This window comes from Dendropsophus ebraccatus, chromosome 1 (genome assembly GCF_027789765.1).
Source record: "Dendropsophus ebraccatus isolate aDenEbr1 chromosome 1, aDenEbr1.pat, whole genome shotgun sequence".
Lineage (NCBI taxonomy): Eukaryota > Metazoa > Chordata > Amphibia > Anura > Hylidae > Dendropsophus > Dendropsophus ebraccatus.
Window position 1 is genome coordinate 150,064,218 of NC_091454.1, and position 144,179 is coordinate 150,208,396.

At 40.0% G+C, this 144,179-nt stretch overlaps 1 protein-coding gene across 1 annotated transcript; it reads right to left on the reverse strand.

The window, feature by feature from the left end:
- Nucleotides 1-61,596: 61,596 nt before the first annotated feature.
- On the reverse strand, nucleotides 61,597-113,291 carry FOXB1 (forkhead box B1). The gene is made up of 2 exons (XM_069956536.1): nucleotides 113,202-113,291; nucleotides 61,597-63,766 (listed from the first exon to the last, which is right to left on the reverse strand). The coding sequence occupies exon 2, from the start codon at nucleotides 63,742-63,744 to the stop codon at nucleotides 62,776-62,778; it is 969 nt and encodes a 322-aa protein (XP_069812637.1). The 5' UTR covers nucleotides 63,745-63,766; nucleotides 113,202-113,291; the 3' UTR covers nucleotides 61,597-62,775.
- Between the last annotated feature and the right edge of the window lie 30,888 nt (nucleotides 113,292-144,179).

The following is a 144,179-nucleotide window of genomic DNA, read 5'->3' on the forward strand; positions in this document are numbered from 1 at the left end:
TGGAATGATCAATACATGGTTTGGAAGTGTTTCTTTATTTATAGGCTAAAGCAACATGTACATTATGGACAAACATTCCGGTACTGTAGTTAGAGTAGATGGTCACCATATGAACTTTAAGGTGTTATCTAGAATTATATATATAAAAAAAGGGCATCTACTTTCTCACAAAAGCAGCACCACACCTGTCCTTTTGTGTGCTCTATTACAGCTAAGCTCTATTCACTTCAATGGAATTGAGCTGCAAAGCCAAAACCAAACTAAGAACAAGAGTGATGCTGTTTCTGACGAACACTGCCATGTTTTCCTAAGCCTGGATAAAAGGGAATTTCAACTATAACTAGATTTGCATTTCCAGGAAAATACATAGTGCTTGAAAAGAGCGCACCTTTACCAGTGACTTCCCTTTAAGAGAAACTTGGATCCCATTCCTTTAAGAGCGACATGGCTCCCGTCCCTATAAGAGTGATTTGGGTCCCATACCTTTAAGAGCGACTTGGGTCCCTTTAAGAGTGACTTGGGTCCCGTCCCTTTAAGAGCTACATGGATCCCTTTAAGAGCTACATGAATCCCTTTAAGAGCGACTTGGATCCCCTAAAGGGACCCAGGTCGCTCTTTAAAGGGAATCATTTCGCTCATAAAGGGACCCAAGTCGCTCTTAAAGGGACCTATTTCGCTCTTAAAGGGACCCAGGTCGCTCTTAAAGGGACCCAGGTCGCTCTTAAAGGGACCCATTTCGCTCTTAAAGGGGCCCAGGTCGCTCTTAAAGGCACCCATTTTGCTCTTAAAGGGACATATTTCGCTCTTAAAGGGACATATTTCGCTCTTAAAGGGACCAAGGTCGCTCTTAAAGGGACACATTTCACTCTTAAAGGGACCCATTTTGCTCTTAAAGGGACACATTTCGCTCTTAAAGGGACATATTTTGCTCTTAAAGGGACCAAGGTCGCTCTTAAAGGGACCGATTTTGCTCTTAAAGGGACATATTTCGCTCTTAAAGGGACCCAGGTCGCTCTTAAAGGGACATATTTTGCTCTTAAAGGGACCCAGGTTGCTCTTAAAGGGATCCATTTTGCTCTTAAAGGGACATATTTCGCTCTTAAAGGGACCCAGGTCGCTCTTAAAGGGACACAGGTCGCTCTTAAAGGGACCCAATTTGCTCTTAAAGGGACCCATTTTGCAATTAAAGGGACATATTTCGCTCTTAAAGGAACCAAGGTCGCTCTTAAAGGGACCGATTTTGCTCTTAAAGGGACATATTTCGCTCTAAAAGGGACATATTTCGCTCTTAACCCTTTGAGGACCAGGCCCAAAATAACCCAGTGGACCGCGCAAATTTTGATCTTAGTGTTTCCGTTTTTCCCTCCTCCCCTTCTAAGAGCTCTAGCACTTTCAGTTTTTTATCTACAGGCCATGTAATGGCTTATTTGTTACAGGAATAGTTGTACTTTGTAATGGCGTCTTTCATTTTACCATAACACGTATGATGGAATCCCAAATATATTATTTATGAAGATATAAATTGGTGAAATCGCAAAAAAGAATGCAATATGGTAACGTTTGGGGGGTTCCTGTGTCTACGTAATGCACTATATGGTAAAAGCGACATGATACCATTACTCTATAGGTCAGTCCGAACACAACCATATGCAGGTTACACAGATTCTCTAATGTTATATATTTTTTTTAAATGAAATCCTTTTTTTTGGCAATTAATTATAAATAAAATGGGACTATTGTGACGCTTATAACGGTTTTATTTTTTCACCTACGGGGCTGTATGGGGTGTCATTTTTTCCGCCATGATCTCTAGTTTTTATTAATACCAAATTTGTGAAGATCGGACGTTTTGATCACTTTTTATTAATTTTTTTATATATATAATGTAACATAAAATCGGTAATCCGCGCACTTTTTTCCCTCTTTTCGTGTACGCCGTTTACCGTTCGCAATGACGCTTGTTATATTTTAATAGATCGGACAATTACGCACGCTACGGTATATTATATGTTTATCTATTTATTTATTTTTATATGTTTTATTTATATAATGGGAAAGGGGGGTGATTTCAACTTTTATTGGGGGAGGGGTTTTGGGGTAGTGTGTTAGTGTTTTTAACTTTTTTTTTTTTACACATTTGAAGTCCCTTTGGGGGACTTTTACATAGTTTAGTTTGATTTCTACACTGATGAATGCTATGCCATAGGCATAGCATTGATCAGTGTTATCGGCGATCTGCTCATTGAGCCTGCCTGTGCAGGCTCAGTGTAGCAGATCGCCGATCGGACCGCATGGAGGCAGGTGAGAGACCTCCGGCAGTCCGTTTTACCGATCGGGACCCCCGCAGTCACACTGCGGGGGTCCCGATCGGTAAGTGACAGGGGACTCCCCCTGTCACTTACACTTAAACGCCGCAGTCGCGCCGCGATTGCGGCGTTTAAGGAGTTAATGACACGCGGCAGCGCGATCACTGCAGCGTGTCATTACCGGTGAGGTCCCGGCTGCTGATTGCAGCCGGCCCCCACCTGCTATGAAGCGCGCTCCGCTCCGGAGCACGCTTCATAGCGGGAGAAACACCCAGGAAGTAAAGTTACGCCCTAGGTCGTCTGGGGACAGACTTCCATGGCGTAACTATACGCCGTGGGTCGTCTAGGGGTTAAAGGGACCCATTTTGCTCTTAAAGGGACATATTTTGCTCTAAAAGGGACCCATTTTGCTCTTAAAGGGACATATTTCGCTCTTAAAGGGACCCATTTTGCTCTTAAAGGGACCCATTTCGCTCTTAAAGGGGCCCAGGTTGCTCTTAAAGGGACCCATTTTGCTCTTAAGGGATATATTTCGCTCTTAAAGGGACATATTTTGCTCTTAATGGGACCAAGGTCGCTCTTAAAGGGACCGATTTTGCTCTTAAAGGGACATATTTCGCTCTTAAAGGGACCCAGGTCGCTCTTAAAGGGACCCATTTCGCTCTTAAAGGGACCCAGGTTGCTCTTAAAGGGACATATTTCGCTCTTAAAGGGACCTATTTTGCTCTTAAAGGGACATATTTCGCACTTAAAGGGACCCAGGTCGCTCTTAAAGGGACCGATTTTGCATTTAAAGGGACATATTTCGCTCTTAAAGGGACCCATTATGCTCTTAAAGGGACCCAGGTCGCTCTTAAAGGGACATATTTTGCTCTTACAGGGACCCAAATTGCTCTTAAAGGGACCGATTTTGCTCTTAAAGGGACATATTTCGCTCTTAAAGGGACATAGTTCGCTCTTAAAGGGACCCATTTTGCTCTTAAAGGGACCCAGGTCGCTCTTAAACTGACCCAGGTCGCTCTTAAAGGGACATATTTTGCTCTTAAAGGGACCCAGGTTGCTCTTAAAGGGACCCATTTTTCTCTTAAAGGGACATATTTCGCTCTTAAAGGGACCCAGGTCGCTCTTAAAGGGACCAAGGTCGCTCTTAAAGGGACCCATTTTGCTCTTAAAGGGACATATTTCGCTCTTAAAGGAACATATTTCTCTCTTAAAGGGACCAAGGTCGCTCTTAAAGGGACCGATTTTTGCTCTTAAAGGGACATATTTCTCTCTTAAAGGGACCCAGGTTGCTCTTAAAGGGACCCAGTTCGCTCTTAAAGGGACATATTTCGCTCTTAAAGGGACCAAGGTCGCTCTTAAAGGGACATATTTCGCTCTTATAGGGACCCAGGTCGCTCTTAAAGGGACATATTTCACTCTTAAAGGGACCCAGGTCGCTCTTTAAGAGCGAAATGGGTCTCTTTAAGAGTGAAATATTTCCTTTAAAGTGACCCAGACCCATATTTCTCTCTTAAAGGGACCCAGGTTGCTCTTAAAGGGACCCAGTTCGCTCTTAAAGGGACATATTTCGCTCTTAAAGGGACCAAGGTCGCTCTTAAAGGGACATATTTCGCTCTTAAAGGGACCAAGGTCGCTCTTAAAGGGACATATTTCGCTCTTATAGGGACCCAGGTCGCTCTTAAAGGGACCCATTTCGCTCTTAAAGGGACCCAGGTCGCTCTTAACGGGACATATTTCGCTCTTAAAGGGACCCATTTTCCCCCTCAATGGACCCAGGTTGCTCTTAAAGGGACCAAGGTCGCTCTTAAAGGGACCAATTTATCTCTTAAAGGGACATATTTTGCTCTTAAAGGGACATATTTTGCTCTTAAATAAACCCAGTTCGGTCTTAAAGGGACCCATTTTGCTCTTAAAGGGACATATTTCGCTCTTAAAGGGACCAAGGTCGCTCTTAAAGGGACCCAGGTCACTCTTAAAGGGACATATTTCACTCTTAAAGGGACCCAGTTCGAGCGAAACGGGTCTCTTTAAGAGCGAAATATTTCCTTTAAAGGGACCCAGATCACTCTTAAAGGGACTCATTTCGCTCTTAAAGGGACCCAGGTTGCTCTTAAAGGGACCCATTTACCCCCTCAAGGGACCCAGGTCGCTCTTAAAGGGACCCGGGTCGCTCTTACAGGTACTTAGTTCGCTCTTAAAGGGACCCATTTAGAGCGGCTTGGGTCCCTTTAAGAGCGACTTGGGTACCGTTCCTTTAAGAGCGGCTTGGGTACCGTCCATTTAAGAGCAGCTTGGATCCCGTACCTGCTACATGGCTGCCTCAGCTCTGCTATTTTACTTACTGACATCTGCTACTTATAATGGTAAAGACCATTGCTCGGTTACCATGACAATCTTACTCATGTCAGGGAGACAAAATGGTTAAGGACCTTCCATATATTACATCTTCTATTGGCCAATAGTGGACATGTGACTGTGGATGGTGTGATACAATGCATGACGACACCTTAGAGTTCCTATTGGCTGCTATATTTCAGCTATTTGCATATGTGCTGTGATTGGCTGAGTGTGGCCATTATTTGCAATGGGCCATTATTTTCTATGGGAAATTTGGGGTCTTTAAACGTAAATTTCTTAAAAACGACAAATCCGATCGAAACGAAAAATAGATAGCACACCACACACCACCGAGGGCTTCGAAATGCAGTTTGAACGGAGTCTGTGCGCAAAGCGGTTTGGGCTGTATTACGCGCAGAAAAATGGCTGGAAGAAGAGACGGAAAAAGAATACGGATTACAATATAGTGCTTTTCAAGCACTATAACAATTGTTGATAGGTTGTTGTTGATCGTTGTTGATAAGGTAGTTTTTGGTTCTCTGACATTAAACATAAACATTTGGCTTTAATATTTCTTTTTAAAGTGTAGAATGTATAGTCCCTTAACCACTTCATCAAAGTCATACGGCTATATACGTATACGTTCCAACTACCAATGCCCTATGAAGTTGGAACATATGTATACATTTCTGGAATTAATGTGTTTGGACCTGCAGGACAGACAACAGGGACATTAACCCCTTTAATGCCACAATCTATAGCAAAAGTAACATTTAAGGGTGTCAGTGAAGGGAACAGTACCCCACCGATAGGTTTCCCTAACAGTTAGAGCTCTCTTAACTATCTCTGTGATGTCAGATCAGTGATCTGCTCCTTTGTTCTATTATCAGAGTGCCAGTATCACTGATCAATTATATGCAATAGCATATCATTGACCAGTATAAGCAATCTAATGATTGCTTATAAAGAGGGGTTAAGTAAGGGTAGATTGTCCATTTCCTGGGGAACTCTCGGCACTATCACACTGTAGTTACCATGTTTGTTGACATAATATTTTCACTCACTCACTCACTCACTCACTCACTCACTCACTCACAGAAAACATAATTTTAAATCGCTCTTGAATCATACACTTGTTCTGGCAAATGAGAACATTAATATTATTGTTTGGAACTAAAGAGAGTTTTCACTGTGTTCTTTGAATAATTTTAGAAGCCGAACACTTCTGGTAAGATTCGCTACTGACACAATGTGGGCCCATTTTGATGAATGATGTCACATAAAAGCCATGCCCCCTTTTATGCAAAGACGCATCCAGTTCCTGCTAATCTTTGCCCTCTTGTCTAATAACACATGGGTCCGTTCTTTGCTACAAATGACACCAAAACTCTTGTACACAAACTTTTATTTATCTCACTCAGTGGCTCTTATTGAGATCACTAGGGTCTCAGATATGTTTCATAGTTCTCGTTAGTTTGATCTCCACAGTATTTTTCCTCTTATTTATTGGAATTAACTTTGGAACATAATCATCTTGGAGAAAGTTTGTGGTGAAAACTCTCCTCATAAGGATTATTATACCTCAGAGTTAATCTCCCTGCTAAACATTATGTAAGTAGTTATGTTTTAGGTATTTTAGGTGTTTACTATTATTGTTACTTTTATTCACAACGGTTTACTAACTTTCTAGTGGTTGTAAAAATAGATACATGAGCACTTGAAATTATTATAATTGCTCTTCTTGGTTAAAAGGGTTTTCCTGGCAAAACATGGGCTACAAGAGCCAGCTCCTTCTAGTCCTGTTGAGTGTGTAGTGTGGGCAGTGAAGAGTTAAACAGCAGGGATCCTGGGTGTTGGGACCCTGCCAATAAGTGACTGATGAGCTATCCTGTGGATAACTCATCAATATGTTTAGCCCAGAAAAACCTCTTTAACTGTCATATAGAAGATTTTAAAAGTGGATATTTATTCAAGCATATTTTTATTAACACTTTAAGTAAAAGTATAAACGATGGACAATGAAAATTCTAAATATCGTGCAAAGACATTGGTTAGACATGGCAAGTTCACAAATAATTACACAGTTTTAGTATATTAGCAAGATTAAGGCTAGACAAAGGCTTGTGATGCTCTACTACTATTTATAAAATTTGGGTTTACTTACTGGGATTGTCTCAGGATTACGTATAATGGCACATCACTATCAGAGATGACCCCATAGAACATCAAGGGGGACATGGCGTATAATGAGTAGCAGGCTTAGATTTGTATAATAATTTATGCCTAGGAATAGGCCATGACTCCTCCCCACCTTGCTGCGCTCCCCCTGCCCACCCATCAGGCGAGCGGGGATATGTTTTTATCCCTAGCATTTTATCCTGTGTTTTTTGTTGTAATTTTTTTTTCAGTCCAAGTCATGTGATTCTTTGCTATGTGATTCCAGGTTTCCTACTGAAAAATTGATGAACAAGCACCCCCTATAGAAGTCAATAGTAAAAATCACCAAAGTTTCTAGGGAAAAATACAGAATGTTTGGGTCCTATTACACTGAGTGATTTTTAACGATTAACAACTAACGATAAACGAGATTGTTTATTGTTAACCTGAAATCATTCACCATATTACACAGACCGATAATCGTTAGTTATGATCGTTACTATGATCGTTATTGTGATCGTTACTATGATCGTTTATTCCTTCTGATCCCAGAAAACCAATGAACAATGAGCAATTACACTGAACGATTATTGAAAAAACATGGAACGTGAGGGAATGAACGTGGAATTACAGCGAGCGATTAGCGAATGATTAGCGAATGATTAACGAACGATTAACAATAATTTTAGGTTCAGAGCTAAATAAACAATCAATGACATACAAATGATTTTTGGATCGTTGTCTGCAATTACACAGAACGATTATCGTTTAACTTCAAACACTTCAACGATTTTTCGCACGATAACATCAGACCGCATCGGGGACAACCCCTTTAAGGACAACTGAAATGCAATAACAAACATAACTAAAAGACAGATGTGGTAATGTTTCTGGTAGAGAGCAGCATTACTTTCTAGTTCTGGACAACCTTTTTTTATTGACAATGAAATACTGCTTTTTAAAGTAATACATTTGGATGTACATTTTTACGAAGGTGTTTTTCTAACCATGTACAAAGCAAATAAAAAAAAGATTGTAAAGAAAGATAGGATAAGGCACCTATTCCCACTTTCTCTCCAGTGTAGTAGTAGTAGTAGTAGTAGTAGTAGTAGTAGTAGTAGTAGTAGTAGTAGTAGTAGTAGTAGTAGTAAAATACCAAGTAAAACTAATGTCAAAACTGATTCTTTATTTTTCAGAAGAATTGTTTAATGCATATGACAAGTCAGTGGCGACACTGGATGGGTCCAGAAACCTGACAGGAAAATCTGTACAAAATTTTCGAGCTTTGAAACTTTGCATCAGTTGGGGGGAGGTCTGGTTTTTTTTTTAATGACCCCATGCAAAAGATACATGTGAACAGCCAACATCTGTTTAGCCAACTTTAGGCAAGTGTGGTAAAAAATCCAAAATAAGATGCTTCCCATCAGGATGGCATCTGATTGACTCCAAATTTTTATTCTGCAGCAGAACAACAACCTCAAACATGAAACCAATGTCAATTAAAACTATCTTCAGGGTAAAAAAAAAAAAAAGAATAAGGAGACCTAGAAGTGAAGAGCCCCAATCTCAACATCATCCAGTCTGGCTTGGTTTCTATGAAGGGACAGACGAACTGGAGCAGCAACATCTACAGAAGATCTGGGGTTGGTTCTCCAAGATTGGTGGAAAAACTTTCCTGCCACGTTACTTCAAAAACTGTGTAAAAGTACCTAGAAGAATTAGACATCAACCACAGAACAGAAATCTGTATGGCACTACCAGACTCAGGATCTCCACCAGCGCTACTATCACTCAGACTCCCATTAAGTGGTGCTCTGCAGGTATAGTGTTCAGACAGTAATCTTTTAGCTTAAACAATCCAAAGGTAGAAATAACTATAGGCACTCACCAAAGTTCAACTCAGCAAATATTTATTTTATACAACAGTCTTAAAACATGGACACAAGTGACAACACTTTGTTGCACACTGCTCTTGGCCCTCAGAACAAGTCATTTCTATTTTTTTTACCTAGGGCAATTGATGCTGTTTTGAAGGCGAAAGGCGGTTACACTAAATATTTGTAGTATTAATATGTCTATGCAATAATACATTAGCACCTCTGGAATTGTTACACTCCCTAGAGCTTGGCCTAATATAAAGTAACAAAGGTAATTACTGCAAATCTAACAATTTGAACAAAGGGTAAAATCTTAGTATAAACTCCGGAATGCTTCAATATATAATAAATTTGTCCGTTATGTAGATTGAACAATTTTCTTTACCCCGCTTGTCACTTGACGCTTCAATTACTGAAAAAAGAAAGTGACTGGAAAATTCTGCTGCTCGATTGAGAAAGTTGCCCATGTAAGCACTAGCGGTATCAAGATAAGAAATAAAGTAGCCAGTAAATGCCTATGGACACATTGCTTTGGCATACTCCCCACATATTTTATGCCCAGGCACTCCTCAGGCACCGCTTCATACTGCATATTTATAGAAGAAAAGCAGAAAATCCCATGCAGAGAATTGACAAGGAAATAGCTCAATAAATTCTATGTGGCCTATAAAACCAACAGGCAAAAGAAGGATATGTATTTTTAAAGTGAAGCTTGTTTGGGATTTGGAACTGTCATTACAGCAAATGAAAACATCTCTTTCATGTAATTACAACCCAGGAAACCTTCTCTGTTGTAATAATTCCTGTATAGTAGTGTACAGACGACTAATGTTGGTTTTAGCTGGCCACACAAATACTGAGCAGAAGTATTAATGCCCAATCTGTTTATGCATAACAATATGTGGTTGTACCCTCTAGTGTTTTATCTCACCATGATCTTTTCATATGACTAAAAGAAGACTGTGTAGGCAACTTATTAGTATTTATTGTTTGGTTTGCAACCTTCTAGATAATAATCCAGTAGGGTTACTATTGAGTATTTTATCACAATAATGTTTGCACGTACCACACTGTGGTTCTGATACAGCTATTGTGTATTCTGAATTGGTGTTTCTTTTCCTATCATTTTAGTGGTCCTTTTGTTGTTTGTTGTTAACATCAAGTATCAGTCCACAGTTGGCTATCTCACCGGCACTACTGGTCCTAGGCAATTGTGCTCAGTCAGGTGTGCATCCACATCTCATCAGGGCGTTATGCTGGGTTTACATGAAACAATTATTGTTTGAATTTTCGCTATAACGATCAATAGTTGCGTGTAAACACAGCAAACGATCAAGCGATGAGCGAAAAATCGTTCATTTTAAACTTTGAACATGTTCTCAAATCGTTGTTTGTCGTTCGCTAAATATTCGCAGATCGCTTTGTGTAAACAGTCTTTCAAAGATTCACCCTATGTGAAAGATGGGCTTAAACGATCTAAAAACGATCGCAATAATGATTTTTCTTACGAATCTTCTAACAATTTTTCTCAGTTTAAACGCTGATCGTTATAAAAACCAAATCGTTGCTTCGAAATCGTTAATCGTTCGATTGGGCGAATTATCGTTCCGTGTAAAACCAGCATTAGGTGGTGCTCAGCTTAACACATAGATTCATGTATAAACAAGAAGATTACATACTGCTGCACTTCACCTTAAAGCTTCATCTTTCTTGTATCCAAAAACACATGACAGGACATAGAGGAACACACACTCCCTGCCAACTGTTTCACGCTATGAAGCACTTTCTCAAGGCAACCATGCCAGGTTATCTTCCCGTGTATACTTAACATCAAGTATGTTAAGGGTACAAACACACAGACTGATCCACTGCCCCGCCACACCGAGTGTGGGATGTCGAGACGCTGGGAGCCCCCGAAGCAAGCCAGAGCATGGAGCAGGTACAGTACACATACTCATAGCGGGATGTCAATCGACTATGTCTTCTCATAAAACTACAGGCAAGGGATCCGCAGTGGATTTCGCTTGTGAATTCATATCAAGAAATCTGCTTCGGATCCGTGTTTGTACCCTAAAGTGGTATTCCATGGTGGGGAAGGGGTGGAAATGTGGGGAGAGTGAGGATGTGATCTAGCAATACTGAACTGAATTACTTGAACTGAATCACCTCTGCATCTCTACTAAGATTACACATGCCTCTAGAGAAAATACACAAGCCCTGAAGAAGTATGTGATCTTAGAGGGATACACAGAAGCCCTAAAAGTTTACTCACCAGCTCCTGATGTCTCGACCACCAAGGTAGTCAGCAGCCCAGCCACCGTTTAAGGAGCAGAGACTGGTAATCGGTGGTCGGTAACCTAGACAATGAGCTATATAAATTAAAGTAAGAGGATAGGAAAAAATACAAAAGTAGGCATTTTTTTATTTGCAAAATTGCTTACTCTTTATCTACCAAATAGTAAAAGTTGAATGGATGAGAATGCCCTATAAAGATTTAAAAAGTGTGTTTTCAATGGTTACATTGGAGTTTAACTGGAGGCGTCAAAATCTGGTAGTTGTAAGGCTTGGGCTTCAAAATACAATTGGGGGAGATTTCTGCATTAAGTGTGCAATTTGGTTGCAGTACTTCTTTAGGGGAGTTGAAGCATTACACTTTTCTTCTTTAAATCAATATGATGTCTGGGGAATGGGCATGCTGATCCTCCAATGTAACAGTTAATCTTTGTAGACGATCTCTACTGTGGTTAAGAGATGAGTGTCCCACTGTTAACTGGTAATTAAATCCTTACAGGAACTGTCATTATCTTCTATGTAACATTGTTAGGAGTTGTCTGAGTTGTTTTGTAATTAAACAGATCGTTTGTACTAACATGAGTTGTGATAAAATCTGGAAAATCAAGATTCTTCAGCATGGATCTTGGTTTTGTCAGTGATCCTGATAAAAGGCTAAAGAGTGACCAGTTTAACCAGTATAGAATACCATTAGTCATCAAGATTTAAAATGGTTGTATGAGAAAAAAAAAAAACACTCTCGTTCATGTTGTGTGTTTGGTTTGATGTGCATGGAAACTCCTTCTCATTCCCTAATGCCATACATCTCTGTGTTTAACCCCGTTAAACATGAGGATGTACCCCGGCTTCCGGCAGATTACCGTGCCTGGCTAATTAGCCGTTTAGATGCAGCTGTCAAAGCTGACAGCTGCATTTAAATGGCTATAAACAAGCCATCCCTGGTGTCTTGTGGTGGGATCAGCCCCCTGCGATGCGATTGCAGAGGGGCGAACCCTGTTTCTTACCCTGCCGGGCCTCAGTGTCACAATGATGCTGATTCCAACTCAGTGCTTGATTTCTTTGGGCTCCGGCAGCCCATTGTAATCATGCACTGATCTCTTTGATCAATGCAGTATATTTATAGTGCATTGATCTGTAAATGAATAAAAATTAAACATCTTTGATATATCCACATGTAGAATTATCCAAACTATTAAGTTATGACATTCCTGATCTAGCATGGTAAATTGCATAAGTGCAAAATTGTAAATTTTTTGGTCACATCAAATCTGTAAATACTGTAATAAAAATGATCAAAAAGTCGCATATACGCAAGCAAGATACTCATGGAAAGAACAGATCATGGCGCAAAAAGATGACACCTCACACATCCCCATAGATCAACAAATAAAAGAGTTATAGGGATGTTAATAGAGCAATTTTAAACACATTTATTTTATTTTTTTTAAAGCAGTCAGAAAATAAAAAATTAAAATATAAATATCTATATATATATTATATATATATAAAGTCTATTGCCTATTGTTGCAATCCTTCTGATTTGATGAACATAGATAACTTTTTACCATATGGTGAACAGTGTAAACACAAAAGCCCCCCTCCCTTCAAAAAAAAATAAAAAAATTCACTGCTCAATTTTTTTTCAGTTTTAGCAGCATATTATATGGAAAGATTAAGTCTATCATCGCAAATTACAATTGGTACTACTGTATACCATGAAAAACAGTTAACTAACATATACATTTAATGGTTTAGACAGCTTTCCATCCATTTTCTATGTACTGGTATTAATGCCTATATTGCACATTACTTTCAGTAGGCCAGAATATAGCGAGAGCTGCTAACTAGATGGCAATCCAATGTACAGAAAAAGGCCCAGCACCTACCAGTTAAGCACATTAAAATTGTTTAAGTAGCCCATACAAATCTTGCATTTCAATTATTTGTTCAAAGTAGCCTGCAATTACGGGTTGCAAACAAGGCTTTTCAGTGCAAAGTCAGACAATTAAAATGTTTCTTGAGTGCATTAAAGAAAGAAGTTCTGAATTAGTACTTTGAAAACACAAGATCTCCCCTCTCTCTAATCTCCGTTCCCTTTCACTCTTTGAAAGAGAGAGTACAGATATTTTTCCTTACTGATCCTGAGTAGATTGAATCAACCTAATCTTCTACTTGTACATCTGAATGTCTTTTTGCTCCATAAGGGATCATCTCTGTTGCTTTATAATGGCCCAGGTGCAAAAAAACTTTGTCCATGTCTGGCTTGTTCTCACAGGGGGGTCGTAAATCACTTTAAACATCTCTCCCCTTTCATGCTACTGCCTGGACTCCCTTTTCTCCTCCTTTGAAGAAGGACGGTTGTTTGAGGCTGTGATTTGTGTGACACTGGCAGCGGCTTCTGTATTTGGTTAACAAGATAAATTGTGGGAGGATCTGTGATAAAAATGTACAGTGTGAAGTCATATAATAACTAATAAAACCGCTCTTAACTAATACTTGTTTAACATGTAACCTGTCAAGAGGAAGACAGATGTTCCAACATTATGCAAGACTATAAATAATATTTTATGAGTGTATCCTATGAGATATAATAGCACACATGATTATTTCTACTTCCCCTACATGTTTTACTGTATGAGCCTTGACAATCCCAATACTACTTTTACACGGCATGTGTCTTGTTGCATTTATGTGATTGAAAATCCAGTCCATTTATTTAAACAGGGTTGTTTCACCAGCACATGAATTTCTCAATCCAATGCAAGCATAGGGAACTTTGGCTCTCCAGCTGTTGCCAAACTACAACTCCCATCATGTCTGGACAGCCAAAGCTTTATCTTTGGCTGTCCAGGCATGATGGGAGTTGTTGTTTGGCAACATCTGGATAGCCAAGGTTCCCTATCCCTGATCTAATGAATATCCTAGATTAAGTGAAAAACTGACATAAAGAGAACGCTATTTTCTCAAGGTGGTGTGAGACAGCTAATTTATATATTCTTTTTTCTCAATCTAATGAATGCAACAATTGTAGAAATTTCTGAAACAAATTTGCTGTGTGTGAACATGCGCTTAAGTGAGAGCATCTAGTGCGGTTTTTGGCCTTTTTGTTTTCAAAATGTAGCATGTATGTCAAACATTTTTCAATAGGCTTTTATATAGGACTTAAAAAAATGTTACAAATGTATGTTATTTCTAAGGCTATGAGTATTATATAATTGTAAAAAATTGACATAATTATAATAGTAAAAAGCAGATGAGTTTCAATTGCCTTTATGTTCGGTTTTAAATTACAGCCATATTTTTTTCGCTTTAGACATAATAAAGATACACATGTAATTATTAAGATGTACATGAGGAATTAGGGCCCTCCTCGCAAGAGCTTACAGACTATGAAGAGGGGGTTGAAGAGGAAAGGTAGAGTGGCATATAGACTTCAGGAAAATATTGCAGAAGGCAGCCACCTTGTAACATAGACGGCCACTATTAACAATCTCGATCAATATTAGTGGCGGTCTATTTAACCCCTTGACGAGCCTGGATGAAAATGTACAGCAAAAATTACCCTGGAAAAGCAGCATTGTGTGAACAAGATTAATACTTTTTAGATTAAAAAAACAACAACATTTTTACTACACTGCAATAAATGCAAAAAGTGAGCTTAACACTGGGGGGTATAAGGATCGGTGTAATGATCCCCTGCTAGTGAAGGGGATGAATTTATGTATAGACACTCACTTCTACATAATTCCCTGGGAACATCTGAGCTGCCTGTGTGCCATCACTGAAATCTACTCCAGCTTGAAACTGTGTGCAGGAATTGTGATAAATGTGCTGAGCATGGAGTAGAGATGCAATTTCAGCATGCTTGAGTCTGATCATTCGACATTTGATTACCAGTGACTAACAAAGCTTGATACAACCCTAGGGAGTCCTTGAAGATGTATACCAGCATCGGCTGCATCCAACTTTGTTAGCCAATGGTATCCAAATGCCTAACAATCGAATTCGAGCATGCTCAGGTTGTACTCATTTCTAGCATGGAGGCCATAACCCCTCTGCATGAATACCCCCCATTTCCTACTACCTAGGAAGGCACTACCCAGATTTGCTAATTCTTTTGCAAACACAATATTTGTGCAAAAATGTGTGACTTTTTGCCAGGTCTGGCCAGGCATAGCCTTGTTGAGTCTTCAGTAAAGAAAATAATTAGATATAGGTAGGAACTTCTAGCACTAAATTCAGCACTTCAAGTGAATAGAGTGTTTGATGATTATCTCAACAAATGTGTACTTGCTTGATGACCGTGTGAACTCGCTGTCACATTGTTGTCTGGTGCTCACGCATTTTGACACATTAGTAGACTGTTTAATCTGGTACTTTAGTGTAAATTGGACAGATTATTTACATTAAGGGCAGATTTACCTATATCACAAGAGTAATTTCCTCCTCAATTGTATGTCAATCAGCTATCAGTACAGGTACATCTAAATGTAGTGTAAATATGCAGCACTTCTGCACCAAAGCAAATCTTTTCCATTCAATTTTGGTCTGGAAAAAGCAAAATTAAAACTACAGATGAGCAAATTTACAGTAAGAATGAAGCAAATTGCTTCTTTATCTCTGCAATCTGCTCATCAGCCTGCTGGGCTGCTGGGAAACTGGAAGAAGTTTCTCAGAACTGGATCCAGCTTTTCCCAGCACCCAGAAAGGAGTGGCACAGAGTGGCAGAGAATTAAAAGACAGCAGGCTGATGAGCAGATTGCAAAGATAACAATGGGATTTGCTTTGTTATTACTGTAAATTCACTCATTTCCAATCAAAACCAAAAATTATAGACTTTGATGCAGCTTTAGACCATATTCACACACTAAAATTGGCTGTTTTTTAACTATAAAACAGCATTTTTAGGTCAAAACCACCATTTTTTTTTTTGCCTCTATGATGGCCGTTTTCTTGGACAGCTGTCATTTCACACTCAACGGATGTTATCTGGGCGCAAAATGACAGGCATCCAAAAAAAATGGCCTTTATACGGCCAAAAAACCACATTGTATAGTTGGAGCTTTACAATTAAATAATCAGGTTAAAGTCTACAGATTTTTAACATGTTGTTACCATATAAGAAAACATAACAATATGTTATGCTTACCTCTCCTTGCTCCCCTGGTGTCCCGATACAGTCGCCGGTGTACCCATTTGTAGCCCCTCTTACTCCCAAGATGAGCTTGTCTCGGGAGTGATAGCCTGCTCAGCTTATAGCTGGCCATGGCGCTGTCTCGCCTCAGTCAGTGATTGCCTGAGCAGGTTGTCACTCCCAAGACAAACTTGTCTCGGAAGTGACGGTGGCTACAGACAGCGGGGGAAACTGGCGACTGCATTGGGACACCAGGGAGCACAGAAAGGTAAGCATAACATGTTTGCTATGATCTCTTTCTGATAGCAACATGTTAAAAATGTGCAAACACCAGATTACCCCTTTAATCACTGACTGACATTATCAAGAAACCTAAAAAATACTAATATTTGATCTATCATGATACAAGGGTTAATATTTAAAATGTAATATTTTATAGATCATTGCTATGAAGAGAAGTTTTGATTACTTTTTTTCAAGCCACAGAATATATAAACTACATTTCTCTGAAGCTGCACAGGTTTATTATTGAATAGATTTACCTTAATCTCCATCAGGCTCTGTGAATGTATAATTTCGAAGATATATTTATATTATGCACTCAGAGTTGTACCTTATTAAATTATATGGTATCAACAGTATCTGAAAGGCTATGAATGTATTAAAGTAATCCTAGTATAAGCAACCTATTTGAAGAACAGCTGATGATCTAATACTTGGTGGTTAAGGCACAGAGAGGTTTTGTTGACTAGAGGATTGTAGCTAGTAGTTTGGGCACAACCTTTTATTACGAACAGAACCATATTCATTTAATAAAGAAAGCTTGTGGGTTATGAAGTTAGTGTTACAGTTCTCATCAGCTTTAACATATAAGAATGTTTTGTAAAAACAGATTGAACATTCTCTTATTGTTCTCTAGAGCATTCTACATTGATTTTGCTTTGTATGATTTTTACTTATCTGTATACATTTATTTTATTAGGTTCTTATATCCAATATTATGTTCTCTCTCAGTAAATTTGGCACATCTGAGGCTCCCGTGGGGCAGTCTCAGAAATCTACACAAGCTCTGCACTAGCATATGTATCAATGATCAGGAATGAACATTCCTATGAACGTTCAGTCAGTGGATAATCACCCTGCGTGTAATGGCCCTAAGTTTACTTGGTTGCTTCTGCACATATTGTAGACTATGAAGTAGAATTCTGTACAGAAGCATGGCCAGCTCTCTAATTTATCTCTAACATGACCACTAGAAATGAGCGAACCGAACTTGTCGAACCTGGGTTCTAAAACGAACTGAACATTTGTCTTTAATAAGATGGTGATGTAAAACATTTTTCAGATGTTTTAGGACAGTGGCTTGAGCAAGGGGTTATCCCTAATCCCTTCTGTGAGTGTAATTTCTGCTCAAAGTTTCCCCCTATTGATATAGTGTAACGGAAAACAGGAAGTTGCCATTAAGTTGCTGGACTCAGTAGAGGCAGAGAAGTGAGGGACAGAGAGAGAGAGAGAGAGAGAGAGAGAGAGAGAGAGAGGGAGATTATAGCTTCAGGCATGGCAATTTGGAGTTAGAATGTGAGGCAGGACTGTTTTAGAGTAGGAGATGTTTTAGAGTGTGTAGATTGCCCCTCATGGTGCTGCCACTTTGAGGTGTCCACTGCTTTCCTGGGAGAATAGATAATTTTATGCTGCTGATCCACCAACGCCCACCGCTAGCTATGGAGAAAACATAATTTTACATTGCTGATCCACCAATATCCACTGCTGACTATGGCTAAAATATAATTTTATACTGCCGATCCTCCAACATCCACTGCTGTCCTGAGAAAAGACAGCAGAGGACAAACTTTGCACTTTGCTGTAAACAAAATTTTTCAAAAGTTCATTCATCTCCAATGACCACTATTCTCATGACTTGTGCCAGTCCCAGCAGTCAGATCCACACCAATAAGATTGTTATGCTTATGTCTTAAGGCAATGTTTCCACAAGGGGAAAGATGTCCATCTATTAAGGGAACATTGCCTAAATGTCTTTTGGGAGCATTCCATTTTAATAAAATAAAAACCATTTAGAATTTTACCTCCAATGTCATACTAACTGCAGTAGTGCATTGACATATGTGTCAGGCAAAAGTACTATTTATTGGTGGATACCTGCAATGCTATATATTTTCAGCCACATCCACAGAGACTACTGGCTAATGTAAAAAAGGCAAAAACGCAGTATGGTTCATAAAACTAGACATATGGTAGACAATGATATGTATCTTCGGTACCTCATCTGCTCCAAAATATTGTCTGTGCTATATATATATATATATATATATATATATATATATATATATATATATATATATATTCTTTCATGATCCCTCTGTGCAATAGAAGTCAGACTGAAGCTGAAGTTCATTGTCCCAAGGATGTTTCCCCATTAGCTCAATGAAAAGACAGAGAGGAAAGAAAATGAGAGTTGATTTGACCCTCATTTACATCTAGAATTCAGCTCTGTGTACAGGAAACGTTTCTCTTTGTAAGCATGTTTACTCAGTGAAGTGGTAATCAACTAAGTGAAACAGGTTCGTTTTAAGACAGGAAGAAGTAAAGAAAACTTTGCCAACTACTATTCAGGCTTCTTGTAAAATGTAGATAATATTCTCGTAACTCATATCATGGCTTTAAATTAGAAAAACATATATGAATACGTGAAGTAAAGGTAGTTCTACCAATGGATTGTATATATAAAACAGAAGACCATGTTATAACAAGAAAGAATGGTGATAAATAGGTGTTTATAGATAGGTGTTTATTTTTGGCATCTTACAGTGCAGATGTCAATATTCCCTGGCTTGGTGGTTATATTGTTCAAAAATTGATACATTACACACATAGGCCCAGATTTATCAACACTTGCACGAGGCACCTGCTCTGCGCAAAAATCTATTATTTTTAAGTATTTGCCTGGCATAGCATTGAAAAAGGGTGCGGCAAGACGTGGAGGAGTCGTCTCCTCCTGTGTCTAGTTTATCATGATTTATGCCTGCTTTTGCCTGTCTCAGATTACCCAGATTAAGGGTGGTATTATTTATCGTTCGATAAATTGCTAGATCATTCTGATTTGAAAGATAATCATTTAGTGTCATAACAGACAAGATTAAATGTTGGTTGTTTGATCAAATTTGGACCTATTTCTATTGTTGATTGTTTGCAAATCGTTCGCATGTAATAAGACGTTGTTCGGCCGTTTGCAGTAGCGATGAATGCAGCAGCAATAACAAGACGACTGCAAGAACAACGTAAATTCAGTGTACCCCACGGGACCAGCGATTTTTATTAGACCAGTGAACAATGGATTTCCCCAAAGCTGGGCCTATTTACATTTTTGCCATAGTACATTGATTAAGAACAAATAAAAGCAAGGTCTAAAGACATATTAACCAATTGCTCATTGACTACTTCAGACTATATGATCTATGCACAGAGCTTAATAAGAAGTACGTACAAAGTACAGTAAGCAGCAATGCTACTTGCTGTATCAGTCCTGCTAATCATATGACATAGGTGCTCAGTTGGGGGTACAAATGCTGCAGGGGTGAGAGAAGCTGAAATTCTTCCTGTATTTAAATCATTTTTTTTCTACCAGAGACAGGGGAAAATACCTAGGTAAAAAAAATGATTTCTAATAATACAAAAAAAAGATACAAAACATTATTGCATAGCCAGAAAAACAAGCACCTAAGCACCTAAAATATGCAGTTGTGTCTGTTCATCAGGAGTACACTGGGAGATGCTGGTATCCCATTCTATTAGCTTGCCAATATATATCACAACATTTGCTTTGTATCATGTGTAAACCTAAATCTACAAGGGTGAAAAGAAGTATAGTGGTGCCCTGGATTACGAGCATAATCCGGGGCCGCGCTTGTAATCCAAATCCACTCTTAAACCAAAGCAAATTTTCCCATAAGAAATCATAGAAATGCAGACAATTGGTTCTCCACCCCAAAACAATGATTTATTATTCTGAATAACCTGTAAAATATATGAAACAAACATTCAGAAACAGCAGAATATGTGATATTATAAGTTACTGTACAGTAATGGAGAGGATGGGAAACACAAGGGCTGACAGAGACTGCAGGGATCATGAAGGAATGAGCAGGGCAGATGTGGGCACAGTATAGCAGCACTCTCTATCCGGGGAGAGAGGGGTTACAGCTATGAAGAGACTACCCCCCACAGTCCTGTCCCCTGATGTAAGCCCCAGCCTAAAGTGGATCTGCTATGATTTGGAAGGTGAGGGAGACTTCCTGGGTCAGAGGACAGGGCTGTAGACCCCGCTATGCAGACCATGCCCCTCCTCCACTCCCTTTCCCACCCAGTACAGGGAGCTCTTAAACCAAAGCAATGCTCCTAAACCAAGTCACAATTTTGAAAAACTGTGAGCTCTTAAACCAAAATGCTCTCAATCCAAGTTACTCTTAAACCAACTGTATTAGAATTGTATTGCATATCCAGACTTTTTTGTGATCTGTTTTTCTCACCTTACGGAATTATATTAAACCCTGTTGTTTACCTAATTTGGCACCCATAGTCTTCTCTTGGTCCTTCTGTACCTCCATATTTCTGCCATTCCTCTAGGGGTCTCCACAACTTATCATCGAGGGCCTGTGCACATTGGGAAGCTCTTATAAGTACATGTAAAGGCCCCATTACAAGGGATGATATTTATGGAGAAAGCAAGCGTGGCCTGTCAGGTCAGAGCTCACTTGCGTCTTGTTCCCCGCTCACTGCCAGTACTATTACACGCACCAACAGTGAGCAGGTAAGGGGGGGGCAGAGCTGTGGAGAAGATAGCGGCAGTCTGCTGCCACCGCCCCTATTACACGGAGCAACGGCCAGCAAACTATTGCTATTGGCATTGTTTTCTTTCAACGTGTTGAAAGACAACAATCAGTCAACATTTTGCATGTCAGCTGATTATTGCCTTTTAATACTACCTATGACACCAAATACGTATGATAATAGTGTAATAGGGCCTTAAGGGTTAAGGTATACCTCAATTGAAGTGAATAGTAGGAGTTGTGCAACCCCATTTACTTGATGCAACTTCAGATTGATATGGTATTGTAGTTGCCTTCGGGCATAAGATTTGTGTAGACATATTGCATGTTGCAGTGATATGACCTAAATACATTAAACCCACATGTAAAATTGTCTTTCACTGCAACCTATTACTTCTTCTTGTTAGATTGTAGCATTCAGTATTTGTATCACTAGGAATGTTAACAACGTGACTCTTTGCATTGCTTTGACTGTGATCAGTTTAGAATATTCCATCAAGGTTTGCAAGTACTGGACAATATATCACAGTGTCAATTACATGTTATGTTTTAAAGGTGTTGAGTTAAACACATGTTCAAACAGTTTAACACATTATATTGCCACTTACAACTACTGATTTATGGCTTTTTGTGGAATTCTTTCATAAGAAAACAATAAATTCTCACTTCTATACAACTTCAAAGCAGCCAGGTTTCTCAAAGGTGACAATCTGCCCAGGGCAAGATCAGCAGATAAGTGAGATCTTTGGTAGAATTTATTTTATGGCTCTTAGGACATATTGACGCGACGCCTGTATCTTCTAATCTAAGTATTTCCATATCCAAAATGTAGGAAGGTTTCAACATACAGTATATCTAAATAAACTGATCTGATTATTAAAGCATATAAATCAATATTTCTTTAACAGTTTTAAAGTATCTAAAAAATAGTTCGACCAGGAGAAGACTTAAAATGCACCCAATTTATTAAAGACATTCACCATTTTTAGTGCAAAATATTGGTTTATATGTACAGTATACCAGCGATATGGTGGTGTAATCAAAAGTCTGTTGGACTTTCTGTATACAGATTTCCCAGATATCCCTTCAATTTCCATTAGAATTCCATTGACCACTGTATATATCAGTTTAGAACTGAAGGCACAGAGTGTGTGCACCTGCATGCTTCTGCTCCTTTATACTAGCAGTCATGGCGGGAATTTCCAGAACCCAGATCCCCACAGATACAAAATACTGACATGTCACTATGACACTATGGGGGAAATTTATCAAACTGGTGTAAAATAGAATTGTCTTAGTTGCCCCTAGCAACCAATCAGATTCCACTTTTCATTCCTTTCAGGTCCTTTGGAAAATGAAAGAAGGAATCTGATTGGTTGCTAGGGGCAACTAAGACAATTCTATTTTACACCAGTTTGATAAATCTCCCCCTATGTCTTCTTTTTTCTCATGTTTATACCATTAGAATAGTCACCTAGGGACTATTTTAAGCTGTCATTTGTCTGGTTATATATAGCTCATTGTAATGCATATGCATTTCACTGATCTATTAGATTAGCATTCTGCTGGTATAGTCTGCCACAGTCATACCTAAACAGATTTCAGGAAGGAGGCTGTGACTTGCGCTCCATGCTCGCTATCCACCACACTCTCCATATTAGATTATTCTACCATGTCGTGCTGTGCAGCAGCATCAGGCTCAATCGTGTTCTGGCCTGCCAACTCTCTTACTTGTCCTTTGCCGAGGTAAGCAGTCAAGTCTCCCTGATTTTCAGTCCTCTTGAGGTGCTGGAGGATCTCTTAACAGGTCCCAACAAATTTTGCCCTGTTTTGGTAGGCAATTTGGGTAGAAAAAGGCAGTTTCCCACACTAGGCACTGGAGCTCAACTCACATGGCCTGTGTGTGCGGTCAGGCTCCGCCCCATACCTAAACAGTTAAAAGGGTTGGCCACTTTATAGTAAAATAGGTCAGTGTACTGCAGTGGCGTCACTAGGCATAATCATTCAGGGCCCAAGCCCCGAATGATTTCTGCCTAGGCCCGAAAGTTTTTTGCTGCCGCCACCCGCCAGCGGGTTTAGCAGCAGACGCAGCCTCTGACCCCTGGCCTGACCCACACGTCTGATTGGCTGCCCTCAGCGAGCGCAACCTGAGGGAGCAGCTTCAGTGACATCAACCGTTCATTGGATGGGTGCACCGAAGCTGCGCCCTCAGGTTCCGCTCGCTGAGGGCAGCCACGCCTCTCTCTAAGTACCCGGCAAGCTCCTTCACTGCCTGCACCTCCAGCTGACACCCTCACCCCCTCATGCACCCCCTCATGCAGGCATCACCTCTGGTGCCATCTGCTGCCTGCACTTAACACCTGCAGCCTCCCCCTCCACTGACAGTAACAGGAGGAGCGGGCGCCACCTGCCAGTACCCAAAGCCCCCCCCCCCTCCACCACTACACTGACAGCAGGGTCAGGTGCGGCAGCCCTGTTGGCACACTCTTCCAGCGCCCCCCTTCACCCGGCAAGCTCCTTCAAGCAACCGGCAAGAGCTTCTTCCCCTCAGGGCACCTGAGGGTCAGGTAGGGGTAGTGTGTGTGTGGGGTGTGTGTGTGGGGGGGGGGGGTAGTGTATGTGGGGTCAGGTGGTGTGTGTCTGGTGTCAGGTGAGGTAGTATGTGTGTGATGCGTGTCAGGCGGTGTGTGTGTGGTGTCAGGTGAGGTAGTGTGTGTGTGTGGGGGGGGGGGGGCCAGGTGGTATGTGTGGGGGTGGTGTCAGGTGAGATAGTATGTGTGTGTGGGGGGTCAGGTGAGGTAGTATGTGTGTGTTGGGGTGTCAGGTGAGGTAGTATGTGTGTGGGGGGGGGTCAGGTGGTGTGTGTGTGTGGTGTCAGGTGAGGTAGTATGTGTGTGTGAGGGGTGTCAGGTTGTGTGTATGTGGTGTCAGGTGAGGTAGTGTGTGTGGGGGGTCAGGTGGTGTGTGTATGTGTGTGTGTGTGGTGTCAGGTGAGGTAGTGTGTGTGTGGGGGTTAGGTGGTGTGTGTTTGTGTGTGGTGTCAGGTGAGGTAGTGTGTGTGGGGGGATGGCGGTCAGGTTAATTGCAGGCTGGGGGGAACTTAATTACTATGGTGGGTACAGCAGAAGCATTATTACTTTATAGGGGCACAGCAGGGGACATTATTTCTATATGGAGGGCACAGTAGGAGGCATTATTACTATATAGGGGCACACTGGGGCATTATTGCTATATAGGGGCACAGCAGGAGACATTATCACTATATGGTGCACAGCAGGAGGCATTATTACTATATAAGGGCACAGCAGGGGGCATTATTACTATTTAGAGGGCACAGCAGGGGCATTATTACTATATGGGGTAACACAACAGGAGCCATTATTACTATATGGGGCACAGCAGGGGGCATTATTACTATATAAGGGTGCACAGCAGGGGGTATTTTACAATGTGGTGTAACACAGCAGGAGGCATCATTACTATGGGGCACAACACTGGACATTGTTACTATATGGGGGCACAGCAGGGGATCCTACATACAGGGGGCAACACACTTACCTACCTACTCACTGACACCAGGCTGTGTAATTACAAACATATGGGAGCCTATAGGTGGGAAAAGGGAAGGAAGTTGAAGGAAAAGTGCAGAGCCTAATATGTTTGTCTGGCAAGTTCTGAAGAGGTGAATTGCAGCTGGAAGAAATCAGCATGGTGGCCCGTGCCGGATGGAGCAGAAAAAGGAAAGTGACCCCTTAGATCAAAGAAGATGTCACCTGTGAGTCACTGAATGAGCTTTTTGCATTTTGTACAATGTTTTCTGGTAGGAGTTCCCTGAGGTAGAGGTAAAGGTTGAGAAACACTGGCCTAGAGGATAGGAGTTAGGGCAGAACTCCCAGAGGCTGTGTGTACAGGGGGAGCTGTGAAGGAGCTGCCTGGGTAGTGGTGTGCACAGCCTGTGTCTGTTTAGCCGCAGTTATTATGAGTGGCGGCAGTAAAGCTGGGCTAATAGAGTTGTCATTGGGGTTACTAGCTTCTGAACTGGGCTCCTTCACTAACCGCTTACCACGGCACTCGAGGGCCCGGGCCCCGGATGTTTTTGGACCCCAGCCCCTGATGTACAGTATTAGATGGTGTACTTCCTGTATGTACTGAGAGCAGCTGCCTGTGTACCTCATAGAGCTTAAAGAGAACCAATCATGGGCGGAAATTAAAAATTTTTTTTTTCGATAATTAGATTCAAATTGTTATTTTATTAATATTTGTAATTTAAATTAATTACTTTTAGGGACGCGTTTTCGCAATATACCTATTTTCTTTTCGTGTCTCGCGCCGGCTCTTTTGAAAAGAGCCGGCGCGCGACAGGAAGCTCCCGGCATGCCGAGTGGCAGGAAGGGCTCCCATGAGCCTTTGCCACCGCTCTGTAAGTACACAGTGATCCCGCGCTATACAGCGCGAGATCGCTGTGTATGAATATCCTAACTGGGCCTATTAGTCTATTCCTGAAGATACAGACTGCCTGTGCAGTCTGTATCTTATTCTTTTACCTATAGCTGTATAGCGGAGCAGTAAGGCCGGGGGCGGCCATCTTGATGACGTCAGTGGTGCGTTCCAGCGCTGGAACGCAAGGGACGTAATCAAGATGGCGCCCGGCTTTACTGCACCGCTACAGAGGAGTGGGTAAAGTATAAGATACAGACTGCACAGGCAGTCTGTATCTTCAGAAATAAACTTCATGAAGATACAGACTGCCTTTGCAGTCTGTATCTTATACTTTACCTACTCCTCTGTAGCGGTGCAGTAAAGCCGGACACCATCTTGATTACGTCCCTTGCGTTCCAGCGTTGGAACGCACCACTGTGACGTCATCAAGATGGCCGCCCCCGGCCTTACTTCTCCGCTATACTGGATTAGGTAAAAGCATAAGATACAGACTGCACAGGCAGTCTGTATCTTCAGGAATAGACTTAGGGACAGAGAATCTTTTATTATAGGGACAGTTAATTTCAGGTGATTGGTTCTCTTTAAATCAGACTCCCTCCTGCAGGCTGTACTTCTCTGTTTTGTTTCTGTCCATAAAATGGCCGACAGGACGGAGAATGTGACTGTGCCCCACCCCCAAGTGTTCACCACTGAGCCTGTATATGCCTATGGAGGACACAGGGGCGGGGCATGATCACATGCTTCTCCATGTCAGCCATTTTATGTACAGAAACAGCACAGACCAGGGCAGCCCAGTCTGGAGGAGGGGAGTTTGGTTTTAGCTCTATGAGGTACACAGGCAGCTGCTGTCAGTATATTCAGAGAGTACACCTACTAATACTGTACACTGACCTATTTTACTATGAAGTGGCCAACCCCTTTAAGTGTCCTACATTCAAATGATCTCTGATGTTGGTCATTACCAAAGGGAGTGTGCCATACTTCCTTACTTGAACCAGGAAGTAAATGTTCATCATTGGTTGGGAAGGGGTTATTGTATAAATGAAATGTTATTCTGAAACGTATCCCAAAAAACTATACAACATATCCATTTCCTCAGCTCCTCCTGTTCTAGAACATAATGCCAGCAGATTGCATTATTAAAGCAGACTGCATTATCAATGTAACAGGTTTCCTTAAAGGAGATGACCCATGAAATAAAAAAAAAAAACTAAAGGCAGATGGAGGGTGTGGGTACATAATAAACAAAGTATACTTACCTATCCTATCCTTACCTATCACTGCTTCCCACAGCTCTTCCAGGCGTACCTGGCTGATTGATGACCTGCTCAGCCAATCATGAACTGGGATGGGACGCTGCCCCAGTTACTGACTGGCAGAGCAAGCAATCGATCAGCCGGGCTATGACATTGCAGCTAGAAGAGCTGGGTATGTGATATACCTGGATTTCAACCGAAAAATGACATCAGTGTGACCTGGGAGCGGCACATCAGAAGCACAGGGGCGGGAAAAAATACTTTGTTCCCCCACCCCCCTGCCTGCCTCTTTTTAATTTCATGGAACTTCTCTATTAACCTTTCACATAGCTATTGTACAAATAATTCAACGTAGGACAGCTGTCTCAATCTTTCCATTAACATGCATGTATGAAGGAGGCAAAGGGACAGCAGCAACTATGGGTTGGAAAAGGATTGGACAAGTTGCAATCAACATGCCTGATCCTTTCTTTCCCAAGTATCTCTTGGCCTCTATACATTTTCGATGATTGTCCAATGCTGCCAAAGTTAAAGGAGAAGTCTGGTGAAAATTTTGATTAAAGTATTGAATTGCCCCCCAAAAGTTATACAAATCACCAATATACACTTATTACAGGACATGCTTATAAAGTGTTTTTTGTTCCCTGCACTTACTACTGCATCAAGGCTTCACTTCCTGGATAACATGGTGATGTCACGACCTGACTCCCAGAGCTGTTCGGGCTGTGACTGCTGGAGAGGATGATGGCAGGGGGACACTGAGGGACACAGGGCATTGGAGGACACTGAGCATTCCTTTGCCATCCAGCCTTGATGCAGTAGTAAGTGCAGGGAAAAAAAGCACTTTATAAGCATTTCCCATAATAAGTGTATATTGGTGATTTGTATAAGTTTTGGGGGGCAATACAATACTTTTTACAATAAAAATTTTCGCCTGACTTCACCTTTAAGCTAACGTCAATCTACATTACCATATTTACACACCACTATTACAATTCTATAGATAATCTGTTCTATTCTAAAGTAATTTATCTTAGATTTTCGATAATCTAAGATAATGATATATATTCTGATAATGTATAAGCAAAGAACATTCAGTGAAACTATTTGATGAGTAAGGTAATGTTGACTGATTTCAGACCCAGCACTTTTTTACAATGACCTTTAAAATGCCAGGAAATGTGTTGTTTAACTTTTTCTTCTTTCCATCTTTGTAAATGTTAATTAATGTGTAAGTTTCAGATGGCTCACAATAAAACATTTTAATTGACCTAGGTGCAAGAAATACATCACCATCTAAATAGGGGACCAAAAAACATTTTGTAAGGTCAGAATAATATTTTTATACCATTTTTTCCTTTTATAATGTTTATGTGAATTAAATGTATAGCATTTCACTAACTAACCAAGCTAATTCTGGTAATTTAATATGAGTTTATATATAGATATACAGACATTTTCTGCTTTGTAGAATTCTAAGGGCCAGGTTTTTATTTTTTATTGAATATACAGCACAAGTGTTGCTTATTTTTTCCATATAATTTTAGTGGTATTTGACTATGTATCTTATTTGTCATATAAAAATAGCCTGCTGATTTGTCCCTGTAGCGGAATTGGGCACTGAGGTTGAAGGTTATTTCTTACATCAATCTTCAGCACCATTTCAGGGAACTTTGTAGTTTAATCCATATACTAATAAGGCAGTTTGGCACCCACCCCTTCTAATGAATATTGAGGTGGCGTTCTGCAGTGACGTCATTACGGCGCTCATCATTGTGGAGCACTGGATGAATATTCATTACAAGTGGCGGACTGGTCAGGGCGGATTAGAGCACTGAAGATTGTAGTCCCGGCCCCAGTGTCCAAACCACCTCATTAAAAAATGACTTAAAGAGGATGTACCACCAGGTACATCATCTTTAATCTGACACAGGGATAGAACGGCGCCGTCACGGGCAAGCCGGTTCCGCGGTCCATTTTTCGATCCGCGGCCTGGTTCCCATGTACGGTGCTGTTGTATCCATGGGTCCCACGCCGGTGCTCAAACACTGGAGGCAGGCAGGCCGCCTCCAGTGCTTGAGCACTGGCCCGGGACTTGTGGATACAATGGCGCCGTACACGGGAACCGGGCCGCGGATCGAAAAAACGAACCGCGGCACCGGCTTGCCCGTGACAGCGCTGTTCTATCCCTGTGTCAGATTAAAGATGATGTACCTGGTGGTACATCCTCTTTAAACTACAAATTAAATTAAAATGCAAAAGAGGGCGCCAGGGATCAAGGTGAGAAAATGACCTTTATCCTCAGCACCCCGTGCACTATAGGACCATAGCAGGTTAGCATGTTTCCATGTTTCTTTTAATATGCTTTTTAATAAGCATATTTATTGTACTGTAAAATGGTGCCTTCAAATTATTATCTTATTTATTTATTTATTTATTTATTATGCTTTATTTTAGTTCATAATAGACTATAACTTTAAACTAGCAAGTAAAAAAAAAATGCAGGTTAACAGAAGCATTTCAAAAGCAGTTACTGCATGTGGTCAACTGCAATGCAACCACAACACAATTTGTGTACTAGCTTTGAAGTTAATGTTGTCTTGTGTATGAATACACCTTACTGTGTTTTTTTTTTTGTGTTTGGGCACTCTCGTTTTAACCAAATTTAAATAAATTAATACAAGCAAATAAAATAAACTATGTTATGTATCTTATCAGACAAAAGTGCTTCCTTTACTGGTTATCAAGTATCTTACCAATACCCTAACTGCTAACCTGTCTTTCACTCTGAGAAATCAGTTCACATTGTTCTTTAGCTAGCTTAGAGACTTAAGGTGGCCATACACCTTCAATAACTGATGGCCAAATAATCGTTAAGGTGTAAATTATCTCTCCCATCCCATTCAGCTCCCCATACAAAGGAACAATCAGCACAGTGGGGATTCCTGTGCTCTCTACGGAGAGGGTTAAACCACAGCCAGAGAGCTCTGGCTGTGGCTTATATCTTCCGGAACAAAGTGATCGGGCAGTGATTTTCTATCCCACTTGGCCCCCATCACCACCAACATTATCTGTCAGTGGTTAGTTGGGAGATTTCCATACAGTTTATGCTGATGGCCGAACCCGCCGCAAGCAAAAATACAAGGTGTGTGGGGGCCTTAAGTTACAAGCAACGGCTTTTCTATGGATGGGGGAGAGCCTGTGTAGACAGGTAAGAGACAGATGTGTAAGAGATCTCACCACAGAGCTTAGTTTAGACTACAGATATTGACTACAGTTTAGACTACAGCTTTATCGTGGCTTTCATGCTCCTGCTTTTTAGGCTGACCACAAAGTGCAGGAAATCCGCAGGGACTTAGCGACAGAAAAGCCCTGCCTTGGTGACATTGTCATCCTGGTGGCCCCAAGTATTAAATCTTTTTTTTTCTGCAAATACAAGCTCCAGACCTCCCTAACACAGGTATCTGTGCAATGTGCATCACAGGAGACGTTATCACTTTAAATAGATTCTGATTGCTTTCTTATTATGACGTTAAAGTGGTCCTTTTTTCTAATGCAGACCCCCAAATAGATATATGAGGTGAGCTAAGCAGCCAGCTGCATATAGTGCAGTACATTGAATTTAATAACTGAATAGTATGATATACTGTAAGCTCCTAAGCTCTCTCTCTCGGTGCATACTAACAGTAACTCTGTGCAGGGCATTTGTAGATTTTTTTTTATCAGAAAAAGAAAATAAAAATCTGGAAAGTTGGATACTTGATGTTCGTTTTGTACATTTTTGTAGTCAGTCTAGAATTGGTATAGATGATGGAGGGAAATCCAGTGTGAATGAAATCAGGCAGTCTGGTCTTCGCTGTCCAAATAATGAATATTCAGAGAATTCCAGCTGAGTTTTCGCTTTTGGAGTAGATTTTTTTCTTTGTTTACTGAATTACTAAACACAACGTATCGTAATTAATCTAAAACAATTCACATTAAAATGCCCGCTAGATTAGTTACTTCTGTGTTTGCACTGTTTCTAGATTTCACAAGAAATGTGTTAAATTTCAGAGCTTCCATCCAATCCTTTGCTAACTTCATGCATATTTTTGTTGTCTCTGCATGGTAACCTAGCAACCCTGTCAAAAGCCTTGCATGTATTGATTGCTTGCAATTGTCTTCAAAGCATGGAAGTCTTAACTGCATCAAATTCCACGGGTGACCAGACGGTCATCCCTCTCATGTTAATTACATGTTTATATCAATATATTTTTATGTAACACCCTTCTTAATAACAATGAGTTGAATAAATTACTGTACTCTATACATAGACATACTCACATGTTTAGGAGTGACTGGAGGGGACAAAGCCCACATATAACAATTAAAGAATAAATATTGTCAAGAAAAGACCCACTGACACAAAAAGTGCATTTTTATATATGACTAATGCCAGTTTGTTTGCAAAAGTGCATGCCAGGTAGTTTGCAATTCATAGTATGGTAAAGTGTATAATGTCAGAATATAAAACAGATGTGATACAGTGCTGCAGCAACACCATTCACCCTGCACACCAAAATGCATGACAAAATTGTGGAGCATGGGGATAGAGATGGAAAATAATGTAAAAGTTACAACACTCATCTCCCCCCCCCCCCCCCACCTTAAAGGGGTTATCCAGCGCTACAAAAACATGGCCACTTTTCCCCCTACTGTTGTCTCCAGTTCAGGTGCGGTTTGCAATTAAGCTTCATTTACTTCAATGGAACTGAGTTTCAAAACCCCACCCAAACTGGAGACAACAGTAGGGGGAAAGTGGCCATGTTTTTGTAGCGCTGGATAACCCCTTCGGACAGTGTACCAAGCTTGGTCACTACTACAGCCTGTGGTTGGATGAGCAGGTACTTCAAGGGTGTTTAAACACAAGTAGGAAGCACTAATCAGCAGAGACCAGGCACCACCAGGAGAGATATAGTACTTTATGAAGGCAGGTGTGTGTAACTTTTTCATTTTTATGCCAGCCATAGCTCATACTCCACATTTAAAAAACGTTTGGAGGTTTCATAGCATTACACACAGTGTAAAAATTACAACAAATAAAAAAAAATACATTGTAAAATTACACTCCATACATATTCATATAACAAAAATGTTCCTTTAGTCTTATGTCTGGCTTTCTGTATTAGAGAATACAATACATAAAGATTTAGTAGGTAAATGTTATTGATGTCCTATCCACAGATTAGGCAATGAATTGATAATGTGCCAACACCCGGCACCCCCACCGATCAACTGATTGGCACAGCAGCAATGCCGTAATAAAAAAAAATGCCAGAAGTTTAAGCAGCATATATTGTTTGTTATGGTGGTTCTGGGTCATTACAGTGCAGCTCACACTGCGGGTGGGGCTGCCCTGCAGTAACCTGAAGCCACCTCTGCAAACATGGTACAAAGCTGAGGCTTTTGCCTCCTGAACATTATTTCTGGTACCACTGCTGTGCCAATGAACCAATCCATAGGGGAAGCAGTTGTCAGCACCCACCAATAGACTATTAATGTGGATAGGCCATCATTAATTTTTGCTAGCCAAAAGCCTAACAATAGGGCATATTAGTTTAACAAGAAAGACAAACTATCTAGGCTTGGTCAAAGTTTCTGCCGTTTTAACAGCAGAAAAAGTGTTACATAGTGCACTGTTCTTGCTGTCAAAAAGGATGGCAACCCTGGCAGAACTGCTGAAAGAAAGTGCAAGAATAGACAATATTGTTAGAGAACCATTACTCAGATTTTGCACTGGCACGGTCTTAAGTATTGCTAGGTAAGCAAAGTAAATTCTACGTGGGAGTATTGAAAATGTAGTTAATCTTTTAATTCAGCTTGTGATGGATATACTTAAACATACTACTTTGTAAAACTTTTAAGTTTGCTGGCAGCAAGAAAAACATACTTGTAAATGTTCCAAAATGGGTTGCCCTGAAGTAGTTACAGTGGAAAAAATATGCAATATGTTTCTATTTAATTTAAACCATACGGAAAAAAGAATATTCTACAAATGCACCTGTTTTGCATAGTTTGGCTGTAAACAACTAATTTATTGATAGTTGAATTAATTAGTTTCAATGTTTTGCTTGGATTCATATGTAACAGTAAAAAGTTGAATTTGCATACCACTGATTATTTTCTTTGCAAGTTTTAATGAAAATATGTTTATTCAAATTTCCTGAGAATGAACATAAATTTATAATCATTAGTAAGGTTTCCTAAATTGGTGCAATCACTTGCAAGAGAAGTATATATATATATATATATATATATATATATATATATATATATATATATTTGCAAACTATAATGCATATTTATATCAGTATATACATAAGCACATTTAAAGGGAAACTCCATCTGAAAAGAAACCTAAAAATGTGATAAGAACAAGAAGACATTTTTCAAAGTATATAATTTTTTTTTAAATTGCCTCTGGTAGATACAGTCATGGCCAAAAGTTTTGAGAATGATACAAATATTAATTATTACAAAGTCTACTGCTTCAGTTTTTTAAATGGCAATTTGCATATACTCCAGAATGTTATATAGAGTGATCAGCTTAATAGCAATTACTTGCAAAGTCAATATTTGCCTAGAAAATGAACTTTAAACCCCCCAAAACACATTTCAACATCATTGCAGCCCTGCCTTAAAAGGACCAGCTAACATCGTTTCAGTGATTGCTCCATTAACACAGGTGTGGGTGTTGATGAGGACAGGGCTGGAGATCAATCTGTCATGATTAAGTAAGAATGACAGCACTGGACACTTTAAAAGGAGGCTGGTGCTTGGCATTATTGTTTCTCTTCTGGTAACCATGGTTATCTCTAAAGAAACACGTGCAGTCATCATTGCACTGCACAAAAATGGCCTAACAGGGAAGAGTATCGCAGCTAGAAAGATTGCACCTCAGTCAACAATCTATCACATCATCAAGAACTTCAAGGAGAGAGGTTCCATTGTTGCCAAAAAGGCTCCAGGGCGCCCAAGAAAGACCAGCAAGCGCCAGGACCATCTCTTAAAAAGTGTTTCAGCTGTGGGATCAGGCTACAAGCAGTGCAGAGCTTGCTCAGGAAAGGCATCTGCACGCACTGACAGGCAGAGACTCTTGGAGCAAAGGTGATAACTAAATGGCTCAGGGAACAAAACATAGAGATTTTGGGTCCGTGGCCTGGAAACTCCCCAGATCTTATTCCCATTGAGAACTTGGGGTCAATCATCAAGAGACAGTTGGACAAACAAAAAACAACAAATTCTGACAAAATGCAAGCATTGATTGTGCAAGAATGGACTGCTATCAGTCAGGATTTGGTCCAGAAGTTGATTGAGAGAATGCCAGGGAGAATTGCAGAGGTCCTAAAGAAGAAGGGTCAACACTGCAAATATTGACTTGCTGCATTAACTCATTCTAACTGTCAATATAAGCTTTTGTTACTCATCATATGATTGCAATTATATTTCTGTATGTGATAAAAACATCTGACAAACACAAATAAAAACCAGAGGGCAGCAGATCATGTGAAAATATAATATTTGTGTCATTCTCAAAACTTTTGTCCGCGACTTTACACAAAGCAACTTCATGTAAGAAGCTTCAGAACACTCCTAAAGACAATGATTGCGAAGGGGGTGGGGGGGGGGAGCGCTAATAAAAATGTACTTTTTTTTAGCAGGAAAAGTCACAACATTTTGTAACTTTACCCAGACCACCACCAGGCACACCCACATAATCAAGTGCTAATTGTCATGAGCATACTTTCCAGGTCGATTAAGTGCAACTTTTCAAAAAATTGCATGTGGGTTGGAAACTGAATCCACACAAGAGGTTATGCATTTTATGGTTTGTCTGAGTTGGTTTCAAGCTCTATGGGTATAAAGGATTAAGTGGTGATACAATAGCATTTCCTCCTAAGGCCACACAGTAAGCAACAGTGCATAGCATACCATACTTAGCATTGCTACCTAACTCTTTTGGGGCCAAGCACTAAGCAGCGATGAGTAGACATCACTGCTTAATATCTCGTTCATCCCCCCACTCACTGGGATAGGCTTACTGCGCCTGGACCTGTAAGTAAAGCTCAGTGTAAGCCCTTAAAATGGCTAGCACTAACCCCTGCATTATTACCCCAGTACTCATGACAACGGATACTAGGAAGAGCTGGGTACAAGCAGTCCAGGAATCTCAATAAATGGTGCACCTGGTCTGGGATGGTATAAGGCTAGAAAGAGGTTGGCCACACAAAATTATCTATGTTCCAAACAGCATTGCATAGAATTAGCAAACATGAACCTGAGACCTGAACCCTAGCTATGGCTACTGTAGTGAGAAACAGCTTTTAATGTTTTCAGAACTTTACAAAACCATATTTAAAACAGCCATAGACTGATAGTTGTAAGTTCAGTCAAGCGACCCAAGAATTGCCTTTTATAAGGGACTTTACAATAGAAATTCTATAGCACAAAATAAAAGACACATAATGAGAAATGACTATTTCCAGCAGTGTATTTAGAATAAGAAAACTACCCTCATCATCCTGCAGGATGTGGTTAAAAATTCCTGTGATTTATACAGGTGCGCAGTTAAATTCTCTGAATCTGAACCCTCCGTAGCCTAACACCCGTGTGTGCATGAAATTAGAATGTCAGCATTTGATTCATGCTGCCGGGCTGTGACTGTGAAACAAATTATGTCAGTGGGAGGCAATTGCAATATTAGTCCAGACAGATAATATCAGTGAGGAGGAGGGGCTCAATGTTCATTCCAGTATTTACTTTGTCAGCATTAGTAAACTTAATAAACTGGTCGTTTTGTTACGTTGCCGTAACCAGTAGAAGGCATACATCAAAATCATTGATATAACTAAGAAACTATCATTAGAATATCCTATCTGTCTAGCTAGCTGTAATGTTTTCTTCATGCATAGTTTATTGGTCCCGATTTACTAAAATTCTATAATTCATTGGCTGTGTTCACATATGTCTGAAACATCAGGCTCCATTATTAATCCAAAAAACTGACCATGCCCGAGGCCACATCTAATGAAGAAATGCATCAGTTTACATCCAGCCTTTTCACACTTTTTGCAGTAAGAAATTCAGAGCCGCATAGAAAAATCCTATAAGTCATGTTTTCTTATACGGCATCTGGACCGATCCAGTGTTACAGCTGACAGGCTGCTGACTTGTCCAGAATGACCCCTTAGACAACAGTGGGATAAGTGCTGGCATCAGTTTCCATCTGGTGTTTTTCTACCACACTGGAAATATATTCTCATATGTCTGGATTGCCAGAAATATAAGAATGAACCCTTACAGAGTCTGACATTATCAGCAGTGATTGGACAATTATGTTATTACATACATCTTTAAAGGGGTACTCTAACATTAGGTAAAACAATAAACATACTGCAGCATGCATTGCAAACCGGTCTACCTAGTTCTAAAACCACCAAAAATCTGTATTTCATGGTTGAACTTTTTTGGTTGAGCAGTTGCTCAGTACTATAATTCCCAGAATACCCTGGTTATGTTCAGCTGTTCATCACAGTCCTCCCACCCTTCCTTTTCCCTTCCCACAGCACTCCTGCTAGTTTCTTACTCAAAGCTGTTGCAGAACGCCACATTTCATTGCAGACAACTGCACAATCAGCAAACTTTCAGCACTTGCTGCTTTCATTCCTGTCTGCTCTTCTGTCTTAGCAATGTTCAGCACATAGCAGCATGCTGTAAACACACCTCACTCTCCCTTAATGTCCCAATAAAGATATCCAAATGTGTATATGACAGGGAGATGGGGATGTAGGCTGGAAGGGCTGATCAGAGGTGGTGACATTATTTATAGGATGGGGCTGGAGCTCTATTTTCTATTTTCTGTCAAGGGTGAAGCACGCATAACTATACTGAAGCCAGTACTATTAGTAATAACATTACATTAGTAACATACATCTTGCGGTGATAGATTTATTTAAATATAGTTTTCCTATGTCAGAATACCCCTTTAAGAGACACAAAGTTGCTATTTATTCATATACTGAAATAATTCTCTAACTTTTGAAGAGAACAAGTAGTCTTGCCTTTCTAAGAATATTTTTAAGTAAGTGCAATTCTTCCACACTTTCAGGCTTCTATCTCCGGAGTCTATCTAAATACATATTTAGTAAACCTAAAGTTGACTTACTGCTAAGCAAACTTTCAATATGTTGTAACGCTGAAGACTTTCCATAGTGAAAGCTTTCTAAGATTAGCAAATTTGGTCAACATTTTGATAAGCAAAAACAAAGTGAACCTTATGGTTAGTTTTCAACTCTTCATGTTTTCTTTCATCTTTGCCATCTGGTTGGTCCAGAAGATAAAGAGGGCTGGAAGGAAGAAGGTTTTTCCTAATGAGAAACTGGCACAGCAGATTATTAGGCTAGAGGGCTCTCAAACACATCTACAATTCGCATTAGTTGACAAACTGCTGTTCTATCCATAAATCTGGCAAGGAAACAACAAAACTGCAACCAGTCATTAGCAACAAGAATCTTTATTTTCAGGACGTACAGCATGGAGGACTTTTAGAGTGAGAAAAAAAATGGTGCCATGAGAAAGCAATATTCTAAATCAAGACAAGAATTAAAGTTTATTAATTTATTAATAATAGCCCAAGTGTGTCATTAAAGTGTATATGAAGGATTAAAGCATTTAGAACTAACACATTTGCAGCCTCCTTTGGGTTGTAATTCCGACACATTTCTTGGCACCCTGGTTGACTAAGTTTATGAACAGCTGCATGCTATATTACCACAAATGCAAATTGAGCAAAAGCAGAATAGGGTGAAAATGCCACTGTCCAATCAATGGCATAAATTACTTCATTACACAACTTGTCCCTTGTACTTGACCCTTGAAGCCTTTAGCAGAAGAATCCAGCTATTTGCTCTATCTCCAAACTCACAGCCTTTATATGGTGACTACGAACATAACGCTAGTTGTTCGTGTTTGTTTAATCAATGAAATGGTTATAACAATCCTTTTCAAACATATTCAAACTTGCAAACGTACTCAACTCCGTAATTTATGCTTGCCACCTGATAATCTGTACGCATGTGCATAGACTTAAATGTAGGCTTTTACTGTACGTTTGTTATTTGTTCAAGAATGTTCAGCGAGCACGAACCAACCACAATAATTTTTTTTATATTCGTGTTCAGGATCCGAACCGAACATCAGGATGTTCGCTCATCACTATTGGTGACATCATAAGAAGATTCATAAATATACAAATACGTTATATAGGCCCAATGGGTTTGCATTTAATATTGGCTTTAATACAACATCCCGTATGAAATAACTCAGAAGTCCCGTTTTCCTTGTGAACAGATTTTGCTCCCATTTCTGCTCTACTTTTCAGCCTCAGCTCACATGCACGCGTGTATGATTGATTGTAAAGCTGGAAGAGTTTAAACAGAAATTTGTCTTCTCTTTGTCCTTAATCTTGATTTGCCCTGTAGGTTAGTCTTATCATAAAGACAGTATGAATGACTGTCTCAGCTCTTTTGCTCATTAATACAGTTGGAAATTGATGAGCAGCACTTGCAAACTGTGGGTTTTCAGCTCTAGAATTATAGCCCTTATTTATTCTAGAGGAACCATGCAGCTTTCTAAGTAAATATATGTAAAATGTTTCATCCTCCCAAAAATAAACACTATAATTAATTGCCTGATATATGAAACTGACACTTTGGATTTGTAGCAAGCCTGAGTTAGGTAAAAATCTCATTTTCTCAGTGGAATATTGTGAATATATAACGGCAAGTATATTTAAAGTGCTGGTACATTTTGAAAGAGATTAATAATCTCTTACTGTAAATTGTCAATATTTGTGATCCGTTATTCCTCTCACCAATATTACCAGAAAAAAACAAGGACCCATCAACTTAAAGCTTGATCTTGATGGACTTTTGTCTTTTTTTCAATCTTATCAGCTAAGTAATACCAGCATGCTTTCCTTTACTAAGATTGGCACTTTATATGCCACTTTTATGTAAAAAAAAATCCTGTTGATGTTCACTGTGCCGGATTTATTGAGAGGTGCATACCTTTTAATAAATTCTATCTGAGGCTACCCATATGGCAACCTCACAAAATGTACCCGAATTGGTGTATATACTAACTACAATTTATACCTTTTTGTAGGCACACATGGTATTACATTTGGCACCTTGAGAAATTTCATGAAGACCAGTAGAAAGTATCAAAATTATTGCACAAAACAATAGTGTGAGCATACGAAGCATAACTTCTGAAGTCTGCTCAAGGCACTTGGTATATGCCCCCCAAAGTGTATCTCCATCTATAACTAATTTTACATAAATCAATAGTACAAGCGCAGATAAGACATTTTATTTCTACAGATAAGCAGACAGAAACACCAGATTAAACATACAAACAAAATAGAGTAAATCATGTGACATTTGAGGCTATGTTCACACTACGTAAAAGCACAGCCATTGTTGCCATCGGTACCATTGTTGCTCCGGCCGCTTGCTTCATTGTGTGCTGTGTGAAGTTCTGATGCAGGCGCACGCGGATGGGCCCACATTAGAACACTGCGGCCGGAAAGATCATCCAGGTGGTACTTAAGTACCGGAAGGAATGATCTTTACAGAGACCGGCCGTTCCGTGACACGGCCGAGCCACGGAACGACCGGTCATATACATAGTGTGAACATAGCCTGAAAGTGTATTTATATTTAGTAGTTTGTGTTCCACAGAAGATTCATCCTATATCCCAGTTTTTAAGTCTATTCCTTTTCAATACACCGAAGCCACTAACAGTCATATAGTATTCTCTTCCAGCTTTACAATCAATCATACACGCGTGCATGTGAGCTGCGGCTGAAAAGTAGAGCAGAAATGGGAGCAAAATCTATTCAAAAGGCAAACGGGACTTCTGAGTTATTTCATACAGGATGTTGTATTAAAGCCAATATTAAATGCAAACCCATTGGGCCTATATAATGTATTTGCATATTTAAGAATCTTCTTATGATGTCACCAATAGCGATAAACTATTGTGGTCGGTTTATGTTTGCTCATGAACACTTAACAAACGTACAGTAAAAGCGTACATTTCAGTCTATGCACATACGCACAGATTATCTGGTTCAAAGCATAAATTGCGCAGTAGCGTACACAGTTGCGTATATTTCGGTCAGAGAGGTCGGACCTGGCGGACAGGTGGTTTGTTGTTTTTTTCTGTTCGGCAGGGGAGATTGGCTACTATGGGGGGCACTGGCTACTATGGCGGGCACTGGCTACTATGAGGAGGCACTGGCTACTATGGGGAGCACTGGCTACTATGGGGGCACTGGCTACTATGGGGGGCACTGGATACTATGGGGGCACTGGCTACTATGGGGGCACTGGCTACTATGGGGCCACTGGCTACTATGGGGGGCACTGGCTACTATGTGGGGGCACTGGCTACTATGTGGGGCACTGGCTACTATGGGGGGATTGGCTACTATGGGGGGCACTGGCTACTATGTGGGGCACTGGCTACTATGGGGGGATTGGCTACTATGGGGGCACTATATGGGGGGATTGGCTACTATGGGGGGCACTATATGGGGGAATTGGCTACTATGTGGGGCACTATATGGGGGCATTGGCTACTATGTGGGGCACTATATGCAAAGATGGGGGGGTTTTGATGGCGGGTGGCCCAATTCGCACCTCTGCCCAGGGGCCCATAATGCTGTTAAGATGGCCCTGATTGATATGCCCGTGATGGGTCACAAGCCCCATTCTGATCCGATAGGGCTCATGCACTGAACAAACCCAGTATGGTTGTATCAATGGATAGCTGAACCTCTAGTGGCAGAATGGATTTCACACCCATCAGGTCAGCACACACCATGACAGTTATGCTTTAACACCATTATAGAGCTATTTTCATGTATTGCTTTGCTTTGTGGTTTTGTTGGATAACCACTTCAAGGATGGAATCAGTCCATTATAAAATTTCAGTTTTACTCTGTGCTGTAGAATTTATCAAGCATTTTGCACTTGTTTTCTGGCACATTTTATACTATTTACTGTCCTTGTCTAGTTACACACATTTATCAAGCATTTGTGCATTTTTAATTATTGGCCTAAAAAGTGACTTGAATTTCTTTTTTTGTTTGTCTTATCTATGGAAGTTAGTTTTGACCTGTTATCTACAGCACCTTTTAATCATTGTGTAGTTTATGACAGTTTAGAAAGTTATATTTCATTTGTGAATGCTTACTATGGGCTAATAAGAGGCTTCTCTGTAGTAAAACAACCTAGAGCTATAGCAGAGGTGAAGAAATGCGTGCCTTTACCCGAGGGAGTGTGTGTTGTGCAAAGAACAGTTATTAGGACAATTGATTTAACTAGGTGCTACTAATAAAGTGTCAAAAAGCAAAGTTCAAAAAGAGTGCACTGTTTATCTAGAAGAACGCAAGCAGATGTCTCTCTTGGAAATAAGTCATTAGGACACAGCTTTTGCTTTTTATTACCAGTTCATACAAAACATTGGACTCACAATTCCCATAGTTAGCTAATATACAGACCAGCCAGTTATCATAGATGACATCTACAATTGGTAAAAAACTGGACTTAATATATTGACATATATTGGCCAGTAAGTGGACAACAGCCAGAGCAGGTGAGCTAATGTCCTTAATGGGAGCTGCATAAATGGCACAGTATCATGTGCTATAACACCTGGAGTTAGGAAGCTGTAAATGAGAAATGGGAATACCACTTTAACCCTTTGAGGACCAGGCCCTAAATGACCCAGTGGACCGCGCAAATTTTGTTCTTTGTGCTTTCGTTTTTTCCTCCCCTTCTAAGAGCTCTAGCACTTTCAGTTTTCTATCTACAAGGCCCTGTAATGGCTTGTTTGTTACAGGAATAGTTGTACTTTGTAATGGCGTCTTTCATTTTACCATAACATGTATGACCTGATCCCAAAGTTATTATTTATGAAGATATAAATTGGTTAAATCGTAAAAAAGAATGCAATATGGTAACTTTTGCTGGGTTCCTGTGTCTACATAATGCACTATATGGTAAAGCGACATGATACTATTACTCTATAGGTCAGCCCGAACACAACCATATGCAGGTTTACACAGATCCTCTAATGTTACAGTATATTTTTTTAATGAAATCCATTTTTTTGGCAATTAATTATTAATAAAATGGGCCTATTGTGACGCTTATAGTGCTTTTATTTTTACACCTACGCGGCTGTATGAGGTGTCATTTTTTCCGACATGATCTCTAGTTTTTATAAATACCAAATTTGTGAAGATCGGACGTTTTGATCACTTTTTATAGATTTTTTTAAATTTAGAATGTAACATAAAATTGGTATTCGGCGCACATTTTCCCCTCTTTTCGTGTACGCCGTTCGCCGTTCGCAATGATGCTTGTTATATTTTAATACATCGGATAATTACGCACGCTACGGTATATTATATGTTTATTTATTTTTATATGTTTTATTCATATAATGGGAAAGGGGTGATTTCAACTTTTATTGGGGGAGGGGCTTTGGGGCAGTGTATTAGTGATTTTAACTTTTTTTTTTTTTTTTTACACATTTTAAGTCCCTTTGGGGGACTTTTACATACAGTACTTTGGTTGTACACACTGATCACTGCTATGCTATAGGCATAGCATTGATCAGTGTTATCGGCGCTCTGCTCATTGAGCCTGCCTGTGCAGGCTCAGTGACCAGAGCGCCGATCGGACCGCACGGAGGCAGGTGAGAGACCTCCGTCAGTCCGTTTTAACGATCGGTCCTGATCGATAAGTGACAGGGGACAGCGCGATCGCTGCAGCGTGTCATTAACGGTGAGGTGCCGGCTGCTGATTGCTCATAGCTCAGGACGTACCGGTACGTTCTTGGTCATCTAGGGGTTAAGGCTATGTTTTCACTTTAGGAACATAGTGGGGAAAGACAGCTGTCTCATACTATGGTCATCTATAATGATCATGGTCCTTATTAGCCTTAATATCGTTAAGAATTAACTTAGGGGGAGATTTATGAAGCATGGTGTAAAGTAGAATTGTTTTAGTTGCCCCTAGCAACCATCAGATTCCATTTTACATTTCTCACAGATTCTTTGGAAAATTAAAGGTGGAATCTGATTGGTTGCTAGGGGCAACTAAGACAATTCTACTTTACACCAGTTTGATAAATCTCCCCCGTAGTGCACATAGCATTTCAGTCTCCTTCTTATGTAAAGGCTCTGTATAAGTCACTGTTTGGCACACTTTAGCATCACTTACTAATTGAGGCCATGTTCACATTCTGTAAGAGACCTGATCTTTCTGCCCGCAGAGTTTTGATGCGGGCGCATCAGCGCCCGCCCGCCCGCATCAGAACTCACCACTGCGCACTATGAGGCAAACGGCCGGAGCCGCTCTATAGTGTGCACTGACATGGTTTCCTTCGGCCGCTATTCACTGAATAGCAGCCGCAGAAAACTGACATGTCAGTTCTTTGTGGCGCCGCGAGGGATCCGGGCCGGAGCGTATATGATGTGTATACGCTCTGGCCGGGATCCCATGGAAGTCAAGGCAAAGTATTCAATACGATAGCAACAACGGCCGCACTTTTACAAAAACATACGTTGTATGAACAAGGCCTGATATTGTAAAAAGGAAAAAAAAGTACCACATGCTTTAATTTTTGTAGTGGCACCCTGTATAGTAAAGCACAATCTGCTGTGCTTCTCTCAAAAAAGTATGTACAAGGGCAGAAATTCCTATCAAAGGCAGGAGTCCCTGTTTCTGGAAACACTTTCCATGGCACTTCAGGCTGCTAGTGCAGTATTGTACAGAAAAGAAGTCTATTAAGGTGCACAGCCAAACATTTCTCAGTGCACAACTTTAAGGGGTCGCAGTGCTGTGGCCATCACACCTGCCCAACAATAGATGAATGTGGGCAGTATGTGCATTGACTCTCACTACAGGCAAAACAGACTAATGGAAAAAAATCAGCACTCACCATGAAAATACATGTAGACCTTGTTTTCAAGGCAGCAGAAACACTACATTTTTTGTGCAGCAAACCTTTTTAATGGTAATTATGTAACTCTATAGGCATGCAGTTGCCTACATCCAGGACCATTTCTAGGACCGGGTGGGCTGAGCCACCGCACGGGGCGCCGACAGCTTGGGGGCGCCCAGTGGTGCCTGACATCGGCCCGCACTCACCGCATCATCTCTCATTGCCCAGACTCCCCCTCACACACACATGATGTCGGCACCAGCCAGCATCATCACTCTGCCTCCCTCTAGACGCCTCTGATCTCCCTAGGCTGTCCAAAGCACCACCCCCCCCCCCTCCTGCCCTCTCCTCCCTTCCGGATCTCACCTCACACATCGCTCTCTTCAGCAGAGGGATCCCCCAGCAGGCGCAGTGATGACATAATTGCACCTGCTAGGGGATCCCTCCCGAAGCTCACAGGCTGGAGAGAAGAGAAAAGAAGAGAGGAAAACCATACAATGGTTTCAACATACAATGGTCATCCTGGAATCAATTAATATTGTATGTTGAGGGACCACTGTACTTTATGGGCTCATTTGGTATTTTCCTATGACCAAATGACCCTAGAAGTCAGTATATACTGTGTGTTAGTTTGTCCTCTAAGAACACAAGCTCTTTCAAGAATACCAATGCACAAAAACAAAATTTCTCCTCTTTACCCTCTCATTTGTAGCAAGCCTAAGCTAAATAAATATGTGACCATTCAATCTCTTTCACTTAAGGTTAATTTGAGTTTATTATTCAGGCTACTGCCCTTGTGTATTAAGCAAAGCATAAATTATGCATACTAATTACTGTGCATGGGGCAGCTATTTAATGAATTTTTTTAATTAAACTGCAACACCGTGATTTTACACAGTAAGGTCTATATTTCATCTTTAAACTATGTTAACCTTCATCTTTGTCTGTGAAAATCACACATATGTTTAAGAAGATCCCATACCAGTTTAACAATATAAACTCACATTGATCAATGATGCAGTGTATGGTAGCCGAAATAAACAAATTGTTACATGTATAAAAGCTAAATCTTGAAGTTGCTCACTACAAATGTTTACAACCTGCAGCCTAGTACTACTTTTCTAAACTGTCCGGTCTCGTTTTATGTGCTAATAACTTAGTGAACTTAAAGAATACCTGTATTTAAACAAAAACTTTTGACATATCATCAGGCTTGTTAAAAGTTAATGATCACAGCAGGTCTCACTGCTGAAACCCGTTGAAATCAGGAGATACAACCAGGGGGAGAGAGAGCGCGTCGACCGCGCAAGTCTTCTGCCCAGTTGTATCTCCATAATGGCTAATTCCGACAATGTAAGTCTATGAGGCTACATTGTCAGAATAAGTGAGTGGCTAGGGAGTTGATTATGCTGCTGCTTTACTTTCTCTTTGGCTATATCTCCTGATCACAGCAGGTCTTAGAAGTGAGAACGGCTGCGATCAATAACTTTTGGCATGCCTGATGACATGTCATAGTTATCTTTAATGACAGTTACTCTATAAACTTATCCAAGTGATTCTGAGAATGTTTTCTCGTGACAAAATGAACATCACATTAGTAGTAAATTTTGATCAATACATTAACCCTTTGTGAAATTCTCTGCTTATAACAAAGATAGTCAGGCAACACAGCTGAGACAATATTTTACATTTACAATATGTATACTCTATGTCAGAATTATTTGTCAGCTGTTTTTGGGTACAGTAACAGGAGCAACGATTAGGTACAGTAAAAGGAGACAGGGACTGTTATCATATACAGTAACAGGGGTGACTACAGGTACAGTAATTGAGGACAGGAGAGACTATCTGGAATAGAAACAGGGGACAAGTGAATATTAGATACAGCAACAGCAGCAACATGGGGACAGGGGTGACACTCGGGATAGGAAGGAGTTAATTTGTGCATTGTACGTGTATTAGTGCTTACTGTTCTGTGCAGCTGTTCTTTCCCATCTCTGGACTCCTCTCACACACAACGGAGGAGATCACAGACAGGAGAGCTGTTAGAAGCCAGCCCCTCCAGTCATTCCCTATTATGACAGGTCCATCTGTAATGACAGACCAGTTACAGTGATCCCCAGTCGGGTTGTAAAAAGTACCTGTCTGGTTGTCGGGACCATTCACTGATATCACTCAAATTAAAAATATCACCCCCCGATTTCATGTGGCAATAGATTGACTCCTATGAATGTGGAATTGGGCTAACGTGCAGCAACCTCAGGCATCCATGAACGCAAAAATGTATTATGGAGTTCAGGATAAGGTAATTAGGAACTTTTGACCATCACCCTCTTTACTTCTTCAACTTTTGTTTTTCACATGGTTTACTACATTAGCTCATTAATAGAAATAATACTCACCTGTGTAATTTTTGACATAGTAAACCAAAACATACAGATTACTACAAATATTGTGTGATTGTGCTGTATTAATTTGCACCAGAAAGCCTTAACCTGACTCTTTTGCTTAAGTTTCTCCAATGCAAAATGTGTAGCAGGGCCCAATGCCTTCTTTTTTTCTTTTTTTTTACAAAGTTGTGCCCTTAAGGATAAATGGGCATATTGCACTAGCTCCCCCAGGCATCAAAGAACAGGTGAGACTGCAATATTCCAACCTGCACCCCCACCATTTCTACATCAGACCATTGTTCACTTCACTGACACAAATAACTAACATTTTTTGCTAAGTGCAGCACTGAGATCCTTAGTTCTAATTCAATGGAGGAAATTTAGCAGTTTATGTTTGTCTAAGTGTGGTACAGTAAAGTTAACTTTTGTAGCCAACTCATGTCCTCTGGTAGAGAATTCCATAGTTCACGGTGAAGAATCCTCTTCTTTGTTGGTGTAAAAGCATTTTTTCTCTTTTTGTACTCCTTTGTCATAGTTATTATTCTGCATATAAATAGCGTATATCATAGGAGTGGTTCATGTATTGACCATTTATATTTTTATACAAAGTTATTAGGTCTGTTTAAGGGTAAAAACCCACTTGCCGGATCCGCAGTTTTGCAGCGAGACTCACCTGCGGATCCCGGCCCTATACTTTCAATGACAGACAAACACGCAGCAGGGATGTACATCCCTGCTGCGTGTTTGTCTGTAACCTGCCCCCTTAACCTCCCGGCTGCCGGAGCTGATACTTTACCTGATCAGGGTTTGTACCCTAACCCTAATTTTGATATTTTTTCTGGGTTCTACAATCCACCCATTCTATTGAATACTTTAGATGTCTGTTTTTTTTAATGCAGTTAAGTTCTATTATATTCTTAATCACTCGGGCCCAAACAGCCAAACTGTACAGTTTAAGAAATTTTTACGTGTGTTTTTATGTTGTCAGGACCTTACAAGAAGAGAAATCCGGCAGGAAAGATTTATATAGCCCCCCTAAAACTGCCCCTGCCTATGTGCCAGCCTGACCCAGTCGGTCAGTGATAACTGGTTAACAGTCCCGTCCTACGCAATATTGCACACAGAGACAACACAACACAAACACAATAAGGAATGGTAAGGCAGATATAGGTCAAAACTGGAGATTGCAAATACAAAACCAAGTCAGTAGGAAAATGGGAAGTCAGAGAAGCGTAAGCCAGAAGGTGAAAATATCAATACAGGTAGAACAGCATCTGAATTTAAATAGACTTATAGCAAGTACTGAATAAAAGATCCTCTGGTCCTCTGAAATCCAGACCGCACAGATCAGAGGATAGTAGCAAGGGGTGAGAGTGGTGAAGGAATCTGCTAACCACACCTAGCTTAAAGGAAATCTGTCAGCACACAGATCCAACCCAAGATGTTGACAGTGCAGCTCACTAGTTAGCAAGTAAAGTAAAGAGAAGTCATGGTGAATCGCTAGTATCTCACTCTGGCAAGCCTCACCACTCCTTCCTCCTCCCTCTTCCCCTTGAATATTCAGTGGAGGCTGGCCTCTAGTGATGAGCAAACATGTTCATAAACGTTCATATGTGTGTATGAACATGGCGCTAATTGTTCGTGTTTGATGATCAGAATGCAAAACAAGAGTCCGTGGAGCCTCAGTTACGAGTCTCAAAACACGGGATAGCCAGATATCTCTAGCCTGTTGCCACGGGGTGCCTCCATGATGGGGAGAGCACCACACCACCCTGATAAATAACCCCTTAAGTCCCACTCGGTTGCAAGTATTGGAACATAGACAGGGAAACAACAGGGTGGCCCCTTTTGTCAATGTCTAACTCAAGGTGCGAGTATTGCGATCATGACAAGGGCTTGCAAAGGCAGGCCTCCACCCACAGACAGCCGTTTCAGGGGAATTTGCCCCTCGTCAGTGTGGGGTAGGATTCTGGCTAGTTGGGGCAATGACAAATCAACCAACAAAACACAGTAATCACTGAACTCAAGGAGAACAGCGAAAAAAATTCCAATGAAGTACTCAATCAAGAGTCTCCACTGATGCCCCCAAAAATTTAAATATGCAAAACAAGAGTCCGTGGAGACTCAGTTACGAGTCTCAAAACACGGAATAGCCAGATATCTCTAGCCTGTTGCCAACAGGGTGCCTCCATGATAGGGAGGGCACCACACCACCCTGATAAATAACCCCTTAAATCCCACTCGGTTGCGAGTATTGGAACATAGACAGGGAAACAACAGGGTGGCCCCTTTTGTCAATGTCTAACTCAAGGTGCGAGTATTGCGATCATGACAAGGACAAGGGCTTGCAAAGACAGGTCTCCATCCACAGACAGCTGTTTCGGGGAATTTGCCCCTCGTCAGTGTGGGGTAGGATTCTGGCTAGTTGGGGCAATGACAAATCAACCAACAAAACACAGTAATCACTGAACTCAAGGAGAACAGCGGAAAAAATTCCAATGAAGTACTCAATCAAGAGTCTCCACTGATGCCCCCCAAAATTTAAATATGCAAAACAAGAGTCTGTGGAGCCTCAGTTACGAGTCAGTGGAGACTCTTGATTGAGTACTTCATTGGAATTTTTTTCGCTGTTCTCCTTGAGTTCAGTGATTACTGTGTTTTGTTGGTTGATTTGTCATTGCCCCAACTAGCCAGAATCCTACCCCACACTGACGAGGGGCAAATTCCCCCGAAACGGCTGTCTGTGGGTGGAGGCCTGCCTTTGCAAGCCCTTGTCATGATCGCAATACTCGCACCTTGAGTTAGACATTGACAAAAGGGGTCATCCTGTTGTTTCCCTGTCTATGTTCCAATACTTGCAACCGAGTGGGACTTAAGGGGTTATTTATCAGGGTGGTGTGGTGCTCTCCCTATCATGGAGGCACCCCGTTGGCAACAGGCTAGAGATATCTGGCTATCCCGTGTTTTGAGACTCATAACTGAGGCTCCACGGACTCTTGTTTTGCATATTTAAATTTTGGGGGGCATCAGTGGAGACTCTTAATTGAGTACTTCATTGGAATTTTTTTCGCTGTTCTCCTTGAGTTCAGTGATTACTGTGTTTTGTTGATGATCAGAATGGTTATAATGATAATTTTCGAACATAATTGAACTTGCAACCATACACAACTGTGTAATTTGCACCTGAGAATCTGTACACATGTATGTAGACCAAAACGTACACTTCTATATGTTTGTTATTTGTTCGTGAATGTTTAGCGAACAGGAACACGAATCGATCACAATCTTTTTTTATGTTCATGTTCGGGATCCAAACATTGGGATGTTTGCTCATCACTACTGGCCTCCACTCGTGCGGAATGAGGGCTACACCATGACTCCTCTTTGACATTTGATTACAGAATTTGTGCACTTGAGGCACACTGTCAGCATCTCGGGTCAGGTGCTGGTGCTGACAGATTCCCTTTAACTTTCTGCAGCGTAGAACAAGTTCAGCAAAAAAAGAGACAGGTGTGGTGGAATCCAATTAACACTGCAAGGAAAGAAATAAAGCATTGTTCAGACAAGACAATAAACAACAGCAGTGCACAGATGTTACATATGTGGTTTTTTTTTGTTCCTTACTAATGCTGTAGCTAGATGTTAACTGGACATCAATAGGGAAATATCACTACAATAATGCTATTTTAGGTGTTTTTCTAAAAATAAAAAAAAAATTGGTTTTGGTTTATTATTGTGGCTTGCACTACTGTTTCCCATGAAAATATTAGACATCTCAGCAATACAATGTATGTGCAACTTAGTTCTTTAAAAATTAAAAAAAAAAAAAAAGGCCAAAAAAATAAATGTATTAAATGTATTTTGGTCTTTATAACAATGATATATGATGTAACAGCATCCAAATGAGTATCTGTCCTCTGGATCAATGCTCAAAAGTTATTTTATACAAAAATAAAATGTATATAATTGTATATTAAATATGCCTGGACCTATGGACAGTGTAAGACTAGACCTCAGTGAGTATATGCAACTATTAAGGAATACATGGCTGATTTTTGGATCTTTTCTCATGAAAAGACCAGCCCGTGGCATGACTCTTTGCCACCGGGAAAAACGGAAAGTGCCTGGAAGCCTTATTTTATGCAACATATGTTTTTTGACATACAATCTGGTCTATATTCCCAGCAGACCCATATTAGATGCGCCAACTGTCAAATGTGCATTACAAAAAAAACATCTTCACTCTTAAACTATAGATGATTTTTATTCAACTATATTCCGAAAACTGTAAAAAAAAACTAACAAATTTCCTTATTGTGTCTTTAATAGAATGGTGTGTTACAGTAGCAGTGTCCTGGTTCCCTTGGTAAAACAACTCATTTTGTTTAAATTTCCTATCCTCCTGAAAAAAGCACTACAGAATCTGTTGGTGCTATACAAATAAAATAAAATAAATAATAATAATAATAATAATTATTATTATTATTATTATTATTATTATTATTTTATACGTTTTACAGATTATTTTTTTTTATTTACCACTGTGTGAAGCCAGCCTAAAGGTTAGAACAATTAAAGAATGCAGTTGATACAATAAAATCACACAATTATGAAGCCATGTATCATTTTATAAAAAAGAAAGTTATATTTCTATTTCAATTAAAAGTTATAGATTTAAGGGATTATTCACCAAAAATTTTTCTTTTAGATCAACTGGTGCCAGAAAGTGCCAGAGATTTGTAAATTAATTCTATTAAAAAATCTTAAGTCTTACAGTACTTATCAGCTGCTGTATGTCATGCATGAAGTGGTATTCTTTCCAGTCTGGAGAGCAGGAGAGATTTTCTATATTTAAAAAGACGTTCGTTTTTGCACTGTATTGAAGTCAATTGAATAAAAGACGTTCAATGCACACAATGTAGATGGATGAGGTGTGTGCAGACAACAAAATAATAAACATGTCACAACAATTATTTTCTGATGTTTTTTTTGGAAACAGTGGACATTATTTTTTAGATTTTTACAGAGTTTCTTTTTTTTGCACTTTTTTGCACCAGTTGATTTGAAAGAAAACATTTTTTGGTACACAACCCCTTTAATACTGTAGATTTTTTTTTTTACTTAGGATGATACCATTTTGGTTTTTTATAGTTGTTTAAAAAATGGAAGAAGGCTGATTTGAGTTTTTATTGGGGGAGATCTTTTATATGTTTGTTTACATTTTTTAGTCCACCCATGAGACTTACATTTGATTGTAATCTATTAGTATAGACTGCCTATAGGAGGTTGTACTAGCAGATCTGGCATAGTAGCCATGGAGGCCTTTGGATGTCCTTAGGTTTCCAGGACAACTAATCAGCACCTTGCAGTTCCCGGGTGTGCTGGTCAGAAGACTGGTGTCAAATGACTCACTAGATGCATGAATGACTTACTAGCAAGTAAAAGAACCAGCATCAGAATGACAACCAACACCAGTCACTGACATTGGCTATGTTCACACAACATCAAAAATTAAGAAAAGGTGCCCGATTTCGCTATTTTAAAAAAAGTCAGTTTTTGCCGCAATTTAACTGACTGCAATGGCAATGCATTGAAGTCAATGGGAAGACGGACGTCTAATGCACACAATGCACTTTTGCAAACAGTGGACGTTTTTTTTATTATCTGTTCACACAGTTTTTTTTTGTCACCGTTCTTCCTCCATTTTTACTATTAAATTCAATAGATTTTTTAATTAAGCCGCACCCAAAGGGTAATTAGTAACCCAAACTAAAATAATGTGCAAACACCAGTCATTGCACTAAGGTCATTGCACCAGACAGCTAAATGGCGTCCGTTATTTTAGACTCAAATAACGGACGTAATTTTAAACGGAGCCGAAAAAAGGTTGTGTGAACATAGCCATTGTGTGTTCCCTGTAGATAGCAGTCTGCAGTCGCAGTGGATAGAGAATTCTGAGTTTATGACCCTGCTCCATACTTCCCCACCTATATGTTTATGTATGTCATAGGTTGGAAAGGGGTTAATTGGGAAACATTTCCTAGGCACTTTCCAGGCTTAAGAGGCTACTTTAGGAATTAGCAGCAGTTTCTTTGGGAACAAGTAGTAGAAACCTAAATGATATTCAGATTCAGGGTCATATTCCGAATTCAGGAGAGCCCTCCAATATCATTACCTAATATAACACAATTGTCTTTTCAAGTGTTAAAGGTCAGGTAGTGCAGTGCCACCATGATCCAAAGACATAAACCTACCAGATGCAAAGGATGAGAGTGAATGTATAGTTAAAGATACAGATACAGGGGCAGATGCATACCCCAGAATATACATATATTTCAATAAATCATCTTAATAGTAATTTTTGCTCAGATAGAGCAATACTAAATAGTTTGTAACCTAAAACATAATCTAGTAGAGAGAAAATATAATTATTTAAGGCAACAGTGCCTATATATTTATACAGCAGTAAGCATGACCTTATTGCAATGCACTAGCTCTACATTCAGGACCCTTAACATATTAAATTTAACTTAAAATGGTTCTATAAGACTCAAACATGGATAGCCTGTGCTTATGGTTGAAAGGTTACACCTCTTCAGGACCACAGCACTACCCCCAGCAAAAAAAAAAAAAAAAACTTGGATTACGAGTTTAATTACTGAGCTTGTAATCCTAATGACTTTTAAACCAGATTTACTCATAAGAAATCACTGATATGCAGACAATTGGTTTCACATCCAAAAATTAATGATTTATTAGTCTAAATAACAGGTAAAACTAATTAAACAAACATTCAGAAACAGCTGAAAATGTCATATTATCAGTTACTGTACAATATAGCAATCAGCATGTGGAGTATAATGTATAGTAAGTGCATAAACATGAAATAACAGCAGCAGTTTGTAGATACAGGAAGGAACTGCAGATTAGGGATGGTCCGAACCGAGTTCGGTTCGGGTTCGTACGAACCCAAACTCTCGGTAATGATTCCCTCTGTCTGTCCGCTCCATGCAGCGGGCGGATCCAGCGGGAGGACCGCCTGGAAAACTGGGATACAGCCAAAGCCATAGGCTGTATCCCAGTTTTCCAGGCGGTCCTCCCGCTGTATCCACCCGCTCCACGGAACGGGCAGACAGTAGGAATCTGATGCCGAGCGTTCGGGTTCATACAAACCCGAACCTCAGAGGGTTCGGACCATCCCTACTGCAGATGTCCATAATGCAGTAGCGTAGTACAATAGGCTAGAATAGAGAAGCAGGGCTGCTCTCAGAGGTCTGTGTGGTCACATGACAGCAATGGAGAAGGGGTATGTTCAGTATTAACCAATCAGGAAGTGAGAATCACAGAGCTGTGCAGGAGGACAGTGACAGAAACTTTTATACAGCAGTGTATATAGCTGAGTGCAAGTGCAGGCACATTATAGCGGCAGTGTGTACAGCTGAGTGTAAGTGTAGACAGCATTAATGGAGAGGGTAGGAAACTCAAGGGCTGACAGAGACTGCAGGGAGAATGAAGGTATGAGCAGGGCAGATGTGGGCACATAGAGGGTTACAGCTATGAAGAGATTATCTCCACAGTCCAGTCCCCTGATGTAAGCCCCAGCCAGTGGATCTGCCGTGATTTGGAGGGTGAGGGAGACTTCTTGGGTCAGAGCACAGTGCTGTAGACCCTGCCATGCAGACCATGCCCCTCCCACCCATCCAATACAGGGAGCTCTTAAACCAAAGCAATGCTCTTAAACCAAGTTACAATTTAGGAAAACTGTGAGTTCTTGCGGAATGCTCTCAATCCAAGTTACTCTTAAACCAAGATACCACTGTGTGTGTGTGTATATGTATGTATGTATGTATGTATGTGTATATATATATATATATATATATATATATATATATATATACACATGTGTGTGGTTGGTGCGCAATATGTCTTTTAATTCCTACTTTTATTTTTATCTATTTATACATATTATTCAACGCTGCTTGTTCAGACATGTCAGTGCTTTAACTTGTTGCTTTTAAAGGTATTAGTCACCTATACATGATCAGCTTTCTATGAATAGCATGGTCTATAATGGAAAACCCCTTTAATTTCTATTATATCCTGATATGCAAATTTCTGTGTATAACATAGTCTTTCTTATTTTCAGTCACAGTGCCACAGAAGTATACAGTTTTAGATAAAACTTGTTTGAACTGGTAAATCTAACACTGGATTGTTTATATTCTGAATTATGCACCTAATACAATGAAGAGATGAAGGATGTCTTCCTTTTGACAGTGCAGTGGATAAAAACCATATAGTAAACAGACGTGATAGCCACTCCATCTGTATTATGGCACACAATGATAGCTGAATGTTAAAGATTTGATATATAGATCTATTTTTTATTGCCAACCCTGCCCCTGAAGAAAGTATTAAAATTTCCAGATGAGTAACCAAACAATAAATAGATGAGACAGTAGCCGTGACTATAACATTTTTGCATAATAATGAGAAATTGCTAGATAATGCAGTGTGCAGTTCACAGTTTGTCTATATTATCATTTTGATTGGTTGACTGTAAAATAATGAAATATAAACCAAAAAACACATGTCACATACTTTATTCTCTTGAGAGATTTAAAACAATAGTTATAAGGAACCTTAGCAAATAAATAAAAATAACCAAGATGAGCCCAGTGTATTGAAACATATCAGAAATCTTTTTTTAATTGCCTATAATTATAAATAATATTAATAATTGCTGGAAATATGTACATTCATTTATTCAGATTAGACTCTCCTCTTTTCCCATGTATTGTTCTAATGAGATGGTAAAAAGCCTAAAAACAGCCATGTGTAATCTTTTTCTGCTATATCAGTGGTATAAAACACGGGTTCTTGATCTGTTAGGTTTTTTAGATTTTTCTCATTTATGAAGTTCTAACATATGATAAACCATTCAGCTATGTGCTCACATACTTTCTATTTGGGTCTCATTTTGGTATTTCCATCAAAACACAGAAGAAGGTTATGTTCACACATAGTATTTCCGTATGTTTTTTGGTCATATTTTTTTTTTTTTTAAGCCAAAGCCAGAAGTAAGTTGAAAACACAAAATCTTTCTATTAAAATTATGCCCTTTGAACTCCACTTATGGTTTTGTCTAAAAAAAGACTGATGGAAATACTGTATGTGAACATAGCCCAAGACTATGTTCACACAACATCAAAAATATTGAAAAGTCGGCCGATTTTCATATTTAACCCCTTAACGACAAAGAGGGCGTATAGGTACGCCCTATTGCCGGTAAGGGCGCTCAGAGCGGGGCCGCACGGCGACCCCGCTCTGAACCGCGGCGGTCCCGGGTGCCGCTTGTAGCCCGGGTCCGTAGGTATTAGCGGGCACGGTCCGATCGCCGTGCCCGCTAATACAGTAATCAGATGCAGCTGTCAAACATGACAGCTGCATCCGATTACCGGATCCAGCGTTTCCCTGGTGTCTAGTGGCGGAGATCGCTCCTCCGGGATGTTATCCCGGAGGAGCGATCTCCGTTTCTGAAGCAGGCCGGGGACCGCTCCAAGATGGCGCCGTCCCTGGCTCAGCACTCGTTTACTTCCGGCTGCAGTGTACTTTATGCAAAAATTCAGCCTGTCATTGCAAAGTACAATTAGTGACGCAAAAAATAAGGGCTCATGTGGGTTTCTAGGTGGAAAAATGCAAGTGCTATGGCCTTTGATGCACAAGGAGGAAAAAACGAAAACGCAAAAATCGAAATTGGCTCTGTCCTTAAGGGGTTAAAATAACGTCAGTTTTTGCCGAGATTTAACTGACAGCAATGGCAAGGCATTGAAGTCAATGGGAAGACGGACGTCCTATGAACACAGCGTATTGAATAACGGATGTTTTTGCTGCGGGCGTCAAAATAATGAACATGATCATTATTTTCGGAAGTCTTTTGCAAACAGCGGACGTTTTTTATTTGTAGTTCACAAACAGTTTTCCTTTTGTCACCATTCCGTCTCCGTTTTTACTTTTAAATTCAATTGACTTTTCAATTAAGCCGCATCCAATGGCCGATTAGTAACCCCAAACTAGAATAATGTACAAACACCCGTCAGTGCAACAAGACTCAAAATGATGGACGTCATTTTAAACGGAGATGAAAAGACGTTGTGTGAACATAGCCCAAAGGTGCAAAGCTTCCTATTATAGTTGTTCTCTATGTCAGTTCCACCTCTTGTTTTGGCTAAACATACTAACCAAGATACAGATTAAGGCTATGTCCACACAACGCATAAGCAACGACCGTTATTTGCCACTCAAAACAATGGCCATTGAAAATTGCATTGAGGTCTATGGACAATAGCCGAAAATAATTGATGATAATTATTTCATACCATAATTGTCCGATCTATTAAAATATAACAAGCGGCATCGCGAACAGCGTAAACGAAAAGAAGGAAAAAAGTGCTTGGATTGACGATTTTTTGCTACATTATACATATTAAAAAAAAATTATAAAAAGTGATCAAAACGTCCGATTTTCACAAATATGGTATTAATAAAAACTAGAGATCATGGCGGAAAAAATGACACCCCATACAGCCCTGTAGGTGGAAAATAAAAACATTATAAGCGTCACAATAGGCCCTTTTATTAAAGGGGTACTCCGGTGGGGCGGCATTTTTCCAATCTGGCCGGGGAGGAGGTGGCTGAGGGCAACGACGTCCACTCACCTCCCCGGTTCCAGCAGCGGGTCCCGCATCGTGGCGCTCCATTCCCCGCTGCCCAGCCACTTCCTGGTCTCTGACGCGGACTCGAGACGTGACGTTTCGAGTCCGCTCAGCCAGTCAGTGATGCTCCCCCCTCCATCACTGACTAGCTGAGCGGACTTGAAACGTTTCACTTCACACCATGTTTGATATATCTCCCCTATAGTCTTTACTTACGTCCATAATTATCCAAATATTTATTTATTTTCAAAATGTCGGCCGAAGAAAAACATTGTGTGAACATAACAGCAGGGAGGGGATTACATATCAGTTCAGATGGTATGAGGAAGAGGAGAACCAGTGGGAAAGCTCACAAAGGCTGAGAGGAGAGCAAACACAAGTCTGCTGAAGAGAATCATGTAGGCTGTGTACAAGTGTAAAGAGAAAATAGAGCTTAGAATACACACTATAGAGACAATATAGGCACAAGTGGGCAAAGTTTTTAATAAAGATCTATGGAAAGTGGCAAATATAAGTCAAATATAAAAATAAATGCTTTTTCAAAGATGTCCAAAACTTTTAGAGTTTCTTGCTGATCTGCCTAATATTACCTTCAAAAAGGTTACTATACTGCTATAACCCTGAACTAGGGAACCCCAACTAGAGAAGATTTTTTGCTGCAGATCATCCCAAAAAAGTAGTTTCTATGTGGTATAGGGAATAGGTTCATACACTATACATATGCGGTTATTTTGGGCAGTTACACAGGGGCCCAATAGGCAGAGGAGCCCACAAGATTATCAAATAACTTTTTACTGTACTGCCCATTAGAATGAATGTAAGGGCCGGAGCTTATAGTTACATAGCTCACAATTGCTGGTAAATTATTGTAAAGAAACATAAGGGGTGCTCTATGGTTAACTAATAGACTGCTGTTCTTACACAAGGGCCCACTTCTGTCTGCGCCTCCCTTTAATTTGTATATATATTGCCCAATCCTCTACACAGAGCTCCTTAACCATACTGTACATTATGGCACATACGATACTTTTTTTATACGAACAATATGAATGAGTTCATTTGCTGGAGGATTTATGTCATTCTTTCATTATCATGACTTTTCAATATGTAACACATCCTCATCTACCTCATCTCTTCCATCATTTCTACAGCTCTCTTTAATATTTTTATGAGTTGTATCCACCTATTCATGCCTACATTTTCCTTTCTGAGCGCACCTCCTATCTAATTACATCATTGACCCTTCCATAGAAGCTATGGCAGCTTAGTGACCTGTTAGTGTTGGTTACTGAGCCCATTACAAGAACTTTCGTGCGGTAATATACAATGACTAGTCAATGCACAAAACAAGCAAATTCACCTCCTGCTTCACGTCACAGTTGGTTTATTCTGCATGCTCTAGCAACCAGAGACCTGTGTCTTCCTAATATGTTACTACTGCTGCAGTGTTTGGTCAGGCTACAGAGGGCTTTAATTATGATTCAGTTACATATCTAAAATGATTATTTTCGCTGGTTAATATCAGTAGATAAGTAGACTATATGTAATAATACAGTAGGTCTAATAGTAACATAAAGTGGTATTAATTACAAAACACATTAGATGAGTAAGAAACATTTAGACGCTATATAATACAATTTCCTCTATGTATAACACAACAAGCACTTAGCTGGCTTCAGTTACGCTGTCATATAATCTGAAGTACATCAGCAAAATGCAAATTTTCTTCCATGTTTTCTATTGTCCAAGCTAATAATTCCATGCATTGTCCCAGTGTGTACGTGTGCAAGATGGAAAACAACTAATGAATCGCTATTTCTGTAGGTGCGGTTACTTCTGTGTATAGAGTACATACTGGTTGCTCCCCTCTGTCAAGTTGATTAATTCATAGGGATAATTGTATTAAAATCTGAAAAGGTATACATTATATTTCAGTTTGTTCCCATCCATTTAAAGTTTTACTGAAAAACTAGCTTTGATACAATGAAAATAGGTAACATAAATAAGTATATGTATATCAAGTGATAGACTTAAAAATGGGAACATAGTACAAAAAAGGTGGAATAAAATAGTTTGTTTATAGTGTTGTATGGCTATGTTCCCACAGTGTCTTTTTTTAGGCCAAATATTGACCATTGATAATGATGGACAAATACAAACATGGTTGGAACATAGCCTGTAATTTACTGACACTGACTACTAAAATCTAGAGTGACCAGTGCAAAAAGAATCCAATGCAGTTAAAATGTTGCTGCCCCCTTTCCCCCCAATAAAAAGCAGTATGTTTATGCATGTCAGTTAATGACAGACAGATAAATAGGCAGATGATGTGTGGCTGGGTGGATAGATAGATAGATAGATAGATAGATAGATAGATAGATAGATAAATAGATAGACGAGTATATAAACAAATATTAAAATGTACACATTTCACTAAATACTTAACACGTTAAATTTAATTTTCAGCTTCAGTCTATCATCCAAGTGCTACTAAATACTTGTTCACACCATTAATAAATTGGTATATAAAACAAGTAAAAACTGAAAACTGTTTAGTTCAGGAACTGGCCTATCTCCAATACAGTGTAAATGAGAACATGACAGAGTTTTTTTATTGTTTCTTTTCTGGAAAAACTTTATGGATCTGTCAGGCAATTGGTGCCTGTAAAATCTTTCCACTATCTTTTTTAACAGAGGATGCCAATATAACTAGCACTGTAGTGCAAACAAATCCTAAAAGAAGGCGAGATAACATGAATTTAAATTCCAAAGGGGTTCCTGTGCTGGTTTCCTAGTGCACCAGTCAGTAATGTGTTTGTGGGAATTCAGTCTTTTTGTCTCTAAGAGGGGGAAAAAAGCTAAATCTACATCGGTGGCCCAGTCTAGGTTTGCCATTCTTTAGGTTTTCTATTGATGTGAATGAAGTGGCCTGGACCTTTTATTTGATCTACTCAATTGCATAAAGTGACAGAATTCTAATATATTTGTTTAATGCTCTTCAATAGGATTTCACTTTCTAACTCGCAAGTAAAGCCCAGATCATCCAATGTGCTATCTACTCTTGGCACAGGGACATATTTCATATAACCCTGCCACTGTTTTCAGCAGAATTTAAGAAGGTTTTGCAAATCAAAAGTTGAATATAAAGAAACAGATGTGAAGTTAGTGTGAATTCCTATAGTGAAGTCTGAGCCTATTGTGAGAGCACTGCAGGAGGTCCTGACGGTCTATTTTCCATGCTGTAATTGAAACATATTAATTAGGTAATTTGTTGTTAGTTGGGTGAAAACAAATAATGGACTCAGAAAAGACTGACATGGGGCGTTTTGGGATTTTTCTTTTTCTTTTTGCTGTTTGATTTATTATTGCATTATAAGGTCCATTTACTGTTTCTCATAACATCAAATGGTTAAACTGCCTCAAATCACTAACCTTTTACAATAGTTCACATTTGATAGAAGGTATTAAATATATTAACTTGTGAAAATTTTACAATATTTAACTCTCCTAGTTTTATACATGCTAGTTTTTTTTCTTTTTTACAATCCCTAAAAGTGTTTATTGACTTTGGCCATGAGCCACTGATGAGGATTAAAACAAAACAAAGCTGTTGATTCATTCAGCCGTCAACCTACTTACTTGTTGATAAGCTTGAAATGAAAGTCTTTTTAAACAGAACAACAGTTTTGTTGCAGATTTTTTCTTCCTATTCTCACTTATTTTCACAATGAGGCACTTGAAGCTTGTTCTGAATATTGCTTATGCTACATGTTTTGCCAAAAGCCAATCATGTAAAAAAAATTAAAAAAATAATAAAAAAAAAAAAATATATATATATATATTTAAATAATGATTTCTTTTTAGCAATTTAACAGTTTTAGGTCTAAAAAAATATGACTATATTACAAAAGAGCAGAACACCTTATGACTGCAGGTGTCTCTTGCAGATGTCATACTTGTTACTGTTCATAGTACCGTGATGCATAGATTTCTATGCACAGTCAGATTGATATAAGGTTTTGGTTGAACATGATGAAGATTACTCATGTCCAAGACTTGGGACCTTGATGCCTTTTAATCAACTGTACCATTCATTTGACTTTATAGCTACTTTAGTATCCTGTACATAGAAAGAGAAAACTAAAAGTAAATGTATTCCTATGTGCCTCACAATACAGTGACTAGAATGGAGCAGATACTTCTGGAGAAGTAGGACTATCTGTGTTCCTTTTACTGAAAATGAATATTTTTAACCTTATGCCCATCATTATTATATATGTTCATACTCTCCAGTGTAACTTTCACTAATGTGTGTTTCAAGTTTTGTTATAATAACCAAATAAATTTTACATCTATTTGGAATTGTTGATAAATCTATATAATTTATAGTTATATCATCTGTAATTGTTCCAATTTTATCAGTTTTTAATGACCCTTTAATTCAGTTAGAAAAGTTTTCTAATCATGGTCTCTTAACTAGTATATTACCAGACACACCTGTTTAAATGCTGGGAAGTTATACCACATTCACTTTTGTGCTGTTCAATTGTCCCTTGAGTAATTAAATATGCTAATATGTAACATTTAGTTAAGTTGATGAAGTGTACAACTGATGTGAACTTCTCATGCATAAACATAAAAGTCTGCTTTAAGTTAACCTTATACACACAGTCACTCATGCTCATACCCACACTTACACATATAAAAAGGAAATAAACATGATTCAATTTAATACTATAAAAAAATAAACAAAGAAGAACTAATACAGAACGACAGACCATCATTTTGAATTAACATTTTAATGAGAAAATATTATTTGGACGACTAGGTTCATAATTTAACGGTGACACTTATTTTTGTAGTCTGACATACACACATGCTGTGAATAATAACATCAATAAGCAAATGCCATGCCTTCTGTACAACAAGGAGACTGAGTGGTCATTTCTTTACAGATCAGATGACAGTAGGGTCATTTGTAGTTAACTTTAATTCACCACACAGCAACAGTACATTTTTTGGATTTTTTTTTCTAATATTTTTTTCTTCAGCAAATTGGCTAAATTAAATCTAAAAATGGGTCAAATAAAAGTGCATTAAACACATTTTATACTCATTCATATACACAAACATTTACAATACTTTTCTGGACTTTTGGGAGGGCCCCCCAAATAACTGTGTTTCCAACATAACTAGGGATATGACCCCTACCCTTGAAAATAAATATAGAAGCAATTTTCAATTCAGTGACATTGACTGATTATTTTCCAGTGCCTTGAGATTAATACTTACAATTGACAGCCAACAAGTACAGTGAATGGTTTGCTTTCTAAGTTCTATATGTACATTAGGGCAGTATAAGTGTAAACAATTTTCATCTGGTTACATGATTAATCTATAATGCTCACTTTCAATGTTAGTGTTATGGTTGAAATTAATTAACATTAATTTCTATTATAGCTGTGCATATACATGTATACGTTCATACATTAAAAATGTAAGCAAATTATGTCCGGCCAAAACAATCATGCATCGTGTCTCTAAGTAAAGAAGACTGGGGGATAATACTGCAATGCAGAATGCTAATGTTTTAGGCCTCTCTTTTTAATCATTGGATATGAGATTCTTGAAATGAATCTGACTCTTTTCCTGTCCCTCTTTCTAATTCTTGGGGTATAGACATGTGCTCTTAAAACTTGTTACCTAAAAATGTCTGCCCTTCAGTTTTGAAATACATCAAATAAAAGATGTGCAAAAGTGTCTTTAAGAATGGCATTGCTATGCAGAAAAAACATTTTCAAGTGTGTGAAATCATGAACAAAAATACAAAATATCACATTGGATGAACAACTAACAAGGCTCACAAACAACATTAACCTCCTTGCTGGAATAAGTCTTTGAGAGGAAAAAATTAAAGTGAGTAAACTTTGGGAAAAGTGTTTGAGTTGCACATCCTATCAAGTTAGTGCACAGCCACAGAAAGTAGGGAAGTGGGTGGGCTGGTGAGAGTTTCACTAGGTGTTGCAGGGCTACTTTGGCTTGTTGCTGTTTGGGGAGATGTTGGACTTAATGATGGAGAAGAGTTCGACAAAATTGCTGGGATATGTGTTGGGAGTGCTGGAAGTGTTGGAACAGCTGCTGGTGTAGGTTTGATAGGTACTGGGATGGCAGGCAAAGTCTGTCCTCCATGGCAAAGCGGCTTGATGGGCACTCCATAAGCACTCACACTGTAATCACTGTTACCCATAGATATGGGTGTGGTAGTGTCTATCATGCTGGAACTGTACATGTGAGGCCAACCAGTGCCAATGGAGCTGCCAACTGTAGTCAATTGGTTGTGAAGAGGATAAGCAGCTGACATTGGTGGCATTGTGGAAAAAGCAAGTCCTCCTGGCATTTTATATTCTCTGGCAATGATATTTTCAATGGCAAAGGGATGTTTAAAGCTGGATGTTTGTGAGACCCCCAGGTTATATGTTGACATCTGTGGCAAATGGGTACCAGAGGCAGCCAAAGCACTAAGCCTAAGCTTTGCTTGTTGCTGCAGGTACTGGGCTGCATCTGAAGGCTTAGTAGGAGCAAGATGGTCCGATTTCATTACCTTGAACCTCTTCCTACGCCTTAGGAAACTGCCATTTTCAAACATATCACCACAACTTGGATGAAGTGCCCAGAAACTCCCCTTGCCAGGCTGATCTGGTCGCCTTGGGATCTTGATGAAACAGTCATTGAAGGACAAGTTATGTCTTAAAGAGTTCTGCCATCTTTGAGTGTTCTCTCTGTAGTACGGAAATCTGTCCATGATGAATTTGTAGATTTCACTCAGGGGTAGCATCTTCTCCTGGGAACTTTGGATAGCCATAGCCGTCAATGAAATATAAGAGTAAGGGGGTTTTTGATCACTGTATGTGTTTCTTCCTGGCCGAGGCATCTTCAGTGTGGTGACAGGTAATCTATATGTAATTGAGGAGAGGTGACCAAGTCAGCTTTTTAGATAATAAGTAAATATGAAAAACATTCTAGCATACATTGGAAAAACAACTATAATTAGTTAACAGTATTAACCCCTGCATATATAGTACATACGTTTAAGTTTAGCAAGTCTCTACATCACTTGTCTATACATTACAAAGAATAGAAAGAACATAACATTAACATCATACCTTCAACTTTCTCGTCACAAGTTGACACTCTGCATCCGGAAAGTAGCAACAAAGAGGTTTGCTCCTGCCCAAAAGCAAAATCCACCAGAACTAGCACTTTCTAGTATTTCAAGTCTTAATTCAATCACTAGCCAGCCTGAACCCTTCTTGGATAAACTCTGATCCGCTCTTTAGCATCAGGAATAAGCTCCTTTTCTGAGCAGCAGTTGAATGGGAGCGGGGAAAGTATTTCTCCTTTGCTGGGTGGGAGATAAGCTAAGTAGTTGTGTCCATGTCCTTCCTCAAACCATCTGATAGTTTTATGTGGTGACATGAACAGAAAAGACCCCTGTAGAGGCGCTTCATTAATGTGCCACTTCTTTGCTATCATATGACAATCGCCTTGGGAGGAGGAGGAGGGAGGGAGCAGAGGAGAGAGAGAGTAGAGAGGAGGGGGCGTGGGGGAGAGAAAGGAATAATCTGGTTTCATTTACACCTATTTACATGGACACCTTGGGCCAATAGAAATCATTTCCATTTGAAGACAAGGCAAGGGGTGAAAAGGCTCAGCAACCGGAATTGAAGTGTGATGGTACCCAGTAACAGTGTGTGTGAAGGTATGCACAAACCTTCCTGTGTGCATTGCAGGGAGCTTAGTCTGCAATTCACACTTACAAATGGAGCTACTGAGCAGTGGGATGTTTGACATGGAAATTGCTTGGCTGTGGTATTCTGTTTGTTCTATATTGTTATCTGATTTGTATTGTTAGCTAACTTAAGGCAGCGCTTTTACTTTTTAACAAGAGGGGGAGGGCACTTGTTCTCAGGCCAACTAAACTAATTCACTGAGTTTTACTTAATTTTTTCTTTCTAGATATTGTTTGTGGTATTGAAGATAATGTAATGATATACATCCCTGGAAGTCAGAGACGTTAATTAGTAAATATTATCTTGTTGTTATTACTGTAGTTTGTTTTATGTGCTCTATTTTTTTTTTCTTTGTAATGAAACTGACAAAGATTAGTGCAAACTTTGCATTCATCAATGTCTTTGATTGGAGTTTGAATATTATTGAACATTAATGTAGAATGTATATATTTGATAAATAAACTTTTTCGAACTCTTTTAAGCAGACTTACCTTTGTGAGTTTCCTAGAATAAGTTTATATAACCCTACTTTTAACTAGTTCATTCGAACGTCATGCTAAACTTCAACAATTGTATATTAAGCTAAATGTATGCAAATTGAGGTGGACAGATAGCAGAAATGTATTCATAAGAAATAAGTGACTAGTGCACAAATCTCAATGTTCAGCTTTTTTAATAGTGCGGTATGTAATGTACTGTAAGGAACACAAGCTAACACAAGTTATGAAACAGATTAACACAGAAAAAGGTGGTCTCCGAGGGGGTGTAAGAGCAATTGATTTGATTCCGCAGCAATCCCATTCTAAATCCCAAGGGATGTCACTGATAATCCCTAATCATTCAAGCTCATAACAACATTGTACACTAAACAGCTGCTAAGCAGCCAGATGTGAGGGCTTTAAGACGCACATTACAACTAAACAACAAGAGGCATGCTAATGACATCTCTAATGCCAAGGCAAGAATTTGTCTAGTTACCCAGTATAATTGATAAGATGGTATGAAATGGACTGCATTAAAGAGGAAAAGCAGCCACTGTATTAGTATTATGTACAATGTATACACATGGATTATCATAAGACAGCCACAATATAGAATTATAAGACTCTAAACAACACCTCTAACTACAAATGCAGAGTGTGTATGCGTGTACGCTTCTGCAAGTGTATGGGAAGAATTTATCATTGTCTGTTTCATCTCCGCTGCTTGCCTCATGTAACCCTCCCTCCTCTTACAGTGTGACACTGAATCTGTTGGTTCTTGAAGACAGAAAGGGTGATTACCAGGATATTAATCACAGGAATCTTGTAATTCTGGCAATTCCTGCTGAAAGTAGTTGCTTGTTCCAAAACTCTAATAGAAACTAATTAAAAAAAAAATCCAACATTTTCCAGCTTATTTACCAATAAATCAACTGTTTTAAATCAGGTTTTTTTTTTTTATCATATTGCATTTATGTTTAACATATATGATTGATTACTCAGATACAATAAACTATGTGCCCTACAGTGTAATATCATTCCTGATCTTTAGATACATAAGATAATAATTATCAGTCAAAATGTCATTACCATTCTTGTTTTAATGGCATAAATATATATTGAATTTTTTTTTAATAATATGATAATTGTACAGAATTGTTATTTGAAAATTATTTTGCCTTGAGAAACTTCAGATGGAAGTGATAAAATAATAATAATAATAATAATAATAATAATAATAATAATAATAATTATTATTATTATTATTATTATTATTATTATTATTATTATTATTATTCATACATGTTTCCAACACTATATTGCTTATGTATCATAAACATTTTCTTGGTAAAGTTAACACAGATGGCCGCCTTCTTTTTGATGCTGAAAATATGAATACCATAATGCAAAATAGGAAACGTAAACTCAACTAGATAGATAGGTAGGTAGGTAGATAGATGCAGATGCAATAGAGAACGTGATAGGATAAATTTCTTCCATCCGTTTGAAAATGTACACAGTACTAATGTATTTGATATAGATTTGGCAGTAGATTTTAATAAAATGGAGCAAATTCCCAACCTTCTAAAAATGAAAAAAAAAAAATAAATAATGTGAAGCGCGTGAAATATGATGATGATGTTGTTGTCTACTACATAAAAAGTAAAACTGAAATATGATGACCTTTAAACACAAATAAACGATATTAATTATTTTCCGAATATAATAAAAACCTATCAAAGCCTATTAAATGTAAAAAAAAAAACATATTTACATGTTCAGTGGTCAAATAGAAATCACATAGACTATAAAAAAATAAAGTATAACGTTTTGGATGAAGGATATTATTTAGAGTATCTTGATGATTATTTAGAGTGCATAAAGGGCCTGCGCTTTTTCTACTTATTAAGAAGTTTTTAAACACTGTTTTGCATTGAACGTTGTCATTGGAATAAATATCAGCAATACAATGCCATTAAGAATGCCTTTTACCTCACTAGTTACTTAGGCGCAAGATTGTGGCCGGTAGTTTATATGACTGTATTATTATCATTGGATATTTTAAACGTCCTTTTTTTTTTTTTTTTGCACCATTTTACTGTCTTCGCTGGGTGTAAATTATCTTTCAAATGCAGTGTCTTTAAGCCCACAGGGCTTTGGACAATTAGGTGTAGCTCAACAAAAGATATGTTGGGACAAGCAAAACATTAATGACAGTTTCCCTTGCTGACCAATAAATCACCGAATCGTTACTTAAACACGATGAATTTAGGAGATTAAACAATTTCATTAATATTGAAATAGCTGCTGTGATTCAGATTAGTTACTTGAAATGCAGAATCACGTTCCCCAATATTAACAGAAGCACTTGAGCACTAACACAATATGACCTTCTAAATTCAGTTAAAAAAGAATTCATTTACAGAAAGCTGAGCTGTATTTTTAAAATATAATAATTCCCTTTACAGTATTAACTAGTAATGGTAAAGGGAAGTATGCGTAATCACACTGCAGACTGTCTGCTACAAATGGGTTAATGCATTACATACACAGAAACGATCAGTGACTATCATGTCTATGGATAAAAGGAGATCATAAGACTAAAGGATTATAATAAATTAACTTGCCATAGAATTACAATCACTTTTCTTCCGGGATTGTTTAATTGAATGTTTTAATTCATTGATATTGTTATTAAAACTACACTAATTTAAGATGATGAATTATTGATTTTTTACCACTTTTCTTATTTTTATTTACTTATTATAATTATTTATTTTTCTATTTTTATTTATGTACGTATGTTTATTTAAGTATGTAGTTATTATAATAAGAAAAAGAAACAATGAAAACTATATGTTTATTTAAATATTTTAACTAATTAATGTGTATATGTATATATATATATATATATATATATATATATATATATATATATATATAAATTATTGCCCCTCATATCTATATACTTAAAATATGGAAATAAATTCCCCATAAATAATTTTGCTTTTCTTGATTTGTTGACCATTTCCCTTTATGGCTTCATCAGATATAAATTTACGGTATTATTGGGCGTAAATATAATTGACATACAATATTCAACATTCTCAAAAATTTTAGATAATACACAATTACTTAGTGGAATATTTTTTATGAAATGTAACCTACAATTTTAAGCTTTTTTTCCTCCCAAAATAAAACACACTATTGTGTTGATGAAATGTGTTTTCCTATTTACAATAGTATAGTAAATAACCATACGTTGGGCTTTAATTTCATTCTTTTAATTATATAAGCTTGGGTATGCATTGGGAATCACATTTCAGTGCAACACATTGCTCTTAATAATGGAATGAATAGGATGTGAAATGTGTGTACTGGGTGTCTTTTAAAAGTGAACTTATCTCTTTGTAAAGAAATGCAACCCAAATAAAAAAGGCTTTCTAGAGACTCATTTAAATGGGGAGATCCAACTGTTGTTGGGAAAATGGAATAAAATACACATAAGTCAATTATATCAATGTGCAAAGCAAATGGGAATCTTCTTCAAACTAAAGCTATTCAGTCTTTCCATCACGATGTGTAAAGCTCAGCTTTCTGCTTGAAAGGACTGCAATAGACTCCTGTTTTCCCCAAAAGCAGGACCCCACACGTTTACAGGTTTGGTAATAATTTATGCTAATTTCCCTTCAATAAAACCACAATTCGTTTCAGTAGCATGCAGCCTGTTCAGATGGCCAAGGGAGAGGGGCATAAAAGTGGCTAACACAATATTGGTTTTCATCCTGTATGTTCTCAATGCAGGTGTGAGCATATTGTGAGCCCAGGATCTATCCTTTAACTCGAGCTGAAACTAGAATAGACTGGCCCTCCTTTTCAAACACATGTTAATATTTACAATATAGAAATGGGGAAATGTTAAGCAGCTTCTTAGGGTCTCCTAGGCTTCAAACAATACACAGATCCAAAACAGATTTCTCAACTTGAAAGTATCCCCCATGCATTTCCAGTTAAGTCCTAGATTATATTTGATGAACTTACTTGTGCTCCCTCTGTTTACTTATTGACACTGAAAAGGGAGCTGATAGAATTGGGTTTGGGGACTGGTTTCTTTTGTTGTACTTGAAAGTTTTTGAGTTTACCGAAGTGATTTCACTGCCTATGGGAACTAAGAGCTTGGACCAAGCCCTTTGTTGCAGAACACTATTTAACAAATATACCACATTGCTGGGAGAAGCTACTTATCTTTCATTTAAATGGGGCTTTGCTGCTTAGCATAATCTCTACGTGCCATCATTGACCAGTGATTACTCCATACTGCATATTTCTTGAAATGCGTTTTGGTCAATATAGTAAGATTTTGGTTAAAACAGCAAGAACTCATATCACATTGGTCACTGTATATGTAGATTATAACTATTTATCGTAGATGAGTGACATGATTACCTGAATTTGTATACAATATACAGTACCTATTTCATATTTATAAATAGGTACATTACATGTGTTTTATATAGTTCGATCCTAAAATATACTGTTTTATAGACATTAAGGTCTGTGCAATTGTAAACTGAAATGAGAAAAAAAATATTATATTGAGATATTGTCATGCTATAACATTCTGTGTTGGGAAGGTCATGCATGTTCAACCATATAGTTCAGAATTTACTACACTGTAGAAGAAATCACATACTGTCACTGAAATATTAAAATGTCATATTATCTATTAAATCAGAGTGAAAAAATCCAGTGTGACCTCTTTTATTTTCAATTTTTTTTTTGGTCCTAATATAGGTAAATGGTAATTATTGTTGATAAATTAAATGTATTATTCTTTAATATTGCAAAGCCTTAGTATTGAACATTTGTGAAACAATATGCCCTACCCCACCTTCATAGTAAAGCTATGATTAAACAATAGAATTATTGAAAATCTTGAGTTGACTGAAGATAATGTAACACAACATTGTGTATACAGTTGGAAACATAGGCGCATATGTGGAAATGTGGGCCTCTATGCATAAGGTGTGTGTGTGTGTGTGTGTGTCTGTCTGTCTGTGTGTCTGTGTGCCTGTGTGTGTGTCTGTGTGCAATTTTCAAGCTATGCTTCTAAGTTTTATGGAGTACCCTAACTAAGCAGATGGAGCTTTTGGTAGTATATTTCTTGTAAGGTTTCTAATATGAACTATTATACGGACATAGAAGGACTGAATTTGTCAGGATTTGGCTATGTTCCCGCAATGTAAAATATGGGCAAATAATGGCCGTTGTTGCAAAACAACGGCCGTTATTAATAATCATGACTATTTTTGACAGCCATTGTTTTGCAAAAATAGCTGTTATTTGCCTGTATTTTTACGCTGTGGCAACATAGCCTCATGACTCAACAGGTAAATTTACTGACTCATTGAGCTCTACTGTATTTGTAAATATAAAGTTTTTAAGTAATATAAAGTATATAAAGTAACTGATGTGGAAAAAACTGTTTAAATGATAGCAGTTGCAAATTTTATCTTTTTGTAAACATTGTTATGAAATTAATAATAGCTGTCAAACTGATGGACTGTCAAACTATAGTGTATTACATAACCGTTCAGAGAAAAATGTTCAGAACTTCTGTCTACAAAGTGTGTCAGAGTAAAAAAAATTATAATTAGAGGTATAGTGCTAAAGATGTATTTTTGTCAAGTTTGATTTATAAGGTTTATGTGTAAAATTACGACTATTTAACAAATGTACACATATTACACTTGCTCTAGAATAGACAATAAAATTACCAAGAAAACTAAGTTCGGTGTTGCCACCTGCTGGTCCTTTTGTATAAGGTTAAAGCATAAAACTATATGTTAGGCTATAGCAATCATGTAAATGTGAAGCAAAAGGAGAAGCAAGTTAAAACATGACCTCACTTAAACTGGTATACCAGTAAAAGCAAGTTACTACCTATCCCCTGGATGAGTGTAAACTGCTATGTCTGTGGGGATCCAACCTCTGGGACCCCCAGTAATTGAATAGGTGCCCCATGCGCTCCATTGGATCAAAAAAACACTATAGAGTAGTTTGGTGCTAAAATGTAATAATTCACCATATGTATAACTTATATGTATGACATATGAGTTCTGTATGGACACAAAGAACATATGGACATATAACTGCAGCTATTAAAAGGCCATAAAACATCATGTAACATCATTTAGTGTATAACATCAAAGTATACTCATCTCATAAAATGATGATGTGCCATTGGTATATGCCATAACTGTAGATCCGATACAGATAACCAATAGACCCCAGTACTCAGTTTTTCCTATAGAGCAGAACTCGTTGCCACTTGGCTGTGCAGAGAACTTCAGCCAGTCAAGGGGCCGCCGCAGCAGCACTGCATCTTCTTGATTCCCATGATTGTTGGGGTCCCAGAGGTTGTTATTAGAGCAATAAAAACTGCTGGCATATCCTAGCAATATGCTATCACTATGAGTTGAGATTTTCAAATAACTGAATTGTACTATATCTTTAGCTTCTTTGATCGATGGCATGGCACTTTCTGATACACAGCCTAACTGCAACTCGTTTCATGACTAGTGTGGGTCTTGCAGCATAACTACAAATACTATAACAAACACCTAGACAAATAGGTAGAATAGCCCCGTGGTGGAGATGCCCATTTTAACTATGTGAACCTATACAAAAGATTAGGACATACTGTAAGAGCTCAATAGAATTCTAACAGCCTATCAAAGTACAACGTTTTAATTTATAATACACACGTATTTTAAAAACATAATAATGGAACCAGATATAAATGCTGAATGGCTGAAAAGCATACAGTTATGTTTTAGGTGGATATGTACATAATTACAGACATGGTGAGGTTGGTGCCTGGGTCTTACCACAAGAAGGCATACAAGTGCTTTCTCTGCTGCCTCTCAGAGGCTACTTTTGGTAGTGTTCCTTTTGGTGAGAGATCTTTGATTACTAGACATGCACTCAATAACATTTTGTCCAATTGACAGACTTCAACTACATTGTGCTGAAAGAAGCAGGATAACACTTTTGATAAATTGCCTTGTAGGTCTGATCTCCCATTCAAGCTTTTGGGATACCCATTGGTGAACTGAAAAGTCCAGTATTTCCTTCTAATGAAGTACTACTCCCGTCTGTTACTCTAGTACTTGTATGTCTATTGCCTGATTAGTCTATAAAATATCTTCACAAACAGCTTGGAAATGATCATTTTATTATTTTTACAAATTGGATAGGAACATTAATAGTAGTTTTCTGATAGGAGCGTTAATAGAGTTATTACTTTTATTTTAATGACTGTTTATATTATATTCAACAGCATTCAAATGCGTAGCACTGCCGAGTGTGAACTGTAACCACCAAGCTTCTGAGCCCTAAATGAGCACTCATTATGCATTTTGAGCCACAGTAATTAAAAGAAAGAAGACATAAAAATCTTTTATTTTTTAACTGTAACGGCCTGCAACTGTTTTTTTAAAGGCAAACTCTCAAACACTTCTTACAGACTTGCGCAAAATAAATTTTGCTTTACCCTCAGAGTATTTTCCAGAGGTCTGAAACTCATGGGAAGGTACACCATTGCTTCAAGTCTTCGTCATTGGGCTCATTTGAAGATGAATTGGACTGCATAAGATCTTTGGACACAAAAGTAGACATTTTCAATCGAGGCTAAGTTGCTTTGAGATAGACACATTAAAGCAATAAAAATAGTAGTGAAGGAGCATGTTACACTTACAGCGTACCTGTCAATAAGAAGCTTTTCCTGATTGTTGGGCAGTCCGTCCTGCTGTCAGATTATTAGTTAACGACTGGATACGACTACGGATGAGTGAATTTACAGTAGGTACAAAGCGAATAAAAGGAGAATATCTCTAAGGGTTGACCCTATCATTGTCAAATTGCATACTTTACACATATAGGCTATGTTCACACATCATATATTTTCGTAAAAGTACGGCCGTTTTTTTTCCGATTGCAACAACGGTCGTGCATAATATGAAAATATATGTTACCTTACCTTCTATGGAATCCAGGCCGGAGAGTATACACATAGTATACACTCCGGCCGGGATCTGCAGCAGCGCCATAGAAAACTGACATGATATTCATTGAATAACGGCCGCAGAAAATCCTGTCAGTGGACACTATGGAGCGAGCGGCTCCGACCGCACGCTCCATAGAGTGCTGTGGGGAGTTCTGATGCGGGCACGCACATATGCGTCCGCATCAGAACTCTGTGGCACTTATAATCATCCGGCCGGTACTGCAGAACAGGCCGGGATGATTTTTTCAGAGACCGGCCTTTCCGTGACCCGGTCGGGTCACGGAGCAGCCGGTCTCATACAAGGTATTAACATAGCCATTAGCAAGAAAGAAGTCAAGGTTTCCCCTGGAGCCAGGCACAATCCCAAATGTGTAAAGGTATGTCCAATTGTGTGGACAGGTGTATGTATCACAAGTCTTCCACTTAGTCTTGAACATAACACAGCTTTTGCAATGTCAGGACTCCATCAGGCTATGTTCCCACTACTTTTTTTTTTACTTTTGTCTTTTGATAAAGACGGACAATGTTCATTAATGGTGCGTTCACACCTACAGGATCTAGCTGATTTTCTGCAGCAGATTTCATTTAAATAACTGAACACCGCATCAAATCTGCTGCAGATCTGCTGCAGATCCTGTAGGTGTGAACGCACCCTAACACTGAAAATGTCTGTCTTTATCAAAAGACAGATGTAAAAAAGATGTAATGCGAACACAGCCTTAAGTGTGAAAAATATAACTTTACCACACCAAAAAGTTTGCCTACAAAAATTACCACAACAAAGTGCTGACTATACTTAAATGGGCAGTGGCATTGAAACAAACTGCTTTGCATGTCTCCTCGCTCATTTGCTGGTTGAGACCACCAATCAAAACTTTTCACATGTTCCTGTGATGTCAAAAGATTTTCTTTATAGTACTTGGGCTGGCACCATGCAAAGGATGTTGGGGAGTACAAGTCCTAAAAACCCAAAATACATATATGTATACCCCCCCACCCCCCCACCCCCCCCAAAGGAAAAAAAAAAAAGTTGAAAAAGATTGCATGGCACCTCACAATTGATTCATATCATGATTCATTTTTATCTGAATCATTTGTGAGGTGCAGCCCAATTCTTTTTTGGGTTTACTAAAGTTTTTCTTCATTACAGGTGCATTTCAAGGCCATGTTCACACAACATATGTTCAGCATAAATCATAAAGCAATTTGCAACAATGGCCATGATTTATGCTAAACTGCTAAACATACGTTGTATGTAAATAAATGGAATCCCAGCAGGAGTGTATACATACAGTATACGCTCCAGCCGGGGTTCCAACCAGCTGCACGAAAAACTGACATGCCAGTTTTCTGCGGCCGCTATTCTATGAATAGCGGCCGCACAGAACATGTCAGTTCACACAATGGAGCGTGTGGCTCTGGCCGCACTCTCCATTGTGTGCAGCTGTGAAATGGGATGCAGCCGCACAGGGTGCGCCCGCATCTGAATTCACCAGAAATGAAGCCAGTATGGCCAGTGTCCCTGAACACCACAAATTCTTACACACTATGGTACTTTGGCTCAGGCTCTGGCCATTTTTGTAAGTACATATGGTGTTCCGTTTTCACATATTAACAAATAGTCTGTACAGTGCTGTGCTACTTTTAAGTACTACTTTTTGTGCTGTGCTACTCATAAGTGCACTGGTTGGAGTAGTACAGTTATTGCCTTTGCCCTCAACACAGTTGTGGAATTGTAAAATCTATGTTATGTATGTAAGCATGTTAAAGATTGAGTGCAAGACCTCTGCTTTGCTTCATATATCTATTGGATGCATATTTGGCACTGTGTATGGCTCCGGGGGCAACTTTGACTTACTTCCTGCTTACACGAGTGAAAGTATGCATTTTGGATAAAATTGTCTAAAAATAAAATATAACACAACAAAAAAATAGGGTGAAAATAATAATTTTAAGGAAATATTGTGGCCGTAATTTCAAATATATGATGTCCCCTATAGATATCATTGAGAAATCGTCTTGTCAGTGCACACACAGTATGGAATAAGGTCTGAAAAAATAATAAACACACTCTATTTTTGACTGTGTTAACGTAATTTTTAGGTAGGCTTCTTGACCATAAGACTAGACTCAGTTGCCTGTGAGAACCACATTAACCTCTTAACGACGCATGACGGGTATACCCGTCATGCGGACGTTAAGGGTAAACAGAGAGGGCTCCCGGCGTGAGCCCTCTCTGCAGCGCGCGGTCCCCGGTTGCTAAGTGCAGTCAGGGACCGCGTGTATTAGCCGCGGCCGGCTAATTAACTATTCGAATGCCGCTGTCAAAGCTGACAGCTGCATTTGAATAGCAGCTGTGCCCCCTCTCCCTGGTGTCCAGTGGGGGATCTCCCCCCCGCGATGCGATCGCGGAGGGGAGATCCGTTCTAATGAGCCGGCCGGGGCTCAGCGTCTATTCAGATGGTCTGCAGCAGACCATTATAATAGAGAACCGATCTGATGGATCATTGCTCTATTATATACACAGGATTGATCTCAATGGGAGATCAGTTCTGTGTATATAGAAGTCCCCCAGGAGGCTTCATATTACAGTAAGGGAAAGTTAAAAAAAAGTGTTTTTATTAATAAAAAATCCCCTCCACTAATAAAAGTCTGAATCACCCCCCTTTTCCCATTTTACAAATAAAAATAAATAAATAAATAAATAAACATGTTTGCTATCGCCGCGTGCGTAATCGCCCGAACTATTAATTAATCACATTCCTGATCTCGCACGATAAAAGGTATAAGCGCAAAAAAATCCCAAAGTGCAAAATTGCGCATTTTTGGTCGCATCAAATCCAGAAAAAATGTAATGTAAAGCGATCAAAAAGTCGCATATGCGCAATCAAGGTACCGATAGAAAGAACACATCATGGCGCAAAAAATGACACCTGACACAGCCCCATAGACCAAAGGATAAAAGCGCTATAAGCCTGGGAATAGAGCGATTTTAAGGAACGTATATTTGTTAACAATGGTTTTAATTTTTTACAGGCCATCAGATACAATAAAAGTTATACATGTTACATATCATTTTAATCATAATGACTTGAGGAACATATATAACAACTAAGTTTTTCCATAGGACACACGGCGTAAAAATGAAGCCCCCCCCAAAGAAAAATAATTGCGTTTTTTTTTTTCAATTTCACTGCGCATATAATTTTTTTCTGGTTTTGCAGCGTATTTTATGGAAAAATTCAGCCTGTCAGCAAGTACAATTAGTGACGCAAAAAATAAGGGCTCATGTGGGTCTGTAGGTGTAAAATGCAAGTGCTATGGCCTTTTAAGCACATGGAGGAAAAAACGAAAACGCAAAAACGAAAGTTAGCACGGTCCTTAAAGGGTTAAAATTCCCCTTGGTGGAGGGACCAGCGCTGGGCAGAGAGAAACACAGACACACAGATTGGTGAATTATGAATAGAGATGAGCGAATAGGGTTCGGGTTCGAGTCCATCCGAACCCGAATGTTCGGTATTTGATTAGCGGGGGCTGCTGAACTTGGATAAAGCTCTAAGGTTTTCTGGAAAACATGGATACAGTCAATGACTATATCCATGATTTCCACATAGCCTTAGGGCTTTATCCAAGTTCAGCAGCCACCGCTAATCAAATGCCGAAAGTTCGGGTTCGGATCGACTTGAGCATGTTCGAGGTTCGCTCATCTCTAATTATGAAGTCTCTCTCGGAGTAATTCCGGAAAGCTCAGTTTATTTATAAGAAAACTTTCCTAGGGCGGGATGGACTTCAGACTGCCCATAGACCGCCCTTACAGACTAGCGTACAATCACATTTCATTACTATATTTAACCTGTTTTAGGAAAAAACATTACATTACAAATTATTTCATACATCACATGGTGTCTAGCTAGACAGGTGAATAATCAAACCCATGACAACTTCTTTACTAGGTTCCTGGAATGTTTTGCATTGTTTGCATGGTTTAACCCTTAAATATATAACAACTTTATGTGCCTTATCACATGTGCATCTCAAAGCACTCACAAATATCCAATTCACCTTATCATAGGTATCGGCAGAGTACAGTAGATACCTCTACTGTTTTGGGGCTTGTAATTTATTTCTATTGGGACGTATGTTCAGACTCCATTATAAGAGTCTGAATTGCAATAGACTCTTAAGGGGGTCCTATGACAATAACAATAACATAGACAATCGTATTATCTCTATGCTGCAATATATATAGAGATTCCTTATCCTAGTTCAAGTTCCTGTTTCTATTGTCTGGGCAGTGTGACATGGAGAACTTCCTCTTCAAGAACCATCAACCAAAATCCTCTTTCCGTAGACACAAATATCTTAAAATATATTTCTTCTAAAATAACCTTTTGGAAAAACTACAAAATACACAATGGTGAATATAAGTTAGTAGCAAAAACTGTGTACACCTAAGGTAAAATACCTGTTATCACAATTCTGCTTCCACAACTGTAATTGTGCAAAATATGGTCATATTTTCACTTCAAAATCTATACAAAAATTTTTTTTTTTAAAAACATTATAAGTTAGGTCTCATTCACACGTTCAGTGATTTTTTGGACCACAAAACCTCCTGCTTTTTTTTCCCATGATCCGTGGAAAATCATCCGTATTTGCATCTGTAATTGCATCTGTTTCCATATCTGTTTCTGTTAAATGTGAATAGTACTAGTTTGCATAGATTTATTCCGTGTTTTTTTTTACAGACGTCACAGATGTGACATCCGTGATGTCTGTAAGAAATACGTGTCCCATAGACTTCTATTAGTAATCCGTACTGCAATCAGAATCTGCACTAGGACATTTTTTTTTTACAGAATGGATTACGGATCAAAATTAACAGGGACTGTGTGAATAGCCCAATGTGCTCCAAGTTGAACCGTGCTTATGGATCCACACTTACGGACAATTTTACGGGACATGTGAATAAGGCCTTAAAGCTTTCCCTTTTAATAATAGGATTTTTTTTTTTCATCAATAATACATTCTAAGCAACAAAATATGTTTTTTCATGTGTTACTTTAAGAGCCTTTTTAGGCTGGGAAGAGCCTCTCTGTAGGTTTCCTTGTTGAGACTATTGACAAGAAGTCCAACGAAATGTCAGTCCAACCATCAATACTTTATTCCGTATGGAAATAGTTTTAATAACTTTATGAAACATGATACTTATGTATTCAGAATTAATATATTAGAACCATTTGGGTGAACAGGCTACTGGCTTTACTGTATATTTATGATGTTGTGAAGTTCTCCTGCAGTCATTGACTTGTTCTAAGCCACATGGAAAAAAAAACTGCAGTTTTTTTTTGGTTGCCAAACTCTGAACAATGAGTAATTTATAGAATACTGTAGCTCGTAAGCTTTGGGGAAATAGAGAAAAAACTTATTTGAGATGTAATTTTAGATAGTTGATTGTTAATTCTCCAGTTTATGTGATAATTAAATTAAATAATTAATAGCCTTCTATAAAGGAACAATTGATATTGGATTATGAGCAGTGGGATGCTGAGTTATTGTGAAAGCCATCAAATACAAACTTCCACATTTTTCACTGTTGGAAATAGTACCAACATAGAAAATGCCACCTTGGTACTGGAGGGATTAGCTCTCTCCCAGCCTCTCACTTCAGTGTTAAGACAGCAGTAGATCAACTGTATAATGTGTACTCTGTTTGGTCATTTGTACAAGCAGAACAAAGGTTGAGCTTAGCCAAATTGCATTGCACTTGTGAACTGAGCCCCAATTTGAAGTATCTTTTACAGCAGGGGGAATGAGAACAATTTCGTGTGTGTCTAAAAAAATGGAATAACAAAGCCACTTTCTACAGCATCTCAAAGTGAAGTACTGAGGCGTGACATTCCCAGGGTGAGATGGGACAAAGGCAGGGTCAGGAGGATGAAAAACAGAATCAAACAGCCACTTTCACATGTCTGCCCTCAACTGCTGCACCTCTCCATAATAGAAAACAAATGTTGTAAAAAGGGGGATTGCTCCAATTCATTTAAAATAGCAAATGATAGCTAAACAACATTGTCAGAACGGAATCAACTTCTATGCATTGCCACCCAGAATAGGCTATAGTACTTGATTCAATAAGGGGCAGCAACAGTTTTTAACTCTCCCAAAACTTTCAACGGATTCCTGCACCATAACCACAGATACAGAGCAGGTGTCTGCAACTATGTAAGCATTCAAGATACCTAATATAAGAAATCTATATAAACTCACAAGTGCCTGCTTTACAGTCGCTACAATTACTAAATTACTGGGCCGCTATAATTACTACTTAAAATCTTACTACTTAAAATTTTGTATACATCAATAATTTGATTTTAAATTTATGTATTTTTTTCAGATTTCTCAACAAATAAGCCTGGGTTTGTTTGTTGTTCGTGTGTAGAAACGTTGTATTATGCTATTTATTCTGCTAATCATATACATGGTTTAAGTATACCAACAGTTTATTATTGGCTCTTGAAAAGGTTAATAGAACTCTATTCATTCCTTTCAACTTGTCTTCTTTATTTCTCCTTCCTCAGTTCGCCACTGCCTTGCCACCCACAAAGCTGGCAAAAGGAGGTCATGTGATTATAACTAACCTTCAGTGAACCAAAGGATGGCTAATTCCTAGTGTCTAAAAGCAGCATTGATCCCTTTCCAATGAATGATCTTTGCATTCAGCAAAAAACAAGCACTTTCTACAGGAAAGAGGTCATTTGCAAAAAGTCTGGACATGAAAGACTTTCAGACACAATATGGAGTTTTTCATGTTGAAATAAAAAGGTACTGGCTTAGAATAGTAAAATATCTTAAATGTACTTCTTTTCATACATGCCAAAATAAATATATGAACTTCTCAGTGTCCTATTTATTTGTGTCTGTAAAGAAATATTTTACATCCTTTCTCTTCCTTATTCTATTTATCTAATATCTATCTATCTATCTCCTATTTATTATCTATCTATCTATCTATCTATCTATCTAAAGTGATCTAATATATATGTAGTTATCTAGACTTCATATATTAATTATAACCAATTAATTAATTTATTGGTGTATTTATTTGTCTAGTATCTATCTATCTATCTATCTATCTATCTATTTATCTTCTGTCGATCTATCTATCCATCCATCCATCCAAACTATCCTTTCTATCTTTTTTTTAATGTAATATATTGGTGAATCTATCCATCTATTTATCTATCTATTATCTATCTATCTTTCTGTCTATCTATCTATCTATCTATCCATCTGTTATCTATCTATCTATCTATCTATCTATCTATCTATCTATCTATCTATCCACCCATCCCTACTACCTCCATAACTATCAAATTTTTTTATTAAATCTTATCTATGTATCAATTCTTGCCCTTCTGTTGATACAAGTGTAGGTGTATGGGAAGATCATAAATTAAATCAGAAAATTAAATTTAGACAAGACAAGCCATGTTTCTACCTGTATTCCTATGACCATATATATATATATATATATATATATATATATATATACATATATATATATATATATATATATATATATATACATATATATATATATATATATATATATATATATATACACTTACTTACTTGCCAACCTATCATTTATCTATATTGTATGTACATTGTGTATTGATGCTCTATTCCGAATAAGAAAAAAATGTTATTGAAATGTAAAACACTTCCCATTGCATAGATAGTTGACATCTGCTCAACATAATGTTAACGTTAATCCTATTGAAAGCCTCACCAAACCTCGGTGCTCGAGCAGAAGGATATATTTAACTTCTTTAATATTTAATTCTGGGAATATGTTCTTTAGATCTGACTTTAGAAAGGATTTCCCCCGCAGCTATCCCCTCCTTTGTGTTATTTTTCTGAAAGATATCACACAGATAGGCAGGATTTAATCACTTGCCTAAAGTAGAGATTGTGGCTTAGAGTTTTCTTGAGAGAAAACTTTTATGATCATAGAATGCAAGTGGAAAGTTCATTTAAAAATGTTTTTAGTTAATAAATAAGTGCCTTGTAAGGATTTTGCAAAACTATACTACTTGTATTCTGTAATTCTGCATAATTCTCTAGGTTGAAAAAAGATTGATCCTTAAAAACACATTCTGTACTGCATCATTTTAACTGAATTAGTGATTTTTTTTATCCTGCACAATTTTGTAAATATGTAGAGTGAGTAACATGAAGGCCAATCGGTAAGTCAAGACTGTATAGTGCCTCTCGGGGCAAAGCAACCTTTAAAATCAGAGCTTGCTTTTTCAATGACAACTTTTAACTCAAACCTTCTGCACTTATAGTCTAAGGCTATGTTCCCACTATGTTCTGGACTGCCATCATTTTAGCGAAAAATGACGGCCATCTATTAGTGATGATGGCTACAAATAATGTTCATGATCATTAATTATAGCCTAAATAAGATGGGTACATTATTGTCGCCTTGTATGAATAAATGTTGCTGAGCAATCTATGGTCATCACTTCATCCCTGCCATCTCCTACTGAAAGTCACAGCTTCAGTTTATTCTCTGGCCATATTTTATACAAAGTGTTAGGACCCTTAAAATTACTTTACTCAGTTCTACAGAGTAAACTTTAGTTTATTTGGCTATTGGGCTTACCCCCCTGTGAACATAGTTAATGTTAATATTTAGGTAAGGCAAGGGAGATGACTAGAGATGAGTGAACCGGGTTCGGGTTCAACCGGGTTCGGGTTCAAGTCCATCCGAACCCGATCGTTCGGCATTTGATTAGCGTTGGCTGCTGAACTTAAAATAAAGCTCTAAGGTTGTCTGGAAAACATAGATACAGCCAATGACTATATCCATGTTTTCCACATAGCCTTAGGGCTTTATCCAACTTCAGCAGCCACCGCTAATCAAATGCCGAAAGTTCGGGTTCGGATGGACTCAAGCATGCTCGAGGTTCGCTCATCTCTAGAGATGACTAAAGTAAGTCAGGTAAGTCTACCTTCCATAAACTCAATTATGAAAGGGTCTGTGGTTTCCATTATCACTAAGGAATGTAAAGTATATCTGTAAAAAAAACAAAACTAACAACTTTGAAATGATTACTAGCTGCAACACACTTCTACGTTTACAATGGTACATTATTATTGGTTAATACAATTGGCTTCAGGCTACAATATTTTTTTAAAGGTTTTATTTACAAATTACACTTTAATACAACAAAATTATCAGCATCCAGTAGCGTCAAGGCCTAACAGGAACCAACAACAACAATGAAAGTTTATAGGTGGCTACTCAAGAGACAACAACACATTCACACTACCATTTACACTCACCAGTTGTGCTCTGTCCTCTCTACCCACAAATTGATTATTACTAAGCTAAAATTACCACAAATTTTCACTGTGACCGGGCTTTCAATCGAGTCACACTATTCTTTGTCGACCTTTTGGAGGCCTTTACAATTCCTATAGAGTACCTTATAAAGTAGAATATAGACATTGACCACCCTAACCCATTGAGAAAAATTAGACATCTCAGGAGAATTCCATGCCAACATAAACACCTTTCCAGCAAAAAATTGTAAAATGTAAAAGTGGCATTACAAAATAATAAAGTGCCAATGCCACCAAGTAAACAAACTTGAGGAGAGAATATCCTCAGGAAGTCAAAATATTGATTTAAAATGGATAAAAAGGAATAACTAGAGAGAACTTTACCACACAACTGGACAGCATGTATAAAATGTACCAGGCTCACTTTTAACATCTAAAGCAAATGTCAACTGAGGAAATCGCTAGTAAATTGAGTTTATCCACAGTATAAAAGACCCAGGGGAGAATTTATCATTTTGTCTATGTCAGGTTTTGTTGTATAAAGAAAAGTCACATATTTTTGAGCAAAGCCCATCTGCTCAAAAAGTGACTTTTTGACAGTGTTACACTGCCCTTGCCAAAAAGTCTACTAGAAAATAAAAAATTGAAAAGAAATGGTACTAGCAATGGTCAGCTCTGTTGTAAAAAAGTCCATCAGACAGATAGCTTGAAGAAAACTAAAATTTATAGTCTAGCACCAGTTATAACGCGTTTTGGGAGAATCTTCTCCCTTCATTGGATAAAGTGCACTTTGCACTTTATCTGATAGAGGGAGAGAGTCTCCTGAAATGTGTTATCGTGTTTTAACTGGTGCTATACAATAATTTTCTTCAAGCTGTCTGATGGACTTTTTGGGACAGCGCAGACCACTGCTAGTACCATTTCTTTTCAAATTTTTTATTTTCTTGTAGATTTTTTGGATGATTTCTTGGTTGATTGCTTTGTATGGGTCCCTGTCTGGGAGCATCCCGTCTATTGGTACAGTCAGCTTTTGCAGTCCCTACAGTCCAGAAACTACGCAAGTAAACGGACAAAAGAGGACACCACTTCATGGCTCCTGAAGGTTGGTGTACCCCACATCTGAATAGGGGTGATGCGCATAAAGCACAAGGTGCTAAGAGGTGAGCAGGATGGCTTCTACTTTTTCCCATTGTAACTGAGGTAATACACAAGTCGCCCGGGCCTTTCTATTGTTTACTCACCAAAAAATGGGCAGGGCTGATTTCCTATTTTTAACATCAGTAACTAGCAATAACTAGCAAGACCAGTGTGTGAAATTCTGGTCCTCATAAATTACACAACCAGACAATAACACTAATCTTTGTTAAAAGGGCTTAGGGAGCAGGGTTGAAGGTACATATAGATATTGCTAAGTGGTTTGGCCAAATCAAATGAATACTATAGAATTTCTAGGCTAGAGGTGTTTGAAATGATTTGTAGGGAGCCAAAATCCCTCACCTGCCAAAACTGCAATTATCTATAATGTTCACAGTCAGGATGTAATGCCAACAGCTGTTGCCATACAACCACGAGGGAAGAGAAGACAAGGAAAGTGGGCCCTAAATCTAGACTTACTAAGTGTCCCTACCTACTTGCCACAACTATTCTAAATGGAAGTGGACAACTTGTTGACAGGCCCTCCCTGCGCCAAAGGTGTAAACACAAAATGCGGACAAAAAAAAAATATGGATGGTAAACAGGCTGAGGGTCAGTGCTTATTAGGCAACAAAGTACAAAATCAGAACTTGGAGAACAGTCAAGAGGAATAGCATAGGGTCAGAATAAATAAGATATAAAAGGCAGGAGAAAATTATAGCATAGTTAAAGGAAACTATTAGCAAGAACCAGAGTCTGGGCTATTAAACTGTTGTTAGGATGTCAAGAACCTGCCCCAAGCATGATTCGACATGTCCCTGATATCCCAATCCTACACAGAAAGAAACAGGAGAAATAAGATCGGCAAGAAGAGATGTAAATCACAGAAGCAAAACCAAACTTAAAGGGGAACTCCACATAAGGAAAATTAGTTTTCTATTAAAAGTACATTAAAAGTTAGATAGATGTGACAATATAATGTTTTACCGTATCTTTGCGGTTCTGCCACACTGGTAGCTGATAGAAATCCAGGAAGTGAAGAAAAATGGCCTCTGTGCCAATTCACATTGTCCCCTGCTCCCACTGCTCGCCCACCTTAGGAGACAAATATTCCATGCCTCTGTCTCACATTGTGTGTGTTTGCTGAGATCAGGCTGATGATGCAGACAGGGGCAGGGCGTGATAACACAGGAGTCTTGGCCGGATCCCCCAATCCCCTGAGTGATTCACCATCTCTCACTAGCCAAAAACAGCTGCTGCAACTTCTTTGATGAACAGCTGAGGGAAAGCAGTGCATTCTGGAACCAGTACTGAATTCTGGGAACTGCTTAACCAGGAAGTACAGAAACAAATACGAAAACAATGCAAAACAACCCCCCCCCCCCCCCCCCCCAAACAAATGGATTTTTGGTAGTTTCAAAACTGGCATAGATAGGTAAGTAATGCTATATGCTTCTGCAAAAGTTGGATTTGTCTAACCTGCTCATTGTTTCCCTTTAAGATTGCTATGGTCTAGAATATATTTATGCAAAACTTTGCTCAAGAACTAAAAAGTCCCACGTAATAAATGAAACTTGCCTATGCGACTAGCCATAAATAGATTAAAAAAAAAACTTGAAAAAGATAAAAAGATTTCCCGCTGCCATACATATTTTTACTTGGAAGGCACAATTGTTTGCATAATTTTTAAACAAAATCCAAGACTTCACCCTTGATAAATTCCTCCTGTGGGATTATAGCCTTAGCTCTACCTTGATTAATTATTAAAATTTACACAGGCAGCAAGTGGCTACCCTTATTTTTCTTTTCCTGCTGTATATCCCCTTTGATTACATTCACATCTAGTATACCTCATGTTCCTTGCTACAACTTTATCTTACTCTCTAAGGCTATGTTCACACAATGGGAAAATGACGCCCATCTTTCTATTAGGTAATGATGACTGCAAATAATTATCATAAACATCAGTTTTCGCCATCATTACCAATAGACAGCCATATTTTGTCACTAAAATTATATCCATCCATAAAGAGTACCACCCAAAACATTGTGGTGGGAACATAGCCCTACAGATGATGCTGATTACAAATGTATTGCCATCCACTAAGGTTCTTGGGATATAACTAGGAAATGTCACATTATTATGATTAGTGGGGTGCAACCTCAAAGGGCCCTTTCAAACATTCCCACTGCTGCCATCTTACAAGTGCCAATCTCAATCGGTTCTTTAAAGAGCCTTTACATGGCTAGTGATCATATAAGAAGGACCGCACACAAATTGGCAGCAAATCTACTATAATATGGGGAAATGTGCAGTCAACAAACAAGAAAATGTGCAGTCAGCAAACATAAACAATTTTAATAGCTTGCTAAAATAATGCCTACACCTGAGGAAGAAGCATTTGCTTGTTTATCAGCTAATCAATGGGCTTATTACATAGGGCATTATGTTCCTGTTTAGCCAATAATCAACCCTTGTAATAGGACCATAGGACTCCCATGAACTTGACTATGAACAAAGTCTTCATTTTTTTCCCTGTATCAATGTGCTCATGTTCATCTATTGTACTTAAAACTGCTCCAGCCTCTTACTGTACAAAAGTGAAAAGCAATAAGTGGACCAGTCACCTGCATAAGGGTATGGGTTTCTTTTAAAAGTTGTTATCCAGTGTAAAACTTCACATAGAAGAAAAAAATGATTTTTTTTTTTTTAATTGTGTATACTGTAAATTATATAACTCATTGCAGAGTGGGGTCCAAACTTTTGCTTGAGCAGTTCCCATCATGTCCCAATCCCATTCCCAACTCCATAATGTTATAAACTGCAAGAATGTAGTGTTATCACAAAATTTAAAAGCTCTGTTCATGCTTCATTTAACAGTTACTGGTGTATATCAGTATGAAATGTAATATATTCAATATTTACATTCATTTAACCTTTTCATGACCAAGGTCAAAATGGCGCAAATGACTGGGCCAATTTTCATTTTTGCATTTTTATTTTTTTTCCTCCTCACCTTCTAAGAGCTAAACCGAGCTTTCATTTTTTTTATAAGACGGCCATTTAAAGGGTGTTTTTTTTTTTTTAGGGTGTTTTTATACTTTCTAATGTCGCCTTTCAATCTACCATAAAATGTATGACAGAACCCCAAAAATATTATTTATGGGATGAAATTAGGGGGGGGATGCAGTTTTGTAACTTTTGGGGGGTTCTCGTGTCTATGTAATGCACATTATGGTAAAACTGACATTATATCTTTATTTTATATGTCAGTCTAAACACAATAGTATGCACATTTACACAGCCTTTCAAACTTTTTTTTCCCCCCCACAAATATTTATTATTAAAATGGCTCTATTGTGACTCTTATATCGGTTTTATTTTTTACCTACGGGACTGTATGTGATGTAAATTTTTGTGCCATGATCACTAGTTTTATTAGTATCATATTTATGTAGATTGGACACAAATTGATCACTTTTTTATTAATTAATCACTTTTGATCACTTTTTATTAATTTTTTATATATATATAGTGTAGCAAAAAATCACCAATCCTGTTGTTTTTTCCCCTCTTTTCATGTACACTGTTCACCAAACAGGAACAATATTGTTATTGTCAGGGATGGGGAGGCAAGGACAAGACAAGACAATAAGCCCTGATGCTAAACCCACCAACTGTCCCTACCAACTTGCCTCAAGCGGCCCTAGGCGGCCAAGGACAACCACAATAACGTTTCCTGCGCTGGATATGTACACACAGAACAAGACAAACATACAAACACAATGAGAATAGTCAGCAAACCAGGTCACAACAGCAAAAGTACAAAAATCAGGATCCAGTAGGCGTAGTCAAAGTCCAAGCAATATGGTCAGGGGCAGGCAGCAAGCAAGGGAGGTCAAAGATACAAAGCAAAGATAAGGAGATGCAAAGAAACAGAAGACACAAGCAGGCAGAGACTACTGGTGCATTTACACAGGCAGATTTATCTAACAGATTTTGGAAGCCAAAGCCAGGAATGGATTTGAAAAGAAGAAATCTCAGTCTTTCCTTTATGACCCCTTCCATGTTTATGGTCTGTTCCTGGCTTTGGCTTAAAAAATCTGTCAGATAAATCTGCCTGTGTAAACGCACCATTAGTCAATAACTGGCAATGAGTGCACAGACTGGGGTTAGTTATATAGGAGGCAAGGATTCTGGTCCAGGACATAATTGGATTATCCCCCTGATCTCTAAGCACAGACACCTGAGAACAAAACAGATGCACTGGCAGGAAGACCTGTCAGTCAAAGCAGAACCAAAACACAGATTAACCCTGACATGGCCAGACAGAAATCAGCAGGTGAAGTCGGGTGTGTCCACCAAACAAAGTGAGCAGATAAACCAGTGTTCAGACACTGCAAAACAAAAAAGAATACAAGAAATCAGCGCCTTCTCAGCCGCACAGCACGAGCCGAAGGGCGCATCACACTCCGCAGAGATACAGTCCTAACAGTACACACCCCCCCCCCCCCCTTATGAGGGGCTTCACAGGACTCAATTTCACTTAGAAAATTGTCATCTGACTTCCATTCATCAGAAGAGGAGTCCATGGCATGGAGAACAGGCTTACTAACAGGATGGGCAGAAGAACATGATACATTCACATCAGATACAGCAATATCAAGTACAGCAGAACTAGAAATATTAATCACCGGAGGGTACCTGTGTGCCCAAATGACTTTCCTGGAAGTCACCTGAACGTTTATGATCTGGGTGCAGGTTTACTTGCCGCTTGGGATGCTTGTGGCAGAAACTGATGAAGTGGCTACTGTCACCACAGTAATAGCATAGATCGATGTGTCTGTGGTGTTGCTGCCTGGTCCTGGCATCCAATTTTCCCAGCTGCATGGGTTCATCTTCGGGAAAATCAGGGGTAACAATAGGGTTTTTGACCAAGAAGGGGACAGAGGTTTTAGAGAGGTCAGAGCCTACTTTTTCCCTATGTCTGTCACGGAGTCTACGGTCGATGCGAATGGCCAAATTCATGGCCTGCGTAAGGGTAGAAGAATCTGGATGCCCTCTCCAGGCATCCTTAATGTCATTAGACAACTTCTGCTTAAATTGGCATCTAAGTGCAAAATCATTCCACCCGGATGGAACGCAACACTGGCGGAACTCAGCACAATGCTCCTCCACTGGATGCTTGCCCTGCCGTAACCTAGTGAGACGCCGCTCCGCGTTAGCTACACAGTCAGGGTTGTTGTACAGTAGGCCTAACGCAGCAAAAAAGCAGTCGACTGTCTGCAGGTCAGGAGAGTCAGGTGGTAGGAAGAAGGCCCATTTCTGAGGTGGACCCTGGAGAAGGGACATAACTATGCCCACCTTCTGAACCTCACCTCCAGAGGAGCGGGGGCATAGACGAAAAAAACAATTTGCATCCCTCTCTAAAGGTCCGAAAGGCCTTTCTATTGCCTTTGAACCTTTCAGGAAGCTGCACTGGAGGTTCTGGGGGAACAACAGCAGATAACACAACATTCTGGCCCAGGAAAAACTCAAGCTGCTGCACACGTTGCGCAAGGTCCAGAACAAGCTTGTTGAGGCATTGCATCTGCTCGACCATAGGTATTATAGGGTCCATAGCCCGGTGAGGAGAATTTTTTTTTAAGGCTGGTTATTCTGTCAGGGATGGGGAGGCAGGGACAAGACAAGACAGTGAGCCCTGACGCTGAACCCACCAACTGTCACTACCTACTTGCCTCAAACAGCCCTAGGCGGCCAAGGACAACCACGATGACGTTTCCTGCGCTGGATATGTGCACACAGAACAAGACAAACATACAAACACAATGAGAATAGTCAGCAAACCAGGTCACAACAGTCAGGCAGCAAAAGTACAAAAATCAGGATCCAATAGGCGTAGTCAAAGTTCAAGCAATATGGTCAGGGGCAGGCAGCAAGCAAGTGAGGTCAAAGAAACAAAGCAAAGATTAGGAGATGCAAAGAAACAGAACACACATGTAGGCAGAGACTAAGTCAATAACCAGCAATGATTGCACAGACTAGGGTTAGTTATATAGGAGGCCAGGGTTCTGGTCCAGGACATAATCGGACCATCCCCCAGATCTCTAAGCACAGATACAATGTCCCTTTGGTGTTGTGCGGTGTGATATGCTGAGGGTTTGTGTTGCTGGGTGGTGTAGTGCAACCTTAGGGCTCACCTTCTGAAAACCTTCCTGTCACAGTGGGGTCCGAGGGTGCTGGGGCCCTTGTCTTCTTCAGCATACATGCAGGGACATATAATTTTTAATAAAAGTCTTCACACAATAGCGGTGAAAGTATATTAGGATTTTACTTGAAGGATAACTAGGTACATTCCAATATAAGGACATCTCATCAAGGAGATATGATGGCTTGATCAGCATACTCAGTGGAGAAGACTTCAAGGATGACATAGACTGACCTGTTCCAGGGACTTTATAGCTTTTATCCTTTATAAGGATACGTGTGACTTGAGTTACTGAGAGGAAATGACGCTGCCAACACTCACTGACTTGCAGGAGGAAGACACATAAACATAGAGGAATTGACGCTGTCGACGCTTGCTATCATGTAGGAGGAAGACGCAAGGACACACTGACTTGGAATTTCAACAGCATGCTCCTTCATGACAGCACCATGAATGGAGGATGCTCCAGTCGTCTCTATAGGGACAGGAACACAGACAAGTTTAAAAGGCCCCTCCCTAGGCACACCCCCAGTGCTTCCTGTCCCTAGAGAGAGGACAGAAACTTCGTTCCTGCTAGAAGGAACATTACCAGTGCAGGCTGTGGTGGCTGGGCCCTTTAAGCCGCCTGGTGAGTGGGTCGATCGGGGTCTGCGTGGCCTCCTTCCTTGCTTATTCTTGGAGCTCGGCGCCGCTCTGAGCAGAGGCCTCCCGAGTTTTACCACGCCTCTGTCGCTCCGGGAAGAGGCAGGAGTCTCCAGGTAAACGTCCGCGTGACGGTGGGAGCGGCCATCTTGGTGACGTCACCGGAAGTGACGGACGCAGTTCGCCGAGACACTTCCGGGTCGCGGCAGCGTCCGGCACGGTGGCAAGTGCGGGAGACTCTACAAGAATCAGCTGCACGGCCTGCTCTGTCTCTCCCCCTGCAGCTATGGAGAAAGTGCACAGTCCGGAGCCTGGACACCGTACTCCGACAGTAAGTAGGGTACTTACCCAGAAAGCTAAATTGTTTTTTTTGTGTGGACTTAGCCTGGGGGTAATTAGATCTCCTCCTCTGATTTTCTTATAGTGAGAGCTGGAGGCCCCAAGGAGAGGAGAGTCAGCCAGAAAGAGATGCATTATGTGCAACATTGCCCTAGAGTTGTCTCATAACAAACAACTATGTGCCTCCTGTATCTCTTATGTGTTAAGAGACGAGAAACAGTCCCTCATGGAGGATATTAGATCTATTGTAAACGAGGAGTTGGGGGTGGTTAAACCCTCTGGTTCTGGCTCTAAACCTAGGAAGGATCCTGTTCCTAGGAAGAGGATTAGACAGATCTCTACCTCCTCGTCCAGCTCTGATAATGCTGTGCATGTGACATCTGATGTAGAGCTGGAAGAGGGAGAGAGGCCTGATAATGATGATGAGGAGGAGGTTGTGAATGTTTCCCATACTCCTGCTACTGTTAAGAAATACTTCTTTAACTCCTCTGACATTGAAACCCTAATCAAAGCAGTCAGGGAGACCATGAACTTAGAAGAGACTGCTCAGGAGGGTTCAGTGGTGGATGAGATGTTTGGGGGCCTGAAGGCGAAAAAACCATACAGTATTCCCCATTAACGCAAACCTAAAGGATTTGGTGTTAGAGGAGTGGGAACAAACTGAGAAAAGGTTTTCTGTCTCCAGAGAGATAAAGAATCACCTTATGTTTGATAAAACCGAAACAAATATCTGGGATGAGATCCCTAAGATAGACGTCCAAGTAGCTAAAGTAGCCAAAAGGACCTCTATCCCCTTTGAGGACTCCAGCCAGTTGAGAGACCCAATGGATAGGAAGGGTGACTCCTTACTTAAAAAAATTTGGGAAGCCACCTCTTATACAACCAGACAAATCTTAGACAAATATTGCAACCACATCTATAGCTAGGACCATGTCAGTCTGGTTAAACCAGCTTGAAGTCCTATTAGCTGATAAGACCCCTAGAGAAAAAATTTTGGGCACTCTGCCTTTATTAAAGATGGCCACTGGATTTTTGGCCGATGCCTCGGCCGAGTCCATTCAGTCTAGTGCAAAGATAGCTACCTTATCAAATTCAGTCCGGAGGACCCTCTGGTTAAGGTCTTGGTCAGGGGACACATGGTCCAAAAACAAACTATGCTCCATTCCCTTTATAGGGGAGTATGTGTTTTTGTGCGAAGCTAGATAAAATCCTTGATAAGGCAGCAGATAAAAAGAAGGATTTACCAGACGAGTCTAAAGGGAAAAAGCAACCCTTTCGGAAGACCCGTTTTTCCTCTAAAGACTATAAGGGGGAAGGTGGAGTTACCCCAAAGGGGGAGGTAGAGGGAGAGGTTTCCTTCTCAACCCCAATGCAAATCAGTCCACCTCCACAAAACAATGACGGATCCCTGGTAGGGGGAAGGCTTCTCCAGTTTGCCCAGAACTGGCAGAACATTACCTCAAATTTCTGGGCCCTGAGCATTGTTCAGGTAGGCTACAAGATAGAATTCAGCAGCCTTCCTCCGACCAGGTTTCTCATTACAGATGCGGGATCAGTAAAACAAAACAATATAATCCTCAAAGGGGTAAGGGATATGATTGCCCTAGGGGCAGTAGTGCCAGTTCCAGTCCCAGAAGAGAATCAGGGGTATTACTCCAGCCTCTTCTTGGTAAAAAAACAAACAAATGGAACGCGTAGAACAATAATCAACTTAAAGTACCTGAACAAATGGATTGTCTATCGCCGTTTCAAGATGGAAACTATAAAGACGATCATTCCCCTGATCCCGCCGGGCTCCTTCATGGTCTCAATAGACCTGAAGGATGCCAACTACCACGTCCCAATCCACCCCAGATATCACAAATACCTCAGATTTGCGATTCTCTGGGAGGGAGTGGTACGCCATTTTCAATTTTGTTGTCTTCCCTTCGGGATATCCTCAGCCACGAGGAAATTTACGAAGCTGGTGATAGAGATGGTAGCCCATCTCAGGAAGGAAGGAATTTGCCTATTTCCTTATTTAGATGACTTCCTCCTGGTAGCCCAGTCAAAAGAGACCCTCCTGTCCCAACTCAGCTCAGTAATGAAGCTAATTACTCAACTGGGTTGGATAATAAACTTTTCAAAGTCAGACCTAGCTCCAACCACACAGAAAGTGTTTTTGGGGGTCTTGCTAGATTCCCAGCTACAGACCTCTTTTTTCCCCTTGGAGAAACAGACCCGCATTCAACAAGAATTCTCCGAATTCAGAGCCAAAAACAGGGCTTCCCCCCGACAATGCATGAGGATACTGGGCCTCATGACCTCCTCCATAACCTGTGTAGCTTGGAGTCAGGCCCACTCGAGAATTCTCCAAAATCGGATCCTGTCCTCCTGGGACAGAAATCCAAGATCATTAGACAAGAAGATTCTGTTAGGGCAGAAGGTAAAGGATTCCCTTTCCTGGTGGCTCTGTCCCAAAAACTTACAAACAGGAGTCTTGTGGGTTCAGAAACCTATGGTGTCGCTCACAGTAGACGCCAGCGGTTCAGGCTGGGGGGCTCAGTGTCTAGGTCTTTATGCCCAGGGCGAGTGGTCTCAGGAGATTTCAGTTTGCTCCTCAAATCTAAGAGAGCTTCTAGGGCATGGGTCTCAAACTCGCGGCCCTCCAGCTGTTGCAAAACTACAATTCCCATCATGCCTGGGACAGCCAAAGCTTTGCTTTGGCTGTCCCAGGCATGATGGGAATTGTAGTTTTGCAACAGCTGGAGGGCCGCAAGTTTGAGACCCCTGTTCTAGGGGCTTGGCTAGCACTTCAACACTTTCAGGACTCTCTAGAGGGTCAGCATGTCAAGATACTCTCGGACAACGTGACAACTGTAGCTTATCTGCGTCACCAGGGGGGCACAAAATCTCTACACCTCCAGAGTGTAGCAGACAATATCTTCACCATGGCAGAAAACAAGGTTTTATCCATTACAGCAGTCCACCTGAGAGGGATACACAATGTAAAGGCAGACTATTTAAGTCGCCAACAGATACTCCCAGGGGAATGGTCCCTGAATCAGGAAGTATTTCAGATGTTAGTACAGAAATGGGGGCTACCTCAAGTGGACCTTTTCGCCTCTTGCAAAAACAAGAAGGTAGAAGTATTTTGTTCTTTCAAACGGTTAGACAGTCCCTGGATGCTGGATTCTCTGTCAGTTCCATGGAACATGAATCTGGCCCATGCCTTCCCTCCCTTCCCAATAATTCCTCTAGTACTGAGAAAGATCAGGGAAAGTCGGACCACTGTAATCCTGGTAGCCCCTCTTTGGACAAAGAGGAATTGGTTTCCAATTATAGAAGAAATGTCAGTAGATGGTCCACTATCTCTTAGTAGCCCTGACAGAAGATCCCTTTGAACCGTTAAAAGCATTATCCTTAAAGTTGCTCTCCATCAAGGCTGCCTTTTTAGTCGCTGTTACTACAGTTAGAAGGGTTGGAGAAATCCAGGCTCTATCCTCTAGAGAGCCATTCCTGATGATATTAGAGGACAAAATAGTGCTAAGACATGCCTAGACATTTACTCCCAAGGTAAACACTGATTTTAACAGAAATAAGGATATTATACTCCCGTCCTTTTGTAGCGCTCCAGCTAATCACAAGGAAAAGAAATTTCATTGTCTAGACGTGAGAAGAATCATAATACAGTACCTTGATACAACCAGACCATGGAGAATTGATGATAATTTATTTGTACAATACCAGGGTAAAAATAAGGGGAAGAAGGTATCCAAGGATACAATAGCCAGGTGGATAAAACAAGCAATAGCAGAGGGCTATAGGGCGCAAAACAAGCTCACTCCTCCTGGCATCAAGGCTCACTCAACACGTGGGGTCTCCTCTTCCTGGGCGGAAAAAGCTGATGCATCACCTGACCAAATATGCAAAGCTGCTACGTGGTCAAGCATTAATATGTTTATTAGACACTACCGACTGAATGTCACGGCAAATCAGGACTGTGCATTCGTCAGAAAAGTCCTACAAGCAGTTATCCCTCCCTTAGACTACTAATACGGTAGGTCGCCATTCGTGGTGCTGTCATGAAGGAGCATGCTGTGGAAATACAAAATTACTCTCACCAGTAATTTACTTTCCACAAATCCTTCATGACAGCACCACATTAATTCCTGCCCGATAGATGGGTTGAAGGAAATTTGGTGCACCTCTACTTATAATTTAAAATCACTGGGGGGGTGCCTAGGGAGGGGCCTTTTAAACTTGTCTGTGTTCCTGTCCCTATAGAGACGACCGGAGCTTCCTCCATTCATGGTGCTGTCATGAAGGATTCGTGGAAAGTGAATTACCGGTGAGAGTAATTTTGTATATACTGTACTGTATATATACATCTGTAAATTGTGTTTTTCATACTACCTCATGAAAAATTTTATAATAATGGCTAAAAAAAAACCTGAAATAAATTAAAAAGAAATTAACCAGGTCTCTGTCATGTCTGCGGCCTGTGGTTAAGTAAGGTGACGCACTGCGGCCACATATGGGGGATTTCTAGAAACACTGGAATAAGGGGAATCAATAGTGAGTGTTATTTCACAGTTAGTATTTGCTGTGTAAGAGGAAAAAAATAATTAAAATAGAATATCTGCCAAAAAAATAAAAATTTTAAATTTCCCCTTCAACTTGCTTAAATTTCTGCGAAACACCTAAAGGCTATGTTCACACAACGTCAAAATATTAAAAAGGCGGCCGATTTTCATATTTAAAATAACGTCCGTTTTTGCCGAGATTTAACCGACTGCAATGCAATGCATTGAAGTCAATGGGAAGACACACGTCCAATGCACACAGAGTATTGAATAACTGACGTTTTTTGCCGCGGGTGTCAAAATAATGAACATGATCATTACTTTCGGACGTCTTTTTCAAACAGCGGACGTTTTTTATTTTTAGTTCACACACAGTTTTCTTTTTGTCACCGTTCTGTCTCCGTTTTTACTATTAAATTCAATGGACTTTTTAATTAAGCCACAGCCAAAGTCCAATAAGTAATTCCAAGCTAGTATAATGTACAAACACCCGTCAGTGCACTAAGGGGAGGTCAGACTGTTAAATAACGTCCGTTATTTTAGACTCCAAATGAAGGATATCATTTTAAACGGAGATGAAAAGAAGTTGTGTGAACATAGCCATAGGATTAATAAACTTATGAAATGTTACTTTGAATACTTTGAGGGGTGCAGTTTTTACAATGGAGGGATTTATGGGGGTAACTAACATACAGGCCCCACTAATCCACTTCAGAACTGAACTGGTCCCTAATAAAATCAGAGCTGAAATTTTCATAAAAATTTGAAAAATCACTGCACAATTTTGAAGCCCTCTAACATCCTAACAAGTAAAAGGACATTCACCAAATGACATCACCATAAAGCAGACATGTTGTAGATTTTGTATTAATAATTAGTCCATGTGGCATGACTATCTTTCTTAGAAAAAGAGAGTTTTGAATATAAAGAAATGTAAATGTTTCAAATTTTTGGGCAAATGTGTTTTTTTTTTTACAAAAAACTACTGAGTGTAGCAACCAAAATATACCACAAACATAAAAAGGAATATTTCACGAAAAAACATTCTCAGAATAACCGTGATGGTTAGAAGCATCGCAGAGTTATCAATACATAAAGAGAGACAGGTCAGATTTGAAAAATAGGCCCCAAGCATTAAGGCCAAAACAGGCTGAAGAGGCAAGGGGTTAATTATAAATTTTAGTAGCACTATCAAAGTTGAGGCTTTACAAAATTATTAAAAATAAAAAATAAAAACACTGACACATATAAAGAGATTGACCCAAATAGGCAACCCACCCATTTAAAAAATCAGCCACCTTGGCAATCAACTGATCTATGAGGGTTCTGCTACATGTGGCTACTCATTTGACCTACAGTGCCTGCTGCAGGACAAATGGACAATTACATGCTTTCCATTCAAATGAATGGATGTAATCAGTAATCATGTACAGTAAAACTTAAGCATCAATTGATAAAAGTCAATTCCCTAAGAGCTGCCCATGTCCTAAAGGGGACATGGCCTAAGAGCATCCGATAAAACAACCCCTTTAATGCATTTGCTAAGGAATCCATACGGCAAAGCACATCTAGTAAAAAGAAATGTGCGATTGGGTACCTACAAAATATCTTAAATATTAACAATAAATATTTCAGATGTTACATATGATAAAGAGCTTTTAGCACGGGGAGATACTTCCCCTAACCTTCTACTTTGTGGGTACACGAATTCATTTGACATTACCACTGAGGGCTACCACTACTTTTTAACATGCAGTGCTTTTGTACATATATGCTATTTAGTGCTTGTTATGACACCTAGTTATCCCATACAAACACTAATGAGCTGACTGTGTATCTTCTTGTGTATTTCACATTATTATCCATTTATCTAGAGGCAATGTAGATTTTCTAAAGATCTAATTAATAAACAACCAGTAAATGCTAGCGGTGTAATTTACATTGTTAATGCCTACATGTGTATAATAAATATGCATTTCTATGTCTTCAAACAAAATCTTTGTAGTTTATAACCTGTGGTGATTTAGGTTGTCATCCAAGTAAGCACATCTCAGATAAAATCAGTAAATACAGCTAAGTGAAGGAAAGTCTGCTCTGGTACTCAAGTTTACCTTTCAGCTTCTCTTCAAGTCCCAACAGTGAACTTTATCAAAGACAAACTCTAGGCAGTAGAAAGCAGGTGTGCTTTACACTTTTCTTTCCCGCTTACTGTATGCCTACACAAACTTACAAAAATGTGTTTTCTTATATGCAAGAATGCAATGCCATAAAATACAAATCTGATGGAGCCAATGGGCTCATGCATACGACTCTATTACAGTTCTTAACCCCTAAATGACCCAAACCAAAATGACAGAGTGGACCGTACCAATTTTCAATTTTCCATTTTCGTTTTTTCCTCCACTTTCTAAGAGCTCTAGCACTTACATTTTTCTATCTTCAGGGCCATGTAAGGGCTTGTTTTTTTCAGGAACAAGTGTACTTTGTAATGGTGCCTTTCAATCTACCGTACTGTGTATGATTGATGGAACCCCCAACATATTATTTATGAAAATATAAATTGGTAAAATTAGGAAAAAAAATGCAATATTATAAGATTTGGGGGGGTTCCTGTGTCTAGATAATGCACTGTGACATGACATGACACTGTTATTCTACAGGTCAGTTCAAACACAAAGATATGCACGTTTACATAGATTTACTAATGTTTCATTTTAAAAAAAAAAAGCGGGTACCTGTATGCCCGTGGTCGTCAAGGGGTTAATAACCTTCATATTATTAAACAATGGGGCATCTACTGTACTTCTACATATGCTTGAGTTCAAATGGTAAGATGAATCCTTTTTACCTGTCCAGGCATGATGAGAATAGTAACTTTGACACTTATGGTCTAGAGAATCATTTAGCAAAATATGTACAGGGATGAAGCCACAACTATAGATGAGCACGCCTTTCAAAAGGTCAGTTCGGCAGGTTTGACGATTTTTTATGTTTTTAAGTTCGGTTAAGTGCATTGAAACAGTTAAACGCCTGCAGGTGTTTAACTGTTTTAATGCAGTTTATAAAGGCCGCTCCTTATACTTACATATAAACGCTCCCTGGGGTCCTTTTTCTCTGGTCCCGTCATGGCATCTTGAAGGCCCACTCAGCCAATCATAGGCTGATTAGGATGGGACAGCACTGCGGCCTGTGATTGGCTGAGTGGGCTGTCACTCTAGTCTTTAGAGTGACAGCCCACTAAGCCTATCACAGGTTGACTGGGATGGGACAGCACCATGGCCTGTGATTGGCTGTCACTCTAGAGGCAAGAGTGAAAGCCCACTCAGCCAATCACAGGTTGCTGTGCTTTCCCATCCTAGCATAACATAACAAAGTCTCAGCTTTATACATAGTTTGTTGTCAATGAGTTTTAGGGACCAAAACTAGTAAAGTAAAGGGCCTTTTACACAGGATGATTATCAACCAGGGGCATTACTATAAACACTCCTGCGACTAATAATTGACCCATGTAAAAGTGACATTGATCAGCTGAAGACAGGGAAAACGCCCAACTTTGGCTGATCGTGTCTTTTAAGCAGGCTTTAAAATCTATCCATCTATCTATCTACATGATAAAGGGAAACTGATGGCATAGATATGTATGCATCTGTGCTGTCTGTTTCCAGATGCCAAGCAGTGTATACTTACAATCTGCGCTGCTTGTGATCAGGCTTTTCTTTCCAGTCCTCTGGCTGCTGGCTATGTACTCAGGCCCCGCCCCCTCCAGAATGACTGACATCTGGAGCTCGAAGACACAGCTGGTGGCCAGAGGGTTAGACATACATGCCAGATCACAAGCAGTGCGGATGGTACACTGTATACAAGTATACACTGCATGTGATCTGGAAACTGACAGCCCAGATATATACACATTTGTGCTTTCAGTTTCCAGGGGTGCATGAATGGTACATGGATCTGTCATGCAGCCCGGCAGCTCAATTTGTCATGCCATGTAAAAGTGTATTGTTCAAGTATGGGTCTATATTCCACCTATCACATTTTCCACTTTCACCACTCCCCTGTTTTATTGCACAGGTAAAGGTCTGAAGGGTTAACTCTGTTCTCTCTGTGTTGTCCAATCAGTGGCTTGGGTGCCTCACACATCTCTACTTATTCCACACTCCCACCGCTCTTACACAGCACTTTCCCCACAAATAGAATGTTAGTCCCAGTCACCCCTATTTAAGTCTTTTAGTACTTCTTAGGAGGGTCCTTTCTAGTCTTCTTTAGTGGATGGTGGTGAGAGAGAGACAAAAAACTAGATTTTGTGCTGAAGCTTGTACCCAGGCCCGGCCTGATGGCCAGAGCCTTGTCAGGGACAACAGATTCCAGATTCTAGTGAGAGAATTTCTACTAACAAGTATGCAGTGCTAAGCTAAACCGAGAGGTGGAGTAACATTCACCTGAGAAGACCCTTGCCTACTCCTGGGGTAACCTATTTTCCAGCTATTCAAGACAATCCATCTATTCAGGATTTTTCTGCAGCGAAGCAAAGTTCCTAGGCCGAGGAACTCCATTAATTCTTGCTCGACATACTAGGGAAACCTTAAGAGTTTAGCTACACCCAGTTGTTCAACCCCAAGACTCTACCAGACCTGACACTCTGTGGGCTCATTTGGCATAAGGTGGTTTTTCTTTTCCTTTTCAGTCCTAATTGTGAGTATGAGCTTCCTCAACACACACAGTTAAAGTTGCCCTGGCAGAGTTCTATACTTGTTAGCGAAGGTCCCAAGACAGTCCCTTAATGTAACTTTACTCAAGTAACGCCTACAGACTACACTACAAGTATCCAAGCCAAGCCCTCTGTGTTGTCCCTCAAGAGAAGGGACATTGTTTACTAAATATTTTTGTGATTATCTTTTGCGCACTTTCACCTTTAAAGTCTACAACTGTATAGCACTGATGATTCCAGAAGTATAGTGTTATTCTGGTTAAGTTTTGGACTCTGTGCTTATTTTTGCTTCACGCCTGCACCTGCACCAAAACAGCCGGTGCTACCTTTTACAAAGCCTAGTGTTAGTATACCCAGGGGTAGGCATCACCACTCTTGACCACTGTGACAAGTGCCCAATCAAAACACCAACACATAGCCCACTGCTGTTACTACCTAGCAACCCAAGGTTACTGCAAAGGCTGTGCAAACAAGCTCCAATCTTGCTGTTCGGAGCTTGTTTGTGGCCGTCTGCGGCTGACAAATCTGTCCATGTAGAAGAATTATAAGATCATATATGATCATACCTGGCCCATACATGGCCGACATGGAGGAGCATGTGACCATGCCCCGGCCTCTAGTGTCCTCCATAGGCATATAAAGAAGATTGTCAGCAGAAACCAGGTACTTCAGTAGACTGGTTAGGTAGTAGTGTCGGTGTCAGCTCACCATCCCACTGTAGTGTCCATAGTGTGGCTTTAGTTTACCGTAATAGGAGCACATGTGATGCTGTATATTGCAAGCCGTAACTCGTATGGATTCCAAAACGAACACGATATCCATAGCTTCTTTAAAATGTAGAATCTTTATTTGGCGTCCAACATTGAACGATAACAGACAAACGTAGTTAAAACAAGCACCGACACGTTGCGGAGGTGCACTCCTTAATCATGGCAGATCTGCAACGCGTCGGCGCTTGTTTTAACTACATTTGTCTGTTATTGTTCGATGTTGGACGCCAAATAAAGATTCTACATTTTAAAGGAGCTGTGGATATCGTTTTAGTTTTGGACTTCAGTAGACTGTATTCAGTTATTGTAAATTTACTAACCATTTGCTGAAAGTTTGTTCCAAGCATCTGCTAATCTTTCAGTAATGTGTGTGTTTTCATGTTCTCTCTTAACTAACCTCAGAGTGTGCCCTTGTTCTTTTGTTCAGTTTCGTATTAAAAACACTTCACTCCTGAACCTTGTTACATTTAAAATTATCAATCATGTCCCCTCCTTTCCCTTCTATCTTGTAGACTACTATATATATATATATCATCTCTTTTCTTATTCTTTCAACAATTTACCACAGCTCTCCATTCACTGACGAATCCTTCCATGCAAATGACAATTTCAACTTTTTGCAAATCCAGGCACCAGACACTTTATAATAAAGCGTAAAGCTAGACAGGTTAAGGCCTTTTTCACACAGCGTATTTTTTAAGACAAGAACGATCGTTGTTGGTGATTAAAACAATGGCCATTCTTGTCTTAAAATAATGAACTGCATTGCACTCTGTGGGAACAACGGTTGTTGTTCACACACTGTATTGAACAAAGTCCGTTGTTCTCCTATGGCCGCACAAATAATTGACTTGTCAGCAAAAAAACGGCCATGTCAAACAACGACCGTTGTTTATACACAGTGTGAGTACAGTCTAAGGGTAAATTCACACGGGCGTCTCGCACAAGAAATCCGCAGCAAAACCGCAGCTAATCCGCAATACACATATTATTCTTATTATTATTAATATGTGTATTGCGGATTAGCTGCGGATTAGTTGCTGTTTAGCTGCGGATTTCTTATGCGAGATGCCCGTGTGAATTTACCCTAATACTAGAATTATAAGATACTGTATGTATTATAAAGATAAATTATGAAAATGAGAAGCACTAGATAAGTACACACTACTCCTACATATTCGCTAATATTCTGTTTTTTAAAAAGAACAACAAACACTTCCTTCACCATAAGAAAAACAGCAAAAACATGATAAATGTAATAAACAATGAGGTTCACCATAATAAACACCCCATCAATCACTCGGAGTAAATGTAGAAGACACTAATTAATCTTCATATGTGTAATTGATTTTAATGAGGTTTTCTCTATATGTTAGACAAAAAAAACTTTAGCCAAAAGAGGCATTTTATACCTTGTTATGTTTATTTTAATATGGGGTTTCTTCCATCAACCAAATTTGAACATTCCCCGTCTATATTATAGGTTGAACCCATCTTGTCATTAGATCTGTAATATATTCAGAATTAATTAAGATACGTTTTACAGTTGATGTGTGGCAAAGTTAATGCCTAATTTATGTAATTAGTCAATTAAACTATATTTCTAGCATATGCTTAAAATGCCCAGAAGGTATTTAGTATCCCAGGTACTTGTTTTGATGTCATGAAATGCTGCTAATTAATTTTGCATGCATATTAATTTCATATCTGTTTTGCAGCTCCCTTTGTGAAAGCAGATTTAATATTTATCTTTCTAACCTTTTGGGGAGAATTCCTCTGTTATTGTTCAAATAAAAGTGACTTTTCAAATAGCGTTTAACATGCTTTTCCTTTTTAAAAAAAAACGATATTTGCATACGACTTTAATTCAATTCACATATTAAATAATATTTTAATTAGCTTTATTTCAGCTGAATTAGGTGACTTTGCAATATGAGTTTTTTTTCCCATCAAAATGAATAATTAATATTAAACATTTTCATAGGGAAACTGTGTGTGTTTTTAAGAAAACAATATCCTTAGGATATTTAGACAAGTGTACCTATCGACAGTGAAATAGTTAAATAAGATAATGCTTAGGAAGCGCATTGATTAATTACCAACGTCTCTGCATTTTCCTTACTGCCCCTAGTTATACAAGTTATTGTCTGCTAAATGAAAAAGTTGATTATTTAGGAGTCAAGTAAAAACCAACATAGGAAAATCTATTGTATTTAAATCATATTTGGGTGAAATACAATAAAGCACATATAAACAAGTGTTTGTATATCTCTTGGCACATAGAAATGGTAATACACTTACCAAAGGTCCAGTAATGCACCTACCACCCACCATCGCACTGAATCTTGTGGCAAGGTGGTGAGGTATACAGTGTGTCCAACTGTCCAGCCAACTTAAAGGCACACTATTTGAGGGAGCTACTGTGTCAGCTATCTTGGTTTACTCCCTATTCTTACTCGTTAAAGTGGTTATCCAGTGTTAGAAAAACATGGCCACTTTCTTTCAGAGACAGCACCACTCTTGTCTCCAGATCAGATGTGGTTTGCAATTAAGCTTCATTCATTTCAATAGAACTGAGTTATAGAACCTGCATCCAAACTGGAGACAAGAGTGGTTCCGTCTCTGGAAGAAAGTGGCAATGTATTTGTAGCAATGGATAAGCCTTTTAATGTTAGGCTTCCTGCATACATCTGTAATTTATGTCTGCGTAATGTTCACAATAGCTGATCTGCAATAGGCAAAGTATGTGAACTCAGTCTAGTGTATAGGGAAACCCACATGATTCCACTGTCAGGGCATTTGTGTGGTGCTTGGACTGAAAAAAAAAAAAAAAATTGGACATGCACTTATTCTGCACACTGTTTCACCATGACTTGCCTTACTGCAAACCCATGTTCGCTATTCTCCATTACTTGGCCCTGGCTTTCCGATTACTCTTCTAATTACCCCACAGTACTTACCTCTAGTGGTGTGTTCATATTAAAATTTCCTCTGTTTAGCATTTGGGAAATTCTTATACCATATACATTAAGGCTATGTTCACATGATGTTTTTTAATTTTTTTTTTTTTTTAAGTGACGTCCATCATTTTGAGTTCCAAAATGACATCAGTCATTTCGTGTTTTGAGCACCCATGATTACATTGACAGTTATTAGTACAATATTCTAGTTCAGGCTCTTTTGGGTGTGGTTCTTTTTTGAAGGTCCAATAAAAACGGTGAAAGGACCAAAAAAAAAGTGTGTGAACAACTAAAAATAACATCTGTTGTAAATTCTGCAAATAATTGTCATGAATATTAATTTGACATCTGCGCAAACAAAGTCTGTTATTTTATACACTGTTTGCATTGGGCAGCCCTCATTCCATTAACTTCAATGCATTCTACTGAGGTCAAATATAATGTGGTAACGGACAATATTATAAAAAGAAAAAGTCTTTTTGTTGCTTTTATATTGGATGCATAAAATGGTAATGAGAGCTGCTATTATTAGTAGTAGTAGAAGTAGTAGTAGTAGTGGCGTTATCCATGCTGTATGACATGCCAATAACCCATTTCCCAATAAAATAAATGGGGCATGTATGCAATACACTTCTAAGTTGGGTGCTTTAGAGCAGGGATGGGGAACCATCGGCCCTCCAGCTGTTGCAAAGATTCCCCCTCCCTGCTTTAGAGGGATAGCTAACCCCAAGTAGGGTGTATTTTTCTACTACATTCAAAGGACTACTCAGTATAGAGACTATTCCCAAACCTTGCAGAGTAGTAATCTATTGCACCTCAACTTTTCAACACTGTTAGACTTCATGGGGGAGATTTGTCAATGTTGTGCCCCAATGTTATGCCAGCCGTAACGCTAGCTACGCCAGTCTTGATAAATCTCCCCCTTGTGTTCCTTTGTTAGAAGATGTCATTAAGAAGAGAGTAACTAGTTATAAATATCATCAGTTTATGTTTTCTCATGATCAAAACCCTTAAATATATTAAATGACTTAATGAGGTTCAAAAGGGAAGTGTTTTTCATTAAAAAAAAAACCACAAGAACAATAAAGCACCGTCTAAGGTTAGTTGGGGAAAAGTTTAGAAACAACATGAGGAAATATTACTGAAAGAGTAGTAGATACTTGCAATAAACTTCTAGCAGATAAGGTAGGTAAATCTACAGTAACTGATCCTAAGGCTATGTTCACACTAGGTATAACATCATCCGTTGCATAGCAACAGATGGTGTTATACTGCTGGATACTGGGCGGTGTTCAGCATGTTCCTGCAGCCAATACTGCATACTCCGCTTTCTGCCGTTGCTATTACATGCACAGGCAGCAAACGGGTAAGAGCCGGGGGGGGGGGGGGGGTCGGGGAGCTGTGTGGGGGCTGCCCGGGTAATCGCTAGAACGTTTGAGCAGTCCGTTCTGATGCCGCCGCTCCTGTTTAACTGGGCTTCTATTACACAAGAATACGGCCAATAATCGTTTTGTGTAACAGGGCCTTAACAGAGCAGACAAGGTTGACTAGGTAATCTTTTTTTGCTGGCAGTCTTTTATGTTTCTAATTGACATACTGTACCAAAGTTACAAAGTACAAAGTGGGTGATTTGAAAGGCTCAAATATCATTAAGTTTCATTAGGTCATTATCTTTAACTATATGTTGTTAAAATGAATGCCATATATTATTTGCTTAATCTTTACTTACCAACGTTCTTCGATAGTTGATATAATGTCATGTTTTATTATTGATCCGCTATTACAATTTGTATATGTGATTTTCATGATCCTCTTGTATTGATTCTACTTTGAATGTTATCTGACATTCTATGCTGTAATTTGCCTTTTGTTATGCCTCCAATTCGTGTGACGTGTTGTTCTTTACGCTTAATGTTTATTGAAACAGAAAATGTAATTCATGCAGAAAATAGGTATGCAATGTGAGGAACAGGAATTGGAAAGCCTTCTTTGCAGAACACTTGTGACTGCTTCATGGCATCTTCTGATCAAACAAGGCTGTAATTTTCAATATTGTTAAGAAGTATATTGTTAAAAGAGTATTGCAGTTTTAATTGATAATGAAAGGGCATTGTAAGTAATCTTGTAATGAAAGTAAATGAGTGCACGGTGAAACATTCACTAATCCGAAGCACTGGCAAAAGCACCTCTAATTCTGTTTAGCTGTAAAGAGTTGGAGTACTTCTAATGAGATTCCTCTGTCTGCTAATTAATTGACACCGTTCTGAATATTCATATGTACTACTATCAATAGGTCCCTAATTGCTCAGTGAAATGGATCTCAGAGGAAAGTAAATCGCCCTAGACTTAATTAAAGTAATGTATTCCACATATAACATGCTTAAGAAGAAAAGTCTGAAGCCTCAATAAAGGGCACCTGGCTAGCTGTAGTATAAAATATAACAAAATAGGAAATATGAAAATATACTATATACAAAAATACAATGAAATATATGTGACATTAAAAGGAGAGCTACTATATTTAACTTTATAAGACTTGGTGATTCCCACCTGATAAATAGAGCATTCTGGGGTTTTTTTTGTTTGTTTTTTTTGTAAAGAAAATTATGTTTACATATGTTTTGTTTTGTTTGTAAGGAATTTATTTTTATTCTAGTTCAAGGCTTACATGTATACGGTATAATAAACTTAAAGCGTACCTATAATTTCAGTAGCCAAAAAATGATATTCCTCAAATAAAAAGCCCATGTGTTACCCTTTAAAAAGAGCCCTAAACTTGTGCGCTTGCTGAGATATCCCCAGTTGTTTGGTTTAGAAGAATAAATGAATTTTTCATCTGGCTAAGAGAAAGTGGGCGTGGCCTATCCCTCATCTCCTGGCTGAGTCCCTCCATTCACTGACCAGCACCTTAGCAGATTTATCACACACAGTGGGCAGTGGGATCAGATAGAGCCACAGCAGATAATATCACACACAGTGGGATTAGATACAGCCCCAGCATACAGTATCACAATGTAAGATTAGATACAGAGCCCCAGCAGATGGTATCACACACAGTGGGATTAGATATAGTCATCTACTCTCATAACACTGTAGGATAATGTCAGCCATGGAGGTAGGAGCACCTGCTGCAGACATCTGATAGTGAATGTTATATGTACTATGGAAGGACTACACCTGTGTTGTGCTGGGACTTGTAGTCCTCCCCTCAGTGACTCACCCACTCTCCCTCATGCAGTACGTTGGAGTCATGGCTGGGATGTCCCCCCTGGCTGAAGCACTGGGTACTTGTCCCTCCATCCATCTCCTCCCCTGCGCTGCTCCTCACACAACACCCTCAGCTCTGCTATGTGATCTCTGTGAGGGGAGGGGGGAGAACGTGCTGCTAGGAGGGGGGAGGAGGTTTTGTTTATGTTTCTGTCAGGCCTGTTATCTGATGCTGCTGTCAGAGTCCGTACACTAGGTACAGATCTCCAGGGAGGGGTGTGTCCAGCAGGAATGCAGAAATAACTCAGAGGCAGAAAGAGCTTTAAGGGGACAATCAGCCTTATGTATTTAAAAAACTGTTCATTTTAGGTTATTAATGTATATTGCAAAAATTCTTATCATGCCCTAAGCTAACTAAAACTGAAAGGTCAAAATATTTTATAGTTACGCTTTAATTTGTGCTATATTTGTGCATGTACAATTTATACAATTTACAGTATACAGTAAAATGTATTTATAAGTTATGGTAAAATCTGCAGTAGCTGTCCCATATGTATTAACTCGTTCACATAACATTGCTGCTACCAGTACTAAAATCCTTAGCTTTAGAGCTTATTCCCTTGTTTCTTAAACACAGACTAAGCGGGGAAAGAGGGGTTCCCCGTCTGTAGGTTCCTTGTTATACGGATAGTGGGAATAGTCTAGGACTTCATAGCGACATAAAGCTGCCCATGATTAATGGTAAAATTACACCATTATGACCGCATTTTTAATGTTTCCCTATAAATAAAACAAAGAGATTTAAAAAAAAAAGTCTGTATTCTACAAAATCAGGTTGTAAATAATGACCATGATCAATAATTGGATGGTCCTAATTAGAGATGAGCAAACCTCGAGCATGCTTGAGTCCATCCGAACCCGATCGTTTGGCATTTGATTAGCGGTGGCTGCTGAAGTTGGATAAAGCCCTAAGGCTATGTGGAAAACATGGATATAGTCATTGGCTGTATCCATGTTTTCCAGACAACCTTAGAGCTTTATCCAACTTCAGCAGCCCCGTTAATCAAATGCTGAACGATCAACTTCGGATGGACTTGAGCATGCTCGAGGTTTGCTCATCTCTAGTCGTAATCAATTATATCCGTTATCCTATACTGCCGTCAGTTTCCTCTTGACTTCAATGGAGTGCATTTTTACATTTAAAATACTTTAACCTCAAAATTACGTATTTTTATTTAATGTTATGGAAATCTTTGCCCTCTGCTCTTTATAGACCATATTATCAATAAGAATAATAGAAAAAGGACTAGATTAAGCAATTGTCCTGCTATTTAGGTATCCATTGTACAGGATTATTTATTTATTTATTTATTTTTTAAAGTCTATAGTTAAAGTATCATCAGCGGTAAATGGCTAGTGACTGAAAATCACTTCAAAACTGACTTAGTTAGTAGTTACCCATAACAACTAATCACAACACAGCTTCCATTTTCAAGAGCCAAATTTTAATTGTAGTGTGACATAAGATGGTTATATGGAAGCATAAAAGAGCCTTATGCCTGTTGGAATTTGCAACAACGAGATCTATTGTGACAGTACAGTGGAACTTTCAGAATACATTTAGTAAATTGACCTGCAGAGCTGATTGGAAGAGGATAAATTTGTTGACCATTTTCTGTGTAGTTATCTAGCACATACGGGTCTCACCTAAAGTCCATGGTCCCTTCTTTTCTGCTCAGAATCCTGTCATTGGCCAATCCTGTCTCCTATCTGGTCATGTTAAAGTAATGGGTTATACCACAGACTGAGTAAGAGCTACCACACATAATAGGATAGTGCACCTCCGCAATTCCATATGGATGTTTACCGATACTGGAATGAAACTCCAGAATGTTGGATCAGTGATGTCTAAACAAAAATGATCAAGGTTGTGCTGGTCTCCATGATCCCAATGATTTTCCCGGGAGACTACATCAAGGTTTCCACCTAGTTACCCCTCCCAGCCAGCCACAGCATCAGAACCACCTAGAACAATGCATTACTGAAACAGAGTAGTCAATATCCGAGGGCACAAGGCTGGACAGACCTGGATTACCACCTAGACCAATGGTGATCCCTTGCAGTTTGAAGTGCATAGATAAAACTTGAAGAGTGTGTCTTTTCATGTTATTAAATTTGTGTAATGTTCTCCCAAGAAAGAACACTGATGCTATAATTTTGAACCATGTTTTTTGAATTGCCCTGTATATTATATATCTTAAAAAGGTTGCAATAGAACATTAAATGTATTCTCAAGATCACCTCATAGCCAATAAATGAATAATCTCCCAATGGGCCAGTGATGGCATTGCCTTACTAGATTATCTCATTCGTGGGCCCCACAAGATATAAGTACTGTGCCAACTGAAGAACCAGCCCAGATTTAGACGCAGCTACATATAACAAGACTCCAACTGGCACTAAGTGTCTTGTTACCTTGGGGACCATTCTTTAGTAAATAATTCCTTTTTAGAATCGGTTGGGACTCTTTGTACAACCATATAGAAGTTGAGTCCCTCTGTGCCCTATGTATAGTCTAGTTTTAACCAACAAAGTTTAAGTAAGGTGAGAAGCAACTGAGCCCCCACTTCTCTCGACTAGGCTCTGGTATACTTGGAGCTACAAATTACTGAAAAGTATTCATAATTGCCCAGGTCTTCCTGACCAATTCTCAGGAAAGATAAAGGAAAAGGAGAAATTAATCTTATTGCAAGTAGGAAAAACATGAACAAAAAAACACATTGCACTCTACATATACATTGGGGGAATAATTAAACATTTGTATGCCAGAATTTTAGTTTAAAATCTGTTGTTCTTCAGATTTTTTTTTTTACAACCTAGAGAAAAAATAGAGTTTTGCTATCTGTCTAACATTTTCTGGGTTTGTTTTATGTCTGCATGGAAAAGTTACTCAGCTATACAAGTTTTTGTTTCTACATAGTTCACAATAGAGTAAAACTGACATGTTATCTATTTAGTTCAGGTCAGTATGATTACAACATTACCCTTTTTACGTACCTTTTATTGTACTACTTTTAAAAAATAAATAAAATAAAAAAAGAATGTACTTGCCTTTTTATGACTTCTATAAATTTTAAGTCAATGGGGGGGTGTGAGGCCTCATTATTTGTGCCGTAATCTGCAGTTTTTCATACCATGTTTGTGTATGGCTATGTTCACACAACATCAAAAATGGAGAAAAAACTTCCGATTTCGCTATTAAAAAAAAAACGTCAGTTTTTGCCGCGATTTAACTGACTGCAATGGCAATGCATTGAAGTCAATGGGAGGATGGACGTCCAATGCACACAATTTTTGCCGCGGACGTCAAAATAATGAACATGAACATTATTTTTGGACATCTTTTGCAAACAGAGGACGTTTTTTATTAGTTGTTCACACACAGTTCTTCTTTTGTCACCGTTCTTTCTCCGTTTTTTCTATTGACTTCAATGGACTTTCAAATTAAGACACATCCAAAGGGCAATTAGGAACCTCAAACTAGAATAATGTGCCAACACCAGTCATTGCACTAAGTTGAGGACAGACTGCTAAAAAACGTCCGTTATTTTAGACTCAAAATAATGGACGTCATTTTAAACAGAGCTGAAAAAAATGTTATGTGAACATAGCCTATATGTGAATTTTTGACCAATTTTTTAATTATTTATTGTTTATATTTTTATGGCATGGGATTTGCCCAAAAATCAGCAGTTTGGACTGGAACATTTTTTGCACTTATTTATTTAAGAACGGCTATCATAACTATCTATTAGAAGATACTAAAAGTTCTATAGCTTTACATTTGATAATAGATTCCCTGTAAGTTTCCTTCCAATATTTACATTTATAATATGCATTGATTTTATACATTGGTATATGCATTGGTATTTATACACATACTCACCCAGCCCAGCGCAGTCCCCCAGTATTCAGGCTCCCAGCTCCCCGGCGCACAAGCAATGTCACTTGCGCATTAGGGGGCTGAGAAAACAAATGAATGCTGGGTGAGTATGTGTGTGTTTGTGTGTGTGTGTGGGGGGGGGGGTGTCTATGAGGCCCTGTACCTTTTTTTTTTTTTTTTTGCTATGGGGCCCATGAATCATAGCTATGCACCTGCCCTAGACAAATAAGGCAACTGCATCCTCCACCTATATCTGATATCTGATATAAACTGTGCCTGAATGGAGGTGTGCTGTTGCTGAATCTAACCCAATACTCTATGCTTGACTTGTGCCTGATCCCCTGACATAGCCTCTGCTTGACCTGATGTGCTGACCCTAAACCTGTGCTCCAGCCATGACTCTTCTGCCTACACCTGACTCCAATACCTCAGTCACCCGACACCAACACATCTGCTTGTACCAGACTCTGTTATCTGGCAACCAGCTTTATACACATGCCAGCAATAGATTCCTGTCTGTTGGCTGGTGTTTGGCACTAGGGCTGTCTGGCCCATCTGGCCAGCCACTACCAACACTGGGACTGTTTATTATTTTGGTGACCCTTAGTGCAGCTAAATCCAACTTCCATATGCAGGAGAGGGATGAAAAGTTAAAACCTAGAGGGCACTTTCCACTTTCAGAGCAACATCCAAATACTTTTAGTCCATGTTCACACAATGTAGATTTTCTATTAATCACTGTGTTGTTGACGATTTGCAATGACGGCTGTGATAAATAGAAAATTTATGTTGCACCGCAGTCAATGGAATCCCAAACAAAGTGAATACACTTTGTATACGCTCCGGACGGGATCCCTAGCGGCCACAAGGAAAACTGACATGTCCGTTTTGTGCAGCCGCTATTCATTGAATAACGAACGTACAGAACTGTCAGTTCACACAATGGAAAGTGCAGCTCCGGCCGCACTTCCCATTGTGTGCTATGGTGAATTGGGATGCGGGCACACACAGATGCGCCCACATCCCAATTCAGCACAAACGACGTTCCTCCTGCCAGTACTGCTGTACCGGCCGGGAAGATCTTCACTGATACCGGCCGCTCTGTGACATGGCCGAGTCACAGAACGGCCAGTGTCATACAGCGTGTGAAACCGGCCCTAATCATATGTGTGTTGTAGTTGTAGTTAGTTTAGAAAAACTCATCAAGATAATAAAGTATAGTTATTTAGCCAAATAATATGTTAAAAAAATCTTGTTTTTGCCATTTAGTAAAAGTGTCCATTTGCCACATCATTTCCATTATTAGATGTTTACTGACAGTACAATGGATTACATTGTCTTTACCTAACATCCTAATGTGAAAAGAGATGACAGCAAAAGATGCAGAAATTGATAGATTTTTACCATCCCGTGTGCACAATCACTTACTTTCCTCCCTCCCAGGGGAATCTTTCCTTTGTCTTTCAACACTAATAAATCAGAGAGGAGAGGGTCCTGGCTTCAGCCCAAACCTTTATGTGCTAATTATGATGTGTCCCACATAGAGCTACTTCAATGTCACCACTATATACACAGTTTAATCATAACTCAGGCTTTGTTAAACACCATAAAAACATTGTGTACTTCTCTCTCCATTTAGAGAAACAGTTTAATGTGATTTAGAATCAGCTGCTCAATGAATAGCAGCCAAATAGAGCTGTGCTCTCCTTTCATAAGAATATGGAAGAGAAGCTGTTGTCCTTTAGCTCTATTCACAAACCGTACTAAAATCTTCATGGAGTTTTTTGTTTAAACGTATTTTCTGGATTATGGTCAGATAAAATATAATTCCTCTATTTACTTTTTATAGTAATATATTTTTTCAAAGAGATTTTAAATAGATGATGCTACATAACAAGTAGAAGGTTTCTTAGGATTCTGAAAGTTGACAGCACATAGATATACTACACACATTAAAGATAATACATCTATTCCCAGTACTGTATGGACGAGTATGTACTTATGCACGTGCTGCTGTGACTGAGATCTCAACTTGGTAACTAAAATAGAGAAGCATGTGAGAAAGTTTCCACCGTTTTCCAGCTTTAAGAATTTCAGAGACACCTTTTCTGTTAACAACACTGTAGTACACCGTATAGAGAATGTAAATAGTTTTTCACCGACAAAATGTAACGTAAGGTTTTAAACAAACAAGTGGAACTTAAAACTTACTTTCATGTTCTGTATAATGTGTGTCCCAAGCAGCTTTGCCATAAGCATTAGACAAATCTGAAGAGCTGCCAGGGCTCACTGGACTTTGGGAGATCATGTAAATAAGCATAATTGTGCTCTACACTTGTCATGCCGTGGGTGGAGGAGACAGCGGCCCAATGATTCACATGCACCTGACGCCCACCCTGATCCCTCATACTTGTTGCATAACTCTGATAGCAAACAACTTTCTTTGTTTTTTTTTTTGTTATACTTTTCTTCTTTTAAATTTTCTACTGATTTTTGTACAGTTTTATTCTGTCTCCTTTATTATGGACTGGATCTAAGTAAGATAAACCAGTAGGTTGCATAGTTTATTTGTATAAAAAAAAAAAAATTCTATGCAGGCAGCTGTATGTTCTCACATAAAATATCACCACTCAAAGGGGTATTCCAGCAAAAAAAAAAAAAAAAATATATATATATATATATAGATTAAGAGCATAATTCATTCCGGGCCCATGCTTGTAATCCAAATCCACTCCTAAACCAAAGCAAATTCTCCCATAAGAAATCATTGAAATGCCTACAATTGGTTCCACAGCCCAAAAATATATATATATATTTTTTAATTCTGAATAACTTGTAGAACAGATGTAACAAACAATGAGAAACAGCAGAATATGTTATATTATAAGTTACTGTACAGTATAGCAATCAGCATGTGGAGTAAAATGTAAAGTAACTGAATAAACCTGAAAACAGCAGCATTTTGTACATACAGGATGGAGATGCAATTCCACATAATGCAGTAGCGTAGTACAACAGGCTAGAATAAAACAGCAGGGCTGCTGTCAGAGGTCTGTGTGGTCACATGACAGCAATGGGGAAGGGGGGGTGTTCAACATGGACCAATCAGGAAGTGAGAATAACAGCTGAGCAGGAAGACAGTGACAGTGTATAGCAGTGTGTATAGCAGTGAGTATAGAGTGTGAGTGCAGGCACATTATAGTGGCAATGTGTATAGCTGAGAGTGAGTGCAGGCACATTATGGCAGATATGGAGAGGATGAAAAACATCAGTGCTGACCGAGATTGCATGAAGTAATAAGCAGGGCAGATGTGGGCACAGTATAGCACTGCTCTCTGAGGAGAGAGGGGTTACAGCTATGGAGAGATTACCTCCACAGTCCTGTCCCCTGATGTAAGCCCCAGCCTGAAGTGGATCTGCTATGATTTGGAAGGTGAGTGAGACTTTCTGGGTCAGAATCAGGCCTGGACTGATAATCTGGCAGGCCGGGCAAATGCCCGCTGGGCTGCTCAGATTATCAGTCGGAGGGCCGGCGACCAGCCCGGCTCCTAAGTTAACCACCACGCACTCACACCCCCCAGCCCTCAGCCCCCCTAGAGGTCACAATCACCCTGCATCTGCCGCCGTTAGCTGCTTACATATTCCGTTACCGGCAGCCCGATGCAGACCGGCCCCGGAGGCTCACAGCTCCTCTAATGTTAAAAACAAAAAAACAAAAGTATACTCACCTCTGCTGGATCCAGCAGGTCCTCTCTGTTCCTCTCTGGTCCGGTGCTGTTAGCTGCTTACATATTCCGTTACCGGCAGCCCAATGCAGACCGGCCCCGGAGGCTCACAGCATCTCTCTCCCCTCCTGCTCGTTGGCAGACTTGTGACGTCATCCGTTGCTGCCCGCCCGAGCAGGAGAGGAGAGAGATGCAGGCGCCGCGGGGATGGAGCTGTGAGCCTCCGGGGCCGGTCTGCATCGGGCTGCCGGTAACGGAATATGTAAGCAGCTAACAGCACCGGAACAGAGAGGACCTGCTGGATCCAGCAGAGGTGAGTATACTTTTGTTTTGTTTTTTTAACATGAATGCTCCTACACAGTGAGAGCTTCACTTGGGGCCTATAACATGGGGTTACAGAGGGGGTTGTTTACAATGTGGGGTCTGTACAGGGGGAAAAGGCCATGTAGGGGGCTACAGAGGGATGCTTTTACTGTGTGGGGGGCTTCAGGGGGGATAATATGGTGTGGCTATACTATGTGGGGGCTGGCTGCACAGGGACCTATACTATGTGGGGGGCTACACTGGGGGGGATAATATGTTATGGCTATACTATCAGGGGAGGAAAATATGTAGGGGCTGGCTACACAGTGAGTGACCTCCCTGTAAACTGTGCATATAGTGAGTGACCTCCCTGTATACTGTGCATATAGTGAGTGACCTCCCTGTATACTGTGCATATAGTGAGTGACATCCCTGTATACTGTGCATAGACTGAGTGACCTCCCTGTATACTGTACATATAGTGAGTGACCTCCCTGTATACTGTGCATATAGTGAGTGACATCCCTGTATACTGTGCATATAGTGAGTGATCTCCCTGTATACAGGGCTGTATTTACCACTAGGCACCCGTGGTCCGGTGCCTAGGGCAGCACCTTGCAGGGGGGCAGCACCAGGGAGCAGGGGGACAGAAAAAACTATTTTTTTTGTTTTTATTTTTTTAGTTTCCCTCCTCCCTTCAGACTTGCAAGTAAATCTGGTGTCTTTTCCAGGGGGTGGGGGGTATGGTGGTATTGGTCAGGTCTGGCATCGCTAATAGGTGCGTGAAGATGGGGCGTCTTCAGGTTTAGTGCCTAGGGCAGCAGCAGCTGTTAATACAGCCCTGCCTGTATACTGTGCATATAGTGAGTGACCTCCCTGAATACTGTGCATATAGTGAGTGACCTCCCTGTATACTGTGCATAGACTGAGTGACTTCCCTGTATACTGTGCATATAGTGACATCCCTGTATACTGTGTGTATAGTGAGTGACCTCCCTGTATACTGTGCATATAGTGAGTGACCTCCCTGTATACTGTCCATATAGTGAGTGACCTCCCTGTATACTGTGCATATAGTGAGAGGCATCCGTGTATACTGTGCATATAGTGAGTGACATCCCTGTATTCTGTGCATATAGTGAGTGACATCCCTTTATTCTGTGCATATAGTAAGTGACATCCCTGTATACTGTGCATATAGTGAGTGACCTCCCTGTATACTGTGCATATAGTGAGTGACCTCCCTGTATACTGTGCATATAGTGAGAGGCATCCGTGTACACTGTGCATATAGTGAGTGACATCCCTGTATACTGTGCATATACTGAGTGACATCCCTGTATACTGTGCGTATAGTGAGTGACATCCCTGTATACTGTGCATATAGTGAGAGGGATCCGTGTATACTGTGCATATAGTGAGTGTCATCCCTGTATACTGTGCATATAGTGAGAGGCATCCGTGTATACTGTGCATATAGTGAGAGGCATCCGTGTATACTGTGCATATACTGAGTGACATCCCTGTATACTGTGCATATAGTGAGTGACCTCCCTGTATACTGTGCATATAGTGAGTGACCTCCCTGTATACTGTGCATATAGTGAGTGACATCCCTGTATACTGTGCATATAGTGAGTGACATCCCTGTATACTGTGCATATAGTGAGTGACCTCCCTGTATACTGTGCATATAGTGAGTGACCTCCCTGTATACTGTGCATATAGTGAGTGACCTCCCTGTATACTGTGCATATAGTGAGTGACCTCCCTGTATACTGTGCATATAGTGAGAGGCATCCGTGTATACTGTGCATATAGTGAGTGACCTCCCTGTATACTGTGCATATAGTGAGTGACATCCCTGTATACTGTGCATATAGTGAGTGACCTCCCTGTATACTGTGCATATACTGATTGACCTCTCTGTATACTGTGCATATACTGAGTGACATTCCTGTATACTGTGCATATACTGAGGGACATCCCTGTATAGTGAGTGACATCCCTGTATACTGTGCATATACTGAGTTACCTCCCTGTATACTGTGCATATAGTGACATCCCTGTATACTGTGCATATAGTGAGTGACATCCCTGTATAGTGAGTGATATCCCTGTATACTGTGCATATAGTGAGTGATATCCCTGTATACTGTGCATATAGTGAGTGACATCCCTGTATACTGTGCATATAGTGAGTGACATCCCTGTATACTGTGTATATAGTGAGTGACATCCCTGTATACTGTGTACAGTATATACTAAGTGACATCCCTGTTTACTGTGCAAATACTGATTGACATCCCTGTATGTTGTGGCTCTACTATGTGGAGGCTGGCTACACAGAGACCTATACTATGTGGGGGGCTACACGGGGGGGGGGGGGATAATTTGTTGTGACTATACTATGTGGGGGCTACAAAGGGGGATATACTATGGGGGCTACACAGGGGGAAGGGCTATACAATGTGGGGGGCCTATATTATGTGGGACTGCACAGGGCATCTATATTATGTTTGAGGGGGATATATCATTTAGGGGCTGTACATGGGGACCTGTGCTATATAAGTTCTGCTCCTCAGTGGGACCTATGGTATATGGGGACTGCTGTACGGGGGAGCTTACTATAGGGGAGAATTGAAGTCGCCCATATAATGACATAGCTCAGAGAGGGTCTAATACTATATAGGCACACGGAGATGCCTGACTGCTTATGTGGGAGCACAGAGGGGGCACTGTTACTGTGTAAAGCAATGGGGAGTATAGATTATGATGAGGTATAAGGTTAGGATGATGCTGGAGCGTGGAGCCTAAAGTGTTTGTCTCGCAGATTCTGGGGAGAAGAGTCATGGCTGGAGAAATCTTCATGATGGGCTGAGCCAGATGGAAAGAAAAGGAAAAAACAGACAGCTTTGACTACCAAAAGGTCACTTATGATTCATGTAGGAAAACGCCTCCTGTAAGTCTCTGGATGTAACTGCACAATCATGCATAATCACTTTTTGGGTGCATTCACACGTACAGGATCTGCAGCAGATTTGATGCTGGTTTCCGTCATTGAGTAACAAAGATATCTGCAGCATCAAATCTGCTGCAGATCCTGTTTGCGTGAACGTACTCTAAAGGCCTGTAGATCCTTTATATAGCTGGATTTCTACCTCTATGTGGTCACTGCTAGAGATGAGTGACCTAAGTTTAGGTTCACATGAACCCAAATGATCTGAACTTAATCTCAAGTCAATGCTGAGGTAGAATATTGCATTTTATATACTGATGGTATAAAGGGAATATTATTTATAGACAGTACAGCAGTTATCCAGTCACTGTATGACAGCAGTGGTCATGGTATTATTTGTCCTGTGTATACTCATTTTATTGGTTATACTTGTGTTCACGTAGTGGATTTTATTCAGTGACAGTACAGTGGTATTAGTCATGTTGTAGTGATGATGGTGGTTGAGGTATTATCTTTTACTTGTATACTGTAATAATGGTAGTATCAGTCTCTTTATAATAGATTGGTCAGTAACAGTATGGCGGTAATATGTATAATGATAATATGCGCTTTCTGTTTACTAGTGTTATTTGGTAACTATGACAGCTATTTAGAGATATACAGTATTATCATGCATAGAAAATTGTCTTACCAGTGCTAATATTACACAGGATATGTGTAATATTATTTTACATATCCTACTTAGGACCTTACTTATATATATTATCACTGTTGTAGCCTGTTGTTGTAGATAGATAGATAGTTAGATAAATAGGAGATAGAGAGATAGATAGGAGATAGATAGATAGATAGATAGATAGATAGATAGATAGATAGACTTGGCACCATTTCCGTCAATAAAAATGAGTTGCAATACAACACAACACGACCTAAGTGTTATATGGTATGTGGGCTGGAGGGGTGTGAGTGCCAGGGCTGATTTTAAGTCCCAGTCCGGCCCTGGTCAGAATACAGTGCTGTAGAGCACCCTGTGCAGGCCAATAGAAATAGAAATGCAGACAATTGATTCCACACCCCAAAAATACTGATTTATTATTCTGAAAAACATGTAAAACAAATGAAACAAACATTCAGAAACAGCAGAATATGTGATATTATAAGTTACTGTACAGTAATGGAGAGAATGGGAAACACGAGGGCTGCAGGGAGCATAAAGGAATGATTAATAAGGAGGTTAAAGCTACGGTTTCTGCTGCCCTGGCTAAAGATAGGTGTCAGAGTCCTGAACCTCCTCCGAAAAAAAAACTAGACATATTATAATATCTGACTCTGATTCTGAAGATCAAATATTATCTGCTGGTAAAAAGTCTGATCATGAGGAGGTTGCAATAGTTCATGAATCCTATGAAGAGCCTAAAAGCTATTATTTTTCTGCTGAAGATACTGATATTTTACTAACAGCTATTAGAAAAACTATGGATATTAAAGGGGTTATCCAGCGCTACAAAAACATGGCCACTTTCCCCCTACTGAAACTCAGTCCCATTGAAGTACAGTAAATGGAGCTTAATTGCAAACCGCACCTGAACTGGAGACAACAGTAGGGGGAAAAGTGGCCATGTTTTTGTAGCGCTGGATAACCCCTTTAAGGATGTGCAAGTACCTACAAACAAGCAGGATGAAATGTTTGCAGGCCTTAGGCCTAAGAAAAAGCGTGTTTTTCAAGTACATGAGAGTATAAAAAACCTTGTATTAGATGAATGGCACAATCCAGAAAAGAGATTACAAATCCCTAAGGAGTTTAGGGCAAGATTTCCGTTGGATGAAAATGAAGTGAAACTCTGGGCGGAGACACCAAATATTGATGTACAGGTAGCCAAAGTAATAAAAAAGACTTCTCTCCCCTTTGAGGATGCCTCTCAGCTCAGAGACACTTTAGACAGGAAAATGGTTGGCTTACTACTTAGGGCCTGGGACTCTTTTTCTGCAGCCCTTAACCCCAACATAGCAGCTACTAGTGTGGCTATATCACTATTTGTATGGTTGAAAGAACTAGAGGGCCATTTACAAAACAAATCTCCTAGAGAAGAGATCCTTAAATCAGTCCCTATGTTAAAACTTACTACAGCTTTTTTAGTTGATGTGTCAGCGGAATCTTTCCGGTTCGCAGCCAAGACAGCCCCTTTGACCAACGCTGCTAGAAGGGCACTTTGGTTAAAGGCAGGGAGACAATATCTCCAAAACTAAACTGTGTGTTCTTCCTTTTGAAGGTTTGCTTGTTTTTGAAAGGGGCTACAAAATAGAATATTCAGACTTGTTAGGCCCCATTCACACATCCGTGTCAGTTTTTACTGTCAGGAAATCCTGATCAGGAGACCTCAAATCAGGAAAGTATCAGGATTTCCTGACAGTAATCCGTTTTTACCATCAGGAAACCAAACCTTCAGGATTTCCTGATGAGAAAAAAAAATAGTTCTTAATATGGTCTAGTGTGCCAACACACAGCCCCTAGTGTACCTGGATGGCCACAGGCTGCAGAACTACAACTCCCATCATGGTCTGCCAGCAGAGGCATGATGGGAGTTGTAGTTCTGCAGCCTGTGGCCATCCAGGTTGCAGAAGTACATCTCTCATCATGCCTTGCTGGCAGGCCATGATGGGAGTTGTAGTTCTGCAGCCAGTGGCCATCCAGGTTGCAGAAGTACATCTCTCATCATGCCTTGCTAGCAGGCCATGATGGGAGTTGTACTTCTGCAACCTGGATGGCCACAGGCTGCAGAAGTACAACTTCCTTTATGACCTGTCAGCAAGGGATGATGGGAGTTGTACTTCTGCAACCTGGATGGCCCCAGGCGGCAGAACTACAACTTCCATCATGGCCTGTCAGCAAGGCATGATAGGAGTTGTAGTTCTGCTGCCTGTGGCCATCCAGGTTGCAGAAGTACAACTCCCATCATGGCCTGCGGGCGGAGGTGCAGAGAAGAGCGGCGAGCTGGGCGATCGGGCGGCTGCTGTCCGGTCCGGAGGTGCAGTTGTGGTGAGTTTCGGGGGGGGGGGGTGCTGGGGACTGCTGCCTGTGGCCGGGGGGGATGTGGTGGAAGCTGTCCGGCCGGGGGGCCGAAGCTGTCCGGTCCGGGGGGGATGTGGTGGAAGCTGTCTGGTCCGGGGGGGGGGGGTGCCGGGAGGGATGTCTGTGCTGTGCTGATGTGGGGTGCCAGTGGTTGCGGGGGCCGGCGGGCTCTCACTTATTCGGAATCACGGGCACTTTCCTGATGTACATCAGGAAAGTGCCCGTGATTCCAGCGCTCCCATAGACTTCTATGGGGGCGTCCTGGCCGGTATTCCGGATAAAAATAGGACATGTCCTATTTTTTCCGGATCTATTTTCCGGAACGGACACCCTTACGGAAAAATCCGAAAGGGTGTCCGTGACTAATGAAAGTGCATGGCATAGGAATTTCGGATTTCCGGATGGTTTTTCTGGACGTGTGAAGGGGGCCTTAAACGAGCGTCTGTGGCAAGGAGTATCAGAGCTTCTATCTCTGGAAGCCATTGTCCAAGTTCCCGATTCTCAGGAGGAGATGGGCCACTGTTCCCGCTTATTCCTAGTACAAAAACCGAATGGAGCTTTCAGGGCAAATATTAACCTCAAACCTCTAAACAAAGTTATTGTTTACAAGAGGTTCAAGATGGAAACTCTAAAGTCAGTCATCCGCCTGATAACCAAAGGGGCTTGGTTAGCCACAATAGATCTCAAAGACGCCTATTTTCATATTCCCATTTATGATAACCACCAGAAGTATTTGACATTTGCGGTTGTTCACAGGAGTCACACACCATTTCCAATTCAAGGCGCTACCATTTGGCATAGCCTCTGCCCCTCGCATTTTTACAAAAGTAATAGTGAAAGTTATTGCACATCTCAGACTACAAGAAGTGACAATAATCCCTTATCTCAACGATCTATTGATAGTAGCCCAGTCAAAGGAGCAGTCAAATGCACATATTGCGCCTACCATCTCTTGTCTCCAGAATCTAGGATGGATTGTAAATATACAAAAATCAGACCTGAACCCGCCTCACAGGAAAAAGTTTCTGGGCATGTTGTTGGACACAGAATTACAAATGACCTTCCTCTCTCAGGAGAAAGTTTTGACACTGCTGGACAAATTTAAAAAATTCTCCAGGAAACAATGTCAGTGCTGGGGTCCATGATGTCCTGCATACCGGTGGTGCCCTGGTGCTAGAACCATTCACGGGTCCATCAAGCTCAGATCCTAAGATCCTGGAATCAGCAACAATCACCCCTAGATTCAAAGATGTCAGTGTCAACACAGGTGAAAGCCTCGATAAAATGGTGGTTAAGAGAAAAAAAACTTCACAAAAGGACGCCAGTCAGTGGGGATGGGGAGCCCATGTACAAGACCTATGCCTTCAGGGTCAGTGGTCAGAAAAAACAAGACATTCCTCCTCCAACCTGAGAGAACTAAAGGCGGTATACAAGGCCCTGAAACAAGCAGATCATCTCCTACACCTGAAGGCTGCGTTCACACTACGTATATTTCAGTCAGTATTGCAACCAAAACCAGGAGTGGATTAAAAACACAGAAAGCATCTGTTCACACAATAGTGAAATTGAGTGGATGGCCGCCATATAATAGTAAATAACTGCCATTATTTCAATATAACAGCCAGTGCTCTAAAATAACAGCAAATATTTGCCATTAAATGGCGGCCATCCACTCAATTTCAACATTGTGTGAACAGATCCTTTCTGTGTTTTTAATCCACTCCTGGTTTTAGTTGCAATACTGACTGAAATATACATATACTGACTGAAATATACATAGTGTGAACGCAGCCGAAAAGTGTAAAGGTATACTCCGACAACGTGACCACGGTGGCATTCATAAACCTTTAAGGCGGGACACGCCACTCACAATTACAGGAGATGTCACAAAGGATCTTCAGCTGGGTGGAACTTCATCTTCAGTCCATCTCAGCCGTCCACCTAAGAGGCTCAGACAACATGAAAGCTGACTATCTCAGTCGACAGAAGGTACTCCCAGGGGAGTGGTGTTCCAGAATCTTGCAGGAACCTGGCGAGTTCCAGAGATTTGCCTATTCGCAACAAAAAAGAGGAAGAAAGTGGAGTGGTTCTTCTCCCTAAAGCCAAAGGACAAACCAGAGGCAGTAGATGCTCTAATACAGCCTTGGAGGTTTCATCTGGCGTATGCATTCCCTCCATTCCGTCTGCTGGGGAAGGCCCTGCAAAAGATTCTGGGCAGACTCAAGTAATCTTCATCATGCCAGTATGGCCAAAAAGAAGCTGGTTCTGCCTGTTAAAGAGACTGGTAGTAGAAGGTCCCATCAAGTTGCCACAAAGGACAGATCTCCTTCTCCAGGGCCATCTAAACCATCAAGGTCTGCAACAGCTTCATCTAGCAGCCTGGCTACTGAGAATACTTTCTTAATACGTAAGGGTCTTTCATCTAAAGTTATCGACACTATGTTAAAAAGCAAAAAAGACCTCTAGTTATCTAAAATACTGTAAGAAATTTTGCTCATGGTGCAAAGATGCGGCCCCTGATCCTCTCAACCCTGATTTACCCAAAATTTGAGACTTTCTACAAGAAGGGCTTGACAAAGGTCTTTCCCTAAGTACTCTGAAAGTCCAAGTATCGGCACTGGGATCTTTCTTTGACTCCCCTATTGCGGACCATAGGTGGGTCAAAAGATTTTTCCGGGCTGTGTCCCAGTTAAAACCCAAGATTTTAAACCTGACTCCTCCTTGGGACCTCAACCTGGTGCTTAACTCAAAAGCCCTTTGAGCCCCTTAACGAGTTATCTACAAAATTTCTAATTATAAAAACTATTTCTCATTGCAATTACATCAGCAAGGAGAGTCTGCGAAGTACAAGAACTCTCTATAGAACAACCTTACTTGACTGTCCTAGAGGATAAAATTATCCTCAAATTAAACCCTCCCTTCCTGCCCAAAGTGGTCACAAATTTCCATCGGTCACAGGATATAGTCCTCCCTTCATTTTGTGATCCGCCTAAAAACGATAAAGAAGCTCGCCTATACACTCTGGATGTTCGTGGGCAGTAATTCCTTATCTTCAGGGCACTAAAGACTGGAGGAAGGACTCTAATCTACTTCTGCAGTTCCAGGGTCCAAATAGAGGTAAAAAGGCTTCAAAAGCATCCATAGCCTGGTGGATGAAAACCGCCATATCAGAAGCCTACAAATCCTCATGTAAAGAAGTCCCTGAAAAACTAAAAGTTCATTCCACTAGAGCAGAATCGGTCTCTTATGGTGCGTTTACACAGGCAGATTTATCTGACCAATTTTGGAAGCCAAAGTCAGGAATGGACTTGAAAAGACAGGGAATCTCAGTTTTTCCTTTATGACCTGCACCCTGTTTATAGTCTGTTCCTGGCTTTGGCTTAAAAAATCTGTCAGATAAATCTCTTTGTGTTAGGCAGAAAAATACTACAAGCTGAATGGGGCCTCGTCCCAAGATTTATCGTTTGGACGGAAAATGCTACAGGCTGTAGTCCCTCTTTAAATGGATTATCTGGTATGTTTCCAGGTGGTGCTGTTATGACTGGACATTCTGAAAAGTCAGAATTATTTACTCACCAATAATTTGTCATGAATCCATCATGACAGCACGCATTTATTACCCTCCCTTATTGTTAATACTTATGATGGTGGCTATGTAAATACCAATTGATAAACACTGGGGGTGAAGTGGGAAGGGGCTCCTTTTAACCTCTTGTGCTTCCTGTTCTTATTAGGACTAATGGGGATCAATCTCCAGGTGGTGCTGTCATGATGGATGAAAAACAAATTATCGGTGAGTAAATAATTCTGACTTTTTATATTTTCATTAATAAAGATATATTAAAGCATAATTTAACTTTAGCAAAAAATATATAAAAAATATAAAAATAATATTTTATTCACCAGAATAAAACCTCTTTAACCCCTTTCCTCCGCAGCCTGTTTTGGCCCTAATGCCCAGGGCCTATTTTTTAAATCTGACCTGTCTCTCTTTATGTATTGTTTTTTTCATGACATATTCCTCTTTATGTTTGTGGTATACTATTGTAAATACACTCAATAATTTATGTTTCTTTATTTCTATATATTATAAATGATCTTTAAAAAAAATAAAATAAAATAGTCATGTCAAAAACTATTAATGCAACATCTACAACATATCTACTTTATGTTGATATCATTTGGGGAATATCCTAAGGATGTTAGAGAGCTTCGAAATTTTGCAGTGATTTTTAAAAATTTCAGGAAAATTTCAAATTCAGATTTTTTTAGGGACCAGTTCAGTTCTAAGTGGATTTGTGTGGCCTGTATGTTATTAACCCCCCATAAATCTCTCCAATATAAAAAAAACTGCACCCCTCAAAATATTTAAAGTAACATTTCATTAAAAGTAACCCTTCAGGTGTTTCACAGAAATTTAAGAAATTTTGAGGGGAAATTTAACATTTTCATTCTTTTGGCAGATATTCCATTTTATTCATTTTTTTTCCTCCAACACAGCAAATACTAACTGAGAAATGCAACTAAACATTTTTTTCCCTTATTCCAATGTTTTTAGAAATCCCCCATATGTGGCTGCAATGCGTCACCTAACTCAACCACATGACAGAGGCCTGGTAAATTTTGGGGCCTTTTTTATTTCTGTTTTTTTATAGCCATTATCATCTCACAGGGGCCTTGGGATACCAAAATATTTTAGCAAGACAAGTTGATGTTTCCATCTGTACCATTCTGAGGAACATGTGACACCCTGATCATTTTAAGCAGCTGTTTTTCATAATTTTTTTGTACACTATTTTGTTAACTATATGTTACACTAGAAAATGTACCCGGCGCTGCCCGGGTATAAAGTGTTAGTGTGTTAATTAGATTTATTCTAAGGTGCCCAGGAGGCCAATCTATGTCCTTGTTTTTTTTTTGTTTAAGGGAAAGTCGCCAGTAGCCCTATATGCCCCTATATACCCCACAGTTCTGCACTGTTTATGTAAATTGTAGCTAATGCACATTAGAAATAAACTAAAAACTTCAAACATCTGTCCTGTATACCTGTAGTGTATAGTAAGGGTGGGGGGTGGGGGACTGTATACCTATAGCGTATAGTTAAGGGGGTCCTGTATACCTGTAGTGTGTAGTTGGGGGGGCTGTATACCTGTGTACCTGTAATATATAGTTGGTTAAGGTACTGTATTCCTGTAATGTATAGTTGGTGGAGGACTTCTATACCTGTAGTTTATAGTTTGAGGGTCCTGGATACCTGTAGTGTATAGTTGGTGGAGGTCTTGTATACCTGTAGTATATAGTTCTGGGGTCCTGTATACCTGTAGTGTATAGTTTGGGGGTCCTGTGTACCTGTAGTTTATAGTTGGTGGAGGTGCTGTATACCTGTAGTATATAGTTTGTGGAGGTCCTGTATACTTGTAGTGCATAGTTTTGGGTCCTGTATACCTGTAGTATAGAGTTGGTGGAGGTGCTGTATACCTGTAGTATAGAGTTGGTGGAGATCTTGTATACCTGACTGAAGTATATAGTTTGGGGGTCCTGTATACCTGTAGTGTATAGTTTGAGGGTCCTGTATACCTGTAGTATAGAGTTGGTGGGGGTGCTGTATACCTGTAGTGTATAGTTTTGGGTCCCTGTATACCTGTAGTGTATAGTTTGGGGTCCTGTATACCTGTAGTATATAGTTAATGGAGGTCCTGTTTACCTGTAGTGTATACTTTTGGGGTCCTGTATACCTGTAGTGTATAGTTGGTAAAGGTCCTGTATACCTGTAATGTTCTGCAGTATATAGTTGGGGGTCCTGTATACCTGTACTGTATAGTTTTGGGGTCCTGTATACTTGTAGTATAGTGTTGGTGGAGGTGCTGTATACCTGTAGTGTATAGTTTTGGGGTCCTGTATACCTGTAGTATATAGTTGGTGGAGTTCCTGTATACTTGTAGTGTATAGTTTTGGGTCCTGTATACCTGTAGTATAGAGTTGGTGTGGGTGCTTTATACCTGTAGTATATAGTTGGTGGAGGTCCTGTATACCTGTAGTGTATAGTTTGGGGTCCTGTATACCTGTAGTATATAGTCGGTCGAGGTCCTGTATACCTGTAGTATAGAGTTGGTGGAGGTCCTGTATTCCTGTAATGTATAGTTGGTGGAGGACTTCTATACCTGAAGTTTATAGTTTGAGGGTCCTGGATACCTGTAGTGTATAGTTGGTGGAGCTCTTGTAAACCTGTAGTATATAGTTCTGGGGTCCTGTGTACCTGTAGTTTATAGTTGGTGGAAGTGCTGTATACCTGTAGTATATAGGTCGTGGAGGTCCTGTATATTTGTAGTGTATAGTTTGTGGTCCTGTATACCTGTAGTATAGAGTTGGTGGAGGTGCTGTATACCTGTAGTTTAGAGTTGGTGAAGATCTTGTATACCTGAAGTATATAGTTTGGGGGTCCTGTATACCTGTAGTGTATAGTTTGAGGGTCCTGTATACCTGTAGTATAGAGTTGGTGGGGGTGCTGTATACCTGTAGTGTATAGTTTTGGGTTCCTGTATACCTGTAGTGTATACTTTTGGGGTCCTGTATACCTGTAGTGTATAGTTTTGGGGTCCTGTATACTTGTAGTATAGTGTTGGTGGAGGTGCTGTATACCTGTAGTGTATAGTTTTGGGGTCCTGTATACCTGTAGTATATAGTTGGTGGAGTTCCTGTATACTTGTAGTGTATAGTTTTGGGTCCTGTATACCTGTAGTATAGAGTTGATGTGGGTGCTTTATACCTGTAGTATATAGTTGGTGGAGGTCCTGTATACCTGTAGTGTATAGTTTGGGGTCCTGTATACCTGTAGTATATAGTCGGTGGAGGTCCTGTATACCTGTAGTATAGAGTTGGTTGAGGTCCTGTATACCTGTAGTGTAGCGTTTGGGGTCCTGTATACTTGTAGTATATAGGTGGTGGAGGTCCCGTGCACCTGTAGTGTATAGTTTTGGGGTCCTGTATAACTGTAGTGTCCTGTATACTTGCAGGGTTGTATTTACCATAAGGCACTCGTGGTCTGCCTAGGGCAGCACCTTGCATGGGAGCAGCACCAGACAGCAGGGGGAAGGAAACAACTTTTGAATTTTTTTTTATTTTTCTAGTCCTCCACCTCCTGTTCAGACTTGCCAGAAAATCTAGTGTCTTTTCGAAGGTTGGTATGGTAGTATTGGTCAGGTCTGGTGTGGCAGTGTCATCCAGTCACAGTATGGCAGTATTGGTCAGGTCTGGTATGGAAGTGTTATCCAGTCACAGTATTTGGCAGTATTGGTCAGGTCTGGTATGGCAGTGTTATCCAATCACAGTATGGTGGTATTGGTAAGGTCTGGCGGTGTTATCTAGTCACAATATGGTGGTATTGGTCAGGTCTGGTGTGGCAGTGTTATCCAGTCACGGTATGGTGGTATTGGTCAGGTCTGGTATGACAGTGTCATCCAGTCACAGTATGGTGGTATTGGTCAGGTCTGGTATGGCGGTGTTATCCAGTCACAGTATGGCGGTATTGGTCAGGTCTGGTATGGCAGTGTTATCCAGTCACAGTATGGCGGAATTGGTCAGGTCTGGTATGGCGGTGTTATCCAGTCAAAGTATGACGGTATTGGTCAGGTCTGGTATGGCGGTGTTATCCAGTCACAGTATGGCGGAATTGGTCAGGTCAGGTCTGGTGTGGTGGTGTTATCCAGTCACAGGGTGGCGGTATTGGTCAGGTCTGGTATGGCACGATTATCCAGTCACAGTATGGCGGTATTGGTCAGGTCTGATATGGTGGTGTTATCCAGTCACAGTATGGTGGTATTGGTCAGGTCTGATATGGTGTTGTTAAAAGGGGGTCTACCAGTTATTTCTGTGGATGTTGTTAGGCAGCTGCCCTAGCAACCATTGCTCCCTGTGAAAATGAAAGTAGTAATCCTATTGGTTGCTAAGGCTCCAACTGCCGTGTCTGCTGGGAAGCTGCTGCAGCTAATTTTATCACCTGTGTGTGCAGTGTGGAGATTTTCCCAGTCATCTCTATGGGGCGGTCTTCCCCTTCCCCTCCTGTACATCTGGCGGGGATGGGACCTTCGCTCTAACCTGCCCAGGCACCTAATGTATCTGTGGGCCAAATTTGGGGTCAAACGGTTCAGGCATTTGGAAATCTATATGGGACAGATGGACAGACAGACAGACAGACTTTTATTTTTATGATATAGATATGACATGTAGTGATGAGCGAGCATGCTCGTCCAAGCTTGGTACTCGATCGAGTATTAGGGTACTCAATGGTACTCGTTACTCCCACGAGCATCTCGCGATACTTGAGAAAATCTCATCATCCGTTTCCTGTAAGTTTGGGCACTATTTCTCAGCCATTAAACATGCAGGAGACTCTTTGGTACATCCTGCAATCACATGGGACTAGAGATGAGCGAACCTCAAGCATGCTCGAGTCAATCTGAACTCGAATTTTCGGCATTTGATTAGCGGTGGCTGCTGAAGTTGGATAAAGCCCTAAGGCTATGTGAAAACCTGGATATAGTCATTGGCTGTATCCATGTTTTCCAGACAACCTTAGAGCTTTATCCAAGTTCAGCAGCCACCGGTAATCAAATGCCAAACGTTCAGGTTCGGATCGACTCGTACCTGAACCCGGTTCGCTCATCTCTACATGGGACCCAAACATGTCGATTGCAGCGATTGGTTGGCCAGATCAGATGACCCTGCCATATAAAACGCGCAGCCGGCAGTACTCGCTTCAGACGCATGCTGTAAGAGATTAGGGACAGAGCTGCTGCTTCTCAGGGAGAGTGTCAGGATTTAGCTTTCCAGTAGGCAGGGAGAACTAACAATACAAACAAACAGGGCTTTAAATTATTTTTTAATAGTATTACTACAGACTGCTGGCTGGGACTTGCAGTGCTGCTACCATGATTTAACCAGCACACTGTGGTGATCGGCTGCTGGCAAAGGGGACATTAGGTGTTGCATACAGACCCCTAGGAAGTGCTCAGTGTACTTGTTTTTGATTTTGGGGCTAGTCGTCCTGCTGTACTACATTGGATTGTTGGGATTTGTAGTACACCTGCATAGAACTTCACTGCTCATTGGACGGGGGTATCACAGCGTGTATCTAGGTTCAGCCACTACCAGATATTACCGTACAGCCCCCCCTAAACTAGTGGGTACTACACTGTATTGCTGGGATTTGTAGTACACCTGCATAAAACTTCACTGCTCATTGTAGGGGGTATCACAGTGTGTGTCTAGGTCCAGCCACTACCAGATTGTACCATACAGCCCCCCCCCTAAACTAGAGGGTACTACACTGTATTGCTGGGGTTTGTAGTACACCTGCATAAAACTTCACTGCTCATTGTAAGGGGGTATCCCAAAGTGTGTCTAGGTCCAGCTACTACTAGATTGTACAGTACAGCCCCCCCTAAACTAGTGGGTACTACACTGTATTGCTGTGATTTGTAGTACACCTGCATAAAACTTCACTGCTCATTGTAAGGGGGTATCACAGAGTGTGTCTAGGTCCAGCCACTACCAGATTGCACCGTACAGCCCCACCCCCCCCCCCCACCCCCATAAACTAGTGGGTACTACACTGTATTGCTGGGATTTGTAGTACACCTACATACAACTTCACTGCTCATTGGACGGGGGTATCACTGCGTGTATCTAGGTCCAGCCACTACCAGATTGTACCGTAGAGCCCCCCCTAAACTAGTGGGTACTACACTGTATTGCTGGGATTTGTAGTACACCTGCATAAAACTTCACTGCTCATTGGACGGGGGTATCACAGCGTGTATCTAGGTCCAGCCACTACCAGATTGTACCTTACAGCCCCCCCTAAACTAGTGGGTACTACACTGTATTGCTGGGATTTGTAGTACACCTTTATAAAACTTCACTGCTCATTGGACAGGGGTATCACAGCGTGTATCTAGGTCCAGCCACTACCAGATATTACCGTACAGCCCCCCCTAAACTAGTGGGTACTACACTGTATTGCTGGGATTTGTAGTACACCTGCATAAAACTTCACTGCTCATTGTAGGGGGTATCACAGCGTGTATCTAGGTCCAGCCACTACCAGATTGTACCGTACAGCTCCCCCAAAACTTGTGGGAGCACAAGTATTTTTCCTGATTTCTGTATTTCATACACAAGGCCTATCTAAGTTCCATACTATGCAGTGTCCATAAAATGGTGAATCCCAGGAGGCCGTGGTTCAGGGCAGGGTGACACAGCAGCACCTGTTGAGGAGGTAGCAGTGGCACACCGCAGACGTCCACTCCCTAGCTTCTTTGACCAACTTACGGGGTCTCAAGGTAGACCAACTTATCCACCACCCAATCTTCCACGCAGTCCACCCACGCAACTCAAATGAGTGGAACCCTTGCTCCATTAGCTCTGCCTCCTTCCCCACAGCCTGGCCCCTCCAGGGAAAGAAGGGAATCAGATCCACCATCATGCTCCCAGGAACTCTTTTCTGGACCCTTCCCTGAGTCAGAGCAACCGGAGCAGTCGATCTGTCCCGATGCCCAAACTATGCAGCTCATGCAGTCAGTGGGTGATGAGAGTGGGGACTTGCAAGGTGAGGTGTCTGATGATGACGATGAGACCCGGTTGTCAGATAGTGAGGTTGTTGTCATGGATGTAACTAAAAAGTGAGGAGGAGAGTGAGGAAATGGAGTTGACAAAAATGACATTTAGGATACACACCGCCACAGTTAATAGTTTGTTAATGCTGTTTGTGCCTAAAAGGGGAGGGTAAATATCACTTCATAGAACGATTGACGTGACTATAACTTTCATATTGACATGTCAGCCTCCTTACCCCCAACAGTTGCCAAAATAGGGCAGAGGTAGTCAGGTCGTCACCTTTTTGTTTCCGTTTGTCTATCCGGGAAGTGATGATCAGGAAGGAACAGATGCCGCACTCTGCTGAGGGCCCTCTGCCCTTTCCTTTAAGCAAGTAGGGTTAGGGTCAGCACTTGGACCCTAACAAGTTTGGTGACATGTCAGAAGTTTGGAAATGATTGTTACCCTTCCGTTTAATTTGTTGGGATATATACATATTGTAAGTTTGGACAGTATGAGAAAGAAATCTATCTAGCTGTGCTCATGCTTGTTGGTTAGCACTTAAACCAGTTAGCACTTAGAATTGTGACTTGTCACATTAGTCAACTAGGGAATGGGATGTCACTATTGGTGGGTTCATAGTTTTCAGTTTATAGTTCACATTGTAAAAGTTTAAAGTTCTGCACTTATCTCACTTTTCATTGGTTGTTGTTTGATTGCACAGTTTGTGTTCACTTTTACTACTTTGATTTGATTTGTGTTTAGAAGAATGTGTGCTTTTCCCCAAAAAAACATTTGCACTATGATGTACCACATCACCCCTTACTAAGACACCATGTATAGATATATTGTACTTTTTTCTTAATTTAATATTTTCTTATTTTTTTCTTAAAGGGGAACTCTGGATCGAGGCAAGAAAAAATGAAACCTGATGAAACATATAGCATTATTTATTACCTATCTATCCCAGTTTTGAAACTACCAAAAATCCATTTGTTTTGTGGTTTTTTGTTCTGTTTTGTGTTTCTGTATTTCCTGGTTGAGCAGATGTACAGGTTCCAGAATGCATTGCTGTCCCACTGTTTTAACCAGGCTGTTGCACAAATTAGGCATAATGGTGCCATTAGGCAGCCTCAGAGTCGTCCATACATGCTGCCCCTGCTGTTTCCTGTCCATTTCCGTTGTGTTTCCATCAATTTCTCAGGTTAAAAGGTTTTCACACGACCTTCCCTCTACTGAACTTGGGTCCCCTGAAAAAATGTTCGAGTCTCCCATTGACTTCAATAGGGTTCGTTACTCAAAATGAGTACTCGAGTATTGGGAAATACTCGTCTCGAGTAACGAGCACCCAAGTATTTTAGTACTCGCTCATCACTAATGACATGTTATCTTTATTTGTCAGGTCGGTACAATTACAGTGATATCTATTTTATATAGCTTTTGTTATAGTTTATGACATTTAGGGTGCGTTCACACCTACCGCATCCGCAGCTTATTTTTTTGCGGAAATCCGCAGGTCTGGTAGTGCAGATTTCAACCTGCGAGAAATCCGCATATGTGTGCGTTTTGCGGTTTTTCTGAAGCAAGTTTATCGCAACTGAAATGTCCGTTTAGAATGAGAGACGTTTTAAACTGACATTTCAGTTGCGATAAACTTGCTGCAGAAAAAACACAAAACGCACACATATGCGGATTTCTCGCAGGTTGAAATCTGCACTACCAGACCTGCAGAAAAATAAGCTGCGGATGCGGTAGGTGTGAACACACCCTTATACTATAAAAACAGTTTGTGTCTTGCATATTGTAAGAGCTGTAATATTTAAACAAAATTTGCCAAAGAAGTTATCTGAGGGCTTTTTTGTTGCATAAGCTGACGTTATTAATGGTACACCTTTTGGGTATATGTGACATTTTGATAGCTTTTTTTTCTATATTTTTAGGGGGCGGGATTACCAAAAAATTGTCATTTCGATTAGTTTTAATTTTTTTTATGGCATTAGGGGGGAATTATGGCATTATGGCATTAGGGGGGAACTCCACATAAGGAAAACTTGTTTTCTATTATAAGTACATTAAAAGTTATATAGATGTGTCTATACAATGTATTACCATATCTGTACGGTTCTGCCTCACTGGTAGCCGATTGAAATCCAGGAAGTAAAGTAAAATGGCCTCTGTGCCAATTTACATTGTCTCCTGCTCCCACTGCTCTCCCACCTTAGGAGACAAAGATTCCATGCCTCTGTCGCATATTGTGTGTGTTTGCTAAGCACAAAATGATTATGCAGACAGGGGGCAGGGCGTGATGTCGCACGAGGCCTGGCTGGATCTCCCAATCACCTGAGTGTTTCACCATCTCTGACCGGCCAGAAGCTGGTGCTGCAACTTCACTGATTGTGCAAAACTCTGCAGTGAAATTAGGGCTGTGTTCACACATGTTGGATGTCATGTATTTACCTGGTCGCTCTTCATCGCTGCAGAGGCAGGCTGACATTCCCATACACGCCCAGCCGGCTGATGCTGCAGAGAAGCAGCCTATCAGCAGTTGGGGGCAGGAGCAAAGCTGTGCAGGAGCACAGAGCCAATCGCGAGCTGCCAGATGCTCCATGCAAATCAGGGGCGGTGGATTTAAATGAGCAGTTGAGGCTCAATAGCTGCCAGTGATAGTTTTGCCTTGCTTTACTTCACCAGCATTTCTCTGTGTTCTGACTCCCTGTGTTCCTGACCTCTGCATTTGTTTCCTGACTTTGGCTTGTTATCTGATTTTGTACCTCGCTCCTGACAGTGTTTCTGACCTTGGCCTGTTTAAACGGTATTCCTTTTGTATTGTGATTTTGTACTGTTTTGCAATCTTAGATTTGACCTCTGGCTTGTTTTCTGACTGTGATTTTGGTTCTGATTTGTGGTTTATACGTACCTGGTTGGTTTGACTTGGACTGCTGACTTTTCTCCTTGTCTGGCCCTGCACTTAGCAGCGTAGGGACTGCCGTCCAGTTGGGGTCTGTCACCTAGGGCAGTACGTCCAAGTAGGTAGCGACAGTGGGCTGGGTTTAGTTAGGGCTCACTGTTCCCCTACGGACGTGACATTATCACTGGCCCAACATTACTGAGTTGCTAACTACCTTCCCAATGGATGCAATGACTGCAGTAGCTGAGCAAATGCAACGTCTCACTTATTCAGTGCAAGATCTTGCACAAAGAGTGCAGCAGCAAGAGGATTCCCAGACACATTATGTTGCTGTAACTCATGCTATCCCAGAAGAACCCCCAGTTCAGCTTCCTGGTAGGTTTAGTAGGGAAAAAAGATGGTGGTCTCCGACCCTGTATTGATTACAGAGAGTTAAACAAAATTACTATAAAAAACCAATATCCATTGCCTTTGATTCCTGATCTTTTCAGTCAAATTCCGGGAGCAAAATGGTTTTCTAAACTGGATCTTAGGGGGGCATATAATCTCATTTGCATTCGTAAAGGTGATGAGTGGAAAACCGCTTTTAACACCCCCGAAGGACATTTCGAATATCTGGTTATGCCTTTCGGGTTGTGTAATGCTCCTGCGGTTTTCCAGAACATGGTAAATTATATTTTCCTATAACTATATTGGTAGATTCATGGTAGTTTATCTTGATGATATCTTGATTTATTCTGAAAATTGGTTCGTTCATGTCCAGCATGTCCGTCAAATTTTACAAGTGTTACGGGAAAATCATCTGTTTGTAAAATTGGAGAAGTGTGTTTTTGGGGTGCAAGAAGTGTCATTCTTGGGGTACATCTTGACGCCACAGTCATTTCATATGGATCCAGCTAAAGTCCAGGCCATTATTGATTGGGTCCGCCCCACCTCCTTGAAAGCCTTGCAACGCTTTCTAGGCTTTGCGAACTACTATCGCAAATTTATCAGGAACTTCTCAGTCAATGTTCGGCCATTAACTGATATGACTAAGAAAGGAGCGGACCTCAACAATTTCCAGCCGGAGGCACTTGAGGCCTTTGAAAAACTAAAGAAGTGTTTTGTTAGCGCACCTGTGCTGGTGTAGCCCAACCATTCTAAGCCTTTTGTAGTGGAGGTTGATGCTTCCGAATACGGGGCAGGAGCTGTACTATCACAAGGTTATGCCACTTTGACCAATCTTGTGCCTATTTTTCTAGAAAATTCTCCTCTGCTGAAAGGAACTATGACGTAGAGAACCGTGAACTATTGGCAATCAAGTGGGGTTTCAAGAATTGGCGCCACTTTCTCGAGGGTGCACGGGATTGTGTCACGGTCCTTACTGATCATAAAAACCTGACCTTTCTTGAAAATGCTAAAAGGTTAAACCCACGGCAGGCACGTTGGGCATTGTTCTTTACACGGTTTAACTTCATTGTTACATATAGACCAGGATCAAAAAATGTTAAAGCCGATGCCCTGTCCAGGAGTTTTTGTGCCAGTCACCCCCAACAGGAAAATCCAGACCCCATCTTACCCAAGGAGACGGTTGTCTCAGTAATTACTTCTGATCTTGCTACCCAAATAAAAGCACATCAAGATCTGGCCCCAGCAAAAAAAAAAAAACTGTATCTAAGCTGTTTGTGCCTCCCCAGTTACAGTTATGTTTATTGAAAGAACTGCATGATTCAGTATTGTCTGGGCATCCTGGAGTCACTGGCACAAAGAGATTGGTGGCTCAAAACTATTGGTGGCCAGCTCTGTCCAGAGATGTGGGTTCCTATATAGCAGCCTGTGAGACTTGTGCTTGTGCCAAAGCTCCCAGAACTCGTCCTGCAGGAGAACTTTGTCCGTTGCCGATACCTAAACGTCCTTGGACCCACATTTCAATGGACTTTATGACTGATCTTCCTGTCTCGCATGGCAACACAGTCCTTTGGGTGGTGGTGGATCATTTTAGTAAAATGTGCCATTAAATACCTCTGAAAAAGCTGCCTTCGTCAAAGTTGCTAGCTGAGTTGTTTATCAAACATATTGTCAGACTGCATGGTATCCCAGAGAATATAGTGTCTGATAGAGGGGTACAGTTTGTGTCACATTTCTGGACATCACTCTGTCATTTTCTTCTGCCTTTCATCCAGAGACTAATAGACAGACGGAGAGAATGAACCAGGCCATAATTCAAAGGTTACGATGTTATGTTTCTGATCAACAAACCAACTGGGGGAACTTCAGTATCTGCCCCTCATAGAATTTGCACTCAACAACCATGATAGTAGCTCTTCAGGTATTTCGCCTTTTTTTTGCAATTATGGTTTTCACCCGCGCCATGCGTCTTTTTCTGGTATGCAGTCTGGGCTGTCGGATGCTGTCATAAAAGACCTGTGCACAGTCTGGGCCCAAGTTCAGAAGAACTTGGTTAAAGCCCAGAGCATTCAAAAAGGTAAAAGTGACAAGAAACGTCTTTGTGTTGGTGGATTTGCCTTTGGTGACAGGGTGTGGCTATCCACCAGAAACCTTCGTCTAAAAGTTCCCTCTGGGAAGTTGGCACCACGATTCATTGGTCCTTATGCTGTGTCTGAAATAATAAATCCTGTGGCTTACCGGTTAAAACTTCCCAGATGTCTCCGGGTCCACAATGTATTTCATAGGTCCTTGCTGAAAAAGTACATACCGGCCCTCACATTTTCTGTAAACCCTCCCCCTCCTGTAGTTGTCAAGGGTGAAGTGGAATACGAAGTGGCCCGGATTGTTGATAGTCACAGAGTCCAAAGATCTGTTCAGTATTTGGTCCATTAGAAAGGTCCAGAGGAGAGATCATGGGTTCCTGCTCGTTTCATCCATGCTGACTTGTTAGTCAAGGAATTCCATGACTCCCATCCGGACAAGCCGAGACCAGGTAAGGGTCCAGTGGCCCCTCATAAAAGGGGGGATAGTGTCATGTATTTACCTGGTCACTCTGCAGCGCTGCAGAGGCAGAGGCAGGCTGACATTCCCATACACGCCCAGCCGGCTGATGCTAAGGATAAGCAGCCTATCAGCAGTTAGGGGCAGAAGCGAAGCTGTGCAGGAGCACAGAGCCAATCGCGAGCTGCCAGGCGCTCCATGCAAATCAGGGGTGGTGGATTTAAATGAGCAGCTGAGGCTCAATAGCTGCCAGTGATAGTTTTGCCTTGCCTTACTACACCAGCATTTCTCTGTGTTCTGACTCCCTGTGTTCCTGACCTCTGCATTTGTTTCCTGACTTTGGCTTGTTATATGATTTTGTACCTCGCTCCTGACAGTGTTTCTGACCTTGGCCTGTTTAAACGGTATTCCTTTTGTATTGTGATTTTGTACTGTTTTGCTATCTTGGATTTGACCTCTGGCTTGTTTTCTGACTGTGATTTTGGTTCTGATTTGTGGTTTATACGTACCTGGTTGGTTTGACTTGGACTGCTGACTTTTCTCCTTGTCTGGCCCTGCACTTAGCAGCGTAGGGACTGCCGTCCAGTTGGGGTCTGTCACCTAGGGCAGTACGTCCAAGTAGGTAGGGACAGTGGGCTGGGTTCAGTTAGGGCTCACTGTTCCCCTACGGACGTGACACTGGAGTTTCATTACAGTACTGCAGCGTATTCACAAAAATGATGCAGTAACACAATTAAATTATGCTGAACGGCAGAGAGGATCAGAGCCGGCGGTGCCAATCCCACCTGGACAAAAAAACAGACATAAACAGTATATCCCATGTAAGATCATATTGAATAAAGTCCTTATTGCCGGGCTCAACCTCAAAGATAAAAGATGCTTGACCATAATATGTGCGTGGAGATAAAAAGAAAAAAAAATTAAATTAAATGTAAAAAGTTCTTTACTTTATTCCAATATCTGCGTTACAGGTAGAAAATTGTGCTGTGTGGTGTTACAGGTAGAGAATACTTTGTGCTCTGTGGTGTTACAGGTAGAGAATACAGCGTGCTGTGTGGTGTTACAGGTAGAGAATACAGTGTGCTGTGTGGTGTTACAGGTAGAGAATACAGCGTGCTGTGTGGTGTTACAGGTAGAGAATACAGTGTGCTGTGTGGTGTTACAGGTAGAGGATACAGTGTGTGGTGTTACAGGTAGAGAATACAGTGTGCTGTGTGGTGTTACAGGTAGAGAATACAGTGTGCTGTGTGGTGTTACAGGTAGAGAATACAGCGTGCTGTGTGGTGTTACAGGTAGAGAATACAGTGTGCTGTGTGGTGTTACAGGTAGAGAATACAGTGTGCTGTGTGGTGTTACAGGTAGAGAATACAGCGTGCTGTGTGGTGTTACAGGTAGAGAATACAGTGTGCTGTGTGGTGTTACAGGTAGAGGATACAGTGTGTGGTGTTACAGGTAGAGAATACAACGTGCTGTGTGGTGTTACAGGTAGAGAATACAGTGTGCTGTGTGGTGTTACAGGAAGAGAATACAGCGTGCTGTGTGGTGTTACAGGTAGAGAATACAGCGTGCTGTGTGGTGTTACAGGTAGAGGATACAGTGTGTGGTGTTACAGGTAGAGAATACAACGTGCTGTGTGGTGTTACAGGTAGAGAATACAGTGTGCTGTGTGGTGTTACAGGAAGAGAATACAGCGTGCTGTGTGGTGTTATAGGTAGAGAAAAAAGGACTGTAAATAATTCAGTAACACAATGAAACTGCAATGCATAAACACAACCTATATGTTCTGCAACAGATTTGGGCGGGGAATGGGCAGGGTGGGGGACTGTGATGAAAAGCTGAGGAAAAGCAATGCCTCTGGAACCTGTAGTACTGTGTACAACTGCCACACAAGGAAGTACAACAACACAATACAGAACAAAAAACCCTAAAAAAAAATAATTGAGGGTGGTTTGGTAGATTTTTGGTAGTTTTAAAACTGGGTTAGACGGGTTAGTAATGCTACATGCTTCTGCAGAAGTTTCATTTTTTTTTTACCTATACCTGGAGTTCCCCTTTAGTGTAACGGGTTAATAGATGAAGTAATTACAGATGTGGCAATAACAACTATATGAATCCTATTTATGGGGGAATCATTTATAAAGGGGGGATGCAGAATGTGTATATTTATTTACATTTATATATTTTAATTATTTATTTATGTATGTATTTGTTTGTTTTGTTTGTTTTCCTTTTTTTATTTTACTGTTTCAAATATATACAGTATAATACCTTACAGCACATAATCTGTGCTGTAATGCATTATATAGTGTATGAGCTGTCAGTGTTACCCTGACAGCTCATATAAAGGATCAGGTCCCTGCCTGGGTTTGGGTTGCTATGGTTAATCGCTTGCATCACTCCAGGGGGCCAGAAGGGGGGGTGCGGAGGGATTGGATGTCCCTCCAGATACCCCATAGACACTGCGGTCCCACCGACTGCGACGTCTATGGGGTTGACTCCCCAGTGGCAGCGGGAGAAGGCAATGTGCGGCAGCTGCCTGATCGCCGCTAGGGACAAATGTGGGAGGCAGGGACAGCATGACGTTCCCGGGAACGTCATATTGCAGGAACTACCTGCTTTTATGACGTTCCTGGAATGTCATTTTGCAGCAAGAGGTTAAAGAGTACTTGTAGTGAAGTTCCTAACTTCTGATTGGCACTCAGTTGCAACTGATGTAGTGAGATCAGGTTACAGTTAATACATCTTAATTGGTCTTGTGCATGGAAATTAGCTGGCATGGGATGTATCCACAGTAATCTGATCTTCAGGAATCCGCTGCAACTGTCCCCTAACCCAAAGTGAGGAACTTTATGACAGCAAACCAATAAGGGTGTAAGTAAGCAAAGCTATTAAATATAGGAAGCCTATATTTTTACATAGTGTGAACCTAGCCACATCATTAAACTTGGGAGAAAATAGTTAATGGATGATGGAATGTAGAAAAATGGAGTGTCCATTTACAAGCTCAAAAAGGGTTTCCACCCTACAAACTGGCCATGCAAGGCTGGGATCATTAACTAAGAATTCTTTTATTTATATAGTGCCACATATTCCCACATATTCCCAGTACTGTACCGGTAACAAAAAGTACTTGCAGGAAACCAACGCAAACACAGGGGGAACATACAAATCCCTGGTGGGATTTGATCCTAAGACCCCAGCAATGCAAGGCAACAGTGCTATTCACTGAATCACTGTGCTACACTATGAAATAAAAATACTTCTTGCCAAGTTTTATACCAATTTTTGGTTGACAGCATGTTTCCCCAAAATTTGCACCAAAAAATCAGATACCCAACATATACCCAGAATAATCCAAATATTTGACAATTAGCTAGATTGCCCAAAACATCCATGCGTGATGTTCAGACAAGATGATACAAAGTTGGGCTTTGTCTGCTTATGCTATATGGCAGCACAGTGGCATTATCTGGGTGAAATAACAGTATGTCCAGAGCCACATTTTCTATATCACTAGTGTTTGGCTTAGTGATTGGTTCCATACGGCATGCTAAGACACATTTTATTTGTTAACTTTTAATGAAATAAAAATAAACAAATGATCTTGCTAATTGATATAATTGTTGATACCATGATAAATTACACGCTCTAACTATACAGATATTTTACATTGTTTTATCATAAATTCTTCCAGTTCCGATTCTATCATGTGGCTAGAAGCATGAGAAAGCTCTGCACTATTATGTTATTTATTGTCCAGTTTCTTGCTTACATGTGTCTAATGTGCAGAGCTATGAGTGGTTTTACAGGACAATCAGTTTTAAGTAACATCATCCATCACATAATGGGATAGAAGGTACAACATTTCCTAGGATGCTATGAATTATACAAGGGTCAGCAAGTAAAAGTCGCGGTTGACAACACAAACATTGGCCTGAGGAATCAAAACCATCTAACCAGCTGTTCTCTTCCATATGGGTTCAATGAACTGCGGAGAGTACAAGACTTTGCTCATTGACAACGCTTGTGAGCTTCTATTTCATGTCATCGGTATCATAAAACAACCATTGGAGTAGGTGCCTACAATTCATCAAAAGCTCATCTGGTAGCTAGCCGCTGACAAAAGGAAAAATATCGATATTAGAAGGAAACAGATGTGTTATGTCAATTCAGGTGCTAGAGACATTGGGGAAAGCAAAAATTTGAAGTATGAGGAGAAGTGGGCATTACACCTGTGCTTCATGTACCATATGGCTAATACATTAGAAATCATAAAGATGCTGCCTACTCCCTTAACTATAACTCTGATAATGATAATAGACGCCAGTTAGCAACTAACTAATGATATCAGCAACTCTATATCCATTAGATTCCATTATGTCAGGGCAAGTGTTCAGCAATCATTAGGTCACTCATGAATAACACGTTGTTTATACCGCTACATTTTTTCCATCATAATTCGTACAATATAAAAAAAAGATTCTAATTATAAAAAAACTCAGTCCCATAATACATAGCCACTTGACTGAGTGGCACAAAGTTCACTTTTGACCAGCATTAGCTTGCTTATATATGTGCCAATGGGAAGGATGTTTTGCAGCTTTGCTTCTGTACAATCATCAATGAGCTAGAAAGTAATGTTTTATGTGAGATATGCTTTTGGATGAACCTTGTGTCCTATCACTGCTTTTGGTTTAAAAAAATAAAATAAAATACTTGGTCTGCAAGTGTGAAGACCTTCAAGCAGATTATAAGCAAACGGAATTCCTTCCGGCCTTGCTCTCTGTTTAACCATAGATTCAGATGTGGCACTGAGCAGACGTCTCTCAGTCATTGAGATACCCTTGTCTAACTACTAATTGTTTGTCAACAGTATGAATCACCTAAAGCAACTGTGTCAATGAATTAGATGGCACTGCATACAAATAAGTGTGAAGGTGATTTGTTTGAGCCACAGGCTAGCTAAACCTTGGTTTCAAAAGTTTTTACAGTATATTACATAATGATATCTAGCACAAATAGACATGAACATGTATGTATACATTTGTGTTAGTGCATATATATATATATATATATATATATATATATATATATATATATCCCTCTCCCACCACTGGGCAGTAAATTAATGTCGCTGCAGCCTATGCCTGGTGCTGCAGAGACGTTAATTTACGAGTGAGGATAACACAGGCACAGGAGCTGCGCCTGTGTCATCCACGGCGGGTCCCGGCTATCACAACTGCAACTCTCAGCACCGGAGCCGCACTCTGGTATTGAGAGTTGACCCTATAGATACTGCGGTGTCCATCGGGGTTCTGCACAATGAAAGGTGAACGGTATATATATATATATATATATATACAGAACTAGAAGGTTGAACATGATGGGTGTCAATTCATGAAGCCTGGCTTATCATCTAAAGCAATTTGTTAAAGTAATAGTTCATCATTTTCAATAAAAAAAAAAATACATAATGCATTGCTAAGGTATCTGGTGAAAGGAAAAGGAGTTACTGTAACCGCAGCAGGAAGACTTAAAGCGTCAATGTCGTTTAAATTTTTTGCAGAAATCAATATTACAAATGCATTTTTATCATGAAAAAGCAGTTTGAAGCTCTCCGCCCTTTCTTCATGGTTCTCTTATGGAGAGGGGAGTGGTTGAGGGAGATGAGGCACCAAAACAGGACAACAAAGAGTTAATTTACAGCTACATCACTGGACTATCTCCTCTGAAGTCAGAACTGACTTCTCTGACCTCTGAATAACGGCTTTCACAAAGGTCCCGCTCTGTAATCCTTTGTTCTCTGCTCTCTGCTGGTGACTAATCTCCCTCCTTCCTCCTCCCCTGCTCTGTGTAATTGAAAACAGTCCGGCTCATAGACTTACATTATGAATCCTACTGATCATGTGACACAGAGCCAGAAAAGGAATGGAAAAGGAAAGGAATGTCCTAGATCTGGACCAATCCAGACTTTTCACATGTCTCTGCGTTTTTTGAAATGACAGTGGCCGTTTAAAAAAGGACACCAGGTAATTACACATTCTGTGTGTTGTGTTAAATATTTATTGAGAACTGGAGCGTCGCTTCAAAGTTAAATAATGTATTCTTTATTCATACATTCAATTTCAACATTTCAATTAATATATATTAGATTCATTGAATAAATATATACTTTTCGAGCGCTAAGGTTTTGTGCAGTTTTCAGTAGGATTAACATTAACATAACCTTAGATGATGTCAACTAAGTGTAATATGTTATAATATTTCAGTAATATTTTCAGTTCTAAATTAAGCATGATGTACTTTAAATAATTGGTAGATAGATATGAAATAGATAGATTATAGATATAGATAGATAGATAGATAGATAGATAGATAGATAGATAGGAGATAGATAGGAGATAGATAGATAGATAGATAGATAGATAGATAGATAGATAGATAGATAGGAGATAGATGATAGATAGATAGATAGATAGATAGGAGATAGATAGATAGATAGATAGATAGATAGATAGATAGATAGATAGATAGATAGATAGATAGATAGGAGATAGATACTGTTAACATACTGCTACTACAGTTTTTATTTACTGTCTAAGGCAAAACTGTAGCTCTTTGCTATTGTGGTTAAAACACAGTTAATGGTCTATAATAATCTGTGAAATTGAGGAGAAGAAAGCATATTGATTTTGTGTCAGTG

Coding starts and splice junctions, on each gene's coding strand:
- FOXB1 (XM_069956536.1), bottom strand. CDS start 63,744: ATGCCTCGGCCAGGAAGAAACACATACAGTGATCAAAAACCCCCTTAC.